Source organism: Pongo pygmaeus, chromosome 9 (genome assembly GCF_028885625.2).
Source record: "Pongo pygmaeus isolate AG05252 chromosome 9, NHGRI_mPonPyg2-v2.0_pri, whole genome shotgun sequence".
Taxonomy (NCBI): Eukaryota; Metazoa; Chordata; class Mammalia; order Primates; family Hominidae; genus Pongo; species Pongo pygmaeus.
The window spans coordinates 123,789,054-123,933,232 of NC_072382.2; the positions used below are offsets into that span (position 1 = coordinate 123,789,054).

The 144,179-nt window shown below is 38.1% G+C and overlaps 1 protein-coding gene and 1 long non-coding RNA gene across 3 annotated transcripts; both read right to left on the reverse strand.

Moving 5' to 3' along the window:
- Positions 1 to 1,007: 1,007 nt before the first annotated feature.
- LOC129008049 (uncharacterized) lies at positions 1,008 to 75,029 on the reverse strand. Of its 2 annotated transcripts, XR_010127652.1 has the most exons (6): positions 74,442 to 75,029; positions 37,382 to 37,473; positions 32,352 to 32,444; positions 10,702 to 10,918; positions 5,986 to 6,135; positions 1,008 to 1,534 (listed from the first exon to the last, which is right to left on the reverse strand). It is a non-coding gene; the product is annotated as an uncharacterized LOC129008049 (long non-coding RNA). The 2 variants fall into 2 exon arrangements; XR_010127651.1 differs by lacking the exon at positions 10,702 to 10,918 and having other exon boundaries at positions 74,442 to 75,015.
- A 14,626-nt stretch (positions 75,030 to 89,655) lies between these two features.
- BLID (BH3-like motif containing, cell death inducer) lies at positions 89,656 to 90,523 on the reverse strand. The gene is given in 3 exon segments (XM_063671664.1): positions 89,656 to 89,837; positions 89,840 to 89,990; positions 90,476 to 90,523. Coding segments are annotated over 3 exon segments (381 nt in total).
- Positions 90,524 to 144,179: the final 53,656 nt, after the last annotated feature.

Genomic DNA, 144,179 nt, shown 5'->3' on the forward strand with positions numbered 1-144,179 from the left:
CACATGAGTTCCAGTGGGAAGTGGCCAGTGGCAAGGAGACAAGTGAAAAGTTTTAACAATTTAAATATAAATTAATAAAGACTTAAAGTAAGGTGATGCTATTAGGCATGGAACGGAGAAAGAGGAGGCTGCAAGAGGCATTTTGAAGGAAGCTGTGTGGGAGTGAATTAGGTTTGGGGTGTGAAGATAACTCCACAATTTAGAGTCTTGGTAACTAGGAGACTAATGATACCTTTTTCACAACTTCGGTAGCACTTTGTGCTGCTCACCTGTGTCTTTTCACCTACCATCTGGTGTAGGTTATTTCTTTTTAATGAATCATTGTCTTTCTCTACAAATTGGTTATGAACTCCGTAAAGCAAGGTCTATGTGTGTCCTAGTCTATTGCTTATAACAGAATACTTAAAACTGGGCAATTTATAAAGAAAAGAAATTTATTTCTTACAGCTATGGAGGCTAAGTCCAAGATCAGGGGACCACATCTAGTGAGGACCTTCTTGCTGGGGGGGACCCTGCAGAGTCCTGAGGTGGTGCTGGACATTACATGGCAAGGGGGCTGAGTGCTAGCTAAGGTCTCTCTTCTTCTTTTATAAAGCCACCAGTCGCACTCTCATGATAACTTATTCATCCACTAATCCACTAACCCATTAATTCATGAATGGATTAATTCATTCATAAGGGTAGGATGCTTATGACCCAATTACCTCTTAAAGGCCCCACCCCTCAATGGTACTACATTGGAGTCTAAATTTCAACATGAATTTTGGAGGAGACAAATATTTAAACCATAAGAATGTCCCATCATGCTTTCCTTTTTATTTCAAAATTTGCTTACACTGAGTCTAGGCAGTGCTAGTAAGTGTTGCTAATTGGTTCATTCTTGTTGTGAGTACTTTGATGATGTTGCGGGAATGGAAGGTGGGGGAGCAAATTTTTTCCCCAGAGAATTAGAGTTACGTCAGTATTATTAGGTTATTGCTAAACTAAGTCTATTCTATAAAGAAACATAAACATTCAGATTATGCACAAATTTATTTTCATTAGTGAAATACAACCTCCATGAAAGCTCCCACACAATCTCAGTAGGCTGGTGGTACAGTGCCTTGGAAAGAGAAATCAGGAGTGACATTCAAGAGCCAGCGATCCCAGAAAACCCTCTATCTTGATGGAAAGGGCTACTTGTTTTCTGTCTCCTCATCCTCACATGTACATTCCATCTGCCTAATGCTTTCCTCTCTTACTTGAAAAACAAACAGATGTGACACACACAAAAAAGCATTTCTTGCCCCATTTCTTAGCAAGCAAGGTCAACTTATGCTGCACTCAGGCTGTGTAGTAGGTGCAGGAAAATGTTTTTGTGATTTCTTGAAGCACAGCTTTTAAACAGTGTGGCATAGATATGAAGTCCTGCAGACAGCAGCTGCAGGCAGAGTGGGCTGATATGCAGCGGGGGGAATGCATGGGAGGGCTTTCTGAGCAGTCTTTGAGCAGATGGCGGGTCTAGGCATCCGGGTGCAAATCACTCCAGTCACATCTGAAAACCAAACAAGAATTCTTTAGAACTGTGATGTCTGGACAGTGTTATTCATTCTACGGTGATATCAGAGAAAGGGCTTCCCATCTTTCCTTCTGAGTAGACCCCCCCCTCCAAAAAAAATCCTAGAGCAATAGCAAGAGTCAAGAAGTCCAAGGTTAAGCAAAAGGAGTAACATTGGCTGGAGGCTGGGGTCCTAGAAAAGGAAAGGCAAGAGACTACAAAAATGAAGAAGTGCTCATTAAGCTGAGGAATATGTCCAGGGATAGAACTGGGAAAAATCATAGAACAGATAACAGAGTGGTTAGGGAAATGATTTTAGACTTGTTAGCATCTCTCTTGTTATCTTGGATTGGTCATCTGTTCAATACACAGAAAATAAAGGACTTCCTAGAATGATATAATAGAAAGATCAGTAGCTCTCTTAACAGACAGGCTTAGGTTTAAACCTCACACTCTGCGGGTGATCTTGGCAAGTCACTTCACTTTATCGGGCCTGGGATGCTTCATCTATGAAAGAGGCAGGATGATATCTACTCCTAGGGTGCTATGAGGATTAAATGAGATAATGTAGGAGAAGCTCAGCTCAGCTCAGCATGGCTTGGCAAACAGGGGGCGTTCAATAAGTATGTGCTCTTTTTCTCTCTTCCCTCTTCTCCTTTTCTCATAGGAGATAGGGCTCACATAGACCTATAAAGGCAGAATTCTTTCACAGGCTGCCTTTAGGCAGACAGAACAGGGCTTGGTCAAGAACTGTGAAGGGCTGAAACTTTATACTACTTGTAAGCTCACAAGATAACCTGACAGATTCATGGATGCTGGCAGAAGACACAAGATTCCTGGGTCAGAGACAATGGACTTTACACACAGCACAGCAAGCAATATGAGTATTAGCATATTTGCTTTGACCCTCCAAGCCCCAATTGCCACAGAACAATGTGAAGAGAGCCAGGCAATACCTGCACACACTGTGGGGTGACTTATGAGAGAGAAGCCCTGAGTATAGAAAACCCAAATCTTGCATAATGGACCGTAAGTGCACCTGCCCTATGCTCCAGCCCAGCTCCATTTTTCCATATATGTTTCCACTATGGAAACATCCTTAAAAAGAGAGCCCAGCACGAGGACTGTCAGCACCTGCCAGATGTAAAAATGTAAGACACATGGAAAATTGTCTCCCAAAAGGCATAACAGAAATAATCCCTTTCCTTCCTGTCCTCTTACCAGGTTCATTAGCAGTGGCAGGCTTTCTGCACAACATTACTTTTCCCTGTGAACATGCAGTCTCACACATCCCACACCCCCCGTGTTTCCCTCTTTATCTCTTCTCCCATTAACATAAGTGCTCAAGCACCTCATCAAGAACTTTCTATTCCCATTTTGACCTTTTTAGAGAAGTGCCAGAGCCCACAGTTGGGGAGGCTGCTGGCCTGACCAAAGGACAGGGCTTTTCTCTGGGAATCTCGTTTAAAGTTTTATGAAAAACATAATAAGAGAGGAAGAAGGGAGGAGGTCAAGGGAGAGAATGAGACATCTCTCCTTAACTCTCTGCACTTGGGGAACATTTGATCCCAGCTTGGAGGTGAAAACGGAGCCAAGTTGGTGTCACTGAAATGAAGCAGGAAGTGTTCTGAGTCTCAGATATCTCCCTTCAGGTGCACGGGCCCAGAGCCAGCAGGATGTTTAGAGAGAGCAAGAGGCCACCTACATGGAGCTATTTGAGTGACACCAAAACATCTTCCTGCACCTGATATTTCCATTATGGTCTCTTCTCCAGCAAAGGCATGATCTAAAAAGGACACTGTTCCAATATAAATATGCCATCTGGGAGAAACAATTTCCACTATTTATAAATGCTTCCAGAGGTGGCCTATTCATTTAATGCCCTTATTTTAGTACAGCTACGTGCTAGACATTGTGTTAGCCACTGGGCTTCAAGGGGGATCAACCATATGTCTTGCCCTCAGGAGTCTGTAGTAAGAATCAGGAAGTATACTGGCAGTTAGGATGCAAGTGACAAGATTTATGACAAGTGAATTGAGAGAATGACATAGGAACACAGACAAGGGGCATTTAATCTTATTTTGGAAGATTAAGAGATGTTTTTCAGTGGAAGCTAAATGTAAACTGAGACTCTGTATGTTGAGTCTTTCTTAGCTGTATTTTAGAGGTGAAGAAATGGAAGTTTAAAAAGTCTAAATGTCTTACCCAATGTTATATGGCCTGGGAGTGACAAAGCCAAGACTCAGACATACTATATTTTAATATTTGCTTTATCGTGGGTTTTCCCATGTGTATTAACATATTGGTTTATCTAGGCAGCTAGGGCCTTAGGAGACAAGACCTCTGAGAGACAAGTCCTAGTGGTGATGGGAGGTGCAGGAGTGTGGAGAGGGTTGGGGTGAAGATGATTATGTGGAGTGGGGGTAGAGAGAGGGTGATGCTGCTTGGGAAAGTCTTCCCAGGGGTGGGGTGCTGGTGTAATGAGGGATTTTGGAGGAGTGATCGATGAGGCCTGAAGACAGTGGAGAGTGTGAAGTTTCTTAGGGAGAAAAAAAGAGGAAGAAAGAGGGTGGGGGGAGGAGGAGGAGGAGGGAGGAAAGGAAAAGAAGATTAGGAGGACTAGGAGGTAAAGGAAAAGGAGAAGGGGGAAAAGGAGAAGGGGAAAAAGGAGAAGGAAAAGGATAATTAAGAATGAGATCATATCTTTTGCAGGAACATGGATGGAGCTGGAGGCTATTATTCCTTAGCAAACTAACACAGCAACAGAAAACCAAATACTGCATGTTCTCACTTATAACTGGGAGCTAAATTCATGATGAGAACTCATGAACGCAAAGAAGGGAACAACAGATATTGGGGCCTGCTTGAGTGGGGAGGGTGGGTGCAGGGAGAGGAGTAGAACAAAATAACTATTGGGTACAATGCAGATTATGAAAGTCTGCACAAAAGACTCCCATGACACGAGTTTACCTATATAACAAACATGCATATGTACCCCAAACCTAACACAAAAGTTAAACAAAAAGGATAATTAAGGAGAAGTTGTGATAGAAAATTTGATGTGAGCAGCAAAATCTAACTTTCTCTGTTTTATAATTGTATCCAGTGCTACATGAGTTAGTCATAGCCACTATTCCAGGAAGCAGGAGGCTAACACCTTCTCTGTAAAGAGGGAGAATTCAATCAGAGCCTCAACACAAAGCCCACTGCTGATTGGGTTCTTCACAGGAGCCTGAATTAGTAGTTCTTCCAGTCCTTTCAAACACTACTACCCCACCCCATCTTGTCAAGGTTTGCTCTGTTCTAGAGGGAAGTAAAGGAACAGGTGTTAAGAACCAGCTTCCCCACTCTACTTTGACTCTACAGGCGCCTGCAGTTTCCTAGGACTGACCTTAGCATTTGGAATGAGCATAGTGTCCTGTAGAGTGCAGGGTCAGTGCATTTCTGAAATAACAACCAAAAAAAGTAAAAAGGGTTTTGAGTTGGACCAGGGCTTATATCATATGCTATGGTTCAAAGCTTTCCTCCTAGTCTTAAAGCCAAGCCAAACTCATTTGGGTTTCAAATATCACCATTTAGCAGTCCATTGGCCTGAGCCTCCTTCTCTTGACCGAACTCTCATCCAACCTAGGCAACATTTGGATTCAATTTGATAGAAAATGTGGGTGAGCTGCTTGCCAAATTCTTATGAATCTGTGTCAAACTCAGTGATTTAGGCTAAGATTTGGGGTGTGGCTGAGTCCCCGGAGGAATTCTGTGATTGCATAATTCACAGAAAGTGAAGCAAAGGGTATTTTCAAAACTATTTCCAAGGAAGTGGACTCTGTAGAATCTCAGTCTATGGAGATTAAGATTTTGGAGACTTCACCACAGAATTTAAGTCTTTTCACAGTACATAATGGTCTTTTGGGGATGTTTACCCATCTGTTCATTTTTCTCCCCCATCACTCTACCATATAGGTTATTATCCATTTGAACCAAAGGAAACCAGTACATAGGAATGATCCATTACTTAACTCAAGGTCAAGAGGTAAGAAAATGGCTGGACTAGGCTATAGGCCTGGCTCAATGAATCCTGTTGTACAGAGGCTACCAAAACCTTGATCTCTGACGCTTTCAAAGATGGTAATTTTTTTTCTGTCATTACAAGACAGGTTACTACAGCAACAACATACAAGCCACAATAAATACAGGGTATTGAGACTGTTTCCTGGGAAATTGACTCTGAGGTGGAGATTTGCATGTAGGGAGTTATCAGGAGTGCTCTCGGGGATGATACTCATGAGAGAGTGAAGGAAGCAGGACTGGGCAAAGGGAAAAGCTGGACAGTGGGGCATGTACAAGAGAGGGCTACCCAGATCCCTTGGGGCATTCTGGAGCTCTGATAGCCATTCGCAGTTGTTTAACACTGTGGCAAATGATCTGGACAGACATTAGTTAAGAGTTACCTCTGGAGAGTAGACATGACCTTGGACTAGGAAGTTCTCTTTGGCAGAGAGCAATTTTCATGGAAGGCTCAGCTGTGTGAGGTTAGCAGCCAATATTCCTGGCAGCTGGAGTGCCTTGGTCCTCAAGGAGGTGGTGCCCCACAGCATCCACTACAGGAAGGGAAATAGAATTGTACATTGAAAACCCAGAGTACCACAGCCAGTTACATAGAGGTCATGTCCATAGTGATGTGAAATTGCTCATAGGAGCTAGAATGGGGCCTAGAGATATCTAAGGCTCCAGAGACTAAAGAGACAAACACCCAGCAAATGCTAAGGGTGTGTAGGAGTAAACAACTATGGCTTTTGCATTTTTATACAGGGGGTAAAATCAAGTTTGACAGAGTAAAAGATAATGAGGGAAGAGAAGATGTCAAAGAAGAAATCAAAGACAGACAAAAAAGTCTGCAAGGGAAAAGGAATGTGATTTAGCTAAGATGAGTGTGGAAACTTCCAGAACAAATTGAAGACACATAATCCTTGAGTTATATTTTGTAAACATCCTGGAATCCCTACTTTCTTCCCAGAAGCTACTCTAAGGCTTCCCAGAAGCTTGGCCTTGGTGCTAACGTCATGCTCTAAAGCTGGCCTAGCTAGCAGCTGATCACTGGAGTAGGAGTTAGGACCCCTGAGTTTTTAGGGATCCACTTGAGCAATAGGGTGGCCTTGGACTAATAAATTTGTTTTTGTTACCTATTCTTTTCCTCTCCTTCCAGTACTAAAATTACTGAAAAATGTGCCCATTGTTTTATACCAAATTACTAGGTGAGTATTTCAATTTTCTAAAACATGAAAACATGAGGGGTTTTAAAAATGGCTTCCTTCTCTCTTCCCTTCGCTCTCTCATTTCTGTCCCTAACTCTGATTTTTTATGACAAGATTATGATGCTATTTTGTTTTTTTGTTGTTACTATTTTCATTTTCGCTTACATTTTTTTTCTCCTTGAGCAGATTCTCTTTTCAGATCAACTCGAGGTTCTCTGAACACATCTGGTACGCTCTTAACTTTACCTGCTAGAAGTATTCCCAACACTTGGAATTCCATCCCATCTACATCAGAGCTGTCAACAAAATGGTATCCAGTTGTTAAGGCCCATCTCAATAGCAGTGTGCACTTGGTTCCTTACTCACGTCATACGCAGCATGTTGAAATTGAAATTGCCCACTGACTTCCATTTGGTCATTCATTAGCCTTTTCTGAAATCTCTTGTTTTTTGTTCCCATCCTGATGTGATTTGACCCTGCTCTGCCATTTCTTATATCTTCTTGTCTCATTCTGCCTTACTGTATAGTCACGTGGTTTCTCATTCTAGTCTATTCATCTGGTTTCTATTTTAAACTGAAAACTCCGGAGGGCAGAGATTATATCTAAATATTATTAGATTTTTTTCTTGCAACACAATACCATGATATATATATATACACACACACACACACACACATACACAGGCACACATACATATTATACATACATACATATGAGCAACCTAGTAGTCAGACCTCATAAATATTTAATTGAATTTACTTTCTAAGAACAATGAGGGGAAACCAGGAAAACATTCAAATAATGAAAAGCTTGATACCCATTAACTTCTGACTCTTAACTTAGTTATCCAAACTGAGTGAGACAGTCCTGAGCTCAAAGTTAGCTGCTCACAGTGACTAGCTTTGTGACCTTAAATTAATAATAAGCCTGTATGAGCCTTAGTTTTCTCATCTGTAAAATAGGAATGATAATTGTAACTACCATGGTAGATAGGACAGTAGTACATAGCCTGGCATTTTATAAATCTACACATGTTCAATTGAAGAAGGTTGAAGCATGGAGCTGGAGTACATTAGCTGAGAACTGAGTCCCCTTGGCCCCAGCAACAGATCCTGACTCCTTCACATAGTGCCAGTGCCACTGGGCTGTGAGAAGTAAAGAACGTTGAGGTCATTTATTTTTGACACCAAAGTTCTCTTTGATACCAGTTTTAACTCTTCTGAAGAGGATAACTAGATTTTTTTTAATGTGGACCAAAAAATTGTCCACATGAATTTATAAAACGGAATTATATTCTGGTCAGCCCTTAATTATTCATAGGAGCATTTCCACTTCTAGATTATCAGTGGAATTCTTTTCCCTTATTTTTCGGGCTGCCTTCTCCCTGCCACCCAGCATGTGGCTGGGCCACATCCCCCAGTGCAGGCTTAGGGAATGCAAACTCATTTTAACCTTTTCCTGAGCAGAACATCACTGGGAAGAAAAATTGGAACCCCCCAAAAGCAATACAAAGCATTCCAAAGTAAAATATAAGAAACATTTTGATTGTTTTTCTGTTTTGGATTATCTGTGCCACTATTCATTTCCCTTTTTTGTGGATAATCAAGAACTAGATGTATTATGGTTAACAAGACTTGAAAATTGCTGAGAAAACTCTGCAGGGCATTGAAGCATTTTAAAGGTAAAATTCATAATCCTCAACATTTACACTTGATAGCCCATGCTACCCTGGAGGAGGGGAGTAGAGTAGGTAGATAGCAGCAATAGTTGCAACTGAAGATTTCTCTTTTTTTCCCCCCCAGGGAAAAAAAGCAGCTTCAGCTGTTTCAAATCATATGATTTGAATAATGATTAAAATCAGATAAGGCCCCCAAGACAGAGAGAAAAGGAAAAAGAAACTCTATCTTGCACTGCAAATATTTTTTTTTACATCAACTTAAATTTTTAAGAAAGGAAAGATTGTTTTCTTTTTTAGCCAAGGAATTTCTTCATTGCATTCAGCCAAATATAGGTCCCACACCCTTTTCTAACTCCAGCCATGTGAATGTCCTGATAAGCACACGGCAAAAAATAAGCTAAGTGAAACATTCTCATTGCCTCATGATCTCTAGAGTCTATGTCATCAAGGCACTCATCCAAATATTGCAAGTGAGTTATCTTGAACTTCAGTTTTGAGGAACCCAGAGCCACCTCCTCAGTCATGGAGGGCCTCTGGGATCCAGAGGGAGCTTATAATGAAGGTAAGGATTTGAGCTGGGAGTCAGAGCACTTGAGCCCCTTCCTTGGTTGTATACTCCTAGGTCAGCTCCAACCAGACCTTAAAAGAGTTAGAAGATCACACCCACTGCTTTTTTCTTCATAGGATTCAATTCCATGCAAACAATGCAATTTTATTTGTCTAGTTTTAAAATGTAGGAGGCACAAGTGACTAAGATATAGGATCCAAAGCTGAGGGCAGTGCAGTTCCTCCCCTCAAAGAGCTCACGGTCTAATACAAGAGACAGATTATTATCACTATTGCACAGAGAGATTTGCCCACTCTCTCTAACACAATTGCGTTTTACTGGTTGCTAAGAGTGCAGTGGGAACACAGAGTAGGTGTTCTGAATGGCATTTTAGGGCAGCCCACAAAGGCTGCATGAAAAGTTGATATTTAAACCGGGCTACGAAGAATAAATAGAATTTTGACAGATAGAGGAAAAAGAGTGAGACTTTCAAGCCGTCAGCTGATGTTTCTAAGAGAAACCTCTGGCCAAGGGACACTAAGAGGTAATACTGGACAAACTCAGTAAGGAACTGATAAAAAGGTCTTCAGAAGGTGATAGGAAGAGGCTGGCGATCAACAAGTGAGAGGGCTTACAAATATCAGCCTTAACCACCACCCTATTGTGCTTCTACCAGGTACAGTCCCATCTCTCCTTCCATGAATTCCTTTCTCTAGAGGAAATTGACAGTTCTCAGGAGAAGTCCTGATTCCCCCAACCCCACCAACCTTTGCTACCTCTGGGATTACTATTGTTATTTTACATAACAAAACTGACAACAGTATAAGTTACTCTGCCTTACCTAACAATGATAAGAATAACAATAGCTATCATTATTTAGCATTTATTATATGTTACGCATTTGTGCTTAGCATTTTACATATAAAATGTCATTCAATCTTTGCAACAGCCCTTTGAGTTACGTACTTTTATTAACACACTATATTTCACTGCTGAGGAAATTTAGACTTGGAAACTTTAAGTAATGTGCCCATGGCCACTCAGCTAGTACAGTTGAAACTCAAGTTTCTCTAGTAATCTCAAAGCCCGTTTTTAATCTCTACATCATCTGGTCTCTCTAGGAATTTCATTCTCCCATAACAATAATATCATAGTTTTATATAGTGCTCTACAAATGCATACAAAGTTTATTCCTTTTTATTTGTTCATTTAACTGCAATAGCCTTCTGTTGTTATTTTAATGTTTCATTTTTAAAAATTAACTTATTTTTAATTGACAAAATTTGTATTTGTTTATTGCTCTCTCCTTGAGAATGGAGATGTTTAGTAAATATAAATTAAAGGGAAGAAAGGAAAAGGGAGAAAGTTTGGAAAAGAGGAGGAAGGAAGAGGAAGGGAGGAAGGGAGAGAAAGAAAAGGGAAGAAAGGAAAAAAGAAAGAAAGTATAGAGGAGAAAAAATAACATTTTGCTTTATCCATCACAAGGTTGATGGCTGATACCTTTATAACCAAAGACAGATTAACAACAGAGAAGCATAACAAACATCTTTAATGTATGTTTTATGTGACACAAGTCTTCAAAAAGGAAGACCCAAAGACCCAGGAGAAACTGTATTTTTATGCTTAGGTTTGATGATGAATGTGGAGGCATGATTGGACAAAAAGGGGGTATGACTTAAAGATAACCTGGAGGGCACTTAGTAAGGCCTGATTCTTCAGATTCTTCTTAGTCTCTCTGTGGAACATTCCTTCTCTCTGGATGTAGGGCAGGACACCTGTCACATGAGGGTCTTCAAGAGAGGTCAGAAAGAACTTTCTGCTTCTGTGGTTTTCTCTGTTTCCTTCAGCTTAAAATACTCAGCATGCCAACATGCCATATTTGGGGGGTGGAATTTCCTGCACTCTGTCAAAAAAAGAAGGGAAAAAAGGAAGGAAGAGAGGAAGGAAAGAAAGAGGAAAGAAGAAGGGAAAGATGGGAAGAAGGAGGGAAGGAGGCAAAAGAGAGAGAGGAAGGACAATTTTCTGATAAATAAATCGAAGATCAGAGAGCTGAAGCAACTGGACTGGAGTGGTGACAAGTCAATTACAATACCAGGATCAGAATCCAGCTTATGGATTCCTGATGTGACCATCTTTTCACTGGATTGTTGACTTTGGTGATAAAGGTCCAGTTTTTTTTAATATATATAAACACAGGTGAAGAGAGATTTTTAAAGTTCAGTTTTTATCTTTGGTTATCAGAAACAGTAGCATAGTGAGGTAAAAGAGTTAGCTTTAGGACAAAAATGAACTCTCTGCAGGAAAAATGGTGTCTGACCTTACAAATTAAAGTCACATGACTTAGGGCCTATTATTCCACAGCAACAGTCACATACTAAGCATTACACAAACAGATGGAGGGGGTGAAAGACGACTTAATGAGAAATGCATGAGAGGAATGTGAGACATGCATAAAGAAGGAGCATTAAATACCTAGGATAACAGCTATGGCTAAGCTACTCTGAGTTAGGATAAAATAGGATAGGCTAATAAAGGAGTCAAGAATGAAGAATTCATTCTGCATGCCAAGGGGAAGAAACTTTGTGATTGAACCATACTCTGGGACCTTCTCAAAGAATATTCCTCATCCCATCTCAATACTTATCCCTTCCCTTGAATTCTTTGACTGTGAAATTCTTTTATAAACAAGTTTATAATGATCAAAAGGATATTATGACATCAATTTTAAGGAAAAAAATCACCTATGCATGATGGGAAGGTGAAGTAGAAGTTGTATTGATATTAAGTTGGAAAAATGGTAAGGAAGGTGGGCAGAAAAGGAATCACTCCATGGGGAAAAATTAAGCAATTGGCTGAGGAGATGTGAATCTGCCTGGATCATCCGTTCTCACCAAGCCTCAATCCAATAGCAGTTCTAATCCTGTCACCTCCACACAGTGTCCACAGCCTAACAAAATTTTTCTTGGATGTGAAACCACTATATTCTTTACTGAGGTCTTCACCCTGAAAATTGACTTAACTCTGAAATATTAGTAAGATAAATGTTATCAGTGGAAAAATTCCCTGAGCTCATTCTATTCTCTATACATTCTTTCTTTTCTTTTCTTTTTTTCTTTTCTTTTCTTTTCTTTTTTTGAGATGGAGTCTCGCTCTGTCACCCAGGCTGGAGTGCAGTGGCATGATCTCAGCTCACTGCAATCTCTGCCTCCCGGGTTCAAGCGATTCTCCTGCCTCAGCCTCCCAAGTAGCTGGGGCTACAGGTGCATGCCACAATGCCCTGCTAAGTTTTTGTATTTTTAGTAGATACAAAAATATCTACTATATTTTCACCATGTTGGCCAGGATTGTCTCGATCTCATGACCTTGTGATCTGCCTCCCTCCGCCTCCCATAGGGCTGGGATTACAAGCGTGAGCAACCGCGCCCGGCCACTATTCTCTATACATTCTTCTTATTTAGATCCACTTCACTATTGTCTGTTTCAGATTATAAAATTGCTGAGTAGAACAATAATGTAATATACTCTCTATGAACTATTCCCAGCTAGGAAGCATCAATCTTTAGACAGTTCATAAAGAGGATGAAGAGGAAGATGACAATGACAATAACCAGGAGAGTGGACATGGGATTCCATAAGGGATGGGAAGAATGGCTGGAATTTTGCTACCTTGTGTATTAATAATTTAAGGCAGCATGGTATAGAGAAAAAAGCCTGGTCTTTTGAGTGTGAGATAGATATGGCTTCTCATCTTATTTCTCTTCATCCTGTGGCCACAACATAGGGTTTATTCCATGGATTTACAAGGTCAAGATTCACTTCTAACAGATAGGAACTATATCCATGCCTCAATACTTAAACTATGGATAGATTTATAAACTTCACCTTGGAAAGTCTCAGAAGTATTCTCCAACCAAGCTAAAAAAAAAAAAAAAAAAGCAAATGGCTGCCGACTTAATGGAAAAATATAACAAAACAATAACCTGGAGACAATATCTAGGAGGGAACAATTCTGGGAGGCATTTCTTTTTTCCCCACCTGACTTCAGAGCGATGGCAAGTATTCACTGGGAGGCATCACTTTAAGCCAGGTACAAAAACAGGCTCCAACTACGAAAAGTGCATTTTCCTAACAAAAGTATTCCAAGCAACCTCCCTGTACACGGCACATTTTCTGAAAATCAATCAAGCCCTCTCATTCAGCTGAAGTCTAATCGCATTGTCTGTCCCTTCCTCCAGAAGCCGATTTCTGCCAGGTAGAAAATTAAGTTTCCTTTACTCTTCTTTCAGACACAATGCTTCAGCATCGCAGAACTGTTGTTCTTTGTGGGAAACCGACTTCCTGTCTCAATAAACAAGCACACACAGGCTTTTCTGGACACATAATGGAGCCTTTTTTATTTTATACAAAAATCATTCCACACTTAACACATCAATGAAGCCACTTAAGCTCTACTGCATCTGAATTAAAGAGGAATTGTGTGATCAAAGGGTGTGAAAAGAACCACACAGGGCGTTCTTCAGATCCTCTACTTTTGTTACATTTGATACATAACAAACCCAATAAATATGCTTATCCCAGGACCTAGTTTCATTATCTCATACCCTTAAGCCTGGCGAAAGTATGTCTGTACTGCCCTTCGTTCCACAGTGTCCATTTTATACTGACAGTTTTGGTGAAAAAGTGAAAATTATTTGACATGTGGGTGAGATTGGAGGAATGAAGTGGTTTTCCCTTTAGGTTTTGTTTGTTTCTGTTTCACTAACTATAAATGCATATTTATATGTTTATGTGTGTGTATAAATACATATCTACATGTATCTATCTATATACACACCCAAAAGAACTATACATAAAAATATGTAATATATATATTACAGATATAAAAGCATGTACATTTCTCAAGTTAATATTACACATAAAATGATAACACAGGAAATTTCTTTTTCTTACCAAATATTTGAATATAAAGCAAAAAAGACATGATGAAAATTCTCCAGTGCCTAGAATTGAATAGGTGAATAGGACATACTGTAATCCTTTTATACCTTTCCGTGCTATGAACATAGCTTCTGTGAAGGTTACTAGGTATTTAACATTAGCTGTATTTTTTTAGCATCATGCATTGTATGAGATTTGGAAAATTCCTAGAGAGTTCAGGCATCCTCATAAGCCATATATCACAACTACAAATATATTAAAGTGCATTTTGTGAATAATAATTCAAATACCGTAAAAATGTGTCTTCCATGCAGTTGAAAAAAGTCATGAAATGCAAAATATGCAGTCAATGAATTAAAGTTGATTGAACACGTTATTTCAATTTACGCAATCCAATCAATACTGAATTGAGATTTATTCCTTTAGCTATCATTTGTATAGCTCTAGTGAATTGTTGAACAAGAACCCAAAATTGTTTAGATAGAAATCCCATCAATGAAGAAGTTCAAATTGCAATTAGTTCAAATATAATCTGTGGAATGCCAATTATGAGTTAGCCGGTATTCCAGGTACAGAGGAGTCAAAGATTAAAAAGGCATGTCTCCTACTGTACTCATAGTCCAGTAAGAAGGAGACAACTGCAGACAAAAGATCCCCATGCAAAGTGTGATGGTAATTTTCATGAGGTGCCCTATTGGAGTGTAGTGGAAGAAACAACTAATTTAGTATAGAGAAGTCAGCAATGACTTCCCCAAAGGAGTTTATATTTGAGCATGGTTTTAAAAATGGATGCAAAGATTAGAAGTTTATCAGACAGAAAAATTGGAAGAAAAATATCAGGTAGAATGCAAAGAAGCCAAGACATCCTTGAAAACATGAAAAAGCATCAAGGGCTCTTAAATTGGTGCATAGTCTATATGATTGGATTGTCGAGTTTATAAAGTGAAGAGAAGCTGCAGATGAGGCTGGGCCATTAAAGCATCCAAACTGTACCCTTGTAAGTAACCAGGAACCAAGTAAGATCTTAACAGATCAGAGTGACTTGAATTAGATGTTCTATTTTGTGTCTAGATACAGTGAGGTGTCCATACTAATCAACCCTTTGAATAATTATTCAGATCTGGTTGTATTGGTCTAAATAATTTAGCCAGTTGCATTTTTCTTTCTCAGTGCTCAGTTGTTTGGCATTGCATATGCCGGCCATGCAGATAATGGGCTGAAAGGTTTGGTTTACATGCAGATGTTTTCAATGTTGTGTAGACAATCACAAACACTGAAAGGAAAAATATTCCAAGGGGGTGAAAGTCCCTTTACCATGCTTTCCAAATACGTCATCATTGATGGTATCAGTAATAGCAATTCAACTTTGTTTAAACACGGTTAATATCAGTTAATATCAGATGACCATCTGTTTTCTGCTACAGTATATATCATACAAACCTTTCCATGGAGCCTATGGACTGTTCTCTATTGCACAGACAAATAAAGCTCAATAAATAACCATAAAAATGAAAACATATTGATGCAGTTGTACATTCTCTTCTTGATTAATTCTGTGTGTGTATATACCCAAGGTCCAGACATACCCAATCTGGCTTTCTCTGTGGAAAATATAAATCAATAAGTGCTTTTCCCCCTTCACTAACCCTATCCTGAATTTCCTGTCAACTTCCACTCACACTCACATAAAAAAATGATTCATTTTGCTTTCGAATGATATACAGAGTCTCCTTTTTCCTTGTTTTTATCTGGGGTTTATTTGTCCTTGAATTGTATGGCTGCACTTGATGTCATGGTTTAAATGTGGTCTAAGGCAAGATCTTTCACTCAACAGCCCATAAGAATTTGAAAATAATGAGAATGGAATTTTCTAGTAAACAAATGCTGACAAACATGCCACTTAGCTGTGATAAGCACAGAAAAACCACGTTCATTGGCTACGAGGGAGAGAGCTCGGGAAATAGAAGAAAATTTGTCCACGTTCATTTAAAAAATAATGTGACTCCACCATGAATTTTTCAAGACCTGAGCATGAAGGGGCCTGTACATTCATTTAATTAACATATTTAAAGGATGAAGTGACAAACAGAAGGATTTTCAGAGGAAAACAATCAAGAAAGTGGAGGTATTAGAAGCTATATTTTATGAGGAGAAGTAGAAAGAGCCAGGAAGCTTTCACCTACAGAGAATTATCAATCATGGAAATCTCCACAGATGGGTCCCCAAACTCACCGAGTTATGTGGGATAAAAGGATTTCACTTACTCTGCATATCTTTAAAAGGAAGCATGGCTGGAAGAAACACAGAGATAAATATTGCTCCAATACAAGGAGAAACTTTCTAACAGTCAGAGCCATCCGTATAATGGGTAAGCTGAAGAAGCAAAGGGTTTTGTATATACAGAAGTGTTCAAGCAGATGTTGGAGCACCGTGAAGCAGGAATACAGTAATTCAAGAATTGGAAGGGTTCTTAGGTTTCTAGAGATCCCAAGTTGTAATTCGAACTCATCTCAATCTACTGATTTTCCTTAGGTTCAGCCTATTATGAACTACAGCGCTTTCTCTCCTGCTATGGTTGAATGTGTCCCCTCCAAAATTCCTATGTTGGAACTTAAGCCCTAAGGTGATATTGTTAAGAAGTGGGACCTTCAGGAGGTGAGAGCTCTGTCTTCATGAATGGGATTAACAACTTTATAAAAAGGCTAGAGGAAATTAGCCAGCCTCTTTTTTCCTTTCTATCTCTTCTGCCTTGTGAAGAAAAGGTGTTTGTCCTCTACAAAGGATGCAGCATTCAAGGCAGCAGGACCTCACCAGACAGCAAACCTGTGGTGCCTGATCTTGGACTTCCTAGTCTGCAGAACTGTGAGAAATAAATTTCTGTTATTTACAAATTACCTTCTCTCAGGCATTTTGTGACAGCAGCTCAAGCAAACTAAGATGTATCTTCAGCATCAGTCTGACCGCTGCCGCTCCTGACTTAGTCAAGCCTGAGTCAGACCTCAGTTCTGGACATCACAATTATTTTTAAGTAACAGACTTTTCCTAGATGATGATATTTGGTTGGTTTTGTTTTGATTTGTTTTTTTCAGTCATAGCTAGTAATCTGACATCAACTTCTGACTGATGCTCTCATTTGAAGATTTGACTTTAGCCTTCTTAATCTTGAACTCTATCATAGAGAGAAACAAAAAGAAAGACCTCAACCCTTCCTTGTACAGGGTCATTTCAGAACATTAAAAGATTTGAAACCCCGTCTCTACTAAAAATACAAAAATTAGCTGGGTGTGGTGGCGCTTGCCTATAATCCCAGCTACTCGGGAGGCTGAGGCAGGAGAATGGCTTGAACCTGGGAGGCAGAGATTGCAGTGAGCCAAGGTTGCGCCCCTGCACTTCAGCCTGGGTGACAGAGTGAGACTCAGTTTCAAAAAAAAAAAAAAAATCACACACACACACACAAAAAATCAGAAAAAAATCTCTTTTTTTAAAAAAAAGATTGGCATCAAAAAGAGTCATAGAGATGAATGGTGGTGATGTTTGCACATTATGAATGTATTTAGTACAACTGAACTGTACATTTAAAAATGGTTAAGGTGATAAATTTTATGTTATGTGTATTTTACCACAATTCAAAAATTAGAAGAGGAAATAAAAGGTTTAGTATGGGATTTTTGCATAGGCAATAATGCAATTTATGATTTGAATTGATCCATTCTTACTACTTTTCAAAGTGACCACTATTTTACTTGAGTGTTTTTCTTTCTAAAATCCTTGGGCCATTTTTACCCATTTTAGTCTCATGCCATAAATCTGAAGCCAACCAAGACTGTATGGAGAATTGGGGAAACCTTCAAATTTCTGGTGTCGCTCATTGATCTCTTGGGTAATTCAGTCCATTAACTAGTGGCTCACGTCATCTATAGACTATTACTCACCTCAAGGCTCCTAGATTATTAACCAATACTGGAAAAATGTTTTGGGGCCAGCTTACATGCCTCTCTGACTTGTCTGCTTTGAAATTTCCCTGTAAGTCCCTAGATTTTAGTACATGAGTTATCTCCCAAAAACAAACTTCCTTGTCAAGAAAAGGAAGCTTAAACAGGTGTCAAACGCATTCATGACACTCAGAAGTTTGATGAATGGAGAGTAAATGAATCATAGGCTTATGAATTACATGACTTTCTATGTACTCACATGTCTCAACAGGAAGGGGTGACAAGTTGGAAGCTTCGTTCTTGATTCTTGAAAACCAAACTTATTTGAACATGCCATTTGAGCCCGTTTAAGGTTAATATGTCCTTATTTCTAATGCTGACTGCTACCTTTTGTGGCCTTTAATTACTAAAATCTTTTCAAATTTCTAGGAAATTCACATTGGGGCTGATGGGGGTGAAAAATAAATGACTTCTGAACGTCCTTTCAAGTCAAACAATCTATTATTCTTTTTTTTTTTTACTTAGGTAAGCCATACTGATTCCATAGAACAAGTCTGCTAGATCATAGCCTTACTACATACAAGGGGAAAGCTCATTACCTGTTAGTAAAAGAAAAAGAAATCAAGCAAAGAGTTTCCTTTTTCTTTTTTTTTTCTTTTTTTTTTTTTGAGATGGAGTTTCACTCTTGTTGCCCTGGCTGGAGTGCAATGACATGATCTCGGCTCACTGCAACCTTTACCTCCTGGGTTCAAGCGATTCTCCTGCCTCAACCTCCTGAGTAGCTAGGATTACAGGTGGCCACCACCACGCTCCACTAATTTTTTGTATTTTTAGTAGAGACAGGGTTTCACTATGTTGGCCAGGTTGGTCTCGAACTCCTGACCTCAGACAATCCACCCACCTCGGCCTCCCAAAGTGCTGGGATTACAGGTGTGAACCACCACACCTGGCCAAAGAGTTATTTTTCTTTGGAGACCTGGACAATACTGATTCTCTTAGCATGCATTTATTGAAGAACTAATGTGTGCCAAGCACTCAAGCTACAGTCTTTCCTCTAAAGGAGCTCCCAGTGTGGTCGGAAAGGGCCACAAGGGAGCAGGTAATGTTAATACACGATGAGATACTAATGACAGGAATATGCATAGTATACTCTGGGAACACAGGGGAGGGGACTCTAACCCCAAGGAGGGGTGGAAGAAGGCTGGGAAGTACTCCTAGTGGCATTGATGCTCAGGTCAAAGATGGAAGGATAAGTAAGGCAGAAAGAGAAGAAGAGTGGAGATGCTGGGAGTTTGGAGAGAGTTTAGTATGAATGTTACTTAGGGTTTCAGTTTCCAGTTGGGAATTCGGTGGGCAAGCCAAGGTTGGCAAACCAGGCCGGGGCTGTTCATGAAAGGCCTTGGATGCCAGGTTAAGAAGAGCAGATTAGGTACTGGCTTTAGTTCACATTTGGTTTCTGCTGTTATTGCTGTATCTGAGCTTGAATGCTGTTAGCATCTGGTTTAGCCACATGTCCTCAAAGAGCGTGTTTTCCTTTCACCTGTGTGTTTCTCTTAAAAATAATTTATCCTACAGGAAATAGGAGGAGGAGAGGGAGTAGGTGGGGATTTACTACTTAGTCTTAAGCCCTGGTAGAAACATTTTGACGTTTTAGTCCACAGTTCTCGTTCAACGTTGGTTCAGCCCTCTGCATTCCTGGGCCTCAGTTTCTCATCTGGCAATTGAGATCACTGTGCTGTGTCTCAGATGTGCTGTGTGTCATTTGGAGAAAAGTTGTTATTTGACTACAAATGCTCTTAAGTTCCTAATCAGATTGTATGAATAATTCACAAACAACATCATCCAGGGATAAATTATATTTGGAATTTTATGTTGAACAATTCTCAAGCCAGACTGCTGTGATTCATAACAACCTTTGGTGACGTTTTCTAAGAGGTGAAGAGAAGTAAACACAAAGAGTTCTTTTTAAAGATGAGGAAAGAATTAAGGAATAAAACAGTATCAGGGAACTGGAGAGATAGACCAAAAATACAGTGGGGAATATTATATGCTTAAGAGTCATTAATACAAACAAAAAAAAAGTCCAAATTATAGCTACAGAGCAAGACTTTTTTAACACCTCCCACCCCAGTCCCTGGTTACCTATTCTCTGCATCTATTCTCTGTTTCTATTCTCTGCATCTATGATTTCAACTCTTCTAGGTTCCATACATAAATGAGCACATGTGGTATTTGTCTTTCTGTGGCTGGATTATTTCACTTAGCTTTATGCTCTCCAGGTTCATTCACATTGTTACAAATGACCAAATTTCCTTATTTTTAAAGGTTGAATAGTATTCCGTTGTGTATATGTACCACATTTTCTTTATCAATTCATCCATTAATGGATACTTAAGTTGATGCCATAGCCTGGCTACTGTGAATAATGCTGCAATAAACATGTGAGTGTAGCTATCTCTTTGACTTCCTGATTTCACTTCCTTTGGATATATATACAAAAGCAAAGATGCTGGATCATAGGGTAGTTTTAGGTTTAATTTTCGGAGGAATCTCCATATTGTTTTCCACAATGGCTGTACTAATTTGCATTTCCAGCAAGAGGAAGGTTTTTATTTGGGATCTGGTACCATTAAGTTTTATTTTATTTTATTTTATTTATTTTATTTTTGAGACGGATTCTCGCTCTGTCGCCCAGGCTGGAGTGCAGTGGTGCAATCTCGGCTCACTGCAAGCTCCGCCTCCCGGGTTCACGCCATTCTCCTGCCTCAGCCTCCCGAGCAGCTGGGACTACAGGTGCCCGCCACCACGCCCGGCTAATTTTTTGTATTTTTAGTAGAGACGGGGTTTCACCGTGTTAGCCAGGATGGTCTGGATCTCCAGACGTCGTGATCTGCCCGCCTCGGCCTCCCAAAGTGCTGGGATTACAAGCGTGAGCCACCGCGCCCGGCCCCATTAAGTTTTAAACATTAAGCTGTAACAGATTTAGTAATATGGACAAGGACCCGTGGCTGGTGCATGACAGAGCAGGGATTCATAACTAAGTCTTTCTGGCTTCAGAGTTCTTCAACACTCTGCCTTGGTGCCTCTACTCATTGCCTCAGTGATTGATTCTGAAATAAGGACACGGTTTGCGATATGGGTACAAAGACTTTACCATACATGGGATTTTGTAAAAGGTATCTGAGAAGTGAAGTCAGTAATTCTGGGGAAATCACAACTTTCCCAGGCCTTTCCACAGGGCATGAAAGCCACTAGTTTAGTATGATGTCCTGAGCATTGGTGACACGTATGTCATGCGTCTTAGCGTAGTTTCCTGGTAAATCCATCTCAGCCCTGCAGTCATTTTCTCTTTTTTTTTTTTTAATTGTTTCTTTTTTTTATTATTATTATACTTTAAGTTTTAGGGTACATGTGCACAATGTGCAGGTTAGTTACATACGTATACATGTGCCATGTTGGTGTGCTGCACCCATTCACTCGTCATTTAGCATTAGGTGTATCTCCTAATGCTATCCCTCCCCACTCCCCCCACCCCACAACAGGCCCCAGAGTGTGATGTTCCCCTTCCTGTGTCCATGTGTTCTCATTGTTCAATTCCCATCTATGAGTGAGAACATGCGGTGTTTGGTTTTTTGTCCTTGCGATAGTTTGCTGAGAATGATGATTTCCAATTTCATCCATGTCCCTACAAAGGACATGAACTCATCATTTTTTATGGCTGCATAATATTCCATGGTGTATATGTGCCACATTTTCTTAATCCAGTCTATCATTGTTGGACGTTTGGGTTGGTTCCAAGTCTTTGCTATTGTGAATACTGCCGCAATAAACATACGTGTGCAGGTGTCTTTATAGCAGCATGATTTATAGTCCTTTGGGTATATACCCAGTAATGGGATGGCTGGGTCAAATGGTATTTCTAGTTCTAGATCCCTGAGAAATTGCCACACTGACTTCTGGTCCCTAAGTACTGCATGAAAAATCTGACTCATAGCAGCACTTCTTGTATCACATTCTGACTTTGTGATTAAATTTTCCTTCTTTATTTCTTGAGTGTGGAAGCAGATAAAGAAGAGAAGAGATGAGTCTTATTCAGCTGATGTTTAAGAGAAGGTCCAATTATACCTCAAAAGAAGCACTTGCATAATAAGAAAGATTATTCCCATTTTACAGAAGAAAAACCTGAAGAAGTCATATCAAGGACTTGTTTAACTATTTAGTAAGAGCTGTTATCAGAGCAAAAACAAAAATAGAAGGGCTGTTTAGATGGTGAGGAAAATTGTGCACATAGAAAAGCCTAAGGGTTCTTTTCTTCTCTTATTTATTTATTTATTTTGTTTATTTTTTTTCGAGATGGGGTCTCGCTCTGTCACCCAGGCTGGAGTGCAGTGGCACAATCTCGATTCACTGCAACTTCTGCCTCGGGGTTCAAGCAATTCTCCTGTCTCAGCCTCCTGAGTAGCTGGGATTACAGGTGCCTGCCAGCATGCCTGGCTAATTTTTGTATTTTTAGTAGAGATGGGGTTTCACGATGTTGGCCAGGCTTGTCTCATACCCTTGACCTCAAGTAATCTGTCCGTCCACCTCGGCCTCCCAAAGTGCTGGGATTACAGACATGAGCCACCCACCATGCCTGGCCTCTTCTCTTTTTTTTAAAAAAAATTTTGGGCCATGCATGGTGCCTCATGCCTGTAATCCCAGCACTTTGGGAGGCCAAGGCGGGTGGATTATGAGGTCAGGAGTTCAAGACCAGCCTGGCCAACATGGTGAAACCCCATTTGTATTAAAAATACAAAAATTAGCCAGGCGTGGTGCAGACGCCTGTAAATCCCAGCTACTCGGGAGGCTGAGGCAGGAGAATCACTTGAACCCAGGAGGTGAAATTTGCAGTGAGCCAAGATCGCTCCATTGCACTCCAGCGTGGGGGACAAGAGCAAGACTTCGTCTCAAAAAAAACAAACCAAAAAAACGAAAACAAAATTGTGGTAAAATACGCATAGCATAAAATGTATCATCTTAACCATTTTTGAGTGTATGGTTCAGTAGCATTAAGTACATTCCCATTGTTGTGCAACCATCACCACCATTCATCTCCAGAACTCTTTTCATTTTGCAAAACTGAAACTCAATCCCCATTAAACACTAACTCCTCATTCCTTCCATCCCCGGTCCCTGGAACCCACCTTTGTACCTTCTGTCTTTGTGAATTTGACCACTGTGAAGTACCTCCCATAAGTGGACTCATATAGCATTTGTCTTTTTTGTAACTGGCTTATTTCACTTAGCATAATGTCTTCAAGATTTATGCATGTTGTAGCATGTGTCAGAATTTCCTTCCTTTTAAAGGCTGAATGGTATTCCATTGTATGTATCTACCACATTTCATTTGTCCATTCATTCATTTCTTCTTTGTTGTAGTTCATCTGAAAAATGCTGGCAATCTGCATTTGAGTATTTGGACGTCAGATTGGCTTGAAGGAATGGAGGTGACAGACAATACATCCCTGTGTTTTTCCAAGTTTGTTTCTTTGTCTTTGTACTTATCTGACAGCCATGGCAGAGAACCCCACCTACAAAAGTGTGAGTCAAGCTTCCTATCAGGCCTGATTTGGAAAAACCCTGTTCCTTGTATGGATCTCAAAACTTTCTTTGTCAATCCTGCCACCCAATTCAGTATTTAACTGAGTTAACATGTAGCCACATGATACTAGCCATAATACTTTTTAGACATTATGCTCAAGCATCAGATTCTGCTAAGGCTTACGGACAGGTGGGAGAGAAGAGGAACCGCAGACCACCACATTCAGACTGTTGGGTCTTGCAAGACAGTGAAGGAGCATTTGCTGCTTTCATTACCCTTACTCCAGCCCATGCAGCTGTTTCAGTGACTTCTTGCCATTCTTCTCTCCAGACTCACTCCTCTCTCACAGAGCACACCAAATCCCCCCTTTTCCTTCATGCCTCAACTACATTAAGTCCTCTCTCATAGCCCTAAAAAAAGTGAAGCACAGTGAACCCAGTAAAATGTATGCTTTAGGTTTTGTCTCTCTCTTACATTCAAAGTAAATATTAGAAATAAATTTGACTTTTCTACACTAAGGTGAATTGCCCTCAAGTTCCTAAAAACAACTGGTTTTTTTCACCTCTGTTTGACTTAATACTACAAGAACAGAGTCGGTTTCACCAAAGTTATGGTACATTGTTCCAATGGATGATCCTCCTGTATGCTAAAACAAGTCTCTTTTATTAATTTTAATTTGTATGGGTACATAATAGGTGTAAATATATTTATGGGTTACATGAGATATTTTGAAACAGGCATGCAATGCATAATAATCACATCAGGGTAAATGGGGTATCCATCACCTCAAGCATTTATCCTTTGTGTTACAAACAATCCAATTTTATTCTTTCAGTTATTTTAAAATGTACTATTAAATTATATTTGACTATAGTTACCCTGTTGTGCTAGCAAATACTAGCTTTTACTCATTCTAACTATTTTTTTTGTACCTATTAATCCTCCCCACTTCCTCCCGCTCCCCAAACACATACACACACACACTCTTCCCACTGCCTTTCCCAGCCTCTGGTAATCTTCCTTCTACTCTCTATCTCCATGGATTCAATTGTTTTAATTTTTAACACCCACAAATAAGTGAGAATATGCAAAGTTTGCCTTTCTGTGCATGGCTTATTTTGCTTAACATTAATGATCTTCAGTTCCAACCATGTTGTTGCAAGTAACAGGATCTCATTCTTTCACATGGCTGAATAGTACTCTTTCATATATATATACCACATTTTCTTTATCCATTCATTGGTTGATGGACACTTAGGTTGCTTCCAAATCTTGGCTATTATGAATAGTGCTGCAATAAACATAGAAGTGCAGATATCAGAACAATATATTAATTTTCTTTCTTTGTGGTATATACCCAGCTGTGGGATTGCTGGATTATAATGGAGCTCTATTTTTAGTTTTTTGAGGAACCTCCAAACTGTGATTGTACTAATTTACATTCCCACCAGTAGTGGGTGAGGGTTCCCTTTTCTCCACATCCTCACCAGCATTTGTTATTGCCTGTCTTTTGGATATAAGCAATTTTAATTGAGGTGAGATGATATCTAATTGTAGTTTTGATTTTCATTTCTCTGATGATTATGATGTTGAACAAATTTTTATATGCCTGTTTGCCATTTTTATGTCTTTGGAGACATGTCTATTCAAATCTTTTGTCCATTTTTTAATCATGTCATCAGATTTTTTTTTTTGATAGGGCTGTTTGAGCTCTTTATATATTCTGGTTATTAATCCTTGGTCAGATGGGTAGTTTGCAAGTATTTTCTCCCATTCTGTGGATTGTCTCTTCACTTTGTTGATATTTTCCTGTGCTGTGCAGGAGCTTTTTAATGTGATGTGGTCTCATTTGTCCATTTTTGCTTTGGTTGCTTGTGTTTGTGGGCATACTATTCAAGAAATCTTTGCACAGTCCATTGTCCTAGAGAGTTTTCCCAGTGTTTTATTTTAGTAGTTTCATAGTTTGAAGTCTTATATTTAAGTCTTTAATCCATTTTGATTTGATGTTTGCATATGGCAAGAGAAAGAGTTCTAGTTTCATTCTTTTGCATATAGATATCCAGTTTTTCCAGCACCATTTGTTGAAGAGACTGTCCCCTCCCCAATGTATGTTCTTGGCACCTTTGTCAAAAAGAAGTTCACTGTAGATGTATGCATTTATCTTTGCATCCTCTATTTTGTTCCACTGATCTATGTGTTAGTTTTAAGCCAGTACCATGCTGTTTCAGTTACTATAGCTCTGTAGTATAATTTAAAGTCAGGTAATGTGATTCCTCCAGTTTTATTCTTTCTGCTTAGGATAGCTTTGACTATTCTGGGTCTTTTGTGGTTCCATATAAATTTTAGGATTTTTTTTTCTATTTCTGTGAAGAATGTTATTTATATTTTCATAGGGATTACATTAAATTTGTAGATTGCTTTGTGTAGTATGGATATTTTAATAATATTGATTATTTCAATCTATGAAAATACAATATCTTTCCATTTTTTGTGTGTCTTCTTAAATTTTGGGGGTATTTCTTAAATTTTTTTCTTCTTAAATTTTTTTGTGTGATTTCTTAAATCAGTGTTTGATAGTTTTCATTGCAGATATCTGAAAAGTTCCCTTTAAAATCTAATCACTTATTAAGCCTACTATAAAACAATATTGTTTAAGTCATACTAAGACATAAGAAGAAATACTGGTTTAGAAGAACATATATTCTGGTATATTCAATGTGCATGTGTTAATCAAACCTATGTTTTACAATTGACTGAGACTCAGTTTCCTCATCTACAGAATGAGATGAAATTTAGCACCTACCTCAAAGAACTGTCATGATGATTAAATAAAAGAACATTCCATGCTCATGTTTAGGAAGAATCAATATCATGAAAATGGCCATACTACCCAAGGTAATGTATGGATTCAATGCCATCCCCATCAAGCTACCAATGACTTTCTTCACAGAATTGGAAAAAACTACTTTAAAGTTCATATGGAACCAAAAAAGAGCCCGCATCGCCAAGTCAATCCTAAGCCAAAAGAACAAAGCTGGACGCACCACGCTACCTGACGTTAAACTATACTACAAGGCTACAGTAACCAAAACAGCATGGTACTGGTACCAAAACAGAGATATAGACCAATGGAATAGAACAGAGCCCTCAGAAATAATGCCACATATCTACAACTATCTGATCTTTGACAAACTTGACAAAAACAAGAAATACGGAAAGGATTCCCTATTTAATAAATGGTGCTGGGAAAACTGGCTAGCCATATGCAGAAAGCTGAAACTGGATCCCTTCCTTACACCTTATACAAAAATTAATTCAAAATGGATTAAAGACTTACATTTTAGACCTAAAACCATAAAAACCCTAGAAGAAAACCTAGGCAATACCATTCAGGACATAGGCATGGGCAAGGACTTCATGTCTAAAACACCAAAAGCAATGGCAACAAAAGCTAAAATTGACAAATGGGTTCTACTTAAACTAAAGAGCTTCTGCACAGCACAAGAAACTACCATCAGAGTGAACAGGCAACCTACAGAATGGGAGAAAATTTTTTGCCATCTACTCATTTGACAAAGGGCTAATATCCAGAATCTACAATGAACTCAAACAAATTTACAAGAAAAAAACAAACAACCCCATCAAAAAGTGGGCGAAGGATGTGAACAGCACTTCTCAAAAGAAGACATTTATGCAGCCAAAAGACACATGAAAAAATACTCATCATCACTGGCCATCAGAGAAATGCAAATCAAAACCACATGAGATACCATCTCACACTAGTTAGAATGGCAATCATTAAAAAGTCAGGAAACAACAGGTGCTGGAGAGGATGTGGAGAAATAGGAACACTTTTACACTATTGGTGGGACTGTAAACTAGTTCAACCACTGCGGAAGATAGTGTGGCGATTCCTCAGGGATCTAGAACTGGAAATACCATTTGACCCAGCCATCCCATTACTGGTTATATACCCAAAGGATTATAAATCATGCTGTTATAAAGACATATGCACATGTATGTTTATTGCGGCACTATTCACAATAGCAAAGACTTGGAACCAATCTAAATGTCCAACAATGATAGACTGGATTAAGAAAATGTGACACATATACACCATGGACTACTATGCAGGCATAAAAAATGATGAGTTCATGTCCTTTGTAGGGATATAGATGAAGCTGGAAACCATCATTCTCAGCAAACTATCGCAAGGACAAAAAACCAAACACTGCATGTTCTCACTCATAGGTGGGAATTGAACAATGAGAACACATGGACACAGGAAGGGGAACATCACACTCTGGGGCCTGTTGTGGGGTGGGGGGAGTGGGGAGGGATAGCATTAGGAGATATACCTGATGTTAAATGACGAGTGAATGGGTGCAGCACACCAACATGGCACATGTATACATATGTAACAAACCTGCACGTTGTGCACATGTACCCTAGAACTTAAAGTATAATAAAAAAATAAAAATTAAAAAAAAAGAGCCAATGTGCTTAGCCCCATGCCTGACATTTAAGACTTCAATAAATGTTAACTGTACTTGTATTAGCCACTTAAGTCAGTGTCTGTCATTTAGGGCGATTACCTGTCCTGATTTGCCTGGGACTCTTCCCATTTTAGCACTGCAAGCCTCACATTCCAGGAAACCTTTCAGACTCAGGCAAATCAGGATAACTAGTTACCCTCCACCATACATGAATATCCACAAATACCAATGAGAGTCATTACTTCTTTAACACTACTGGAAAGCTCCTAAAAATAAAAAAAGTAAAAATTTTTTAGAAACTATTGCTTAAAGATACTATTTGTGTGATAGTGGTTAAATAAAAAATTATGAGTATACTTGGACAACATTCATCACAAGTTGAGGATTGAAGTGAAGGGGCCCTAAAACAACCACGTATTCTTGTTCATAGTTTCCAAGTAGACTGAAGATACTAAATAGGTTAGTATACAATTTAACATACGTAATATTATTTTAAAGTTAAAACATATTATCAAAATACATTGATATTTTAAAAACACTAAAATATTAAACAAATGAAATATGAACAAAACACAGAAAGTGTACCTTTTTTGTGTGTTTATGAATAACTTTAGTGTGAATCTCTCACAATGCTAAGCTCAGGTAGTTTTTAAACAAAATCTGATTAATAATCCTATGTTAGTATGTTTTTTAACCTGCTCTTTCCTTTGATTTCATAGAAAGTAGCTTTATTTTTCTCAGTTATTCTGAAGAAAATATCCCTTTTGTTATTTTTATTTTTAAATTCCTAAGTAGACCTTACCCATTGAGGGTCTCTATGGAACTCCGTCTCTGAGAAACTCTCCTCCTTGCACTAAAATGAAATAATTCTGTTGTTAGCTGTCCTTTCAAGACTAAAGAATTGTGTGGCATCATTCTGCTGTAGCTGATTTCAAATAAAGTTCTTATGCTGGAGCTGGATAAATAACAACTTTTAAGAATCCAGAATTTTTTAAAATATAAAATTAACATATGTTACATACAAAGTTAATCATTTAGCAATTACAAGCAAACACATTTCTTCCAAATGTCTATATCATGTCAAAACAATTGGTCATATTGTAAAAAAATCAGCCAAATAAAATTTCATGAATAAAATTGATTACTAAAACCTTTTACTTTTTGATAAGTTGCATTACTTTCATTTTGATATGACATAGCTTGGACATTTGTAGCTTCATGGGTAAAAAACACTTTAACAGAATTTAAAAATCCTTAGATTTATATTTGTGTGTGTGTGTCTGTGTGTGTGTGTGTATGTGTGTGTGTCTGCAGCCATTTTTAATTACATACACACATCCTCAGATATCAGAGATTTATTTCAGGAGAAAGAAAAGAATATGCAATACATAGTATATCTATAGTTGTTATATTTAATACACTTACAGTTTTTATATTTAAAATGTCTGGATGCAATTTCTCATTAAAAATGTTAAATACCAAGGACACATCTATATTTTTTGGTAAGACGCTATCTATTGAAAGTACCATGCAGGACAGATATAAAAGCAGCTTGACCAAGTCTGAATCCTCACTAATCTCAGGTGAAGGAAGACATTTGCTATTGATAAAGCTAGTTAATCTCCAGAGTACAACTCGGGCTTTATGTATTTTTAGATGAGAATCACAAAAATTGATCTGCACTTGCTTCACATACAAGCTTCAAGTGCCGGCTGCAATGAAATCTATGACTATGATTCAAAGTATACTTCCAGTCTGCATGAAGAAAGAGACTCCAATGCTGCTAAAAATGAATTATCTTCTTTCTTCAATTTTGAAAATGCCTTAGAAAAATTAACTAATTAACAGATGCATCTGATGAGAAATCCTGTAGACTATCACTCAGAGATCTTCTATTGTATATGATGTAATACATTACCACTACAATAGAAAATTATCTTAGCTCTTAACAATAATTCTTAGAAGCTATGTAGAAACTGAGACTGATTCTATGTAGCATTACGAAAAAAGATTCCCAAGTAGCAAACTCCTTCATCCTTTACTTAGGCCAAGGAAATTATGACCTAAAAACAAAATCAAACAAAACAAACAAAAAAGAACCACAAGTTAAAAAAAGAAGAAACCTAACCCACAGGCGTTCACTTGCAGCTGAGATTGATCTTAAGGTTAGCAGGTATAAAACGTAGTAATGACTACTACCAATGCTGCTTTAATTTTTTGAAAGAGGAAATTCTCGCTGGCTAGATGATTTTTTTATGTGTGGGGGATGAGTGATGGCTTTGTGTTCCTGAAATAGGAGGTTAGGAAGATGCGTTTTCAAATTCTTGTTTTTTGCAGTGTGTAAATAGTGAAAATAGTTATTTATATTTACATCGTGATAAGACACAGGCTTTCTCTAAAACACATTCTACAATGTACCTAAAATCATGTTTTTTTCCAGCACCTAACACAGTACCTGGTACTCAAAATGCATCTGTTGAGGGAGTAGAAACATAAATGACACCCGATAAATATTTCTATTTATATTATCACAGAAGTCTATACATTTGCAAACTTGGTTTTGATCATGTCTACCAGGGTGTTACTAGGGACTCCACATGTACAAAGCCTAATTACAACGTACACTAGAGGAACTCTTAAGGCAAACTGCTATGTGTATCTGTACTATAGAAATCAAGTTCAAAATAGTACCAGATAAAATTTGGCTTAAATTTATGAATACATTTTTGTTTACAAGTTAATGCACACAAATTTTTCCTATTTGAAAAAAACTACATGTGAATCATAGACCCATTTTTGTTCCATTGACTTGAACAGTACATTTGACATCTCACATATACTGTGAACAATGTTCTTTCTGAATCAACCATATGAATACGGAGAACAAACCTACTTTTACATTGCAGTTCATGTAAAGTCTGCCAAGTCTAATACGATATAATTGACTCTAGTTAGCTCTCTCACCAACAGAATTATTCTTTACCTTGGGTGAATAACACTCTAAAAAGTAATGTAGTTTAGAATTAAAAGAAAATAGAAAAAGTGTGCTTTCATTTTGGTTCCTCTAGCTACAGTTCTCACAGGGCTAAGTAAGATCCAAACTAGGAAAACTGACATAAAACATGAAATTGACAAAGAAGTTGCATGCATAAAAGTAAATGACTGCTACCTCATGTGATTACTGAAACCTCATTATGTTCTACACACACACATTTATATACATACATTAAAACTAACTTACATATGTACAACAAACTTACTGGAGTGCAATTACTAAGGTGGTATCTCTGATTACGAAGAAAAGCATCCAGACCTATTCTTCAAAGAACTTGACAACTAAAACGGTTTGCATTAAAATACCTGCTTACCAATGATGACAGAGTAACTGATACACAACTAATTTTCCTGTCATAAATAACTATAAAATTGGACAAAGTATATGAAATAACCATTTTAAGATGTTGTACAACAGGCAATGCAAAATAGTGATTACTGCATAAAGAAAACTTAAAAAAGTTAGCTCAACAATCTCCCTGGCTTTCTGTTTGGAGGCATTTTCTGAACTGCAGTGGAAGGAGAGGAAACCCAGAGCACAGTGGTCATTTTTTGGGGCTAAGGGGAAAGAGAACAGAATTTGGAGCTCCAGTATTTGCTAGAATGTATGAGTCAGGGTCCAAATAAAAGGGAGCTGTACAGAGCAGGAGCTTCAGAAATCTGTATTGAGGACCCTTGAGTGTTTGACTGGAAACACAGCTTCACATCAGCAGGCCAAGAAAACATGAGGTCCAGCATATAACAACTACTAAGCAAAGACAGCTACTACAGGAAGAAAAACTACTGAGGAGCTGTGAATAGAACAAGTACTATAGCCTGCACAGGCTGAGAGACATTTAAGTTCCAACCAATTAGAGAGCAGAGACCTCTCTAAACACCCACAGTGCTTAGTAGAGAGTCCAGAAAGGCCATGCCTTAGAAGGACAAATTTATCCTTAGAGTAAAGGCTACTCTAGGCCTGCTCTAACAAAATTTTACTAAGGCTCAAAAGAATCAAGATGCTTTAATTTAACTGCTTTCTGGAACAAAACTTAACACTTTATTAAGAAGGAGACTAAAATCAGACACCATAGGAACTATAACGTTCAGCACAAAATCAGGAATTACTTGATGTATAAAGACCACAGCAGAAGAATAGAAACAAACTCAGAAAAGAAAGAGATAATGGAATTAATAGAAAATAGCTTTAAAACAACTACTATTACTATGTTAAATATTTAAAGGGAAATATGAATAAAGTGAGGAAACAAGTAGAGAAACAGAATAGAGAATGGAAATTTTATAAAAGAACATAAAAGAAAAAAGAAATCCTCAGCTGGGTGTGGTGGCTCATACCTATAATTCCAGCACTTTGGGAGGCCAAACTGGGAGGATCACTTGAGGCCAGGAGTTTTAGACCAACCTGGTCAACATAGCAAGATGTCATTTCTAAAAATAAAATAAAATAAAATGAAGTAATAAAATAAAAGAATAAAAAATAAATCATAGAACTTTGTTCCCCCCCTCTAAAAAATACATGAAATGAAAATTTCCCTGGATGAGTTTAACAGCAAAAGAAAAGATCAGTGAATGTGAACAGAAAAATAGAAATGAGTCAAACTGAAGCAGAGAGTTAAGTGGACGAAAAAATTAACTGAGGCTCAATGACCTGTGACAATATCTAATTGCATGCATGAAATTGGCATATTAGAGGGAGAGACAAGAGGAGGAGAGCAGAAAAATGTTTGAAATGATGGTGGTTGAAGATTTTCTAAATCTGATAAAAACTATACACTCAGAGATCCAAAAAAGCTTAATAAATTCCAAGAAGAATGAATCTGTAGAAAATAACTCCAAAGCATATCATCACTCATTAGCTGAAAGTCAGTAATAGTAAGAAAACTATTAAAAGAAGACAGAGAAAATAGACACATTACACACACACAGCAAAAACAATCATAAGAAAAACTACTGACTTCTCATTAAAAACAATGCAGGTGAAAAGATAATAGAAGGATGATTTTTAAGTGCTAGAAGGAAACTGTCAACAATCAATATCCAGTGAAAACTACTCCTCCAAAATGAAGGAAAATAAAACTACTTTTTTTCTGCTTTCTTCGTTTATTTTTCTCAGTAAAATTACACATGATTGGATGTTAGACAGCTTTCTTTGAATATTAGCTAGAAAATTTTGACATATTTTAGTGCCTGAGTTTTCATGATACATTATTTTTTTGACCAAAACAATTAATAAAAAACTAAAAATTTGTCACCAGCTGGCCTGCGTTACAAGAAATGTCAAAGGAAACTTTTAAGGTTGAAGGAAAATAATTTCAGATGGAAATTCAGTTCATAAAGGAATAAAAAGCACTTGGAATAGCCACTATATAGGTAAATATATAATATGTTTTTGTTTTTTAATTTTTTGAAAGATAATTCATTGTTTAAAGAAAAAATAATACCAATGAATTGTGAGGTTTCTTTAAACATGTAGAAGTTAAATGTGTGACAAAAATAGAAAAAAGTACAGGAGGGGAAACTTTTAATTTCCTTGTGTTTTACAAACAGTGGGCTAGTATTAATGCAAGGCAGACTATGATAACTAAAAGATCCATATGATAAGTCCTATAACAACCATTAAAAATAACATTAAAAAATAAATACAGTGATATATATATATATATTAAACCAATAGGAGATGTAAAATGGAATAGTAAAAAATAATCTAAAATTAGTCAGAAAAGAGGGAAAAAATAAAATACATATGGGAAAAATATAAAACAAATAGCAATATGGAAGTCTTTAGTCCAACTATTTTACTAAATATATTAAATGTAAATGAACCAAATATTTTACTAAAAGGTGAAACTGTGAGACCTTATTAAAAAGCATCACCAAATATGTGCTATTTACATGAAACTCACATATAATGTAAAGACACATTTAGCTTAGAAATGAAAATGATTGGAGAAAGGTATACTATGAAAACACTAATTCTAAGAATGATGGAGTAGCTCTAATTGTATTAGACAAAGCAGACTTCAGGAAAATTAGTTTTACCAGAGATAAAGAGGGATATTTCATAATGATAAAAGTGTCAAATCATAAAGAAGCCGCAGTAATCAGAACAGTGCATGCATCTAATAACAGAGCATCAAAATTCATGAAGCATAAATAAATAGAACAAAAAAGAGAAATAGACAAATTCAAAATTACAGTTGGAGAGGTTTTAACACTTATCTCAGTTGACAGAATAACTAGACATAAAATCAATAATCATAGAGAAGGTTTGAATTATCCTATCAACAAACACCATTCTAAGTATGTTTATAAAACACTCTTCCCAACAATCAGAAAATCCACATTCTTTTCAAGTGTTCATAAAACATTCACCAAGATAAACCTTGTGCTAGGCCATAAGACAAATCTCAATATGTTTAAAATAATTTAAATCATTTAGAGAATGTTCTCTGACCACAACAGGATTAAATTAAGAATCAATTGCAAAATGTATTTGAAAAATCTTTCAATATCTGGAAATTAATTAAAATGCTTACTAAGACATAGGTCAGATACAAAATTAAAAGGAAATTAGAAAATATTTTGAACTAAATGAAATAAAAATACGACATATCAAAATTTGTAAGATGAAGTTAAAGCAGAAAGAAACAAGGTTTTAAATATTTACATTAGAAAAAAAGAATGATTTAAAAACAGTGATCTAAGAGTCTGCCATAAGGAACTAGAAAAATCAGGATAAATCAACCCAAAGTAAAAATGAGGAGGGAAATAATAAGGATAAGAGCAGATATTTCTTAAATAGAAAATTGACAGATAATAGAAAAACTAAAAAAAGTTAATTCTTTAAAAAGATTAATAAAATTGATACCTCCTAGCTATACTCATTAAGAAAAAAGAGAAAATATAAATTATCAATATTACAAATGAAAAAGGAAATATTATTATAGATTATTCAAACCAGAAACACAGTAAGTGAATACTATTAACAACTTTGTGAGTAAAAATTTGGCAATTTACATTAAAAGAACAAGTCTCTTGAAGAATACAAATTATTAAACTTAACACAAGAAGAAATAAAAAATCAGAATAGCCCTACATCTATTAACAAATTTATTCATAATTTTAAAACCTTTCCACAAGAAAACTCCAAACTTAGATGGCTTCACTGATAAAGCCTATCAAACAATTAAGAAAGAAATAATACAAATTGTATTTAAACTCATTCAAAAATATAAAAGAAAGGAACACTTCTCAATTTATTTTATGAGGCCAGTGTTAACTTGATACCAAGCCATTCACATACTTTACAAAAAAAGAAAATTAAAGATTAATACATTTCAATAACACAGATACAGAAGTCCCCAAGAAAATATGATCAGCCCAAATCCAGCAATACATAAAAAGGCTAATACATCATGACCTAGTGGGATTATACCAGAAATCCAAAGCTGTTTTAACACTGACAATAAAATGAATATTATTAAACATATTGGCAGGATAAAATAATTAAAAATCACTTGATTATCTCATTAGTTGAAGAAAAAGCGTTTGATGAAATTCAACAGCCAACTATAATGATAGCAGTAACAATAATAGTAACCACCAGAAAATTAGATATAAAAGAAAATTTTCTCAATCTGATAAAGTCCACTTATTTTTTACAAATATAAATAATATTATATTTAATTATAAAATACTGAATGCTTCTCCCTTAGGAAACAAAGCAAGGATGGCCGTTCTTAGCACTCTTATTCATCCTTGTACTAGAGGTCCTCAGCCAGTAAAATAGGACAATATAAATAAACAAAATGCATAAGGACCGAAAAGAAAAGAGCAAAACTTTTTTGAATTACTGGTGACATAATATATAGAAAATTCTAAGGAGTCTTTAAAAAAATCCTAATAAGCTGAAATTTAGTATTATCACAGAATACAATGTCTACATACAAAAGTCAATTTTTTTACTACATACTAGCAATCAAAACTTGAAAAATGAAACTATAAACATACCATTTACAATATCATAAAAACAAAAAAAAAGTATAGAAATTGGAAAAGTGTGGTATTGGTGTAAAGATGAACAAATAGATTAATGAACCACACAAACACACCTCAAACATCTACCAGCTGCTCAGTTCACCCACATCCACCCGTGTATTATGAGTCAAACACAACCGCATCTGGTGTTACTCTGTCTCATTTCAGATAACCCACCTTCTTCCACCAGACAAGAACTGAGAGTTGAAAATAAATTTACACTTATATGATCTATTAATTCTGAACAAGGTGTGGCCTCTAGAAGCTGAAAAGGGCAAGAAAATGAATTTCTCACTAGCGTTTCCAGAAGGAATGCAGCCATGCCAACAGCTTGATTTTAGCCCAGTGAGATCCATGTCAGAATTCTGACCTCCAGAACTGTAAGATAAGTTTCTGTTGTTTTAATCCACTAAACTTGTGTTCATTTTTGTTAATTAGAAATAGGAAACCAATAAACTAGTTCAAGAAATAGTATCTTAATTAATTTATTTAGATAATTTTCAGATAATATTACTCTGTGCGTCTGTTTCATACCAGCACTGACCTAGGCATGGAGATTTGGGATTAAAATGCATAGCTCTCAACTTGAAAGTTGGGATCTAAAAGCAATGACAAATAATTCCTTCCAAATGTAGCAAAAACTGAAAAATCTGAGCACAAAATGCTGTGAGAGCACGTATAAGAGGCATTTAACCAAACTGAGCAGGAAATAATAGCCACGAAGACTTCCTAAAAGAAGTGATATTTTAACCAAAGTCTAAATGATTAGTAGAAATTAATCTGGAAAAATGGAAAGTGAGAATTTAATAAACAAAAGTAATGTTGAGTTCTAAGAGCCATAAGAGAACTTGGCACATCCAGGGAACTGTGAGTAGTTTGCTACTCACCGAGAAGTAAAATGAAATGCATAAGCAATCATGGGCCAATATACAGTTAAGATGTAAACCTTAAGCGGAAAGAAATTATTAATATTGATTTAATTATTATTGAGTTATCATTTACATGTTGCAAAATGCAGATTTTAGGGGTTACAGTATGATTATATTTGGCTATTGAATTTGCTTATATAACCCATATCCCAACAAGATACAGTCAATTCTACCATAATATGAAATATGCATTCCTAAAAATCACCATTGCCATGTAAAATCATGCAATAAAAGTCACATCATAAGGTTTAGCACAAAAATGAGACTGGGCAAAACATTCAAACACTTCATCAGTGACACATAAAAATAGGTAAGAGCCTAATAAAAACACTAGTGCAGTTTTACACATGTTAGGCGATTAGGAAGTTCATAAATGCTACAATAAATATGGCACTTTACCTTGAAACAGGCCTGAAGCTCGTTTGTGTGGGAGTGGACATCAGAAGGGTTGCAGCTTGTGAGTTTTTGTGAGGTGGAGGAAGGAGGGTTATCTGAAAGCAAAGTTGATCTTATAAAAATTTTAAAACATAGGCATTCAGCATCAGGCTTTTATAAGCATAAAAATGAGCAGAACTATAGTCACTAGATATATTAGCAATTGTTCTTACAAGGAGCAAAGCTTGGCCCAAAGAATGAAAAACCTTTCTCTTGATTTTCTCATTGTCAAACTGAGGCAAATAGGCTCTTTCCAACTGTTTTTATTTATATAATAAGGATAGCCAAAGGAAAAGAAACACAGGATAGAGGGATGTAAACAAGATGGCTTAATAATTAGAGGGGTCTGAACCCATCATGGTTTATTTGTGTGAATGCTGTCTCAAAATACTTACTGTTTATAGGCTCAAAAATGGCAAGATTTTGCAGGCACTTGACTGGGTCCTTCACGTTTTAACTCCCAACACAACTCTTTGGTCTTTCTTTTTTGACACCTTTATCCCTGTGTTAATATCTAATCTAAAGCCTAATGTCAGTGTCTGTTCTAAGAAAGCTGCTTTTTCTTTAGTTGAATAACACCTTTCAGATGAGACCTTATTTTATATCCACAGGGATGGGGGCAGATCATATAAAACAACAAAGAAACACTAATCTGGTAGTTAAGTAACCTAAATTCTTGCCCTGGTTTTCTCACCAACTTAAATTCTGAAATCTCTTCTGCAAAAAAAAGGTGATTAACCTTGTCTGTCTTTAAGGTCCATTTAAGTTCTATACTTCTATGACCATTATTAACAAACATTATTGAGATCCTTCTAGGTGTAGAGTGTTTATCAAACAATCTATCCTCGTTTTTTACAAGATAAGAAAGCTCAGAAAGGCCAAGTGACTTGCTAATGTCACACTTCCAGTAAATGGCAGCGCTCAGATTCACTTGCACATCTTGTCCACAAAACAAATGTTTTTGCAAATGCCACACTGTTGTCCTTAAAAAAAATGGCAATCATATCACACACAGAAAAGATCCCATGTGATGGACACCTGGGTGCCCAGCACCTGCACCCATTCAAGTGGTTTCCTTAGGAGCTGTCATATTTTATAAGATCCTGGCACCTTAGCCTCTGTTGGTTAGTTCAGGGTGAGACAAGACCCAAATTAGGAAAGTAAGATTCTTTCAGATAATTTGGAAATATGAAAGGAAGTTAGTATGTCTGAGATGATTGAAGCCATACAATAAAAAACTCAAAAGATGTTAGCAGCAATGTTTGCTGCCAAGTGAAGAATGCCAGTTTTCGATGACAGACAGTGAAGCAGAGAGGAGAGAGACTGATATGGTTTGGCTGTGTCCCCACCCAAATCTCATTTTGAATTGTAATTCCCATAATCTCCACATGTCTTGGTAGGTACCTGGTGCAAGGTAATTGAATCGTGGGGGCAGTTACCCCCATGCTGCTGTGCTCATGATAGTGAGTGAGTTCTCATGAAATCTGATGGTTTTATAAGGGGCTTTTCCCCCTTTGGCTCGGCACTTCTCCTTGCTGCCATGTGAAGAAGGACGTGTTTGCTTCCACTTTTGTCATGATTGTAAGTTTCCTGAGTCAACCCCCCCCCCCCGCCCCGCAGCCCTGCAGAACTGTGAGTCAATTGAACCTCTTTCCTTTACAAATTAGCCAGTCTCAGGTATGTCTTTATTAGCAGTGTGAGAATAGACTAACACAGAGGGAGAGTTCTGGCAGAATTTGGACCTGGGTTCTGGTTGCCCATGACATCCCGCTGCACTTTCAAACAGCTCAGACATTCCTTCCTCCCTTGCACTCCATGTGCTAATAGGTCCCCTTTTTTGCTTTGATTGTTGAAGGACCCTACGTTAGCTTCCCATGGCTATTGTAACCAATTACTACAAACTGAATGGCTTAAAACAACAGAAATACATTCTCTCACAGTTCTGGAGTCCAGAAGTCCGAAATCAAGATATTGACAGGGTTAGTTCCTTCTGGAGGCTCTGGCAGAGGACTCGCTCTCTGTGTCTCTCAGCTTCTCGTGGCTGCTGGCAGCCCTTGACATTCCTTGGCTTGCAGGCTCATCACTCCTGTCTCTGCCTCCATCTTCATGTGGCCTCCCTGACTGTATCTCTGTGTGTTTTCCCCCTTTCTTTTCTCTTTCAGGTAATCTTGTTTTTGGGTGTAGGCTCCACCCTTACCCAGGACAATATCCTCTCGAGATCATTAGCTTAACTGTATCTGCAAAGACATTTTTCCAAACAAGGTCACATTCACAGGTTCTGGGAGCCTCTTTTGGGGGGCCACAATGGATCTCTAGCAAAAGAGAACTGCAAATTGTAGTGGTGACTAGTTTCAAAGTTTAGTGCTACCCATCCTAGTGAAGTTTTTCATGTTTAATTACACTTTCCCTGCTGCTACCGCTACCTATTTTTTTTCCCCGTAAGGTCATTTAGACATTTAACAAATATAGCACTATAATCTGAAGAATGAACTGCGTTGGCAAATATGTAAATACATCTATGAATATTTTAGATTTATCTTTTTGTGTTGCAAAGGCAAGCAAGATGACCAAATGATCTCAATTTTCTTAGTTCAGTGATGCCAGTGGTAGATAACTGCAGATAAGGTAGATAAACTATCCTATTCCACTTACATCTTCCATGCACTGCTGAAAATTCATTTGTGCCTTTTCATTGCTTCAGGGCTGGTATTATAACACCTTCAAGAATGGTTTACTAGAAAGTTCTGATGTCTAGACACCACATAGGTATGTTCTGATTTGTTTTGTTTTTGAATAAATAACAAAAAAGAGGAAGTGTGTTGGTGTTTAGTGCTTTAACCAATATAAGTTGCCTTCTCTTTCAGAGAAATGTTCCCTATTATATAAAGTCAATTTCCATGTAACCAGCTATTTGCTGGGGTAACAAATTTACCCCATCCTGGAATCTCAAATAAAAAATCCATTGTAATGCTATTATATGACCAGTTTTATGTTTACTAGCAGCTGTCTTCCCATCTTCACTATTGTAGAGTAAAACTATTATACTGGTATTAAAAAAAATCCTGTAACAACAACAACAAAAATACAAAGACCCTGGTTTACAAGAGGTGTTTTATTAGGAAAATACTATGGGATGGATTCAATAAAAAACAAAAACCATGCCTTCCGCTCAGTATAATCTTACGGATGCTGTCCATCTTCCTGAATTACTGCTGAGGTACTGCTTTACCTTACAGAAGGCATCCAAAACGTTTAAACTTTGTGTTTTCTGTATTCTGACAGTTTCACAAGGCAATTTCCAAATGTATACTGTCTTTAGAAATAAAGTTTGAATTCAGACAGAGCTCATCTTGAATCAATCATACAAGCATTGTGTCTGATAATAATATAGATTCTCCCAGAATGGATGCAATGATGCCTCTTCCTTAAGCCCCTTTACCTTGCTATGTTGTAAGCAGTCTCCTTTGTGTATCATAGCACCCTGTTTTAACACAGTCAATCCAAAAATAGGAATGCCAAGCTCTTGCAATGTAAAATCTCTTAGTGTGGGACTAAAAAAGAAGATATAGCTTTCATAGAGAGACAAAAATGCTATAAACATGTGATGGCTGATTTGTTTGGGGTAGAGTTAATTACTTCTTTATTAATTCCTGATAGAATTTAGAAGGCTGTTTAACAACTCACTTTTGGCTGTTTATGTATCTTTTTCTTTAAAGAGCCACAGATGATTAAGTTTAAAAAAAAAAGTCCATACTTTTTTTGGTAGGTAACAGTTTTAGCTGACATTGTAATTTTCTGTCCTCAAACTGACTTTATCCTTTTTAATGATGTTCATGCTCTTAATCAGGACTATATAAACAATTAATATTACAAATTTCATACAGACATATGTGAACACTTAACAGGCTTTGGGAGACATTTGCAGTGTAGAATATCTAGCTGGATTTTCTTCCTTGGAGATTATCCTGTACTAGTAACAAGCAGAGAAAATATTTCCCACGCCTGTGAGTATTTAGGAGTTCCTTTGTGTGTGCCTAGATCTTTTTTTCCCCATACAGGGGAAGTGGTGTGCACTGGGGGTAGGCAGAAGAAAAATGACAAGAAGCAAAATCTTTGCTGCTGTGGGATCAAATTCCAAGCAGAATTCCTTCATACGCTTCCATTTCTGTGAAAGTGCGGTGTGGTGTTCGTTTTCACTGTATCTGCTCGCTTAATTGTTTCTGCCTGTTCATTTCGTTCCTCAGTGAAAACATTAGCCTAAGGGACATTTGAAAATCAAAAGGTAGGCTTGGAGTTTAACAGGAAATGAACAGTGGTGTTGCTGCAATATTAAAGTAAAAGTTTAGAACCAATAAGAAATAGCCACAATTCTAAACTCAACACATCTTTTCTCCTTTTTGTTGTTTCCTTTGCTCTCCCAAATGTCAAGATTAAAGAAAAACATTCCATGGTTTCTACATGTTTACACTGCAAGGGCGTATAAAAGATGCTGTGAGGTATGCATTAAAAGAACTTATCTCAGATATGGTAAAAATCCAGAGATTTTGAATTATTATGCAGGAATATATAAAATCCAGGACAGATTTCCTGACAGCTATAATTATTTAATTCTTTTAGAATTATCTTTTCCCACCCCCAAACCTCCTCTTGCCAGAATTGTTGAGATAATTAAGGAAGTAGTGGGAAGGTTAGAATCTGAACCATTTCAAAACCAAAACTGACCAGATAATTGTCCAACTCTGTTTCACTTACAATGCAGGACTATGACTTCTGTGTCGGCATGTGTGTGCTAAAGTTTGACCTCTGGCAGGGAAATTGTCTTCAGACAGAATAGAACTTGAACTTCAGAAGTCCAGTGGTCCTCATTGTAGTTGCCCATTTACACTCAACGTAGCATGGCTTAATTGCAACGAATATCAGTTATGCTAAATGCTGGTATTCTAACAGCTCAAGGTGAAGTGTTGTTACCATCCACCTTTTCTCTGACCACTGAGACAAAAGATCAAACAGAAATATTTTAAAAAACACTCTCAGAGGATCTCAACTTAAAATACTGCCTCTTTTACGACCACCTTCTCCGTCTTAACAAGGAAATCAAACAATTCAAGGGGAGCAAAGCAAAGAAATCCACAGAGAAAAGTTGTTTAAAATTGCCCACTGGATACAGCCATTGTAAGAGTTGAATAATGAGGTGGGAAAATATCAGACTTAAAAAAAAAAGTCTAGATATTTAAACATACAAAAGTTATCACACCATTTATTTTTGGAAATAATTTGGGTTAATCCAAATAGCCGTGATGAGGAGTAGTCGAATAACAAGTAATTACCTTTTCCTGCCTTTGAAGAACAATGGATTTGGGATGAATCCAAATTTGTAAAAAGCAATCATGATTTTATATTCAATTATCTCACGGAAAGATCTCTGCAGTTTTGCATTAGTTTGTTGATGCTATACTTCATGGGCATTGCACACTTGGAGAAATAATTTAATCAAAACTTATTAATGTATTCAATTATTCATTGATTACGTATGGCACTCATTAGTTTTAAGAATAGCAGGTCAACAGAACTATTGATTAGAAAAAAACATTTTTGGAAGAAAAACTGGCTCTCTTAGCTACCTTTGCAGTGGTCATTCTCCGTGGAGAATGTAATCATTTGGCTGTTTCTATTGCTGGAGTGGAAGCGGTGTTTGTGGTGGTGGGTGGGAGCATGACACTAGGTATATGTCTGAAAAGGGGAAGCAAGGCAAATGGACAAATTGCAAGTTAAATACTTTAGGAGGGAGGGGACGTATTTTTACAGGTATCAGTTATTGTCCTTACAAGTAATAAATAATGCTAAATAAAACATGTAACTAAACGGGCATTAAAGACCTTTTACATACATAGAAGACAAGAAACGCTTTTTTTCCTCCTATGCTGCAGACTGCAGGCATTTTCCTCTGCCTCTGTCAAGTGTAATTCTTTCTTGATGAATGACAAGGCAGGATAATAGGCTGTGGTCACCATGGCAACCAGACAGCAGCACTGTGTGCCTAGCATTTTTTCATCTGAAAATGAAACCAGCAGCAAAGAAAAGCTGAAAATGTAACCAACAGATTAACTGATACAAAAAAAGAAAAGAAAGAAAGGAAGAAAAAAGGAACAAAAAGGCAAGTTAGATTACAAGCAATTAAAATTACAGTACCTAGTCTTTCCCTCTCTCTCTCTCTCTCACACACACACACACTGACTAGCTATTTTTAAATACTATTTGAGAAACATGAAACAATCATGTTTTATCTTTATTTTTCCAAATGCTTCATTTGTTTTTGAAATCTAGGAAGAATTGATTTTTAAAGGGGCATTTAAATTCATTAATCACTGAAATTTATGAAGCTTTATGTATTGTGTTTGTATTGGAATTTCTAAATTCCTTTTCTCTCTAGCGCCCATCCCGGAACCATCCAGACACCAAATGCTTAATGCACAACAGTTTTATCTGGATGCAGGGTTGGTGGCGTGGGGTGAGGAAGGCAAGGTGACTTGAAGCTGAGAAATAAGAGGCCAATATTATATTAGCACTCATGGATTCTATAGACTTCACTCAAAGTATTTACTAAGCAATCAGAGGTGCTTTTCTGTTCAGCAAAAAGAAGGCTGCAATTTTCTGCTATATCCCCATTCCTAAGCATAAGAAGGTTCCTGGATCCTCATTCAACATATTGCATATTCTGTCCATATAATTTCCTTTCATTTACTGATCTCAAAACTTGTATTGAAGCTTTCCTGTGAGATCTTCTCAGTCTCTACTGAACACAAATAAAAGAAAACAGACATAAAGGAGTATTTTCTGAGAGCCACCGTCCCTTTACACCGCAGGTTTGGTAGAGGCAAAGAACACTGAGCTAGAAGTTAGAGGACAAAAGTCCCATGAGGGGTGCAGCTTTGCAACTGCAAGCCAAAGAGCAAATCAAACAGGCCTCGGAATCAACATACTTGAGTTTGAATTTTAGCTCCATCCTTTTGGTAATCATAGTTGTCATAATAGGTAATATGATAATAGGTATCTGTTACAAATGAACTAGAGAGTTCTTAAACTCTCTGAGCATCAGTAGTTTTCATCCTTAAAATGGGCAAATCTTATCTACTTCCTGGGAATGAGAGGATTCATGAGATCATCTGTTGAAAGTGTCTGGTATATAATAGTAGTCACTTAAAGATGCTCCTTCCTGCAATCAAAACACCCAGTTTTCTAATATGTGTAAAGAAATGTCTGTATTGTGTGTGTGTGTGTGTGTGTGTGTGTGCGAGAGAGAGAGAGAGAATGTATACATAACCACCTGTGTGTGTGTGTGTGTGCGAGAGAGAGAGAGAATGTATACATAACCACCTGTGTGTGTGTGTGTGTGTGTGTGTGTGCGCGAGAGAGAGAGAGAGAATGTATACATAACCACCTGTTTGTGTGTGTGTGTGTGTGTGCGCGCAAGAGAGAGAGGGAGAGAATGTATACACAACCACCTGTGTGTGTGTATGTGCGCACGCGAGAGAGAGAGAGAATGTATACATAACCACCTATTTGTGTGTGTGTGTGTGTGTGTGTGTGTGCGAGAGAGAGAGAATGTATACATAACCACCTGTGTGTGTGTATGTGTGCGAGAGAGAGAGAGAATGTATACATAACCACCTGTTTGTGTGTGTGTGTGCGTGTGTGTGTGCGCGCGCGCGAGAGAGAATGTATACACAACCACCTGTTTGTGTGTGTGTGTGTGTGCGTGCACGCGCGCGCGCGCGAGAGAGAATGTATACATAACCACCTATTTGTGTGTGTGTGTGTGTGCGAGAGAGAGAGAGAATGTATACATAACCACCTATTTGTGTGTGTGTGTGTGTGCGAGAGAGAGAATGTATACATAACCACCTGTGTGTGTGTGCGAGAGAGAGAGAGAATGTACACATAACCACCTATTTGTGTGTGTGTGTGTGTGCGAGAGAGAGAATGTATACATAACCACCTGTGTGTGTGTGTGTGCGCGAGAGAGAGAGAGAGAGAATGTATACATAACCACCTATTTGTGTGTGTGTGTGTGTGCGAGAGAGAGAGAGAATGTATACATAACCACCTATTTGTGTGTGTGTGTGTGTGCGAGAGAGAGAATGTATACATAACCACCTGTGTGTGTGTGTGTGCGCGAGAGAGAGAGAGAGAGAGAATGTATACATAACCACCTATGTGTGTGTGCGCGAGAGAGAGAGAGAGAGAATGTATACATAACCACCTGTTTGTGTGTGTGTGTGTGTGTGTGCGCGCGCGCGCGAGAGAGAGAATGTATACATAACCACCTGTTTGTGTGTGTGTGTGTCTGTGTGCGCGAGAGAGAGAGAGAGAGAATGTATACATAACCACCTGTTTTGGAATGATGTAAATCAAATAAGTCACTCTATGTGAAATGATTCAAGGGTACAATGTGCTCAGGAAAATGGAAGACGGTGTCACCAAGAGATGTTGACAAACCTCTTTTCCAGAAAAATCCTAAAGAAAGGTGTCCGACTCCAACCAGCCCTGAGGCAGAGAAAAAGGTTGACCAGCTAAGTCAGGGCTCCTATCGCAGGAACTTTCCCTTTATGACCAGGAGACTGAAATGTGAAAGAGGCCCACAGAGCAAGTTCCGGGAACGTGGCGAGCACACGGGGGCCTCTGAGCAGGCTAGGGCCATGGGTCCAGCAAGCCTCGCCACAGAGCAAGCACTCCCGTCCTCCCTCTAACGTACCCAGTGTCTGCGCTGGCCACCCACAGCAAGGCTTCATAAATCCTTCCTTTGTCCCCATTTCCCCAACACACACAAATGCAAAGTGAACAGTTGGATCAAAGCTTTTAATGTGCTTTGTACTGTTTTATTTGAAGAGATCAGGTCTGATATTTGAGAGGAAGAGTCCATCTGGCTGGACTGAGCTCAAGGAGCCTCAGACAAATTGTAAACAAGACCGGGGCACAAGCTCCTCTCACAGCCCACAGCCTGCCACTGCGATTGCCAAAGCACTATCTCATGCTACCCAGGTTTTCCTGACCATTCATGCAAAAGGAGCTTAGTTACCAAAATAGACCCTCTTACAGGTTTTCCTAAACTTTTCTAGCACATCTTGCAAATTACCACTGGCAGTCCTGTCTAAGCTTCTAATGGCCTAACACCACACCTATATTTTTAAATTTTCCGACCGTAGATATGGTGTGTTACATAGTGTTAAGATCCCCAGTTGTTCAAATAAACTCCCCTAGTAGAGTGAGAATGTGAAGATTGAAGATTGGAGAGAAGGGAATAATTACTTTATTAAATGTGATGTATATTTCTAAAAAATAAAATTAAAGCTTACATTGTTTACTACCTTTGGAATACAAAGAAGGGACATATTAGTTGCATTTCTTCTGTCCCAGCATTTATCACACTTGACATCATCATTTATGCAGTTATCTGTTCTTGCTGGATTGTGCGCTCTTTACAGAGGGAGCCATGCCTATCTTGCTTCTTGACACATCCCCAGGACCTAACAGGTACTTGGCTTATGGTAGGCACTTAATGAATATTTGTCAATCAAATGACCAAACTTTGAAGTCAGACACACCTATATTTGTACTGTTGTTGCACAACTCCTTAGTCCTGACCATGAGCACCTTTATTTCTTTGAGCCTGATTTCTTCTCCATAAAATAAAGTGATAATTCTTCACATAATTGTTGTGATTTCTAAATAAGAAACATATTTGAAAATGCTTAATGCCTAGCATAACATAGTAGATATAAAACAGCTATTAGATTTTCTTTAAAAAATTTAAACTGCTTTGATGAATTTTTAGTGAGTTGCTTGCCATTCCGAAAGATCTTTCCTGATAGTCTTTGGAAACCCATACAATGCTGGTAGAGGAGTAATAGGTTAATAAAAGATTCATTCCCCAAAAATTGTGTATGTGACCCTAAAAGTGTGTATGTGACATGTCACCATGTCTTTTGCAAGCACAGAAGAGCAAATGTCATCTGTAATTAACTAGAACAGAGAAGGTTTGAATTTGACTGGAAAGACCAGGATGGAAAGTGAATGTAGACCCCTGGGGTTGCAGAGGGTGAAGGACCAGAAATAAACGCACAGCAGTAGAGCCATTAATCTAGGGATGACCACCTGTGTTGGAGCATCTGGAGAACAAATCACAGATAGCAAAATTGTTCTGAGGCACAAGACAAGTGGGATGCACACAACATCAGTTGAAATCAAAGATAAACTAACATTCAGACAACATTTATTAAGCACCCACTGCATATGGGAAGATGAATAGGTGCATTCACATATATATATCCCTAAGCTTAGGAGGCAGTTGTGCAGCAGTAAAGCACAGATTCAAAAATCAGATGCCAGGGTTTCTGTCCAGGCTCTTCTACTTAATAGTATGACTGGTACATTATTTAAATTCTCATATGACAATTTCCTCACCTGTAAAAGGGGGATAACAATAGTACCTACCTCACAAAATGTTTGTGGTCATTAAGTGATTTGATACACATAAAAACACTTAGAGTAGGGTCTGCACATAGAAAGGATTTGATAAATTTTAATTATTGTGGGTTGATTTGTATTCATTCATTTTTTAACCTTTCTTAGAGCTAACAGAGATTGTCAACTTATGATAGAAAAGAGCTGTACACCTGGGATCAGAAGACTTGGGTTTGAAAATCAATTCTGCCATTTACAAGCCTCAGTTTCCTCATCTGAAAATAGAAGGAAGAAGACCTGGCTTGAAAGATGTGCTGTGAGTTGTCTATTTATTTAAAGAGACCAAGATCAAGTGTGTCAGTTGAGAACATGCAAATGATAAGCAGAGTTTTAAACTGCAGGCAGTGAGTATCAGGGACACTTAGTAGATGATTTCAGGCCAGAGCAGCAGAGGTTAAAGTCCCAGCCCTTGGACACTAAGGAATAGGGAATCAAACATCAGAGACAGGAGTCTCCGACATCAGCACAGCAGCCAACTTAACCCTGAGACACAGTGGTGCTAAATTACTTTTCCAAACTCAAAATTCAGATGAGGTCACCATTCTCAAAGGCCTCCAATGACTCCACCCTGGCCTAACAATAAAAATCTAAGCTCCTATGACCAACATTCAATTTCTTCCAGGACCTGCTTTCAGTCTTCAGTTTCTGCACCATCTCCCTTTTGAGATCACTAAGATATTGACTATTTATTATACATGCACATGACTTTCTACAGATAGAGGTACAAGCTTTTGATCTCACTCTTGCTTCCATCTAGAACACTGTTTCTTCCCATCTCCATCTGTCCAAGTTTCCCATAACCACCAAGTCTCAGCTAAAGGCTGCTTCCTCTGTAAATCTTTCTCCAGTCCTCCAAGCTCAAAGTGCTCTCTTGAGCACTGAACAGTTTCTATTTTGTATTAGAATCATGTATGTTTCTGTATCTGCCTGTTATCCCCTAAACAATTACAAGTTTCTTCAATCGGTAGAGTTTTTAGCTGTTTCACCCTTGTTTGCTTGAAAAGGGGTTCAAACAGCAATCATGAAATATATATATTTTTGTTATTTGTTTGATAATAATATATATGAATATATATGAATGAATATATGAATGAATTAGTGAGTAAAGGAAAAAGCAAATCTGTAACTCCCTGACCTATCACCAGGTTTGGTTTTATAATAAAAACAAGGCTGATCATAGATGTATTAGTAATAATAATGAGTGAATTATTATTTTTTCCTATTATGAGCCACGCTTGAACTAAGATAGGGATGCAGTGGTGAGTAAACCATACACATCTCCCTTCTCTGGAGGAAAGTCCTATGGGAGGAGCTTACATTTACCAAATCATTGTCGAAATACATAATTACAAACCATGAATGGTATAAAGAAAAACATTACAGCAAGTTATGAGAACACAAACAAAGGGACAGGATCTAATTGGGGGGAGGTCAAAGAAGGCTTTCTTGAGGAGTCGATATTTCTATTCAGATTTGAAATGATGATAGCAGTTGCTCATGGGCAGAGCAGTGACTTGACTGCACGGGACTGAATAGAATGGCCATTAAAGGCATTTTACCCTGTAATCAGATGTTTCTGGGATTGTGAAGGTGGAAAGTGGTCTAGCATCTGTGCTAATAATTTTCAGTGTGTGTGGAAAATAAAGTAGGCAGACAATAAGAAGGATGGCCCGGAGAAGAACATGATAAAGCAGGACAGAGATAAGGCCAGGCGGAGGGGAGGAAATAGCTCAAAGAATAAATAACAAATCTGAAGAAGTAAAGAAATTAAACACAAGGCAAAACGGAGGAAATGGTGAGTATACCACTATCAGTCCTGAGTAGCTCAAATAAAACCCGTAAACCTTTAACCGAGAAGTATATCTTTGTTTGCAGTTAAACTTTCTGCATTTAGAATTTAAGGAAAGAATTTTGGCTAAAAGGAAATTCTAAGCTGGTTAAGGAAATTCTAAGTTGGTCTTTCATTAGATGGAATTAAGTGCCAGGGGTTGGGGCTAGCATCTCTGCATCTTTTGCTGGGGCTGGAATATCTATTTGTAAACATAGGTGTAGTTGAACTTAGGAAAACAAATGGGACGGCTGAAGGTTGCACTGGAGAAGAAGAAGGCAAGTGGGGTTGTGTAGATGACCTCTAAGTTCCATTCCAGTGATTAAAATCTTAAATATTTAAAAAGCAAAGGGAGAAGGTGAATCTGGAACTCTGAGACACTGTATTAATGATTCTATTGTCACGTGAACCTTTTAGGATACCGATTGGTATCCTTTTGTTCATGTACATTCCTCAAAAGTAGCATGTTTTCTGGTCCTCCTGTGTGGATGGAATGAATGTCTCTAGCTCTGCTGGCACAACAATGATGGAGACATAGGAGCAAGAACCTGTTTCTGGGCACACCTGTAATTGAACTTCAGTGGGTTTGGATTTGAAGGCAAGTGACAGAAACAGAAGGGCATAGAGTGTCCAGGTTATTGGAGCAAAGTAGGAAGTAGAGCTGTGGGAACAAAAGATAAGCTTTGTCTGCTTAACAGTCTTCCCAGAAAAATTGTGTTGAAAAATATAATAAGAGTGATTTAGCCTGGGTTCCTCCCTTCACTCCTGCAAGTCTGCCATGGTGTCGTCAAAGAAAAAAAAAATCAATCATTGGAGAATCCTTCCTTGAGCAGTGAAGTCTTGTCAATCTTCTAGGTTCGTTTATTAAAGCCCTAATACCCATGGGAGGGTATTACCCATGGGTATTACCCCAGCTTATTAAATAATATGTTACAGAAACGTTACTCTATCAGGTACTCTCTAACAGGTACAGAGAGCTGAGCTCAAGACCCTAAAGGGAGGAGACACAGGACAGAGCTAAAGATTAGGCAGAGCACTACCACGTGGGAGAATGCTGGAGGAAATTCTGTCCAACTTCACAAGGGAGGCTCAACCAGGGCCTCAGTTGTATAAAGAGCCTCTGTTGATTCCCAGTAAATAGCTCCTGGCCCAACACAAAGTCATTGTATGTGCAAACATTTTATTCACAGAGCAGTCACTTGCATCAATTATACAATAAAAATGTGCACATATTGGGGCACTTGCTCTTTAGTATTCATGGGACTTCACATGGTCAGACATTTAGCCAGATGCAAGAAAAAATGATTATCAACTACATACAAAATAAAAAGCATGAGAGAGACTTCCTCACTGCAAGCATGATTGCCTCATCCCATGCTTTTGTGAATGGGCATTACTGACTGGCATTCAGACCGTAAGTAAATTGGCCAATGAGAACTCAGCAATGCTCTGATTGAAAGCTGGTCGCACACACACGAGAAATGCCAGTATGCAGAACCTGATAGCAAGATTTTAAAAATTCTCTAGAGCAGAACGTATAAACTGAAGAATCGGGTAAAAAGTGAATTCATGGTTATTAGCTAATAATAAGACTATAATTATTGCAAAACATCTTGGACGATGCAGGATGGTGAGTAGGGCTGAAAATGGAAATAAATAGTGTTTTAGAAAGGTAAAACTGAATGACTCAGGAAGAAGGTAACTTGTTTTTTATATGACTTTCTTTTAGGGTTCAAAAGCTACTTATAACATTTTCCTCAGCATTGATTTTAAAGTTATTTCATTTCTGGAGTCAACCTGGTTGTACATTCAATGAACTTGATACTTCACTGTAGAACCTCTTCTCTCTAAAAAGTCTAAAAAAGGCCCCAGTGACCCACCATGGTGGGGGGTTCTCAAACTCAGCACTTAATCTCAATTAAGAGATTCAGTGGGGAATGTGCCTTTTCAAAGAAGATACTGAAAACCTAAAATGAAAAAGATAAGCTTCTTACCTAGTATGATTCTATAATCAGCTGGTTTGGACTTGGCGTTCAAGATGTAAATTCAATCCTTGTATAGATCAGTTAGTTTCTACTGCACAAACACTTGTCTGTCCTCACTATGTACCATGATCTCAGATAGTCCAGCCTAAGTCCAGCTGGCCACCTACCAAATGCCATTGTTTAAAGAGAACAGGGCCATTATTTAAGGAAAGTGTGGGTGGCTCCCTGTGTGTCTTTAACATATGTTTTCACCTAAATGTGGGTGAGTTAAAGCTTGATATATAAAGGAAAGAGCATATTATTACTTAAGTAAATGGACTATCTAGGGGATAGAAGCATAAGTCAAAGAATGTGAATGTTTCCCCCGTTGCTAGTGATTCCCCTGCAAATATGTTTTTAGTGTATTTGGTATAATTATCTGTGAGAACAGATGGAATGGGATCACAGGTAATTCAACCTTCTTGATAATCAGAAAGTCATTTCTATTTGACTTTGGAATACAATGTTTACCACTCCTACACAGGCCCACCTTCTTCATTATGTTCAACTTAACTTAAACCTGTATTTCCATGTCCACTGGAAAGCATTGAACATAATCCTTTATGCAGTCTCTCTCTCTCAAGTTTTCATCTTTTACTTTCTTCTAGATATTTTCTCTAGTGTCTTCATCTTCTTGCTGTCCCCCCATGTTTGAATCAGGCAGAAATTCACACCATTAATTTTCCAGAGACTAAATGTTACTAAGGGTCAGCATTTCTTTACATGTCTGTTTCCCCTAATGAGGTGAGTTCTTTGACGACACGGATTATGTATTATTCATCTTTGTATTCCCAGGACATAGTAGGTCCTAAATTAATGTTTATTGAATGAATTAACTATAAAAATATGTAACAACTCATTAAAATATTTTGCCAGTCAATTCTATAATTTCTTAAACTGTTAGTTTAGCATAAAGCATTACATTGCTCTGGGCAAGCAGGTAAGTGGCTATTTACAAGGCAGATTCATATTTAATTGGATATAATGTATTCTAATGATTTGAATTGATTTCGTTAGTCTAATTTGGATGAAAGACACTCAGTCCATTGGTGTTATTTATTTCCTTGGTGGTAATAAATGAGATTCCTTCTAATACCTTGCTGTTGGCAATTTGTGTGTCAGTGGAACAGTTGGAGCCTTTCACTTTTGCAATAATGGTTTAGGGGCAAACAATAGGACCCTTAAAAACCTATCTAATCCAGCTTTATGGCCTTATAAGCTGTCAGGCTCTTCATTTTTTTTTTTCATGATGGGAAGACAAGACAGGATATAAAAAAAAGCAGAGAGGGGACCGTGCAGCTTAAGGAGCTAAAGGACTTTGAGATCAAGTAAATAATAAAATTGGTAGGTGGAGAAACTGCTTTCCCTCTAATCTCTATTTCTCATTTTTGCAAGTGGAAATATGCACATAAAATCAAGCAAATGATAAATGCAGAAATTCCTAATTATCTTGTGAATAGCAAGATTGGAAACAATGAAAAAATGTCCTAATCAACTTGTAAAGACAGAAGGCTATTTTACTACAAGAGGTAAAATTTTGGGACACACTGCACCCACGTTAATATGCGTAGTAAACTAAAAGCCACACAGTATAAAGACATTACCTGTGGTCATAAAAATAAAGGTCTAGGGGTGGGGCGCAGTGGCTCACGCCTGTAATCCCAGCACTTTGGGAGGCCAAGGCAGGTGGATCAGTTGAGGTTAGGAATTCAAGACCAGCCTGGCCAACATGGTGAAACCTCATCTCTACTAAAAATACAAAAATTAGCAAGGTGTGGTGGCTCGTGCCTGTAATCCCAGCTATTCAGGAGGCTGAGACAGGAGAATGGCTTGAACCCGGGCGGCAGAGGTTGCAGTTAGCCAAGATCATGCCATTGCATTCCAGCCTGGGTGACAGAATGAGACTCCATCTCAAAAATGAAATAAAATAAAATAAAATAAAATAAATAAATAAAAGTCTAGATAAAAGACTTTGAGTTTTTCATATTGTTTGAAGAGAATTCTTTAAATCAAGCACAGCCAATAACAATTTGGACTCAAAATCAAGCAAATTTCTCCCTTCTAAACAGTGTATTAGTAGGCTGAAGCAGTTCACCTTGATTCAATGAACTGAACTGGACTTTGGATTTTAAAATTTACAAAAATCCTCCAAAAATTCAACTCTTCACAAAGAAGACTTGTGAATGAGGAGTCAGGAAAACTGGGCTCAAGTGTTGTCCTGCATGTCTTCATGGTACTTGCTCAATATTCTACCCCAAATATTTCCTTTACCAAAATGAGATAATATCATATGAATACTAGGCAGACAAACTAAATAATAGATAAAAATGTGTTGCTCTAACCCTTTGGGAGAAATCATTAGAATATAAGGAGTTTGTATTTTTATTACATCAGAATTACCTACAGCCCTGTATCTAGTTCTAGCCATCCAGCTAAGGATAGATTCAGAAACAGTTCAAAGAAAAGCTATGCTGATGTTAAGAGTTCTAGAAATAGATGGTATTTTTTAAAAACGTTAAAAGAACTGGGGTTATTTATCCTGTGGAAGAAATGTTTGAGAAAGGATGAAATCATGGTTTGGAATTAGAGCAATGATTCTCAAAGTGTGGTCCTAGGACCTACAACAGCAGCAACCCCTGGAAACTTACAAAAAATGTAAATCCCAGGCCTCTATCCCATACCTGCTGGATCAGTAAGTCTGGAGGGGATCTAACAACCTGTGGTTTACCAGCTCTCCAGGGTGATTTTGATGCACAGCCTAGTTGAAGAACCACTTGGTGAACAGGAGTAGTGGTCTTGCAGAGAATAGTGAAAGTGAATAGTGATACTCATTGAAACAGAAAAGAAGGGTTGGGACAGCTTTTAAGTATTTAATCTTTTCCCCTGTGAAAGAAACCAGATAGCAAAAGAGGACAGTATACAAGTAACTCAGGGAAAAAGCATAGAAACCATCTAGAAAGGGCTCTTTTCTTTCTTTCTTTCTTCCTTTTCTTCAAGGAGAGTACAGAATCCATGTGACTTCCTACATGAAGTTTTAGAAGTAATTTTAACATTGGTTTACTCAAATGAAGTTTTAAGGGAACAATAGTAGCATCAGAAGCAAAGCCAAATATGTACACCAAATTCAAGCAGTAATGGCTCTTAAATAATCCATAATTGGCTGGGCATGGTGGCTTATGCCTGTAATCCCAGCACTTTGGGAGGCCGAGGCAGGCATATCATGAGGTCAGGGGGTCAAGACCAGCCTAGGCAACATGGTGAAACCCCATCTCTACTAAAGATACAAAAAATTAGCTGGGCATGGTGGTGCATGCCTGTAATTGCAGCTACTCAGGAGGCTGAGGCAGGAGAATCGCTTGAACCCGGGAGGCAGAGGTCACATTGCGCTGAGATTGCACCATTGCACTCCAGCCTGGGTGAAGGGTGAGACTCCATCTCAAAAAAAAAAAAAATAATCATCATCATAATTAGTGGAAAGAACCATGACTTTTCAGAAAATCAGTGAAAAAAGAAACATGAAATATCAATGAGAAAAGGAAAGATAGAGAAAAAGGAAAGAAGGAAGGGCAAAAGCAAATGGAATAGAGAGAAAGAATCGCCAACTCTCAGCACAGGAGTGAGGGCAGGAATGAAAAGGGTGTTTCAATGACCCAATACACATCACCATGCAACAGCATAGTACATTGGAGCCTTGCTAAGAATTCTGTCTTCGGGAGCCGGATTGTGAAACTGCTTTTTCATGAATTTCAATTCATTTTAAGAATTCTAATTGAGTTGAAATTACTTACTATTAATTTCTTTAGGCACTTTGGTAGATAAGCCCCTTGAATAGATGCCAGATCATACCCACCTTATATAGAGGATTGTTACTACAGTGAGAAGCCAAAAACATATATTTTTGAATCACATTTACTTTTACTTTATTTTGTGGGATAGGTAAGTTTTGAGAATATATAGACATGTTAATATCCATAAATAGTATAGACAAAAGATTTCCTACTCTACTTACCCTAAATCTCCTCTTTCAAGTAAGGATAATTATCAACCCAATAAGATAGCAAGGAAGAGAAAAATCCAGTTATTTAAAACATCAGTGTATGCACTATAGTAATCTCAATTATTCACATACAGAATGTTGCCTTTTTTGATTACCTGAAGCAAAATGTTGATCCCAGATCAACTTTCTCTGGCTATCCATCATTTATCTAGATAGCTTCTTCCTAGCATCAGTAGTTGTTAAGACAAAACAAAACAAAACATGTAAATATGAGGCCAATGAAAACAAACAAAACTAACCATGCTAGACTAACTTCACTTCTTTCTTTGTTAGTTATTAGACTGATAGTTTTGGGGAATGACATTTGGAATCCTAACTTCACTATGTGACTTGACTAAGCTTCTTATGATCTCTTTTGGGTAAGTTTGAGTCAAACATTTGAATAAGATGACTCTGAAAAAAAATCTTAATTTAGCAGATGTCTTAGGATAAAAAAAATATTGGGAGATGGAATGATGAGTTGAATTTTAGGATGAGGGAAATAGAGTTTGACAGCAGCATGTATAGAAAAGACTTAAGTGTTTTAATAGATGGTAAGATAAGATGAATCAATACTGATAGATGGTCGCTAAAAAGATTAATAGGAATTTTATTCCCAGAAATCCAGTACTTAGGGAAAAATTTTGGAAAGGTGATCATCATGCATTTCTTCCCATTTGTCAGTCCACATCTAGAAAAAAGCATTCAATCCAGAGTAGCACATTTAACAAGGCAACCAAACCGACTGGAATGTGGAGACTCACAAGAACGACGAAGGCCTGTGAAATAATGCCATGGGAGGAATGACTGAAAGTGCTAAGGGTGTGCAGCCCAGAGAAAAATGACTCTGGACGGAAGATGATTTCTTCTTTTAAATATCTGTAGGACTGACAAATAGAAGAGAGACTAGACTTAATAGACTTAACACTATATCTCCTAAGGCTAAAATAAGAAACAATAAAAGACGATGCCCTTGTGATTCAATATTAAGAAAAAGTATTCGGCAGGCACAGTGGCTCACGCCTGTAATCCCAGCACATTGGGAGGCCGAGGCAGGTGGATTACCTGAGGTCAGGAGTTTGAGATCAGCCTGGGTGACATGGTGAAACCCCATCTCTACTGAAAAACAAACAAACAAACAAAAATTAGCTGGGCATGGTGGTGTGTGCCTGTAATCCCAGCTACTCGGGAGGCTGAGGCAAAAGAATCACTTGAACCAGGGAGTCAGAGGTTACAGTGAGCCGAGTTTGTGCCACTGCACTCCAGCCTGGTGACAAAGCGAGACTCTGTCTCAATTTAAAAAAAAAAAAAAAAGAAAGAAAGAAAGAAAGAAAAAGTATTCAAATGATCTGAGTTGTCCAAAGACAGAATTGCTGCAGGAATGTGGTCCATTGTAAGCTAACAGGAAATTCAAGCAAAAGATGGCCTTTGTGGCTTCTTCATCAGTGAAAGTCTATGAACCCAGAATTAAAAAGGGAATTTGACTGAAGTGAGCATCTAAGGCATATTCTGAAGACCATAGTCATTTTTTATAACATCTGCACCCTGCTCCTCTCTGTTAACCTGGGTATTTAAAAGCCAGTGGTGTGTAACCTAAAGACCTTCTCAAAACACTATACCATATTTACATTCAAAATCTTTGTAAAGTAAGAACAAGTCAACTACCTAATTTCTCTTCTTACTGAAGAGCTAACTCTACTATAGATATTGTAAAGGAAATAATTATCAATAGAGTTAGATCTATAACATAGCACCTTTGATTCACGAAAATGAAACTTTGAACATGTGTCTCTTGACCTTCACTGTCTAACATTTCTCCCCAAACTCTCCTTAATGTTGATTGCTTAGTTTATTAATTCAAGTTCATTGAATAAGCCATAGTCTACAATCACGATAGTAGTTTATGAGAGCAAGTGTTGCTGTTACTCTAAGTGCGTGGGGAAGTTGCAGAGGTCCTTTTCTAGAGGCCTTCAAAATAAGTTGCAGAGGTCCTTCTCTAGATATTGTGATTATTCTACCATTGGCTCGTTCCTACTTTTCCACTGAACCTACCAGTTATCACACTATGAGCAGAGTAAGAAAAAACTCTGTAATACTTGTGTATTACAATGCTACTGCACTTTTAATTTTCTCCTTCCCACTATTGGTAAGCAATGATATAGCCTCCTCAACACAATACCTAATGCTGGGTACTGTAATAATCATGGTGCACTGCTCACTATCCCTGTGACAAGCATTTACACTGCTCTAAGCACCAGCAAGAAAAGAAACAAAAAATGTTTTTTGTGGCTCCTTTTAGTCCTTGAGTATATCACAAGTTTAACCCTAATCGGATTTACCTGATGTCAGTAAATAACCTGGGACTTTCGGCAGTCATTAACCCAAAGGGTAATAATCAGAAGGTTGAGAGGAAAAACCTAAAATGGGACTTATCTAATGTGGGAACTTAAGTGACTTAGATAATTACGTACGAAGGGTATAACCAGAGCCAAGTGTAATGTCCCATGTGATTTTTACTAGGAGAGACTAGTTTTAATAATTTCATCTTTGGACAACCCTCCTTTCTAAGCATGTACCTGCCACTTAGGGATCCCCAGCCCAACACGCTGAGGCTCATTTCATCATCATTACAGCTCTAATCCCATTGTAAAAAATCACTAGGCTCTTTTAAGCCAGGATAACCAACTTCTCAAAGTATTGAAAAACCTGGTGGCTGATATATGCATGGACTAAATTAATTATGTATATAGGTTAATACACACACACACACACACACACACACATCTTTTAGGACTGGTTTGCCTGAAGTCTTGACATCATGGAATGTCAAATGTCAAATGTCTTTAAAATATGATTATCGGCTGGGCACGGTGGCTCATGTCTGTAATCCTGGCACTTTGGGAACCTGAGGTGGGTGGATCATGAGGTCAGGAGTTCGAGACCAGCCTGGTCAATATGGTGAAACCCTGTCTCTACTAAAAATACAAAAATTGAGGCCGGGTGCAGTGGCTCACACCTGTAGTCCCAGCTACTTGGGAGGCTGAGGCAGAAGAATCGCTTGAACCCAGGAGGCGAAGGTCGCAGTCAGCCGAGATCATGCCACTGCACTCCAGCCTGGGTGACAGAGCGAGACTCTGTCTAAAAAAAAAAATATATATATATATATATATATATATATACACACACACACACATAATACATGATGTATTATGTATATGTATATATATATATATATATATATTTATCTGAGTCTCCTAAGAGAGAGTAAACTGGCAGAGAAATAGGCATAAAATAATAATTTGACATTCCACATTGTTGTTCTCTATATATAGTGTTGTCCTTGAGGTTAGCAGATGCCAGAATTCCTAGATCAATTAAATAGAGCACGCTTTGCCCACAACTTCCTTTGTAAAAGCTGAATATACAATATACTAACAGATTTTTCAAAATATCTATTTTTCATTTTTAAAAGTATCCCTATTTAAAATGTAGGAGCCTAAAAATATACACAAACCAAATGTTGATTCATTGTAGGAGTTGTATGTTATGATTCCCTCATTGCATCTGGTAACTGCATGTGGTTAGCTACACTTGGTACGACTGGATACAGCTTGACATATTCTGGGATTTATTAAAATGTAAATGACAAAGCAGAAAAGAATGTTCAGACAATTGGATTACTCCATTGACTGAATGTTCCAATACTGTATCTATTTTTGTCAAAGCAATAGTGGTTCCTGCTGTGGAATGCTGAATGGAATATTCCATTGCAGGGCATGGGGAGAACTTGCATAAAGGAAATTGAAACCTAATCATTTAATTTTTAATTCACCTCTCTAAAAGCAATACATTGCCAATACTTGTAAAAGAAATTATGATAATTTTGGCACACAATTATTGGAAGATCATCATTTTCAACTATTTATTCAGTGTCTATTATTGGTTCTGCAACTTCATTCATGAAAACAATGATACATTTGCTTGTTTTTGCTCTTGGCCTTGGCTTGTTTTAGCTATGAGCATTATGTGATGAGCATGAATATCTGTGATATGGCAGTGAATATGCACAATCCAAGAGAGACGTTTTCCTGATGGGAACTGTTGTTATTTATTCCAGAGAAGAGAAGGCTGGGAGGTAGTTGTCTTTAAGGACATGAAGTGATTGAGTTTAAAAGAATGGAGGCCGGCTGTTCTTTCTCTCCACAGGGAACAAGAGAAAATGGGATTAAACTACAGCGTGAGGGATTTGGAATAGAAATAAGAATTTCCCAACTGTGTAGAATCTCAAATACTGAAATGCATTTTGAAGGAAGTATGTGGACATTAGTTTTGATGCCTTTAAAATATGGAACGGCACATTTTCACTATGTGGTTTTATATGGATGAAGAAGAGCAGATTTGACGACAGAGTTCCAGGATTCTCTTGATCTATGAGTAGAATCTAAAAGCGATGCACGGTGGTAACTGTGAGCAGTAACTATTTTTTACAGTGGTTATTTTTTAATGTGAACTTTTCTCATGGGGACAGAGTGTCAATTTTACCTGTACTGTGAAATATGAAATGAAATGGAATGGAATGTAACATAATAAGTTGGGTGGGACAGATAATGTGGGAGCACAATGCAATTTTTAATTTTGTCTTCCCACTACCATTTCTGCTATTGAGTAATTCAAGTTTAAAGGCAAAATATCCTTCTAGTGGCGTTTAATATATGTATATTGATTTTTGAATTTGTAAAAATGTGCTCAGGATTCCTGGAGAAATGAGCATCCTCTGTACCCTCTTTATGGGCATATACATATATATATATACGTATATATATGGATATTTTTTAAGGAGTTGCATTTTCACGTTTGATTAGCAGATTAGCAGAATTATTTGAGTATATGGGATTCAAATTGGTCCAAATTCAATTTTGCTGTTAAAAATTATGACTACAGTGGATATTGGTTGTCTCTTGACTTGAAGATAATTATATTTTCCACTTCCCTGAGATAGTTTAGTGTAGCAGGAAGAGTGTTGTGTTAAAATCAGAAACCTGGGGGTCAGGTCTTATCTCAATCATGACCTGGCTGTTTGACCTGGACAACTCAGTAACTGTTAAGTATCAGTTTATATTCTGAGGAATACACAAAACTGTGTTAAACAGATGGTTTTCCTTCTAATATGCTATCAACTATTGATACCAAAAACTCTCGATTTTCTGAGCTGAGTCTAAGATTATGTTCCCATAAGTCAACAGTTCTCAACTTTGGCTGCACATTCCAGTCTCCAGGGGAGCTTTAGAAAATTCAAATTCCCAGGCCACACTCACACCAATTAAATCAGAATCTGTCCCAGGTATCAGTATTTTCAAAACTCCCCAGGAGGTTACAATATACAGCCAGGGTTTAAAACTCATGCTTTGGATACAGTGCAGTAAGGAACTGAAATAATCATATTAATGTTATCTATTATGAGTGTGAGAATTGTGTCCATCTTGCTCCCTCCTGTATCCTCAAAACTGAACAAAGTGCCCAGCACGTAGTAGGTGCTCAGCAAATAGTTAATATTTTTAGTAAACTTTGGCCAATTACTAAAAGATATAGAGCATATCAAATTGGCTGTCTACTTTAATCATTTTTATGTTCATCTCATTCACTTAATAAGAGCTCAATTCTCTTCTTTTTTTAGTCTGTGTAAACGTCAAAGGAAAGTGAAATGATAGGTAATATTTTGCTGCAATACAATTCACCTATCCTTAGGATGAAATTTAAAAAAATTGTCTATCACATTCTCTAGAGAAGGGGCCCTTTGGAAGCTAAAGACATGTCTCCTACATTACTCTACACATCTAGGTAAAAATTAATAAAACTAACTGTCTCTATGTGTAGAGATGTGATATTCATTCAGCGGACACTTATGAAGTACTTTTGATGCCAAGAATTGTGGTAGGCTATTGTAGACTTTCCTGACCAGTGTTTTATGCTAGAATTGAACCCTAATGCTCTGAGCATCTTTACACGTAATGAATTATTTTCCTTCCTTTGCATGTAAAATTGTATTTTTAATATATCATTCTTGGGAGAATTGAGAAAATAGCATTCAAATCATATCTTTGTTCTCTGTGGTTCACATAGCAAACCCCAGTTAAGAAAGGGCTGCAAGTCTAGAGGATAAAATAACAAGTAAAACATAGCACTTATCTTCTGGAGTGGCACTGTCCAATAGACGTTTCTCAGTGATAGACGTGTTCTATATCTGTGCTGTTCAACAGAGTGGCCACCAGTTGCATGTGGCTGTTGAGAACTTGAGATGTGAGCAATGCAACTGAGGAACTAAATTTTTAATTTTACTTAATATTAATTAATTTAAATTGAAATAGCCACATCTGATGAGTGGCTACCTTGTTGAATGGTGCAGCTCTAGAATCTCATATTCAAATATGAGCACAACACTGGAAGATAAGTGTCAATAAGAGGTAAGCTCAGAATGACATGAAAGAGCCTAGGTGGGGAAGCTAGTCTTAGCGGTGGTAGAGGTTGGGGGGAAATCTTTCCAGAGAAAATGACTTCTAGGATGGGATTTGAAGGATGAGAGATGGAGTTTGGAAGGTGTAGTGGAGAAAGTACTAGGTAGAAGCTGAAGTGTGTGAGAAAGCCCAGAAGATAGAGGGAACATTAAGAAAAGGCAGGTGGATGGCATGAGCCTACAATCACAGAGGGGCTGAAGAGTTGATGAGTCCAGAGAGGACTGTTGGAGTCAGGATCAGGGCATGAAGGGCTTTAGGTGTCACGATGTCTCAAGGGCAATGGGAAGCCAGTGAAGAGTTTGAAGCCATGGAATAATACAATCATATGTGTGGTTTAGAAAGATTTCCCCGGCTGCCCCTTGGCAGTGTGGAGAGGAAAACTGGAGGCATGGTACTGTAGTCCGACGGGTGAGAAATGAGTGTTGCTCTTTAATGCAGTAGCATAGATGGAGAGAAGTAGACATATTTGAATAACAGAAAGAGAAAAAAAAATCAAAAGATTACCTGAGTGATTGACCATGGCTGGCGGAAATGGAAGAGACAAGGACCAGACCTTGGTTTCTGACTTGGTAGATGACAATACCTTTTATTTAAAGGTAACATGGGATCCTTTAGAAGTTGTCTCTACATTTAAGTTTTCCTATCACGTTAGCTGACTTGTTCCTCATGGATCTTGAAACTAACTTTGATATACACTAGTGAAAACAATAAATTATAAGAGCATGCTTTTTCAAGAAATCAACACAAATTCACAGTTGATGCAACATTGCTTTTATTGGGGGTTAGGAACATATGACGAAGTCACATAAAATGTCAACAAAGTCACACTTTGTGCTTGGCTGCTCTTTAAAAAAAAAACCCTGTTTATTTATGAACTCACTTAATGAGAACTATGTGAGATGTGGCCAACAATTATCATGCTGAAAACAGGACGGCCAGAGCCATGAGGAGATCTAAGTCTGACAGTGCTAGCTAGCTAAGTGGAAATTTACCATAGTCAAATATCAGATACTTCCACACATTTAGATGTTTGTCCATAAGTAGACCCAGCTTAGCTGACTCCTTTGAGAAAGAATTGTGTCTCGAACCTCTGTTATTCAGCTGGCCACATTATTAATCATTACTAAATGCCAGCCACATGCAAAGGGGATGGAAAAGAAGAATGAGATTTGCTCAGATTTAGCTTTTTATGGCTGAAGTATTTTTGAGTCAGTTACATGGATACATGAGGATTATAATAGGAAATGACTGAATATTTTTAAAAACACAAGTACTATGGAAACAGTCATGTATAAACATTCGTGCAGAAGCACTTACAAACATACACTGTGCATAAAGTTGGTTAAGAAGATGCTCATTAGAAATGATTTATGTAAGTGAACTAAGAATTTGAAATAACTTAAAAATACCATTGAAGACATTATACACATACAACTTTGGACATTATGCATTCTTTTGGGGATGAACCATTGACAACTTCTGGACTTCATTGCTAGCTATTTTTTACATTGAGGTGGGAAACCAAAGAAGTGCAGAACAGAAGCAATCTACTAGGCACAAAGCTCCCTGGTTACTACCTAGATAGACTGTTTCCACTCATCAAATTGAAGTGCATAATTAATTTAGGAAGGGCAGACTAGTGCAAGAGCTACTGATAGTGAACTGGAAGGCCTGGTTTCCATCCCTTACTATGCCAAACCCCAAAGTTCGACCTTCTGTAAGTCACTCTAAATCTATGGCCTTTAGATTTATTGCCTCTGTTAAAAAGGGCATTGCAACAAGTGACTTAAACCTCCCCCTTTTTTATTCTCAAGGATTTGGGATTTTACGTAGACAAAAGTGAACAATCTCATCAAAGTCTTGCAAAAAAAAAAAAGGTCTGAAATGCTGATAAACTTCATTCCCCATTTTTTTCCCCAATTTCTATCATGAAAATACATTCTATCACGAAAATACATTCTATCACTCCAGTGTAATTTTAACCAGAAGACTGAAAAGTTTTAGGTGATTATTAAATGAAATAGCTATTTGTTTGCCATGGAAAAATATCAAGGAATATAAAAAGGGGTAATAATTGTGACATTGACTCCAATATTGCAACTTGGCACTATAGATCATGAGCTTTGCAATTGCAATACTGAATGTGAGCCCTGTATATGGCACTTTGGCAAGTTACTTAAACCTCAGTTTTCTTGCCTGTAAAATGGGAATAATAATACCTATTTTGCAAGGCTGTTGAAAGGCTTAAGTGAGTTAATATGTAAAATGCTTAACAGAACTCAATAAATACCAATTATTATTAGGTTAATGGAAAAATCATAGTTCTCCATATTGTCACCAATCACCCTTACTTACTTTAAAGGAAGGGAAATATGATAATAATTCTAAGTAATACCCGGGGTGAGAGACAGGAGGTGACTGTGCAAAGTCTTTTCCAGATATGTATAGAAAGCTGCTGAATGTCTGGGTTTAAGTCAACAAGATGTGTGTATTCATTTCCTCCTCCAATTACAACCACCTAAAGAACTCCATTTTCTCCTTCCTTTCCATTTATCTCTAAATCTTTGACATCACTCAAGGTTCATCTTATATTTTCCTCTTTTAGAACTTTCTTCCCTAAATACGTCAGTTTTGCCAACTTGATGGCAAACTCCCCTGAACTCATCTTTTGCTTGGTTTTGTTTTTGATCTTATCCTCTACTGACCCTATCTGTTACTTATCTTTGCAAACATTTCTATAACTTTTTCTAACTAGATTTAAACTCTTTAGAAGCAGTTATTTTATCTGATAGAATCTAGCTTTCTTGATTAAAAAAATAATGATCGATTGGTTAGTGTCAAGTGGACCAATGTGGTACTATGATTATTTTACCCTTTGAATAGCCTCTGACTACTTTATTTTAAAAGTACTTTTTATTCTGTAGGTCACTCTTAAGATCCAACCCTATGTGTGGCTAAAAATCATTCTCCTTGTAGGATTAATTTTGTTTCTTAAAATATTAACACATTTGTGCAATTTTTGATTTTGAAACAAGTGCATTAATAAGCATATCCATACTAGGAAAAAAATGAATGTCACATGAATTTAAGTACAAACAGAGGAATACACATGAGGAAGGGAAAGTTCTTGGCTCATGAAAATCTAGATGTCATTATTGAGTTTTTCTGTTTCTTCAAAAGATTGTCTCTTGTTCTGAGAGTTCTAGTGTCAGAAGCTGCACAATTTGGGGGTGTTTCTTAGCAGAGGAGGTGTCTTCAGGTGATCACTTTCTTTGTTTCAACTTCATAGTTGGCTTGAGGGTCCATCAATATAGCAGTCTCTTCAGTCTTTGTCCTTGCACTGGGGAGACATTCCTGAGGAGGGGGACTATAGGACCAGCTGAAAGGAACATCAACACAACTAAAAAAATAACAGAACATGTCACAGAAAGTTATCACATTGACTCTTTAATAATAATAAATAAATGTAATGATACTTTGGGGACCATGCTAAGTCTCACTACAGATGAAATGCTGCATCACTAGAAAAATGCTGTTGTTTTACATTGTTCCCCTTGCTAAAGAATCAGTCAGCAATGGCATTGCCTGAGTGTGTGTGAGACACCACTCTAATGGCTCTGGGAGAAAATGCTGTGTAAGAAAAGCCTCAGGTTTATCCAACAGGGAACTCACTAAAATAGGACACATAGGGAAAGAACAAAAGAACACATGACATTGAGGACACATTCAAGTAAATCCAAGGAGTGAAAACAAAGTAAGATAGCTGTGGGTACATAACTGTTTAGCAATGCAGGGCTGAATGAAGTCACTAGAATTGTTAGGTGTTGTCAATTCCTTGTATTTGTCTTTGTATTCCCAGTGCCTGGCACAGAACATGGTATGGAAAGAAAAAAAGAAAGAGGGAAAGATGGAAAGATGGAAGGAAGAAAAGAAGGAAGGAATGAAGGAAGGAAGGAAAGAAGGAAGGGAGGGAGGGAAGGAAGGAAGAAGGAAAAAGAAGAACGAAAAAGAAAGAAAGAAGGAAGGAAGGAAAGAAAAAGAGAAAGAAAGAAAAAGAAAGAGGAAGGGGGAAAGGAGAACAAAAAGCAGAAGGATGGAGGGAAGGAGAGAAATAAAGAAGAAGGGTTTCAAAGTGTAGAAGAGGTGGGGGGACAGATTATGCAGAAAGGAAAAGCATATCCTGGAGCATATTCAATGACTTAGAAGCCAGAGAAAGCAGGCTCCCTTAATTCAAGAAGAGATTACACATTCTGAGTGGTTTTAGAAAATGGGGTAGGGCAATTTCCAGGTGGCTTTGAACACGTTAAGATTTAATTTGGGAAGTATGATGTGTTAATGTAACTATTGTAGGCTTCCGAGAGGAATATTAAGATGATTCAAATGAATCAAGTGGAAGGAAAAATGTGAAACTCAAAGGAGTTAATCCAATGGAAAAAAACGAACCATATCGCAAGAAATTAAATGAAGGCAGGCCTAAAGAATATAGCCTTAAAATAGAAAGGCAGGTGCTTGTCGGGGTTTCTTCTATGTTAATGTTAATTGAGAGAAATGGGCTTAGAACTCAGATCAAGAATTTGCTTCTCCCACTGTGCAGCTTTTTTCATTCTTCAGCTGTTCTTTTCTGCTACTGCCCCTTCCTGAAAGTGAACTCCAGTCCTTACTGTTTTAGCATCAGTGCAAAATATGTTAGTAAATACAGAACGTGGAGGTGGAATCAAATATAACTTTGAAGGACGACTGTTGGAACAAATGAGCTCCAGATCCACCGGTCCTGGAGTTGTTCCTATGCCTCCATACTTTAGAAGAGCTTCAAAAATTCTTAAAGCTGTAAAAGAATTTAGAGCCCAACTAATCCAACCCATGCATTTTAAAGATAAGGGTATTTGAGAAGAGTTGTTATTAATGTTTCTCTTTCTTTTTATAAAAGTTGTTATGAATAAAATATACTTCTCAGGTAGATGTTTCTTTAACTGAAGACCTTATCATCAGCCTCTTCATCATGCTTACACAATGAAGATATCTTAATAAGTCAGGCACACCAAAAAGGGTACACTATGACACATCACTGCTTTCTGCCCTAAACACTTTGGATACACTGAGGATGTTGGCTCCCTAGATGGCAGGCATAATATGTTTTTTAATCTGTAAAATAACTAAATGTTAAATGTTAATAGGCATTTTTCTGATTAAGCATGCAATAACTGATCTTGGATGAGTAATTAAATATACATCTTAAAGATTTTAGAATTTATTATTTTGTGAACATTGACAGGGATGATGGGGTGCTAAGCTTTTGATACATGTTTGTAAAACTCATTTTTTAATAGATTAAAATGTTATGTATTAAGGAATAACATTTCGCACAATTTTTTGTGGCTCATTTGGATATCTAATGATGGCAAATCCTTGAATACATGAGCAGGTGAAAAGTGAACCTTGTATTGCTTTGGTTTTAGGTAGCTACACATCATGCAAAATGTCTCTTTCTAATAGGGACTCCATCATTAAAACAAATTTTGAGAAACGGATAGTATAAATACGTGAATGACCATATTCTAGGTGTCTACTATGAGTCAACTGTTCTACAAATCAGCTTTCTTTGGGCTCTATGCCTACTCAATTGCAATGAGTCATATCTTGTATCATCTCAATATAAGCCTCTCTTAGAATCCTTTTTGTCTCCCTAACATATAAGCATAAATCGAGACCCTTGTATTGCCTTGCTCAGGGTCCTTCTGTGACCTGATGGTAATGATTCTCCAAATTTGTATCAAGAGCCTCTTCACCTACTGAGCCAACTACCAGGCTGACCAACCAACTCACTGTTGCTCTGCCTGGGCTATTCCTCAACAGGTAGATCTTCAGGGATCAGTTCCCTGGAAGGAGGCTCTCCAGTGGGGCCTTCAGTAGACCTTGGACATCATGTCAAGATGTCAAAAGGGAAGTTGATGTTAGTGCATAAATAACCTAAGGCAGAGTTTCAGTATTCAACATGTGCCATGCAAAACAGTGAAAAACAATAAAAGAAATTGTTGATTATTGTTATTGTTTTGATTACTTTGGTTAAATTAAAATTATTATCTCTGCCTCAGGTCATTTCCCTGGCATTCTATTTTGTCATTCCAACAAAGGAAATGAATTTCTTCTTAAAACAAATGAATAACATTTACTGTCCGAATATTCTCAATTACTTCAAGTTGTCTAAAGTCAGAAAGAGACTAAATCAATCAAGAGTAGCAAATATTTTACAAATTAAGCAAGTGTCCACAATGATAACCCTTTCAGAGATAATTAATTTCCAACATCTAGGTCACACATATTTATTCTTGCATAAGAACACAGATCGTAGAGTCCTCGTATCCCTATATTAATTAACAAAGAATTTTTTTTAAATAAGCTTATTTTAAAAAGATTCTACTCAGGAACCATTTCAATGATGAGAAATGCACAAGAAAAGAAAAAAACTCAAGTAGGCAACATGTAAAGCAACAGACAACTATATGCACATTAGTATAATTACACATTGCAAATTATATCGGATGTATCTAATATCTAATTTTTTGAAAGCTGATTCCACTTGAGACTTCAATAACAGCATCAACATTTTGCAGGTGGCTCCTTCTGTATAGTATCCAAAGGGAATTATTCCTCTAATGTGCTTACAACCCTCAAGTAAAAGCTAAAGCTCTCTCTTAAAGGACCAATGAACAATGAACACTAGGAATATTACCTTGATAAAGGAAGGGGGGAGGGTTTCACCATATATAATATTCAGCACGGTTATTTATTCTGTTCCTTCTGTGCCCATGATATTTATTTGCTTCAAGCAATAAGAAACAAACTTAAACAGGAGACTCATTAGAAAATGTGAATGAGGCTACATCTATATTTTGAGGCAGCGATATAAGAAGCTAAGGGTTGATAATTTCTTAGATCAATTGATAATAGAGAAATGTTCAACAGAATGGCAGGTTATATCTTTGACTGAAAACAGAAAGCCCTACATTAAATTCAGCACTTCTAAAACATAGGATTAATTTGTCCTAAAGAGGACACCAGATCAAAGCTCTGCTTTGAGAAACAGGCTTTTGTCCTCATCTTTCTATATGAGTTAATCAATCATCAAATAACCAAAATAAATTTGTGATCTTGGAGAACGAAGCATATTATTCAAGGTGATTGGATCCATTTTCTTGATTCCTCCTTCAAGATCTTTCTGCTAATTAGTCAGGGTTACTATTGAATTATTTAATTATCTGCACTTTTGTGCAATAAAATATGTTGTCATATCACATACTTTATCATGCTGTTGCAGTTCACACTTAATGATGCCTCTATAGTTAGCAGTTTCCTTTGTTCTGCTCAATAAGTGGTTTTAGAAAGAGGGTGGGCCGGGAAGGTGGAGGCCTGGGGTTTGTAAAATAAAATCATATATTCCTGGTCTACATGCCAAACTTTATGCATTTACATGAATTTCTTCTTAGAAATTAAGTGGCAATTCCATCTGTAATAAGCTAAGAGGCACAGGTCGGTGACTTGGAATGCAACCGCAACAGTGTTACTATACCTTGAACATCTCTCTAGTGCATTTCCACTGCAGTGCAATGGTAAAACGACGATTAAATTTTTTTTTTTTTCTAATCAGCAAGGAATGTCTTTAACAAGGAAGAAGTAAATTATGATAATTACTCTGAATGGTCGGATCCTTGAGCATTACTAATTAGCATTTATTGCCTGGATTATAGAACAATACATGTGAAACCGAACTGCGATTGCTCTTTTACGTTGAAGACTTGAAAAGGCAATGGAGCAAAAAGCCAGCATCATCGGTAGTGTAGTCAGTAGTTTACATCTCTTTGATAGGACGCAGAACCCCTCACTTTGGAAACACGCAAATATGGTCCTCAGTATTTATGGCCCATTCATTTTTTTTTTGTTAGTCACATATTCACATAAGATATCATAGTCATGGTAGACTAATGAGAGGAGAAGCATTTTGGTTATGTCATTTCGGGATAATTTTATCAGTTGTGAGAGTTTAACAATAAAGAACATAAAACTTGCTGTTTCATAAAAATATGAAATTTTCCTGAAGAAATTTTGACTTAAAAAAGGAACAAAGAACTCAGTTTGTGGTGAATAAAATTTTACATTCACTTCCCCACTTTCTCATAGAAGATCTACAGTTGGGGATAACCGATAAGAGGCAATTGGTTTCTGGCTTAAGAGCCTTTTTCATTAGGAATTTTCGGTAAATTAAAGTCTGAAATTAGAAAAACATTAGACATTAATCAACAGACCAACACCAGTCACGTAAATAAATGGCATTCGTATAATTTGGCAGCTGAAATTCTTAAATAATCTGGCAGGTACAAGGAGAGAAAGAGGAAAAATGAACCGTTTTATCATTCTCACTGCGGTCTCACCGTTTCCCTCCACACCCCATTACAGCGAATGAAGAGAAAGAACATCATAAAATATAAAGCCAGTACTAAATACAGTCACTAGTCTTCCAATACCTTCCATGGATTCCCCACCCTGATCCTTTCTAGTTTGAAAGAATAACTTTGACTAAATCTGTGAGGAGATTAAACAGGGTGGTGATAAAAATTAATTCTGCTGAATGAGCAAATGCATTTGGATTGCAGAGATGCAAATAAGATAATACTTTTCTTTTCCTTTGACATACCAAGAGGATTAGTTTAGAATGTTAAATTTGATTTTATTAGAATATATTAGCAGTGTTTTAATTAATACCAATCAAACATTTTCTTTCCCTGAGGCTTGATGTGTTCCTCGCTTTCTAAATCATCTGTCTTTTTTTCATCAAAAAGCCCCTCTACCAAATTACCAAAGCCTTTGTTACATTCTTTATAATTTTACTGTATTCAATGGAAAATTATGAGCTCTTTACCTAAAGGTATCTTGCCTATAATAATATATTCCCAGGTGCTAGATTTAAAATGAATACTGTTCATTAGTACACATTTTTTTAAGGTAGAATTAGAGACTTGAAAAGAAATATCTTCTGTATTTTTCTTTTGGGGAAAAATGTTGCAAAAGGAGTTTTGGCTGGTTCATATTATTTGGCTTTATTCTCACTAGAGCTTCCTAGAGCTGTTAAATTTCCAACTGCCTTGGTTTTGAGTTGGCATTTCTTTGGAAACACAGGCAAAAAAGGAATTTTTAAAAAGGAGGTGGAGAGAGAATCTAGTTAAAAATACGGTGAGCCAGTGTGCCCTGTGAACTGAATTGTAACTGTGTGTTCCAAGGAGGTGCTGCATTGCATTTCACTCATTATCCTCTCCTTTTCTCTCAAGCTTCCTGTCCTTCTGTGTCCGAAAGCTCCAGTTCACTTCTTTCTCTTTTCTTCCCGCAACGCACCCCCACCCCAGTTCCCCGCCTTATTTTTTTTTTTTTTTATCTGCCAAGCTGGATTTGCACTTTTAAAGATCAGTATCAATAATGCCCTGCTTGTTTCGGTTGCACTCTCCCTTTAAAAGACAGCCCCCTCTAATTGATGCGTCTGGGCTAGTCTAGACTGGTAGTGATTGAACCAACCACCAATTATGTTATTCATTTCACTGAACTTCACTGATGGGCTCGGTGAGGAAGAAGGGGTGTTGAGAAACCTGCCCTTGACTGAAGCAGTTGCCTGCTGAAATATAAAATCTTGTGTCGTTATGCACTTTTAAATGCCTGGGTGATCAGTTGTGTGATAGCAACCTCGGAACATGAGCAATCCACTTGAAAACATGTAAAAACCTGAGAGTGCCTTGAAATACAAACTAAAACACTTGTATTAAATGACCTGTTATCATTGAAAATCACGGAAGAATTTTATCTGGCGTGTTTTTATTGATTCATGTACACATTTTCATAGAGTAAACTGCAGATATATTTTAACTTCAAAAATCACCAACTCTTTTACAAATGTTTGATATGAATACTGTGGTAATATAGATCCGTAAGTTAAATAGATGCCTTGCTGTAATTTCCAAATACCTATGCATACACATCAGCTAAGATAGGGGAAGTCATTAAACCATTGAATATAAGCTAACGATGACTCAACAATCAAATAACTACTTTTTTTGAAGCACATTCGGACAATGAAAGACTGGAAAGTAATATTCTAATATTACTACACAAGAGGTTTCAACAAAAGACGTGGTGCAATCGTTGCATAGTTCATATTCTCAATTCAATTTTCTGATACAAAATGGTTTCTTGATTGCAATTAGGCATTAATGACTAAAATTGCAATAAACACTTAAAAAAAAAAACAACAGGCAAAGAACAGTTTCCCTAACCTTCAATTACATGTATAAAACAAGGCTACAACCAATATAAAGTCTTTAGAAGAAGAAAGCATTTGGATTGGGGTTGATTTAGGTGTTTTTCAAACATAGAAGAGAAATGTTGGCCCAATAATACGAAAATTGTTTAAATGAAATTTTCTACAGAATTTTTCACAACAAAGGAAAGGTAAGTTACTGTTTCGCCTCCCCAACTACGAGACAGACCTAAATCACTGAAATCATTCAGTTATAAAAAGTTACAGCTCAAGAAAACTACAAACTAGGTAATGCTAGCCATTACCTTAAGAAAGGATAATTTTAAATGTACGGTTTGGGTGTTATAAAACCTTTTTTGGATTGAACTTAAGTACTGATAAAATTTTTCTTAGTTTTAAAATGAAAAACAGTATTTGTTACTCCCAAAGAATACGATAATTGTGTTTGCTGTTGCTGTTGCTTTCATTTTACATATTTAGAAGATTTATTTCCAATCTTTACCACCTTTATATCCATAAAGTATAACATTTTGTAAAAGATACCAAGCAAGGAGGTGGTATCCCTTCTTTTATTTTTAAAAAATCTGGCAAAGTCATACAGACTTAATTTTTATTAAAACCATAACTTCCATCCTTTGTGTGGAATTGCAAGAATAGAATTTTAACCTGTTAATATTTTACTCCAAACTATTAGTTTGCCTTTATCTGCGTCTGTGTGTTCACTGTCTAGCCATCCATGATACACATGTGTGGACACTGAATATATAATCTATTCACATGCCCATTTTAATTGGGCACAATTTTAAGATTAACTGTGGAGTTTGAAAGTTGGAGACATGGGGCATGCTGGGACTTCAGCTGAGATGTTCTGAGGTCAAGCACCAGGTACTGAGCTGTTCTTGTTACGCTCGTATACTACTGCGTGTTGCTCTCAAGGAATAGACCAGGCAGATGAGTTCCACAAGCCTCAGGCATCAATAACATACATACATATACATAGCAGCCAACACGCTATTAAAGCAGAATATATACCTGCTTTAACAGAGATCCAGGAGCTGCCACTCTCTGGTCACCTGATCCCATCTAACAATGAAAACCTCAGAGGTATACTCAATCACTTCAGACAAACTTTCTTTTCTTTTGTTTTTGCTTTAAAGAATAAAATTCCACCAAATTTCCAGGATGCAAAAGCACGACTCGCAGCTCCCAAGAGCCTAACCCGTGGATTTAAACGGTAAACATCACAAGTTAGGGTCTCAGGGACTGAGAGGAGCGCAACAATGTTTTCTTTCTTGAGACAAAGCAAAGCAAAACAAGAATGACAGGCAATTTCTGTTCGGGGTTCATAACTAAGATGCAACAAACAGGTGGTATGGTATTTCTTCTCTAAGCTCCTTTCCTTCACAAAATTGAGATTCCATTTAAGCCTAATACATATATACACACATACGCAGTATCTGGGGGCGCATATACAATCACGCACATACACATACGATCACGAGTATATCAGAGAAAACTCTTTCAAGATTTGGGCAAAATAGTTGACTAAAATGGAAAATAATATGAATAGACTCAGAAATGCCCAAGTTTTTAAAACCATAGTCTACAATAAGGATTTAGTCCCTTTTCAAAGCTTTAATTTACGACTAGCACAAATGACTGAAGAGAAAATAGGAGGCATCTCTTTCCCCCAGGGCGAGTATGCCGCATGCAAAAATCATAGAAATCGAGTTTTCAAAGGAGAAGACCAAGAAGTAGGATTCGGAGGCTATAGAAGTGTAAATACGAATAGCGTTCTGAACTCACCCATTCGAAGCGGAGCGGGGCCCGCACAGCCTCCTGTGGCACCATCCCGAGCAAGGGGGGGAAATGAGAGCTCTCAGTGCGCTAGGCTGGGCGAGGTGTTTCAATAGAGGACGGAGAACGGGGGCGGGGAGGGGAGGCGGGGGCAGGAAGCGATACACCAAATCTCGAGACTGTAACTCTGTAGCTTATGCTTTGACGAGAGAAAAAAGGGCAGTTGGGTGGGAGTGGAGGGAGGGGCTGGAACTGATCAAATTTGGAAAATATTCACTTAAAAATTAAAAAAAAAGGGGGGGGGGGGAGTATGAAACCTCCCCAGAGCTGCTTTTTGAAAAATTTCTTCCTTCTTTCTTTAGCGTGCACTTTGCCAGTCCTGCAAACGGAGCCTTCGTCTGCATCAGCTGCTTGGCTGAAGTCAAGGCCAAATCACCAAGAGCGAGCACCAGGCTGTCATTTGGTAGACGCGAAGTGGGAAGGGCTGGGTGCGGGCTGGGGAGAGACATTCCCCCCGCACCTCCCGCTGCGGATTCTTTGAAGCCTTTGGCCAATATTTCAGAGGAATCCGAAGCATAATTCCCCTCCATCTTTGCAGACAGCCCCTGGTTCTGTACCTGATAGATTGTCGCTTTCCTCATCAGACTGGAAGTGGGGCTTTCCTGTGCCGCCTCCAAAAATGAAAGGAAAAGGACGGGAGGCAGATGGGAAGATGACCCTTTTTCAAATGTTTCTTCCCCTTTTTCTTTCTGTTTTTCATTTCATTTCTTTCTTCTTCTTGTTCTTCTTTTATTCCAGGCCTCAGCAAGGTAGATGGCTGGCTAGTCAAAGAGAATGACAAAGCAGCCACAGCCAGGAGGACACTGGAGAGGCCTCAACGCACTTAGTAAAAATGCTAAATATTTTTTAGATATTTCCATATGCAACTAAAAACAGTTAGAGCTCTAGACTCTCCCCCTCCCCTCCTTTAAAAATGGAATCATGCTAGTAACACAGCTAAATTATGTCTCTTTTCCCTCTGTACAGTGTCTGTTTAGCACCCCCCCCCCCACCCCCACCTTCAAGACAACTTTTTTCTCACCTCTGTAGGTTCTTCTCAGGCACAATCCTCCGTTGAGCTCAGAGGCTCTCCTTTTTCTCTCCCTTCCCTTTTCCTTTTCCTCTCAGAAAAGCTAGTCTGTCATCATCACACCTAGCTTCTCTCTCGCTCGCTCAACCTCTCTCCTTTTCTCTTTTACTATTAAAATATAATAATAATAATAATGGCCCTTTCGACATAGCAGCATGAAGTGGCTGCCTTTGAGAAGCACATTTAATCTTTACTGGCTCCCCTAGGCTTCAGTGAAGAAGGAGAAGGCAAGGGAAAAAAAAGGAGAGAGAGAAAAAAAGATTGTAAGGGAGGCTGCTGACGGACAGCAGGCATCAGGCACAAATCAGCGACAAGTTGAATTTTCCTAGACCACACTGCCCCCTTTCTTCTCGGCTTGCTCCCTGGGCTCCTGGAAAGCCTGAGTGTCTGGTTACAGGAGGCAACGGGTCTCCTTTTGCCAACCATGGTGCAGATTCCTCGCATGCCTGCTTAAATCTCTGGCAGAATAAGAAATCAATATCCCCCTCTAATCACCTTTAGCTCTTCGATGGCTTCCCCCCTTTTCTGAGAATCCACTTGGCTCTCCTCACCGCTCCCCCGCCCTGCCAGGCTCCTACATACAAAGCTTGCAGCCCTGTCATTTCTCACTTCCTTCCATATCTTGGAGACAAGCCTCTCTTCTAATATCCTCTCGCGCTTGCTCCCTCTCTCTGTTGTAGTGAGTCTCATCCCTGACTTGCAGTGCTGGATGCACTAAGGCATCTCCCTGACTACTAATGAGGCCAAAAATACATCAGCAGGTCAGGGGGAAGGCCAGACACTGCATTATACAAATACAAAAAATTTCTCAGCCCGCTAGACCTAGAGATCAGGTATCATATTTTCGAAAAGGAAAAACAAGGAGGGAAAGAAGTGAGGAAGGGAGACCACAGTGCAGTTCTCTGCCTAATTGTTTCACATCCTAGGGGAATTTCAAGCACACATGCATGTGTGAGTGCAGGTGATGGATTTTGTGAATCTTGGTGGCTTTTCTTTATGGACAGAAAGTCAACAATGCCCAAACATGTCTTTGTAATCAGCATTTAGCGGGATAAAAGAGCAATGATTCGGATCTACATTTAAGATATGTAGACTCTCTCTGTTCAGGCATGCGATGACTACAGAGCTAAAATTCCCTTTCCTTCCAGTGGCTGGGGTTTGCTCATTGACTGTATTTGCCATATGTACTAATTTACCACCTATGTGCCCTTGGATTTTGAAATGAACTCATCAGTCACTGAAGCTCATCCTGACCCTTTGCTTTCACTGCAGGCATTTTCCTTATTCCTGACGCATGTTTTTCCTCTTCGAATGTCCGACAGACACATATACACTTCATCGATCAGCCTCAAGTTCCCCAATAATGACAAGTAATATTTCAGATGACAAAAAAAAAAAGAGGCACAAGAAAAAAGGAAGACATCCTAAGTTGATTGGGGGAGCATCTCCTGTCATTTCTGTTGGCACTCATTTTTAAAGCTCTGCTATGCAATGATTCTTTAAGGCGTGGATCTGCCGAAAATTAGGGTCTCTACCTATCTATACACACAGTGGGTATGTTACCATTCTAACCCAATTTTCTTGCCTAGAATCATGCAGACAACAGGCAGTGTGGTGTTAAATATAATGTCAGATTCTGTAAATAGCAAGGAAAGGGAGAAAGGTATCTGAGGATGCAGGCTTCCTCCAAGTCAATGTTTTTAAAAGATAGTTTCTTTGTGCTCAACTCAGACATAATTGTGCTTTGTCTCTGACTGTGAGACCTGCAGAAGCATGCCTAGATGCCAAAGAAAAGGAGAAGAAAATGCACAAATAAGAAGATACTGAGAGAGGAAGAAGGGAGAGGAGAGAAGTAGAGAGGAAAGGCGAGGAGCGCATAACAGCTAAAGGCAAAAAGAGAGTGTTGGATTTTTTTAATACTTTTTTTTCTTTTTGTCATTATTGGGAAGGAGAAAGAGGTGGTTGCCAGGAGTTGGTGACTAGGTTAGAATCTTTTTCAGATTTGGCTAACGGGGTGTTTTCACTAGACTGAGGGAGAAAAAAGAAACACGCTAGAATAATCATGAAGGGTGGAGCTGTTAAAAAAAAAAAGTCTTTGACTCACTGGGTGCCTCCCTGTACACCAAAATGAATCATTCCTAACCAGATTCATCAATTGTCTTAGTGTGCTTCTATATGAAGGCCAGATTATGGGAATCATGTCATTGCACCCATCTTCAAAAGGAAGGGTAAATAGAGGACGAGATTTCCCGAGACTCTTTTAAACCTCTCTATATTTGCAACAATAGTTCAGCATGATTTTCACATAATAAGCTAATTTGCCCTTGCCTGTATTCACTCTGCTTACAAAGATATACAAATATATAGCTTATGAAAGTTTTGCTATGAACACATCATTTTCTCTATACAACTCAGCGATGTCTTTGGAGGATACTTATTTCAAGCAGTTAACACCTGACCCCAATTTCTGTGGGTAATTAGTGAGCTAGATAACCACACAAAGTGGGTAATTATTTAGTACCCAAGGGTACGCTAGAAGTGGGTAGTGGCTTTGTTAACAAAAGCACATCTCTAATTATTGTATCTATGATGGGTGTTTTAAAAATACCAGTTACTATATCAAGTGAACCATGATAAATAAGTGAACTAGTTTGCGCTCCTTAGCATATACATATGTATCTTCTATCATGGGTAATAATATTTTCCTCTCTTGTATGGAGTGTTGTGAAGATTAATTAGTTAACATCTGTAAGACTCTCAGAAGATGAAATATTGCTAGAGGCCTTCTAAATACAGTATTATTATTGTTATTATTACCTTAGCTAAAAATCCCAGAATGGGAGAAATGGAGAAGGTAAATGTTATTATCTGGTCTACGTCTAAGTTTGCAAATACGCTGAGATCACAAACATAATGAGTTTGATTATGGAGAGTAGTTTCCTACCTGACAGAGTCTAACCCACGCTGTAATAGAAAAGAAAGGCAGAAGATATTTCATTGACAGCTGGCTCCGGTTAGATCTGAGGAACTGAACTGGGACAGAAGTGGAGAGGAAAGGGAGGAGCAGGAAGAAGGAGTCACTGATGGGCTGAGAGGAAGCCGAATCTGCTGGACCACACCCTCCTTCCAAAGTCTTTCTATCCTTCTCTCTCACGAGCAGCAAATAAGCACAAAAACCCCCAAAGAAGATATCTATGCAAGTCCTGGGACAAATTCAGCATAATGACAATCTATCTGCCAGTTACATAGCATTGATTCTGGAGGAGAACCATCAGCACAAATTATTATAACAAATGCACACACATTTTAAAATATTACAATGTTGAGAATAGGCACACACAGATCAACCTCGGATAACTTTAACCCAGGTTATGAGCAGCGATGAAGAAGCAACTTTTTAATTGCTTTTATGACTCACTCTCAGGGGGAGAAGGGGGTATTATTAATTTTTGCTGAGAAAGAAAAAAAAATAAAAAAGGAAAGAAAAAAAAGGAAAAGAAAATCCCATGCTTTCAGGGACCTAATTCTGGAGAACAACCAAGCCTTGAAAACAAACAACAACAACAACAACAAAAACTTACTGCTGCTTTCTCTGTAAATGCCCATCTCCTTGAGCTGGCTGTCTGGCTCTGGCTGAGGCAGGACAGACAGAGGCCTCTTGGAATCCAAATCTTCAAGTAGGCTCACCACATTTTTTCTTTCAAAGCAAGGTTGTCCTGGGGATTAACCCTAGGAGTCTGGGAGATGCAAGCATGTGGGGAGGGTGAAGAAAAAGATGCAAAGATGTTGTATTCAGTCCCGTTGACGGCTTCCAGGGAATGGAAAAAGGAAAGGACCCCATGAGCCAGCCAACAGGTATCACTGCCGAAATCTCTGCTGGAGGACGGCCTTTGGGACACGTGCTTATGCTGTGATTGGAGGCCAGTGGTGTGATGAGCACCTTTTAAGAGTTTGGGAGCAGAGGGAAAATTTCTCCAAAAGCCACCCAAGCCAGGCTTCTGACCTGAAGCCCAGTACGTGTCAACCCCTCTCTGAGCTCAGAACTACAAAGGCTGACTGGCATTCTCCAACCCGCCCAGCTCCTTTCAAACCCACAGACTGTGCCAGACTGGCCCCACCTCCCACTGCAGCAAATTCTGTAGCCCCGCTCCATGCTGTGTTGTAAGGAGCCAGATTTCCGTTTTAATTGTCCTACCTGGCTGTCCCCTCTGCCACTACCCCTGGCTCTTGGTTCCTGGCATGGTTTCAAAGGCCCAATCAATGGCTTTCCCTCCCCCATCGGAATCTTAAACACTGCTAGTTCTCCCTTCTCCAAATTTTATCTCTTTCAAACTTAAATGTTTTTATGTCTTGTACTTTCTTTCATGTCTGGCCACCACCACCTCGTTTCTTTGGCCCCTCTCATTCTCTTGTTTGACACTTTTTTTGCCATGTCTTGCCTCATATTAGGACTGAAAACCCAAACCAAAAGTCAGTTGCTAGCATCTTTCCCTTCTCATCCCCTGCATTAATATTTAATGTATCTGACAATCCAGTGCATCTCAAGGCATGTCCTAAAATCTCACCTAAAAAGAGCTGAAGCCAGCAGAGAGCAGATGTGTATGTGTGTGTTAAATAACCTAACTATGTGAATGTAGCAGGAAAGGGCCTGATGCACATGAGTGGAAGGAAGAACAGAAGAAAGGAATCTGGTACACTTGAAAGTATTTAGGGTAAAAGCAATGAAAGCTAATTGTGGCAAGAACTTACAGAGAAACTACCATACACAAACACACATACACACACACGCACGCGCGCACACACACACACACATATAGTCTGTATCAAGCATCCATGCTAAGCAGTTAAGTCACAATACCCTAAGATTATCTGATTATCTGAAAAAGTATTTACCATACCGTGAATGGGACAGGCAGGGCCACATGGTTCTGCAGCTGAAAGCTAAATACAAAAGCCTTCTGGAATGGATTGGAAGAGGATGGCAAACTCCTATAAATCATCTGCCTCCCTCCACCCTTGTCTGGGCTTAGGGGTTAAGAACTGCTATAGCACCTCTCTTTTATTTCCATCATGAGTTTAAGCTTATTATTGTTATTCATTCTTTAAAATATTTGTGCCCTTAACCTTACTGCTTAGATATTCATTGCTTTCATGTTGCAAGTCCGTTCTCTGTGACACCTCTAATACATATCATTGAAGGTCTTCTCTGTGTCAGACACAGGTAACTAATATCTCATTTGGTCCCCAAAACAGCCTTTAAAAGGTATCATCAGTATTCTACAGATGCAGAAAAAATAAGGTTTGAAATAGTTAGAATTGCCCAGCTCATGGGTGGCACTGCTAGGATTTGAAGTCAGGTCTAATTCATGGTCTTTCCTTTGCATCAATATACCCTTTGGCTCCTGTCCCAGTGTAAATGTCACTTTCTGCAGCTAGTCTCCTCAAACTAGTTTAGCTTCTTCCCCTATGTATTTTCCATAGCACCCTATACTTATACTATCTTAGCATTCATTCATTCTTTTCATTTTGCTGATTTTGTCTAGTCTGCCTAACAATGGGAAAACAGAGAGAGAAAGAGAGACAGAGGGAAAGAGAGACCATTCCCCTCCCTAAGGTGAGATGCCTATTACCTGTGCACTAAGCGGATCTAGTACATAATTACTGACTACTTAACTCTATGTCAGACACTGTGCTGGACAGTGAAATTTCTTTAGCCGGAGGACAGGAAGTGATGCTGTAGTACTGGCATCATCTGTGTACCTTGCTACTCCATCTCCCAACTCTAAGGTCACAAAAACAGAGGCTGTGACAAGGTCTCTCTGTATCCACAGTACATGGCATAGCATCTGTTACACAGCAGGAGCTCACCAAATCGTTTCAGAATACAGTTTTATGCTAAGATGGCTTTGATTGTAACATTCTGAGAAAGCAATATTCATGCCTAAATAACCCTTAAAAAGGCTTAATAAAATGCCACATAAACGTGGCATTTAATAAATGGTGGATTGCAACCTTATTTTCTAAGACCGTACTTTGGCTGAGGTCCCACTTATAGTCATGTTTGTGTTTCTGAAAACTAGAAAATTGGTCTGTTTCATTCATCCTATACGTTCTGAAGTCGTGCTGTTTCTGTTTCAAGCCAGTTAAGGTCTGTCTGAAATCTCTCCAATCGGTAGAGTAGGAGGTCATGTCAAGTGATAAACACTCCAGGGTGGCGTGGCTGTGAAGGACTAGTTTGGGCTACATGTGAGGAGGGAGAGCTCTTACACTTTAGAGTGTGTGGCTAAATCCAGATCTGAGATAAGCAACACAGCTCAGGGTGCCCTCATTTCAGAAAAAGAGGTTGAGAAGATAGAAATGGTTCATGATCATATGACATAAATGACTCTAGGGTTTCATAATGTATATTCTGAAGAAAGATTAGGCAATTTTTTATTTTGCCTAAGGAAAGAATATTTAAGGATGTATAATGGCTACCCTTGGCAGGCTAGCTTCTATCCTATTCTTTATCTGAGCAGTTCCTGTCTCTGAACAGAGTTAAGCAGGGGAATATCATGGACTCCATTCTGTTTTCCACTAGCGTTGACTGACTTTGGTTACAAATATGTTACTATCTGTACTAGGCTGGGATAATATTCATTATGTTAACCTAGAACACAGTTTCTAAAACTGTACCCTTTGGGGCATTGCTGGCATTTCTCAAGGCAAAGCTGGATGGGTACACATCGTTCTAGTCTAAATGTACTTAAGATAAAGATGATCTAAATTCCCTCAGCAAGAGTCTTTCACTAACTGGCAAAAATATTTCTTACTACTCATCATAGGAAGAGGAAGTGGAAGTTAGTCCTGTTGGTCAGTAAAGCCCTTTTCCTAAAGCAATGAGGCTCTAGACCAGTAGGGGGCAGTGTTTGGTACAGGCACTCTATAGCTCAAGTGGTCTCAAAGGGAATCATCTGGCAGATTTTATACCCGAAATCCACATCGTTTCCAAGTGTCAGGCTAAGTAGTGTCAGGCAAAATACTTGGATTTTTGCCTAGTTAAAAAAATGCTTTCATTAGTATCTTAGGATATTAGGGGAAAAATCAATGCTGAGCTAATCCTTCAGTATATATTTAGTGATATTTATTGATATGAATATATAAAATAATTCTGTTGCCTCCTTGTACCTCATTGGTTGAGTTTCAGAGGACTTTTCCTGGCTTCCATCCTAACTCCATAGAAGAGCTGGTGCTTATCTGATGGGCCCAGGTGGTTTGTGAAGCTCTCTGGAAGGTAATCTATGGCCTATTGATTGCACTGGGGCCCAACTCTACCAATTTGTAAGAAGTACACTTTAGCAACCTTTGGGTTTTAGGAAGGTGAAGGAGAAAAGCTTCTGTCTAACAATGGGAAAACAGAGACAGAGAGACAGAGGGAAAGAGAGACCATTCCCCTCCCTAAGGTGAGATGCCTATTACCTGTGCACTAAGCGGATTGAGTCTGACATTATAAAAGTCATTATTCTTGGCTAGAGGATGCCATCTAAGAGCCAAATGCTATTTCAGTCTAGGTTCCCTGCCATTCAGTCATTAGGTTTAGGCTGGCAAGCAAAGAGGGATATTTTTCGCCCCTGGAACTTTTGAAGATTGCGATTGTAAGGCCAAGAACCTAGAGATGATATTCAAGCAAGGATACAGACCAGGGATTTGTTCTGGAGTTGTTTGTATTGTTTTGAAACTGCTACGGATAGCCTGGCGGTTGGGAGGGAAAGAAAAGAGGTGGAGGAAGAGTAAAGAGACGTCTTATTGATGCCTAGGAACCATGGCATTAATAGGACTGGATTTGAGACTGTTCTCATCTCAAATCAGGTCTTATTGATGTCATGGTTCCTAGGGATATCTTTGCTGACCAAATTAATGCTCTTTTGAAGATAGGGCTCCTTTTGTAGTACTCACCACCTCTGGATCTCTAAGTATTTTCCAATACATAGGCAAGAAGTAGATAGGGCAATGACTCACCACTAAGTAGAATTAGATTGTCTTAGGTTGGTGCAAAATTAATTATGGTTTTTACCATAAAAATTTATGGTAAACTTTTATAACTTTTGCACCAAACCTAATAATTCAGATTTCGGGGTTTCTAGTCATACTCCCAATATTGCTGTTCAAATTTTTATTAATGTTCAAAAAGTCAAGACACACTTCTTTACTTTCAGACTTCAGATTTTTACATTTTTTAAGCTACTAACATTCTAAAGGTTTAGGATAAGGAGAGGGAGAAGCAAATATGTTTATATCATGATTCCTGTTTCATAGTGGGGAGCTGAGGCAATGAATGACTAAATACTTTTCCTAAGAAGGTTGTTATAGCACCAAGAATAGAATCTAGGTCTTTCATTCAATCTAGCTGTTGTGAGGAAAAATGAGCTAATATGTATGAACTGCCTCAAAATCATTCAAAGAGTGGGTTTGTGTAAATCTGAGGTGAAGTTAATAATAATCATACTCTGTGCATCTTGGTTCCCCCATAATTAACCGATGACAGCACAGTAAGGAAGAGCTTCAACAAGATGCGATTAGTTTACTTGAGCATTTGTAAAATAGATAAGCGTGTCGAAAGTGCTGAGTGTGCAGAAATAAAATTAAAGGAATACAGAAACATATTTTGAGACATATTTTTGGGTCCAAGGTGCAGCAGTAGTATCAGAATTCCCACTGAGATTTAAACAGAGAGCAATGAGTAGGGGGCAATCTGGAGAAGCCAAGAAATATTTTAAAGGTGGAAACTGCTACCTCAGAGACTTTAAATTCAGCACATTCTACACTTCTCAAGGAGTCTCCCTGCCACAAATAGCAGTGACATGAATACCACAGGAACTATGTCGAAGGGAGCCAGGCTCACCTTCTGGGGTCTGCTGCTTGCCCCTTTGTGAAAATCCATTGCACGTTCCAATCCAGGCCAGCACTGAGCAAACCAACTACAGTTTGCAACCAACCTGCACTCCAAAATCTGGGGGAGGTAGGTAAATATTTTTCACATTCTTAAGCCTTTATTTTTTGTCTTAATTTTTATTTTGAGTCAGAATCTTGTTCTGTTACCCAGGTTGGAGTGCAGTGGCATGATCATGGCTCACTGCAGCCTCAAACTCCCTGGCTCACGCAATCCTCCTGCCTCAGCCTGCCAAGTAGCTGGGACTATAGGCACGCGCCACCATGCTTAGCGAATGTTTTTACTTTTTGTAGAGATAGGGTCTCACTACTTTGCCCAGGCTGGTCTTAAACCCATGGCCTCAAACTATCTTAAGGTCTTGGCCTCCTAAAGTGCTGGGATTACCAGTGCGAGCCACCGCACCCAGCCAAGCTTTTAAACATTCACTGTGATATTATGACTACGTAGCCCAGTTCTGGACTGTTTGATTTATGGGCTTATGGATCTATATGCTTAACTGTGCATGATACTTACACGTACTGAATGAGGACATGTGTTCATTTTTATTCTACTAGTGCTTACCACTATGTCTGCTGCATAATAGGTGCTTTACAAATGATTGTTTATTCTGCACTCTTCTGGAAATTTAATATAATCTAGGTTGTAGCATTATGGAGCACAGACCAATCAACAGATTGAACTCACAAAAGGAATCTTTAATTGATGATTTTCCTTTCCTGTCATGAGTTGAATTACCCAAAATACACATATTATAATTTATGGAAAAGTAAGAAAATTCCAAGGTAAGAAAGGAAAAAACATACTTTGAAAATAAAAAGAAAATCTGGTTGTTGTTTAGATTCTGTTTAGAATGTGAACAGTGATTTGGGTGCTTCTAATAAATAGTTAGGAGTCTACCTGTCAATGTCTTTTAATGTTGTTTTTATTCCTTTTAGAGATGAGGTCTCACTGCCCAGGTTTGAGTGCAGTGGTGTGATCCCAGCTCACTGCAGCCTCGAACTCCTGGGCTCAAGTGATCCTCCTGCCTCAGTCTCCTAAGTAGCTGGGACTACAGGTGAGCACCATCATGTCTGTCTCTTAATGCGTTTTTAAAAACAAAGTAAACAGATAAAACAGATGGGAGAACCAAACTAGAGGAGGAAATAACTGATGACCAGCATGTTCACCTCAATTACTCTACATATGCATATATCTCTGAGCTCCAATGCCTTGCTTTCCACAGAGCAGTAAGAATTATTTGAAGTATCGGTAAATTAGCCTTGTTAAGTAAATTCAGGAAGAACTGGTGAAGTAGCTAAAGTCTGGTGGTGGACATGGAAGAGAGGGAAGAATTCGACATGTTATTTCTCTTCTGCTAAAAACAGGGAGTGTTTGGGAGGCTGAGGCGGGTGGATCACCTGAGGTCAGGAGTTCGAGACCAGCCTGGCCATCATGGCAAAACCCTGTCTCTACTAAAAAATACAAAAATTAGTTGGGTGCGATGGCAGGTGCCTGTAATCCCAGCTACTCGGGAGGCTGAGGCAGGAGAATCGCTTGAACCTGCGAGGCGGAGGTTGCAGTGAGCCAAGATTGTGCCACTGCACTCCAGCCTGGCAGACAGAGCAAGATTCTGTCTCAAAAAAACAAAACAAAACAAAAACAACAACAACCAAAAAAAAGAAACAAAAAAAAAAACAGGGAGCGCTTAACCTAGAAAATACCAATGCATAAAATGAACTTCGGTGCCCTGATAGTAAAGGAGGCACGGGAACAAAAGCAGAAGAATTATCACATGATCTACTCAGTCTTCTTTGTCTGCTTTCAGTGATCTCAGTCTCCCCTTCCTCAGCACCCCGTCAGCACTGTAAGCACACCAGGCACAGGACATGTTGCACTATGATTGTAATTAAGACACAGAGAGATATATCTCCCTGTATCTGTAGCCCATTATAGAACGACGGGCACACAGTAAGCTCTCAGTAAATATGGAATATAAAATGAGAGGGTCGATGTGAAGATAAAATTTAAGAGCTATAAGATGAAGTGCAAGCACAACCATGTCCAAAATAAGGAAAAGTGAGAGCTCAATTAGATCTAGATTCTGGGCTGGGTCTAATGGGACAGGAAGGGGTAAAAAAGAGTGTTCAGTATGAATCTTCCATCCTTCATGAAGATGCTAAAGTCCTGCCACTGAGTTATGCACACAGTGTTGGAATCTGGCCCTGGGGAAAACCAAAGGCTGACATATCCTTGTCTGGTCTGCTTACTTCAACTTCATTTTCTATTTCTGGTTATAGGGGTCCCAAGACACACGACCCAATGGAAGGAATATAGAACTGCAAGTTAAGAGACATAGGTTCTTCACTTAGCTTTGTCACAGTGACTTTGGACAAGACATTTCACCTCTCAGATCCTTAGCTCCCTCAACTATAAAATGAGAGGATTACACTAGATGAACTCTCAAGTTCCCTCCAGGGAAATTCTAGAATTGCATAGTTCCTCTCTCGTCTAGATTCCATTCTCTTACAAGAATATTTTCTTAACAGCTATGATTTAGATGGAATTTGGATTTAGAAAATAAATAGAGCATCTTAGCTGATGTTGAAAAAAAAAGAGTCTGAATATACACAATGGGAGAAGAGAGATGTGAAGAGTCTCAGCATGGTGAAATTCATCATAGCAGATTGGGTCATGAAAAGGGGATTCCCATTTAGCTATCTACACATCTCCTGATGCTTGAATGGAACCAAGAAAATTTGACAAGGTTTTGGGGCAACAAGAAAGCATGTTGTTGTGAAGGGACAAGAATTATTCATCCCATTTCATAGAAAGGAAAACTGAAGCCCAGAAAAGATAGATAACTCATTCAAGACCACACTGTGATGGCGAAGCCAACTTCCCACCCAATTATGTTGTCTGAATTTGTCAACAAAGAAATCACCACTGCTTCCAATGAGCATGGTGCCACAGCCCAATAAAACTGGGCAGCCCTAGAGCCAGCTTCAGTCTCATAACCTCTGCTGCAATCAGACCTGCTCAAAATTTCTGTAATGTTTATTGCTAGAAAAAGTAACTGCATGAATGACCCAGAGAGGCTCCTTAGAAGATTTCCTGCGGTCAAGATGCTTTTGCTGGCCTTGGGTCAAGAAATCTGGTTTCCATTCCATTGTCTGTCACTTGAGGCTCTTGCATATTAATTTCCTTGTCTAGTAATCAAAAAACTTTTGAGAGAAACTTATAAAATGTAAAACGATCCCAGATCAATATATAGGAAATATTATTCGAAGAGTTTTGTCTGGCATTACCAATTATCTGAAGAAATTATTCTTATCTACTTTTTAAATCACACAAAGACACACACGCACACATATATATAATACATATAATTTATATTTAAATGTTTATAATAGTGTATATACACACACATAGACACCGTTCTTGTAAAAATTATATATATATATGTGTATGTATATATGTGTATGTGTATGTATGTATAATGTGTATGTGTGTATATATATGTCTATATGTATATGATAGATAAGTATGTATTTATATCTCTTCCAGTCTAGCTGGGAAATCTGTTTCAAAATCAACTGCTGCTCTCTCCTCGGACTTGATATATAGCCAAGCAAGCCATTCTCGATTAACAGTGCTCCCTCCTGGGGAAAGTCACAGAATAACTTTATTGATTTCTCTTTACCCTTCTCCACATTTCTCTGCTGAAATGTTGTCTTAACTCTTCAATGCAAAAGCAAAAGGAAGTGAAAATGAAAATAAAGAGCTTTGCTTCTTTAGGGCAATGTTAATTATATTTTTCTTACTTCCTAAACAAAATTTTCTTCAAAGAACAGGATATCCATGAAGGATCTCTATATGGTAAAGAAAAGAGAGGATGACATACTTCCCATGGTTTCTAGACAGCAGATTTCTTTACGCTGAAACCTGTGCTTTACCCACAATGCTGGACTCAGAACTACATGAACCTAAGCGTATTCTCTTATGATTTGGCCAGCCATCTTTGAGAACCGCTAAGACATTTTGTTAAACAGTCCTTCCACTGTTTCCCAACACACCAGAATATAAGGAAAGTTTGTTTCTTGTCAGTTTTTTCTACCTCAAAAGATTCCAGGCATGATTAAGTTTTTGCCTTTTCTTTCTCTTTTCTTTCTTTTACAGAAAATTCTTTAACAGCTTCAGGATCACTGATGCAATTTAGGAGTTTCTCCAATGCAATTGAGAAATGCAAAAGGGAGGTTCTACAGGCAGGGTCTTTTCTGCCTGGAGCTTTTAAGATCACTGAGGAAAAATAACTCAGATCCTCACTCTTTCTCTCCTCCCAGCTTCTGAGCTGCCCTGCGGGCTCAGTTCTCACTGTGGGTAGGTATGGGTCGGGATAGTGGAAAGAAAGCAGAGAAGGGGGCACTGGAGTGGCTTAAAGTAAAAGCTCTAAAACACCTTTTCCATTTCCTTTTCCTTTTTTCCCCACAGATTTAGTTCTACTCACTCTAATAACAGAGTTCATAAAAGATTACTGGAATTTCTATTTCTTTCAGTTCCCTTTTTTAGCATCCACAGGTTTTTTTTTTTTTTTTTTGGAAAGGCAAAGAAAGGTTAGACTTATTTACAACACAATGACAATCTCTGATTCTTCACTTTAAGCAAATAAAGATGCCTAGTGAAATAAATGGATTGTGTTATTTAAAATTGAAAGCTTATGTGAACCACCACTCAGAAACATGCTAAAAAAAATACAGAAATAATCTGTGACTACACAAGATTATTCTGATGCCAAATATTGAGTGTACAACTAAGTAGAGTGTTAATAATATGACAAGTACCTACTTCCAATGTACAAATGAAATACACTCAAAACTGCAAAGGACAGTGGCACTGTACGCTGCCCTAAGGTTTACCATCACATAGCTTTTTGTTTCTTCATGAATTTGCAAGCTTTGTTTTAATTAAATGCCGTTTACTTTTAACTAGCCAGTTTATCCTTTTTGAAAATTTTATTGGTTCTCTGCACAATTTGAACCAAATTTGGAAAAGTTATGGGTAAAAGTGTGTAGAAAAGCCTCTTAAGAATTGGGTCTTATTGAAATCAAGTTTCCTTCTGTGTTGTACAGCCTGAATAATGGGGAAAATCTGTCCTAATATCTTGCTGTATCTGTCCTAACTCACTCCTTTTACAGGGCCTCAGCAGAGGAATTGCATAACAATGTAACTTGTATCCTGGTTAAATAGGAAGGTCTCTGAAGCACATGTCCAGGAACATTCCGCTTCATGGCAGAGGAGCCAAGATTGTACCTTGTAAGAGAAAGCACTGTTTCCTTAGGCAACATAGGTTCTTTGTTGGAACCCAAGAGCGCTCCAGTGGCAGGCATGCTTTTGCCTCTGGATAAATGGAACTGTCAGAGGCTCGTTCTATCCATCCTGTGTAAAGCACACACTCAGATTCTAGGATCTCAAAGAAATGTATTTCCCGGCCCTCCATAGGCAACAAAGTCACCACAATTTGAAGCTATTATGGAAGAAAGTCCAAAATTTAACTTCCATTTGCTTTATTCAGCAAGTTTTTATAAGGCAGATCTCATATGGACTATGCTTTGCCTAAGCACGGTGTTAGATGGGAAGAAAAAAGTGGTGGGATCCTTCCTCCTCTTCCTTTCTTCCCAGCTCCTACTATTCATGGAATTTCCCTTGATTTCAAGTGGCTACTCACCAAAATCCTCAACTGAAAACAGCTTCCAAGGGGTCATGTACTTATTCAATTTTCTCTCCAAACAGAACATCATCTGACCAAGGTTTGCATGCATAAGCATTGCTAATTAACAATAAGTCTCCACAATGTCCTCCTCTCGGTAAGTTTGACACACAGACCACAGTGAAGCTGTATGTACTGCCTGAAAGTAGGAAAGATCCTCACGTTGATTTCTGAATTGTAAAAGGCAGGAATATGTTTTGGACTTCTTGTCCCTTACTGTGAACAGACCTAAGAGTACTTACTTTATTTTTTAGAAAGAACTCAGAGCTGCTGATGCCTGAGGGAGTCATTTCAACAGAGACTAGAATATCGAGAGAGAAAATTGATCCAGTTCTCTTGTCTGGTGCTTATAAAACATGAAAGTATCACCCTCGCCATGGCAGACCACAGGGAATGATCAATGTGAATTGTTAAGTCCTCTTCTCAGTGATGCTTGCAAGCAATTTCCCTGGGGAAGCAACAAGTTCCTGACCACAGTGTTGTACACAAATAAATAAACAAAATGCTATTACTTTTTGTTCTTCACATTGGGAAAAGTTCAGAAACATCTTGTTTCAATTGATGGGCTGGAATTATAGAAAAACTTTAATTTTGTCTTTCCTTGCTAGTTCTGTGCCTGAGATGTATTGGTAAAATGGAACATGTGTCACATTTCTAATTGGGAAAAGCCTGGTAATCATGGGCAACCCAGATCTGGGTGACTTACAGAGTATTTTTGTGTTGAGAGAGAAAAGACACTAAAAGTAGAAGTTTCTTACTCAGCAGCAGCAGAGAGGCTATAAGATTGAATCTGGTGTTTCACATGGCCTGTATCATGGTGTAATGAGAAGGAATGTGTCTTGCACAAATTAGCCTATAGACCTTTCTAATCAGGACCAATATGTGACATACACAAAGGCAAGATCAGCTGCAAGGAAGGATTCACTCCTTTACCACCAAGCCATGGAGATTGCTTGAGTCATCATGGCCTTGGTCTCTTGATTTCCCTTATGTTATTTGAGTAGAAACTCAGGCACCAATGATGCCTCCAATTAACCATAACCATAATGGTAGCATCCAATACCATTTTTTAGAAAGTCAGCGTTGTAGACAAAAGACTGATGTAGACCAGTGGGGAAGACAGGAGGGAGTTATGCAGCCTACTCTGAGAGCAAAGTCTGGTTTGGATCTTCTCTGCTACTTCTGTACATTTCATGCTAGAGGAAGAACAAGTATCCAGGGAACACTTTGGAAATTTCCTAAATTTACAGAGGGGCCTGTAACATTCAATTAGAGGGAACACAGAATGTTCTACTCTAGCAAAATTTATAGGTAGTATAGGAAATTCCATCAAGAGTCTTGTGGAAAACTGAATGCATTAAAGTAAAACTGAGACCAAGGATGTGGATAGTGGGATCTTTCAATATAGATTTCAAACCAAAGTCCGCTGCTTAATAACTCTGAACTTGGGCAGAGTACTTAACCTTACTGAACATCAGATTCTTTATTTGTAAAATGGGGACCATAATATCTTCTTTGTCCAATTATTTGGGGGATTAATGAGGGAAGGAATATAAATTATCACAAGTTCTGGTATATAGTAAGCACTTTGCAATGTTTTTTTCCTCTCTTTATTGATGACTGCTTTCCAGATTTCTATTTGGCCTCTTCTCTTTGAGTTTATAGAATACTAATTTTCTGTACTTTGTGGCAAATCTATTCAATTTAACAGTTTTTAAAATTTATTATAATGTGAGACATAGAAGGAATATGAGGAATAAATAATGCATACCATTTTTATGAAAGATACTCATAATCTACTGAGAAAGCTAGAAACATGCTAGGTCACTATACATTAGACAATGTTAAGTAGAATAATTTGGTTATTTAAACATTTGGGAGAAGGGGTAATCTAATTATATGTCAGGCACCATACAAGGTGGCAAAAACCCAAAGATGTATAAGATGCAATTATTGAACTCCAAGGCCCTTAATTTTTTTTTTCTTTTGTTTTTCTTCTTCTGTTTTTTTTTTTTTTTTTTTTTTTTTTTGAGACTAGAGTCTTGCACTGTTACCCAGGCTGGAGTGCAGTGGTGCAATCTCAGCTCACTGCAACCTCTGCTTCCTGGGTTCAGGTGATTCTCCTGCCTTAGCCTCCTGAGTAGCTGGGATTACAGGCACCCGCCACCATGCCCAGCTAATTTGTGTATTTTTAGTAGAGACGAGGTTTTACCATGTTGGCCAGGCTGGGCTTGAACTCCTGATCTCAGGTGATCCACCTGCCACGGCCTCCCAAAGTGCAAGGATTACAGGTGTGAGCCACCACGCCCAGCCTAGGCCCTTAATTTAGTACAGGAAGAGACATGTTAACAAACTTCAATAGAAGATGGAGAGAACAAATGATACTGAGTAAAGAAGTAACTCGAAGGACAAGAAATCACTTTTGTTGGTAGTGTCAGGGAAGGTTTCACAGAGGAGAAAATATCTAGGCTAGATATACAAAAATAACTAGGTTAGTAACTTAGATAAAATGGACAAATTCATTGAAAAATACAACCTACTAAAACTGACACAGATATAACAGAAAACCTAAATAGCACTATATTTATTAGGGTAATTCAATTCATTATCTAGACCTTTCCACACAGAAAATTTTAGCTTCAAATGGTATCACTGGTGATTTGAATCAAATTATTCGAGTTAAAAATGACACTAGTCTTATAAAATTCTTCAAAAAATAGAGGAACAGGGGATTCTTGACAACTTTTTTTTTTTTATCAAATCAGGCAAAAAAATTACATAACAATTATAAACCAATATTCCGCATGAGCATAGAGGCGAAAATCCTTAACAAGATTTTAATCAAATCTAACAACACACAAAAAATACATCCTGGCCGGGCGCAGTGGCTCACACCTGTAATCCCAGCACTTTGGGAGGCCAGGGTGGGCAGATCATGAGCTCAGGAGTTCGAGACCAGCCTGGCCAGCATGGTGAAACCCTGTCTCTACTAAAAATACAAAAATTAGCCAGGCGTGGTGGCACATGCCTGTAGTCCCAGGTACTCGGGAGGCTGAGGCAGTAGAATTGCTTGAACCTGGGAAGCAGAGGTTGCAGTGAGCCAAGATCACACCACTGCATTCCAGCCTGGGCGACAGATCAAGACTCTGTCTCAAAAAAAAAAAAAAGAAAAAAGAAAAAAGAAATACAACCTGACCAACTAGGGTTTATTCCAGGAATGTAATTTTGGTTTGATATTCAAAAATCAATCAACATACTTGATAATATCAATAAAATAAATGAGAAAAAGTATATCATTATTTCAATACATGAAGAAAAACTATTTGATAAAATTCAACACCTATTGATGATTTTTAAAATAAAAAACCCACCTCTCAGCATATCAGGAACAGAGAGGAATTTTCTCAATCTGATAAAGAACATTCTACAAAAAAATATTATCTTCATACTTAATGGTGAACTATAATATAATTTTCCCCTAAGATCGAGAATCAAGCAAAGACACCTGCTCTTACCACTTCTATTCAGCATTGCTCTGGCTATCTTAGTCATTGTAATGAAGCAAAAAAAAAAAAAAAATGAAAAAAGCATAAATAGAAAAAGAAGTAAAACTGCCTCTATTTGTAAGCAGCATAATTGTTCATGTAACCAGAACATCTTAAGGGAATCTACATAACAATGACTAGAGCTAATAACTGCGTTTAGTAAAATACCAAAATACAGGATTAATACACACAAGTCAATTATATTTTTAAATACTAGCAGCAAATAAAGAGAAATAAAATACTAAAAAAAATCCACTTATCATTATAAAACATAAAACACTCAGAAATAAATTTTCAAAAATATTAATGTAGTGAGTTGCATTGGGTCCCCCAAAAGATATGTCTACCTGGAACCTTAGAATGTGACCTTTTTTTGGGGAATAAAAGGTGTTTGCGCATGTAATTAAGGTAAAGGTCTTATCTTGAATAAGGATGGGCCATAAATCTAATGACACTGTTCTTATAAGAGACAGAAAAGGAGACACTGAAACGCAGGAGAAGGTCACGTGAACATATGAAGCGAGAGGCAAAGATTGTAGTGATGTGTCTACAAGCTGAGGAATGTCAGGGATTGCTGACGATACCAGAAGTTAGGAGAGAGGCACGGAATAGATTCTCCCTCAGAGCTTCCAGAAAGAATCAACCCAGCCCACACTTTGATTTTGGACTTTTGGCTTCTTAAACTAAGGAATAAATTTCTGTTGTTTTTAAACAACCCATATTGTAGTAATTTGTTACAACAGACCTAAGAAACTAATAAAATGTATAAGACCTTTGCAGTGAAAATGTCAAACTATTGCTGTGGGAAGTTTTAAAAGGTCTGAAGAAATGCAGAGATATACCAGACTCATAGACTGAAAGACTCCAGTATTATTAAAATATTAATTCTTCTCAAATTTGGCCATAAATTCAAAGCAATCCCAATCAAAATTTCAGCATGTATTTTTGCTGTTGTTGAAGAAATGGACAAGTTAATTCTAAAATTTGCATGGAAATTCAGTTTCTAGAATTTTCAAAGTAATTCAAAAAGAATGGAGGATTTATACTACTTTATTGCAAGATTCACTATACAGGCACAATAACAAAGACAGTGTGGTGTTGAAGAGAGAATAGACGAGCAGATCAATGGAACAGAAAAGAGTCAAAAATAGACCCACACTTATATAGTCAATTGATTTTTTTTTTTTTTGACAAAAATGCCAAGGAAACTCAATGAGGGTGGAGGGAAGTCATTTCAACAAATGGTGTTAGAACAATTAAATGACTATATAGAAAAGAATTAATCCTGATCCTTATCTGATACCATACACAAAAATTAACTCAAGTAAATAATGAACATTGATGTAAAAGCTAAAGTTCTAAATCCTTTAGAGAAAAACATAGAAGAAAATCTTCACAACTTTGAGGATAGGCAAAGATAACAAAGATAAGATATAAAAACAAAGAACTATAAAAAAATGATAAATTGGACTTGCTGAAAATTTAAAACTTTTGCCCTTTGAAAGTCACTACTAAGAAAAAATACACAACAGGAATTGAGAGAAAATATTTGTAATACATACAATATGACAGACATATTTTGTATATATAAAGCTCTCTTAAAACTCAATAATAAGTAGCATACTAAAAAAGAAAAAGATTCAGACAAACACTTCACAGAAGATCTACAAATGGTCAATACATATATAAAAAGATCCTCAAAATCGTTAGTCATCAGGGAAATGAAAATTAAATTCACAATGAGAAATGACTACACACCTATTACAATGACTAAGATAAAATAGACTGACAACTGAAAGTTGAAGATACTGGAACTCACGTATGATCTTATGGTAAACAATTTTGGACAACTGGCAGTTTCTTACAAAATTAAATATACATGTAACACATGACCCAATAATCCTAACTCCTAGAGTTTACTAAAGAGAAATGAAAATATATGTACACAGAAAAACTTGTACACAAATGTTGATAGCATATCAAAAAACTGGAAACAACCCAATGTCCATCAACTGGTAGATGGATAAACAAACCACGATATATCCACACTACAATGAAATACTACTCAGTGATAAAAAGGAACAAACTACTTACACATGCAACAACATGGATGAGTCTCAAAATTGGTATTCTGAATGAAAGAAACCAGACACAAAAGAGTACATACTGTTTCACTCCATTTACACAGAACTATAGAAAATGCATACAAATGTATGGAGACAAAAATCAGATCAGTGCTTACCTAGGGCCAGAGCCGGAGGGAGAGATGGACTGCAAAGGATCTCAAGGACACTTTTGGAGATGATGAAGATGGTCTGTATTTTGATTGGTGGTGCTCTTATGGATGTAAGCCCTGTTAAAACTCATCAACTGTATACTTTAAATAAATGCAGTTTTTGCATATGAATTATATATCAGACCTCAGGTGAGCTTTATAATTTCTCCATCTTCCACCGTACACTAGCAAATAACTCTTCGTGACAATCCAGAGAGGGATCTGGATTGCTTTTTAATTTACGTTGGTAAACAAATTTGTATTCTAGATTAGGGATGAGCAATCTACATCCTTGAGTCAAATCCAGCCTGCTCTGTGTTTTATTGGAATACAGTCATGCTCATTCGTTTACTCTTCTCTATCGTTGCTTTGTTCACTGTGATAGCCAAGTTGGGTAGTCACAACAGAGAACATACGGCCCACAAAGCCTGAAATATTTACTCTTTGGCCCATCACAGATAAAGTTTGGTGGCCCTTATTATAGATAATATAAAGTTAGATGTGGACGTGGGAATATTTGCATCAATGTTATGTCAGAAAAAGGAGAATCTGCTTACAAGAATGAGTAAGAATGGCACATTGGACCTAAAAAAATCCATGTCCATCAATATGAATCAAAAACAAAAAGATGAAAAGAGAAAGAATCAAATATATTTAGCCTTTGGGTCCTCAAATCACCTTGTATTAATCAACACTGTTATAGCCAAAAGCTTTAGAGAGACTAAGGTGAAACTTTTTAAAAAGAGCAAGGAAATACCTTACGAATTCAGCCAAAAATGTCTTGCTGAATTTCCCTTTCTCAGTCATGAAATAAATGGAATCAACTGTCATTTCTATTCACGAGGCAAAATCTGTATCTCAGTTTGGTGAATAGTTACTTATCAAACTATGCTCAATGCCCAATTTCCTTCAAATATAATAAAACCCTCTCAGTTAAGGGTGGGGAGGGGACAATGTGTGATAGTGGAAAGAGCTATGTCTTTGGGGAGAAAAAGCTCAGCGCTGGATCCTGGTGCTACCATTATGAATAATTGTGTGATGTTGGGCAAGCTGCTCAAAACCATGGCTTCCTCATCTGTAAAATGGAAATAACATTTCCTCAATTATAGGGTTGTTGGGAAGCTTAAATGTGGAATGAAACAAAACCCCAAACACAAAGTAGCCAATCCATAAATAGCATCTCCCCTTCCCCATCACCATTGCAATGGCAATCTTATTATTTAAGATGAATTTCATTTCAACATCCCAAGGTGATATTGACTGTTACTGCTCTAGAAAGTATTTTTAAGGTGTTTATTTGGGGGAAGAGACTGATTAATTTCTAAATTTGGCTTTAATTCAATTTTTACATAAATATATCATCTTTGTCTCTTCCTAGAGAAGCATGTTGTGCTTCTGTGTGTTGTGAAATGCCTGCTATGTTTTCCTAATAACTCTATATTCCCTATACTGATTATGCAAGCATTTGCAAAAGTAATTTAAAAACCATTTGCTTGGGAGGAAAAAAAAAAGCTTTCTCAAAAGTTTTTTCTTTTTGTGGTGTTATCAGAATCCTTTTTAGAATTGAATGCTCTCATCTTTTTTGAAACAATTTTTCTAAGATAAGAGAAAGACTTCAAATACTGCAAGTCACTTCATAATTTTATGGAAGAAATTGTGCAATGAACTTAGAAATATTAGGTTCAGTTTCAGCATGCCCCTTAAGTAGGATCAATGATGAGCAAATCTTTGTATCTGTGTTCTTGTCTCATTGAGCAGCAGAATTTGTCTTTGGACCTCTCTGTGGCTATGACAATTCGAAAGCCCTAGAGCCACTTGTGCCAGCAAACAGCATAAAGTGTCCCATCCCTAAGAGTGATTTTCAGCTTTGCTTGTTAATATATCCACATTTATCACCTGCCTTTAGAATTTGGAAACCTATCTACTTGCTTAGACTTGTTCCTCTCTTGTAAATTACTCCTCTGTAATGCACTTTAATTTGCTGCCACCAAACCCCTCTTGCTTAATTAAACTACAAGTCTTGTTCCTTCTAAACAGCCCTGGCCTGTTGTTATCCATATCCCAGCATGACATTGAGCCCTGGTCCTCCCTGGGTTCTAGTTTAACCATGTATAAAATGGGAATGTTGTGTTCTTGGGCACTCTGCACAAATGTACTAAAGACAGATAAAAGAAGATACAAACACTATTCTAATTTTCCAGAAGAACAGATTTTCTTATTGCTGACATTACTAAAGGTAATCTGAATGGTGGTTTTAATCAACCATTTCTTTTTTAAATCAATTTTAAGTTCAGGGATACATGTGCAGGACATGCAGGTTTGTTACAGAGGTAAACATGGGTTGCTGTACCTATCAACCCATCACCTAGATATTAAGCCCCGCACGTATTAGCTATTTACCCTGATGCTCACCCTCCCCCTGCCCCCCACCGCCCTGACAGGCCCCAGTGTGTGTTGTTCCCCTCCCTGTGTCCATGTGTTCTCAATGTTCGGCTCCCACTTATAAATAACATGCGGTAGTTTTCTGTTCCTGTGTTAGTTTGCTGAGAAAAATGGCTTCAAGCTCCAGCCATGTCCTTGCAGAGGACATAATCTTGTTCCTTTTTATGGCTACATAGTATTTCATGTGTATATATACTACATTTTCTTTATCCAGTCTATCATTGATGGGCATTTGGGTTGATTCCATGTCTTTGCTATTGTGAATAGTGCTGCAGTGAACATATGCGTGCATGTGTCTATAATAGAATGATTTATATTTCTTTAGGTGTATGCCCAGTAATGAGATTGCTGGGTCAAATGATATTTCTGGTTCTAGGTCTTTGAGAAATCACTACACTGTCTTCCACAATGGTTGAACTAATTTACATTCCCACCAACAGTGTAAAAGCATTCCTATTTCTCCACAGCCTTATTAGCAAATGTTGTTTCTTGACTTTTTAATAATTGCCATTCTGACTGGCATGAGATGGTATCTCATTGTGGTTTTGATTTCCATTTCTCTAATGATCAGTGATGTTGAGATTTTTTTCACATGTTTCTTGGCCACATAAATGTCTTCTTTTGAGAAGCATCTGTGCTCATCCTTTGCCCACTTTTTAATGGGGTTGTAATCAAACCATTTCTATAACATTTCAAAATAGCCAATCTAGAAGTTATCATAATTTTTAAATCTTACTATATTTTCTTTAAAATAGCACGTGACATGGAGAAAGGAGAGTATCTATATGAACATACCTAGAAGAATCTAAAAATAGAAAAGAAAGGAAAAAAAGCTACATATTTCCAGACACATGAAAAGCCCACCTGACTACTGATAAGGACTCACAAGTAACCATCAAGAAGCTTAACACAAAACCGGAAGCAGTGAGCCAATCATGGCATGTCTTAATCTTTCAGTAATAAAAGTTGTGATTTTCAAAGTGACTCTTTCTCTTTTCTGTCTCTATCCAGAGTGGTGTGCCTAGGCTCCTCTGCAGTGCTTGGCTCTCCTGAGCACCATGCTGGGACTTACTGGGGATAGCACTTTTCAGAAGCACTGAATACGACAGTATTCCCAGTTAGTGAAATGAAAACCATTTGGCTCTGGTTTAAGAAAGTGGCCTGCAGTGAAATTAACAAAATATTGTATGTGTTTGTGTATATTTTGAAGAAGGCACTCAAGATCGGTGTAGAATGTCTTATTTTCATAACGTCATGTTAAGCTAATTTTGTTTTTGAGACAGGGTCTTACTCTGTCGCCCAGGCTGAAGTACAGTGGCATGAACACAGCTCACTGTAACCTTGACCTCTTAGGCTTAAGTGATCCTCTTGTCTCAGCCTCCCAAGTAGCTGAGACTTTAGGCATATGCCACCATTCCTGGCTAATTCTTTATATTTTTTTGTAGAAATGGAAGTCTCACTATGTTTTCCAGAATGGTCTCAAACTCCTGGGCCCAAGCGATCCTCCCGCCTCAGACTCCCAAAGCACTGGGATTATAAGCATAAGCCACCATGCCCAGCCCTAAATTATTATCTTATCAGATTGATTATAGAAAAGTCTCTACTTTTCAGATATGAGACTTTGCTTTCTATCCCTAAATTAATCTGTGACCTAATCTACAATAGTGTAAATAGAGCAACATGGCAACATACCCTCCCTTACCCAGAGGTCAGTGTTTCTTCAACCTCAACTTCCCAGAGTCCAGCCTAGAATGCAGAAGTGAGCAAATTAAACACTTTAAACACTCGAAGTAGCATCTGAGACTCTCCACCATACAGTGACGACTTTCTCTTTATAGCCCCACTCAGAACTAGAAACTGACTTATTTCATTTACAATTTATGACAATCTTGGTTAACTTTTTCCCCTGGCCCAAAGATGTTTTGGAGTAACAAACTACAAGTGAATTGGGAGAGCAGCTGGGAGCAGGCACAAGAAGAGCAGAAAAAGCAACTGCCAACAGCTCAATACAAAATACAGACTGAAAGGCAAAAAGCAGACAAAGACTTTTGAGAGCACAGAATTCAACAATGTCAGTTCATAACAGTGACCCGTAGCCACCCAGTGCATTAGGCCCAGAAAATTTGTATAGAGACTGAAAAGGCAGAAGTTGTTGTGATGCCTGGGTAGGTAAGCTCTTGTTTTTATAAAAATTTACTTATATGGGGATTTCATTTCTTAATAAAATAGGATAGCTGAGTCACTGCTAATGTAATCGAAGAGGGGCTCATTTCAGCACTTTTATTTGGTCATTGTACATTATTTTCTGTCGAGTTCTTGCATGAAGGGTCTATGTGCCCAGAGAGGGCAGGCCCATGTGGGTTTTGCCCATGTGTCTATACTTTGCATAAACACAATGAGGTGCTTAATGAATGTCTGGTGATGATGACGATCAAGAGCTTAATAACAGGGTCTTCTCTAAAGGCTGATTAATGGGGCTTCAAGTTAATATCTTTTCATTCTCTCCTTGCACTCATATTTTTGGTGTGTGTATGGGAGTGTGGGGTAGAAGGACTATAAATTGAGTATCCACTGGAAAAAATGTAGAAAGGCTATTCTATTTAAATAGTAGATAGCTTTTACAAAATACTTGCTGGTGGTGAAATAACATGTCCAAAATTGTATTCCTATGACACATTCCATTATTTGGACATATTTAGCCAAACCCCATTTCCAAGATTGTATAATCATACTTGCTATTTACAACATCTGAAATGGATGTGCAAAGTTAAGTGATCTTTGGTTCAATCAATGAATTATCTTGCAATAGACCTATGTGCTAGAAAACCAAGTGGTGCTGACAGCTACTGTGGTCCTACAGTTCTGCCATGCCACACACAGGCCATTTAATTTTCTACTTGAATACAGCAGGTGGTAACTCTTCAATCACCCGCTCTCATCTACCAGTTAGTTTAACTCTTTTTTTTTTTTTTTTTTGAAATGGAGTCTCGCTCTGTTGCCTAGGCTGGAGTGCAGTGGCGCGATCTCAGCTCACTGCCAGCTCTGCCTCCTGGGTTCACGCCATTCTCCTGCCTCAGCCTCCTGAGTAGCTGGGACTACAGGCGCCCGCCACCATGCTTGGCTAATTTTTTGTAATTTTTTTTTTAGTAGAGACGGGGTTTCACCGTGTTAGCCAGGATGGTCTCAATATCCTGACCTTGTGATCTGCCCGCCTCGGCCTCCCAAAGTGCTGGGATTACAGGCGTGAGCCACTGCGCCTGGCCCAGTTAGTTTAACTCTTATTACCATTAAGTCAAGCATAAAAACAATAAAACTAACCCTGCCCTAAATAGGATCCACTCACCAGTTTCCTTGTTGCCATCCACTGTGCCATCATTCTTCCAGATTCAACGTGCGGGAAGTTATCTTAGATCTGCCCCTCCTGCAGCCTCCTCAAATCCATTTTTAGTGACAACGTTCTATAGCTCTTCTGAGTCACATGTGTCTTTTATCTCTCCACTTTTCACTATCGTCTTTGTCTAAGCTCTTAGCCTTCTTACCTCTTGGATAACTTCAGCAGCTTCCTGACTAGCTTCTCCCTCTCTGGTTACTTCCTTCTCCAGTCCACCTAGAATTTCATTAACAGGATAATTTGCTTTAAATTCTGCTTTTAAGTTGTCATGCCCTAAGCCCAAAATCTTCACTGGAAACTTATATCATTTCATATTTATGAGTCCATAAATAGGAGAAAAACTCCGTAAGCAGGAAAACATTATAGACTTGCCATCGTCCCAGTAACGACTCTTCCTGGATGTGACATAATGTGACCCATCTTCCCCGAAGTATAACCTGATTTGAAGCTGCTGGCCAATATGCCACATTGGGCCCTGGTTAGGTCAGGCTTATCTGTCAGTGAGCATATCCTATTCTTCCTGCACCACTCTTCCCTCCAGGGGCTGAATAAAAGTACAGGCAGGAGTTTTTTATATTGTGAAATGACCAGACCTACATGGTTTGCCCAAGAGCTCTGTTCTTGAACCCCCGTCTTGTTTATTTTATTAAAGCCTTGGATGAAAACAGATTACATTCTTATCAAATTTGCAGATATTGAAAATGGGGGGGAAACAAAAGCTATAACAGATGACAAGATCAAAGTTCAAAGAGAACTCCAACAAGAGGTCAAAATGAAGAGCACCAAATGTGACATAAATAAATACATTTTGAATGTTAGATTCAAAGTTCCAACTGAACTGGGTGGGGGAAGACTCCATACAATTATTATTCTAAAAAAATTCTCAGGAGAGAAGGTCAGGATGAGAGTGAGAAGGCATGGATTATTTACAAGGAAAAGATAAACAAAGTCAAGTGTTTTGCTTCCAAAATGGCCAATGCACTCTTAGGCTTAGTTAATAGACTTACATTGGCTAAAAGAAGGGAGGGGCTAGCTACATGGTGTTCTTCACTGATGGGACACCTCAAGAATATTTTCAATTCTGGCTTCTGTATCAGTTGACAAATACATGAAGAATTATGAAGGATCTAGAAATCATACATATAGTATAGATATAGATCTATAAAGAAATACATATAATACATAGATTTACTCATGTTTAACCTGAAAGAAGTGACATCAAGAAAGGATGCAATGTCAGTGTTTTGAAGGACTATCTGAGTAGATTTCCTCCCTGCAGCTAAGGAGGTAGGAACTAAACCCATGGGTGAAAGTTTGGAGGAGGTAAACTTTGGCTCAATAAAAAATATTATTTTCTATCCATGAGAGACATAAAGCAGTGGAATAAGATGTCTTGAGAAATTAACTTCTTATGACTAGAAGCTTTCAAGTATAGATTGAGTGACATCATCACAGAATTTTTTTTGGCATTCTTGGAGTGCAGAAAGTTAGACTAGATAACCTGAAGACTATCTTCCTTTCATCTCTAAGGTGTAATATTGGCCCCCACACCTGTAAAGCCCTCTCCTCTCCCATCTCTACACAACACTTATCATATTTGCTTTCCACTGACAGACATCTCTGGCTTTCTCACCAGACTGGGAACTCTTTGAAGGTAGAGATTCTATTTTTTAACTATATATCCCTGGCTTCTGGCATGATTCCCTAAGGAGCTGAGGTACTCAATATATTTCACTGAATTAACTGAATTATGAAGTTTTACTAAAAAAATCCTATCTTCCCTTCAATGTCCAGCACAAATTTCCACTTTCCACAGAAAGCCTTCCCTGATCACTCCTATAGGATATATTCTGTGTCAGACAATTTGCCACATGTAATTTTCTGTTTCTTTCTGGTATAATGTTGTTTACTGTGTGTCATTTCTATTATCCCAACTAGACCATCAGTTCCCAATGAACAAAAGAATACCCATTCATGATCTCATGGAGGTAGAGAGTACAATGACGGTTAACAGAGGCTGAGAAGGACAGTGGGGAGAAGGAATAAAAAGGGGTTCATTAATTAGTACAAAATACAATTAGATAGAAGAAATAAGACCTAGTACTCAATAGCATAATAGGGTGACTATAGTTAACAATAATTTATTATAGACTTCAAGGTAACTAGAAGAGTAGACTTGGAATGTTCTCAACACAAAGAAATGATACACATTTGAGGCGATGGATATCCTATTACCCAGATCTGATCAGTGATACACATTGCATGCTTGCACCAAAACATTATATGCACCCCACAAATATGTGCAACCATTATGTATCCATAAGCATAAAAAATAAAATCAAATAAATACCATTTTAAAATTATGCCTTATTGCTGTGCTCAGCACAGAACTGGCTACTGATAATGTGCTTACTGATTGATTGAAAAGTAATATTGTAGAATGTTTTGGTGTTAAATAATCATATTCCACTTATTAATTACAAAGAGAAAAATGGTAACTTTATAGTGGAGAAATGTGAGAGATAGAACCTTAACCAAGTAATCAAAATTTACATCACCCAGGAGACAACATCTTGCCATAATCGACTCTGAGAAGATGCACTGAAAAGGGCACATCGTTGCTTGGGTGGTGTTTCTGCCAAAAATGAATAATCTCCATCTAATCACAAGGAAACATCAGACAAACCCAAACTGAGGGACAGTCTGCAAGATATCTGACCAGTAGTAAGCCAGAGAAAAGCTGAGACACTGTCATGGATTGAGACTGGGCAAATGTGACACTACATGCAAAGTGGGATCTTGGATTGGATCCCGGACCTGAAAAAGGACATCTATGGGAAAGGTTGAGAAATTCTAATGAGGTCTGTAGATTAGTCAGTAGTAATATGACCAAGTTAACTTCCTGGCTTGGATACTATGGTTATGAAGATGTTAACTTTAGGGGAAGCTAGATGAAGGCTCTTTGAGAACACTGCACTATTTTTGCACCTTGTCTGTAAGTGTAAAATTACTTCAAAATAAAACGTTAAATAAGATTTATGAGTTTGGTTTTCAACTTGAGTGAGGATCCAAACAACGAAGGCAGCTACCGTGAACCAAAATGAATAAGGTGCACTCCATTCTTGTTATTCACAATAGCTGTGTTCTACATGGTTGCTGCGAATAGCGAATTAGCGAATACTAAAGCATTGCCCCTAGGGGAAATACAGGGTTCGTTTCCTAAAAGCCTCTGGCCACATTTTTTGTCAACTGATCAATACACAACATTGTTTTATGTGTGTTTCTGTTTAAAGACATCCTATTTAATATGTATTGTTGATTCATTAACAATGAACTCATAGCTAAAAGCCCTGTAACTCATGCCGGAATGAAGTTTATTAGCCACATATTTTCCTCATCAGGCACATCACAACCTTCTTATGCTTAGGAACTCTAGCCAGCGCTTCAACATTACACTTGGGAGTCATTTTAAACAGTAAAATCATCAACAGAAAGCATACAAATGCAAAGAACAGTGGCATCAGGTGACACAAATTTTTCACCACTCTGCACATGTCCATAAATGATTACAGAAGCTCTGCAAGTATTAATTTGGGGATTTCAAATACATTTTAGTGAGTGGGCTAACTCACAATATGGAATCTATGGATAATGAGGATTGACTGTACCTATAAACACACGCAATGATTGTGAACTTCTTGGCTGTCACCTTGAGTCAATAAGAAAATAAGTATAATGATATTTGCATTTGAAATGATAAAAGGAATTCTTGAAAGATTAGCAACTTGGTAAGTAACTTAGTTCTATTTCACTTCATGGTCTTTTTCCCTATCCTGACTACACTGAGGATTTCTCTAGTACCCTGGCTTCATCAATGCTAATGATATTTGTCTCCTTTCCATTTTAGTCATCAGTATACACAGCCACAACCTGAACTTCAGTGTCAGTATCCCCAACTGCTTCACCTTCAGGAAATCCCTTCCTAATTACCACATATCCCACTATGCACTTCTATTGAATCTATTCAACTCCTACTTATGGCCTAAAAACAAAAACTCCTACTTATTCTCCCAGCCAATCACTCTCTTCTAGCTGTGCTTTATTTAGTCAGCAATACTTGGGAAGTTACTTTGATGATGCTTTCACTAGCACCCCACAATCTACTATCTTTTGATCTTTTACAAGTTTTTATCTTCCAAACTATGATCGCGGTAGTCAGTTTGGTTTTTTTGTGTCCATTGCTGGTCTGCCAACTATTTCCGCAAAAATTCACAAACACATATTGTTTAAATGCAAAATAAATTAATTTACCTAATCAACTTTCAACAAGTCTTCATTGTTCTTATTCTTATTGATCTACTTGAAATCCAATTGCACAGACAGGATCTGCCAAATATTCCCTCCTTTCTACACACACTGCCAACACTCTATTTCAGACTGATACATAGATCACCTGAGCCTATAAGTTTCTAACTAGTCTCTCCACATCCTGTCCTGTCCACTTTATAAGCTAATTAATCATCTAAAGTAGACAGTTAATCAACCTACATGCTCCCCATAGCTACCTGGCAAAAGTTCAAACACCTTTACATGGCATTCAAATTCTTCTATGAACTGACTTCAGATTACTTGTAAAGCCTTTTCTTCTACTAAACCTATTTGCAAACTATGTCTCAGCCCAAATAGACTATTTGCATTCTCAAAGACGTCTTATTTCTCTCTAATCAAGTCACTTGTCTGCACTTTTCTCTTTATGTGGAATATTTTGCCCCCCTCATCTCTGTCCATCAAAATTTTACCTGTTCTTCAAGCCCCAGTTCAAAGTACAATTCTCCATGAAGCCTACTCTGATTTTACAACCGGAAATAGTCTCTTCCTTGGATTCGCCACAGCACTTTGGAACTGCAGTTAACGCATTTGTATTTGTAATTATTTTATTCTTCACACTACATTTCAAGATCATTGAGAGCAGGAAATACCATTTCAATCTTGCATTTACCATAGCACCTAGCATAAATGCTCAGTAAAGTACTATTTAATATGTGTATGAATGAATAAATGTGCCTCTCATATGCTTAATATGTATGTAATATATAATGTATAGATAGATGCATATATACATGTAACCTCTGTATAACAGTTAAAATTGAACAAGGTACAACACATTGTCAATGGACCATATTATTGGTAGATTAAAACTGGAAGTAGACATAGGAAAAAAGAGAAAACAAGAGTGGTAAATTAAGAATTATTTGACAGGCCAAAATAAAATCGATTGGGAAAACTTATGTGTGATTAACTATTATAACATTAACTTTTTAGCAGGGTTGTATTGAAATCTTCCCAGATATAGAAATTTATATACTTTATTCCTAGGAATCCAAAATAAAACATAAGAATAAACATATTCAATGAATCAAATTGAATAGACATTGCTAGACACAGTTAATACTATAATTGCACATCACTTAACTTGAAGGACTTTTCAATTATGATTAAATGAAAAAAAGTAACTCATTCTTTATTCTCTATTTCATTTGCACAGTGAATACTAACAAAATAAATTGCCATCATTACCATCACTATCAACATCATCATAAAATGTATTTCTTGGTTAAAAAAAAACTTCAAAAACTATACTAAGAGATGTAGCTCTGTAGGAAGCTACAACTGTAGAAGTTTAGTAACATCAAAGCAAAGCAATTTATCAATTTCATGATTATGATGGTTTTATTTACATCTAATGAACAATATAGAAAAGGGTACATCAAGGCCCAGCCATTTAACAAGGGACATTTCTCCCCAGTAAGTTTTGTTTTGTTGCAGGAAAATTGAATGTGATTACTCTAAAATTTTTTTAAAAATTAAGTAATGAAAATAAGTCAGTTCTGTACTGATAAGCATTAAAATATTTCTTCCTGAGGTATTTTCTACATATTTATGGTTTAATGAACCCTTTAATTTCTGGTGATTCCCAACATGCTAAGGTAACTTTTCAAAAGCTAAGCCTCAACTGCAGCCTAGTGTCATTGACTGTTGAACGTGTTTCAGATTGGATCATGTGCACTGAAGCAACAGCAGAATGAAAAGTAAAAATTCTGTAGATGCTAAAAGAAACCTCTACGGAACTTACACGAAGGGTATAAAGGAGACCTGAGATTAACATTTCCTAAATCATAGACTCGTGAAAAATCGCTTGCCAGAAGAAAATTTTTTTCAAGTGAACACACACTTATTGAGCACCTATTCGAGTCAACCTGGGAATAAAAAGATGGTTAACATGGTGTCTATCCAATCAAACAATTCAAAAAGCTATCACAAAATAGACATATGTAACACTGAGTATCATATACTATGATATGTTAGTTGTTTAAACAAAGTATTCTGTGAAAACAAAAGAAAGAGCTGTCTAAGGGAGGGGAGAAGGAAACAGAGAAAAAGGCTAATCTTTGACCTAGGCTTCAGAGGACACAAACAGCCCAAACAACATATCCTCAACCTTGAGTGTAGCCTTCAATAGATATCCAAGTTTTAGGATAATTCCAAAGCATGATATATGAAAGTGATTGAGATTAAAGATATATCATAAATATCTGAAGTGATGAGTATGCTAATTAGCCTGATTTGACCATTCCACATGTACAGGTGTCAAAACATTCCATTGTATTCCAAAAGTATATACAACTATTTGTCAATTTAAAATAAAATAAAACTTAGAAAAGATAAATCACAGGTAGAATGTGTGATGAGACACTGAATGAAGTTAACAAAATGAATTATGTTTATTGGGATGGTATTCTCGCTTAATAAACCTTAAGACTCTGCAAGATAAGGAATATATTATTGAGTGTGGTGGCTCATGTCTGTAATCGCAGCACTTTGGGAGGCAAAGGTGAGAGGATTGCTTGAGCCTAAGAATTCAAGATCAGCCTGGGCAACAAAATGAGACTCCATCTCTCCAAAAAAAAAAAAAAGAAGAAAATTAGCAGGGTGTGGTGGTGCACACCTGTAGTCCCAGCTACCTGGGAGGCTGAGGTGGGAGGATTCACTGAGCCTGAGAGTTGGAGGCTGCAGTGAGCCCTGACCACACCACTGCACTCCAGCCTGGGAAATAGAACGAAATGTGGTCTCAAAAAATAAAAATAAAAAAGGAATATATACTACAGTCCATATTGAATTTATTGTCAGAAGCGCCCCTGAGAGACGTCATCATCTGATACAGTAGAGGTTGGGAGTGACTTACTGGGGCGTTTAGCATTTACAGGTGACTCTTCAATATGAGTTTGAACTTCACGAGTCCACTTACAAGCAGATTCCTTCTGCCTCTGCCACCCCTGAGACAGCAAGACCAACCCCTCCTCTTCCTCTCCCTCCTCAGCCTACTCAATGTGAAGACGACAAGAACGAAGACCTTTATGATGACCCACTTCCACTTAATGGAGAGTAAATATATTGTCTCTTCTTCATGATTTTTTAAAAACATTTTCTCATCTGTAGCTTACCTTATTGTGAGAATCTAGTATATAATACAGATAACATACAAAATATATGTTAATCAACTGTTTATGTTATCAGTAAAGCCTCCAGTCAACAGTGGGCTATTAGTAGTTATGTTATACTTGGATTTTCCACTGTGTGTGGGTTGGTGCCCCTAACTCCTGAGTTGTTCAAGGGTTGGCTGTACTATACACAGACAGTAGAAAAATGACCACCTTTTAAGAAATGCTTTAGCTTAAGGATAAGCAACATAATCAATCGTGCCATAAGCTATCGGCTGCCAGAAAGTAATGCATTATATTTAGAAGGCTTTCTCCTCAGTACTCAAATAGAAGAGATTTCCAAATTATAAATCAGGATTCTGGAAGCAGAGAGCATGATGGCTGGGCCAAGCCTCAGATAGAATTCCTTGCTACCATCATTTTCATCAGAACAGACCAGCATCCATACACCTCCTCTGAAAATAAAGAGTGGCCTGAAGTTTATCCTATATTACCTTAGAAACACAATCTACAGACAATATGGATTATCTATACCTTCCTAATAGGTATAATTTAGCTACATTCTTTTAACCACTGTATGCAAGAGTTGGGCAAGTAATCAGCTGAGAAGCCCTAAGCCCTCTGGAAGCAAGACCTTTTGACTGTCCCTATATTTACTTGTAAGAGGCCCAAGGCCAGGTATGAAGGACATTCAATTAAAAAAAAATTTAAATCAACAGCAACAATAAAAACAGCTTTGATTTTTGGTCCCAGATAGGCCATTTGAAGTATTACCTGATGGGGAAAACCTAAAATGCTTGTACAACATAGAGGGTAAAAAAGAGTTCTTAAAAAAGTTGTCTTTGAGGGTGGGATTGGGGGTGAAAGATAATAGACCACACATTGGGTACAGTGTACACTGCTCAGGTGACAGGTGCACCAGGATCTCAGAAATCACCACTAAAGAACTTATCCTTGTAACCAAAAACCACCTGTTCCCCCAAAACTATTGAAATTTTTTAAAAGAGTTGTCTTTGCTAACAGTCCTGGGGAAGCAATTTTTTATTAAAATATTGACATTCCTCCCAATGCTTCATTTGTCTAGATAAATGTAGCCCATGGCACAAAAATACGTTCTTAGGCCGGGCACAGTGGCTCATGCCTGTAATCCCAGCACTTTGGGAGGCCAAGGCAGACGGATCACTTGAGGTCAAGAGTTTGAGACCAGCTTGGCCAACATGGTGGAACTCCATTTCTACTAAAAATATAAAAAATTAACCAGGCGTGGTGGTGGGCGCCTGTAGTCCTAGCTACTCAGGAGGCTGGGGCAAGAGAATTGCTTGAACCTGGGAGGCGGAGGTCGCAGTGAGCCAAGATCGTGCCACTGCACTGGGCAAAAGAACAAGAGTCTGTCTCAAAACAAACAACACAAAAAGTACATTCTTAATAAAGTAGAAATGCACAGTGATTATGCTTTACTTATCAGGCTTGCATTTTTCTAGCAATTTTTATTTTTCTATCATTCCCAACATTTTTAATTTTCCATCTGCCTGGGATAGAATGTGGAATTAAAATAAAAATTAAACCAAATCTCTATCTAAGAGCTTTCTTGAAATATGACAAAGGTTTAGGGACAAGCCATTTGTAATTTGCTGATGGCAGGAAAACTAATTCACTACTGGGGAATTCTGACATCTAAAATCTACATATTGACATGCTGGAGGGGAATGAGAGAGAATGTCTATGATTTTAATTTACTTAACCTATTTAGAAAAAAATAAAGTCACTTGAGTCATCCTGGCTCACTTTCCTCAGCATTAGTCAGACTGCATTTCCTTAAGCCTGCGAGTGTGTTTCTATGTAAATAAACTATGTAGTTCACTTGGGGATAAAAGTCACAGTATTTAGAGATTATAAAGACCTATTAGATCATCCGGTCTGGCCCACAAGAGATAGTCCCTAGATAGGGAACATAACTGTTGATCTTTGCCAAGAAGCCAAGAAGAAATAGTTGGTAAAAATATTTTCCATACTTTTTTTTTTCATTTTAACTTATCTAATAGTGCTTCAGTCACTTCCCAAGTGGACTAGTAAAATGATCATGAAACAGTTCAACTTATCAGGGAGATGCAAAGTTTAACTTATCTGAATTGACAATGTTCCACCCTCCTCCATTTGTTAAAGAAATGCTCTTGTTTGCAAAATGTGAACAGTGAAGAATCTGCTCTTCGAACTAGCCAGGCTGTTTCCTTTCAGTTAAGAAAGTCAAAAGGCAAGTTGTTTCTCACTGGTTTTCTTAACCTACTTTCACTAATTTTGGAGAAATTAGATATTAAAACAGGAATATGTACAGAGTAGAAAATGAATATGATACATTTACAACTTACTGCTTTACAAACCAAAGTATTTTCCATTTTTATTTTCTGTATTACATAAAATATGAAATATTATTGAAACTTGAAGTATACAGAAGTTTGGCATTAGGGTAAAAGTCAAAGTGACTCAGCAATACAAACCTTAAGAAATAAGAATTTGCTTAAGAATTTCCAGAGTCAGTATGATAGTTGTATCATGAGAGATTATATTCCATTAGAAATGCTGTTAAAAAAACTTAATGTGGCCCTTGACTTCTTAAAGTCTACATCCTAAAGGCCGGGTACGGTGGCTCACGCCTGTAATCCCAGCACTGTGGGAGGCCAAGGCAAGCAGATCACCTGAGGTCAGGAGTTCGAGACCAGCTGGGCCAACACGGCAAAAACCCATCTCTACTAAAAATACAAAAATTAGATGGGCATGGTGGCAGGTGCCTGTAATCCCAGCTACTTGGGAGGCTGAGGTGGGAGAATTGCTTGAACCTGGGAGGTGGAGGTTGCAGTGAGCCAAGATCACGCCATTGCACTCCAGCCTGGGCCGCAAGAGCGACTCTCCATCGCAAAATAAATAAATAAATAGTAAAGATACCTATTCTGGTCACTATGTCATTTATTCCCTAGTTCTTAAATCCTGCTTTGATCACCCTACGTGTTTTCCCTACTGAGATTATATTCAGAAAATTGTCAATATTCCTGAAGAGGTGAAAGTCACACACATACAGAAATAGGAAAAACTAATGAATAGTAGGGGATGAGCTGGTAACGTTAAATTAAAAGTTAGAAAAACTGGATCCAAACATTTAAAGCAGAATTATTTCTTATCAGCTAAACACAAATCAACCTAACCCAGGAAGGAAATTTCCTATTTTTATTTAGTTAGAATTTCCAGAGGCAGTATGATAGTTGTATCATGAGAGATTATATTCCATTAGAAATGCTGTTAAAAAAAAAATAATGTGGCCCTTGACTTCTTAAAGTCTACATCCTAAGTCAAGAGCTTATATTTTATTTAAGCCTATAACAAATTTGAGGATTTCAGTGAGACTCACCATATGCACCGAGCATGCACTGTGAGCTAAGCCCTTCGCCAGGTTTTGCAAGAAATCATAAAGGCAGTATTAGATATGGTCTCTGCCCTTCCAGAGCTTACAGTATGAGAGGGAAGATAAATATCTACTCCTCCAACCCTCATCTCCCACACATGATGAAAAGTGAGTGACTAACTTCTGTTATCTCGTTTACATTGACCTCAGATGGTGAATCAGAGTCTAGACAAGAAAATCACACATGTAGATGGGGAAACTGAGGAAAATTTAATGAAAGGATAATCTGTAAAGATTGGACACAGTTAAGAGGAACCAAGAAGAGATGGTGAAGTGTCCCAGACTAACAGCAGCAGGAAGTCCTTACACCCAAAGGCCTGAAAGAGCAAGAAGAGGGAATAGTTATCAGAAGCCAGAGAGAGAGAGCTGAAACTGCAAGAGATGGCCCCTCTCAGGAAGGAATAAAGCCAGGTCCTCAATGTAGCCTACAGGAAGCGAGTCAGGGGCATTTAGTACCCTAACTTCTCTGTTCACTTTCTCTCTGATCTCTCCCTGTTGACTCCCTTGGGCCAAACACACTCAGAAGCTGGTGGGCAAAAGAGACTGTTGAGGCAATGCATGAAGGTGCGCCTCTGAGAGTGTAGAGCCAGATAGAAAAAGGTAGAGAAAAGATCTGGCAAGGCAGGGGGTGGCCAACAGAGCTGGATGAATTTAGAGCCACCCAAGCTTACAGGATAAATATATGCTATATCCAGAAGTAAACATTTGGATAGATCAGTTAAGAGTAATGCTTTATTTGCAACAGAACATTTTGGCACTTTCCCATTAGATAAGATCAGTCAATGTTAACATAAGCTTCCAACTGAAGCCACAGAACATAAATGGTGAACTCTAGTTTAACCAATAGTCTGCCAAGTGAGGTCTATAATTTGTACTTTTATGTGTCAACTAATTATACAAGATAAATTTGGTTTTAGAACACTGACCTTGAAGCATACAGGATTCAGAATAACTTATAAATCTTAGGAGATGTTAAATTGTATTTAAAACAGTTTTTTGTTGTTGTTGTTGTTGTTTTGTTTTTGTTTTTGTTTTTTTGAGACGGAGTTTTGCTCTTGTCACCCAGGCTGGAGTGCAATGGCATGATCTCGGCTCACTGCAACCTCCGCCTCCCAGGTTCAAGTGATTCTCCTGCCTCAGCCTCCCAAGTTTGAGTAGCTGGGATTACAGGTGCCCACCACCACGCCCAGCTAATTTTTGTATTTTTAGTAGAGACGGGGTTTCGGTATGTTGGCCAGGCTGGTCTCGAACTCCTGACCTCAGGTGATCCACCCACCTCAGCCTCCCAAAGTGCTGGGGTTACAGGCGTGAGCCACCGTGCCCGGCCAAAAGTTTTAGTTTTAAGCAGAATATATTCTTTATTTTAAAAACTGGTCATTTGTATATCTCATACATGGCAATTCTATTAAAAACTATATTGATTAACCAGAAAACTCTGCTTCTTGGTCATGGCAAATAATAAAAAGTTTACCTTCCATAAATTCATTTTGCACCTTTCTCTTCAGTCTTTGGGGGATATATTATCCTTTAATTATGCTTCATTCAATATGTGTTTTGCAGATTGGTTCCAGTATATCAATAGCACTTCGTTACTCAATAATAAAAAGCTACAAATAGATCAAAAGACTCTTAAGCCCCTCGAGGATTTACAACACACAACACGAATGTTCCATTTATGTTTTGAAGTTGCTTATTGGCAGCTGAGCAGGAGCAGTATGTTGCTCTAACACTGCAGGCTCACCATGGAGCATCATGCGTCCCAATTTGGAATTCAAGTTATGATTTGAATCCTATACATTTTATTCAAATACAAAAATGGCAACCACAGAACACTTGAGGCCTTATTCATCAAACAATGAGTCATTCTGGAATTGCTGTCTTTCTTTCCTGGACTTGATGAACTTTGATACATGAAATTTGGCTGCCCTTGGTACAACTCAATCAACAATTAGAGCACTAGAATTGCAGTGATCAGCCTGGTTTGGAAACATGTCTAAAAGTTTTTGATTCAATGTAAAAGGTGAATGTGTGTCCCACTCCTCTTTCCCCACTCCCCTCATCAAAGCTCTCACAGTCATGTGACAGCAGGACTTAGCAGTAATAAATAATGTATATCCCTCAAATGTTTCAAAGACTATATATAACATAAAAAGTGATAATTATTTGTGGGATCTGAACTGTGCAGATAACCCTGAAAATGGATTCCTGACCCAGAATTTTTTTTTTTAACCACAGAGAGAAAAGTCTTTAGCACTTGAAGAAATGGGACATCTTAATTTTAGCTTCTGATCACAGTTTATAAACTATAAAACAAATTTCTTTTTAAAGTCGTATAGGAACAAGAAGTGATCTTGACTAAGACTCCCCTGAGATAGCCTCGCAAGTGAACAGATAATAAGATCACAAAAATGTGTTTGCCTATGATCTTTAGATGGCCACACAGAGCACACAGTCTACTTTCAGGTAATTTTCAAGTAAAAATCTCAGTGTAATCATAATGTATTGATTTGTTTTGCCTTGGTTCCTTTTCACAAATATATTGATCCACATTCCTTCTACCTGAAGCACTCAGAAGAGAAAGGCAAGATGCACAAAGTAGGATAAGTCAGAAAGAGGTGGCTATGTTATCAAACATTTATTTGGGTCACATTTTAGGAAATACCCCATAAAGTCTCTACTGTGCTTATTCAAAGAGTCCTCTTTCCCTGAATTTGTATCTTGAGAGGTTAAGTCTCATTTTCCCATGCCAGAACTGAAACTATTTATTAAAGCAACAGAAAGAAAATGAAAAAGACAGAATCCATCTTCTAGACAAGGCTCAAACCATATTAAACATGATGTTACGTGAACTTCTCCCCTCCTCCACCCTCCTTAATGCACCATATAGAGAGGCTCTCATGCTGTAAAGATGTCATATATACTTTCTCTTCACTCAAAGCTTCCTGGATAAAGAGAGATCTATTTGTCTCCACGGTGTTTTCGCCATTAACAGTATCAGAGCTGCAGGAACACAATGGGAGATGTGTTTTCCGTTAACCTCTTGACTCAGAGATGTCCTGATGCTAAACGTTATTGCATTTTGCATTAGCACAGAACAGTGGGAGTTCTGTGACTGATGTAAAAGGGTTGAGAAGGGCCACACAAGCTCTCATGTGCTCCATACTGCAGTCGGCGGTGGAGCACGAAGCACATAATTTTTGTTCAGAAAGAGCACAAATGGGAACCAGGGAAGGAGGTGGTGAATCTGACACATTCCCTCCTGTTCGCCACTGAGATAATCTACACTGTAAAATGATATTCAGTGTCTGATCATAGACATTAACTTGGCAGAAACTAATTTACTTTTCTTTATTACCTTAGTCATCAGCAAACCACGGAACGAACGAGGGGATTAATATTTACTTTCTTCTCAGGCTACTTTTTCCACTGCCTTAATATGGCCTTCAGCGTTAGTAGTTTGATGTGGCAACCATTACTGAAAATGTTCCTTACTATTCTGCTCATGTCCCTTTCACAGTGCAGAGATAGAATTGGGGAAATACCCTTCCACGCTACAAGACAGGGAGGATATGTAGTCTAAGAAGTAAGAGTTGTCCGGGCGCGGTGGCTCACGCCTGTAATCCCAGCACTTTGGGAGGCCGAGGCGGGCGGATTACGAAGTCAGGAGATTGAGACCATCCTGGCTAACACGGTGAAACCCCGTCTCTACTGAAAATACAAAAAATTAGCCGGGCATGGTGGCGGGTGCCTGTAGTCCCAGCTACTCGGGAGGCTGAGGCAGGAGAATGGAGTGAACCCGGGAGGCGGAGCTGGCAGTGAGCCGAGATGGCGCCACGGCACTCCAGCCTGGGTGACAGAGGGAGACTCCGTCTCAGAAAAAAAAAAGAAAAAGAAAAAAAGAAGTAAGAGTCTACTCATGAAATCAAAGATTACTGAGTGACAATCCCAGAATTGCAGAATATTCATGATGGGTACCACAGAAACTATTCCGTTTAATTCCACGAGTTTACATATTTGAAGAGTGGAGGTCGTAACGTTTCAATGATTTGACTATGGCAGAACCAGGTTGGGTACCAGCACTCATGTACTCATGTCCCCAGGTGAATTCTCTTTACATGCACGATTCAAGCATGCTTCTGTTGAATGAATGACCATTGTACTAGGAAGATCTGTAGGACCCTGCTCGATGTCACAATATCCCTATTTCTAAAATGTAACTTTTTTTTTGTGCTGCATCAAAGGGTTCTGTATTAGTGAAGGGAACTAAAATATATTAAAAAGATAGGCTGTGTGACCCACAATTAAAGGGGGGAACTTGATGTATTTATGTAAATATGGGAAGCCATCCTCAGATTTCTTACCCTCAGCTTAAGTACTTAGACTTCTGGAGTAAAGAAGCATTTGATTATGTAAAACTTTGCTACCCTAGAGTGTGTTCCATGCGTTAACAGCAGCACCTGCCCTGATGGATTGGTTAGAAAGAATAGTAGTGGCGTAGTTGTTATTCTATTTGTAGTTGGAACTTATATTAAATATTTAGGAAATATACATTGCTTGAATTAAGAAAAACTTGGTTTACTCCTTTTTCCTTAGATCTTCATAAAGCTCAGAGAAGACAATACGCCAAAGTCAACTTAGAGAGAAGGCTAGTGTTTGTCCTCACAAGACTGTCTTTAGAAGTAAATACATTTCTGGTATAAGAAGGGGGCTGGTTGCACTGTTACATGCTAGCTTTAGTATCTCTATTAATAACCCAATTAGGAAAGAATCTTATGCCTGCTAATTAAGGAGCACAGATATAATTAAGGAGCACTTTATTATATCTTCAATAAAGTTTATAAATTCACTATTCTAAATGACCAGTCCCCTTAAATTGGGTCAGCAAAACATTCTTTGCTGGATGAAGAAGGTCAAGATGCCAGCAAGGTTTCGATGTTGTGAAGCTCGTCAGTGAACTAGGAAAATAGCTGAACAGATTCTGAAAAATTAAAATAACGTATGTACCACCCATAGAGATATAATTTCTTGATAAATATGTAAAAGTGTATCCCACTACAAGTTTCTTTTCCTTCCTTTTTTTTTTTTTTTTTTTTTGAGAGAGTCTCGCTTTGTCACCCAGACTGGAGTGCAGTGGCATGATCTCAGCTCACTGCAACCTCTGCCTCCTGAGCTCAAGCGATTCTCCTGCCTCAGCCTCCCGAGTAGCTGGGACTACAGGTGCATGCCACCACGTCCAGCTAACTTTTGTATTTTTTAGTAGAGATGGGATTTCACCATGATGGACAGGCTGGTCTTGAACTCCTGACATCAAGTGGTCCACCCCACCTTGGCTCCTCTTTTCCTTTTTAAACCCTGAGATTAATTCCTAGAAGATACTATGGCCATTTGTCTAAATGAAGTATTTGGGATTTATGGGGTTAAAAATGACTGTCCATTATATAAAATTCAGTGAAGAGTTTCCCTGAGGAAATAGACACATACTCACCAAAGATGAAGACAAGGGATACATTATTTTGGAAAAATTTTACCCATCCACTACTGCCGAAATTCACACTAAGATGGTATCTAAAGTGGCTTCCAACATTATTTATTTTCCTTGCAGTTCTCAAACTCTGTCCCACCGTGAGCTATTGGCTAAAAATCACAACAATGTGAGCTCCTAGACACTATAGCCATTCTAAAAGCATATAAGGCATTATTTAAACTTTAGTAGATAAAACCTCATTACTAAAGTCAGTAGAAATTCAATCCTAGTAAGGTTACTTTGTCTTCAGAAACAGGGTATCCCAAACACTAGCTTGCTCTTGAGAATCATGGATGTGTAAACACACTCAGGTTTATCCCATTGAAAAGGAGAGGATCTTATGGTTTTGTAGAAAAAGATAACATGATTTTTTTTTTAAAAAAAAAGAAGGTTTATAAATGTATAAACAGTACTAAGTAGGTCCTCATCTGTGTCAAGTGGCTACAGATGTTTAATATACAAACTCATCCAACACAGATACAGGTAACAAGTACGCTTAATGTTAAACTCATAATAAATGTCACAAAGTAATGACAGCATCGTCTAAAGCAAGGCATAGTCCCTTCTAAAGAATGAAAGAATGAGCTAAGAAATAAAGACAGCACGGCAGCCTTTGAGTCTTGCTCCTAGTTCTGCTGCAGAGTTTCAGGGTGTTTTGAAAGTAACATCGAACCTTCAGCTGTGCTTCTTTATAACATGGGGCTAGTTATTCTTGACCTCTTAGTAACATGACAATCACTGGTGGTAATTCACCATAAAAATATTTGAGCATAGAATCAAAATCCTGACACAGGGAATTTCATCTTTTCTTTGAGGTAGCTGAGAGAGAGAGAGAAAGAGAGAGAGAGAAACTATACCTACAGACTGCATAACCATTTCCTTTGACATATTTTGTACATTAAACCAACAGAAAATAATAAAATGGACTAAATACCTCATTATGTACCTTCTGACTACCCGTCTGCATTTTCTACTGAAAAGTATCCAGACATGGAACAACTAACTCCTTCCTAATTGAAAGATCTGGATTTGAGTGCTGGTTTGGCTGCTCATATGCTCTTTGTAGATTGTGGGATTTCCATCTAAGACAGGTAAAATGTCTGTTGTTCATGACATTGGTGATCACTATGAAATGACCAAGTTTATGCTTTGAGATAATCAATCTCTACATTATTACTATTCCAGTCTTTTGTTATTTTTCCATAGAAGTTTTCATAGAGGTTGGCTAGAGCATATCTCAATAACAGGGATATAAAATTGCATTCAAAGACCAGCTTAGAATAAAACCCAAAATATGAATTCCAAAACATGGCTCTTTATCTTGGAAACTTCCTTGAGTGGAGAGTACAAAATTCTTTTAATTTGACGATATCTAAGAAAGTGCAATACAGTTGCAGAAAACAGTCCCAATTTGTAATGCCTTCCTGAGTTCATGTCCTTTGCCATGAAACTTTGTAGTAGTGGCCACTCTGGCTTCAGGACTGGCCATGTGGCTTCCTTTGACCAATGAGATATTAGCAAATACAAAGCAGGCAGAAGCTTGTAAGATCCTTAAGTCATTTGGCTTGTCCTTGTTCTTATTCCTCTGCCTTTACCATAAGAATGTGCTAGAACTAATCTGTTGTCAGATGTGACACATAGCACAGAAATGAGCTGCCCCCATCAATTAGTGACCCCATCTTAGAGCTGACAGCCAGAAGAAACGAGCCCAGGCAAGACCAGAAAACCTGTGTAAATCACAGATACACAGACTCATGAGCTAAATATGCATTTATTGTATGCCACTGAGGCTTTGTGTTGTTTATTATACAGCATTTTTGTGACAATGGACAACTGACATACTGAATCCCTCAAAGTCTCACACTTTTCTTAAAACAAAATCTAACCCGAGGAAACAGAATATGAAAATGCAGCATGGGTACAAGGATTAAACAAAACTTGAATTCTAAAATACCATGAAATAATTGAACCCAATCTTACCTTTCATAGGGAGAAAAGGCCTGGAGGAATCATGATCGTTCTCACCATGTTGTTTAGTGCAAGACCCAAGGAAAGCTAGGAGGCTGTACAGTTATCTCCCTTGATGTAATTCTAAACTATACAACCTACTACCTCAACCTGGGAGCATGCAGTCACAATGGCTGGAAAACTACCATTTCTTAAGCAGGGAAATTACAAGTTAGTCTTATAATGATTCTTCGTGCTGTCACCTATTTGGGCCATTCATAAGAGACAACACATCAAAGAGTCTGATGATAGAAGAGATAACACAAAAACCTTGGCTTGAGATTACTATGCAAACATGAAGGGAGCAAATACTTGGGATTGGCCTTCTTGAACTATTTGTGCATGGAAATTATAGTAATGTTACATAATGGTGATTCTGAACAATTTAATGCCTTCTGATATCTGTTGAAGAAATAGGATAGTAGAACAATATTTAAACTTGGGCAATTTAAAAAAGGATTAGAAAAATAAATGTTTCTCTGGTAAAACTGAAAAACTGAAATCACTAAAAGATGGATATACAAGAAGAAATGGCTTAAACCAAAACAGAGTGAAAAGACATAGAAAACATGATTCTGAGCAAAATACAGATTAAGAAATACCACAAAAGCTATATTGAACATCCACCCAACAATATTTATCATGTATTTTACATAATTCTCATATTTAGAAAATGCTCCTTTTTCCAGAGTTGACTGTTTCCGCATTTTTCATAAGTCTGTCCCCAACAGTCTATTCAACAACCTACAAAATGTGCCTATTTCCCTGTTTGCACTTGTAATTTTTTTTTCCAAGACAGAGTCTTGCTCTGTCACCCAGGCTAGAGTGCAGTGCCACGATCTTGGCTCACTGCAACTTCTGCCTCCCTGGTTCAAGTGATTCTTCTGCCTCAGCTTCCTGAGTAGCTAGAATTACAGGAGTGTGTCACCATGCCCGGCTAATTTTTGTATTTTTAGTAGAGACAGGGTTTCACCATGTTGGCCAGGCTGGTCTCAAACTCCTGACCTTGTGATCCACCCGCCTCATAATTTTAAACTGAATCTTTCCTGTATCTTCAGTCCCAGGCAGGTGCTGGAGCAGGAGATAGGCTCCTACAAGCTTAGCAACTTCTCATCTCTATGTAAACTCAAGTTTGGTCAGGTCTATATTTTCCCACAAGGACTGCTCTGTGGTCTATCAGAAGCCACCTCTCCTCATTGCTTAGCTGGACTCTGGTTTTGCCCAGTAAAGGCTGTGCTACAAAGGAGCTGGGTCAGCCTAGGCAAATAGAGATGGAGGCATGTCTGAGCACACTAAGAATCTTCCTGATACTTCTACTGCATTGATTGTGTTCAAAAGACAGATTCAAATGCCGTAGCATTGATGTTTCTTCATGCTATTCCACTAGCCTGGAGAAAAATGATTTTTTCCCAAGTTTCCAACCCTATTTCCTTATGCAGCTTTGATGGGGTGAAACTGCTTTTTTTTTGGGGGGGGTGGAGCAGGGGGGCTGCCTCTGTTTGATCAAGGTTACCTAGTTTGGGAGAAAGACTGGGAGGTTAGTTTTATCAAAAAAAAAAAAAAACTCTCATTCATCCTTCAAGCCTCATTTGAAAGAGTTCTTTCTCTGATTATCCCACAATTTCATATATGCATTTATGCTTTAATTCTCACATCTTTGCATTATAAATTATCTGTTTGTCTCATTCGCTGGACCCCAAGCTATGTGAAAATGGGACCCCATAATTCACCTTTGCCAATCTGGTATTATCTGCAATGGCTAGTAGATGGCACATGTAGAAATTTAAAAAAAAAAAACTTTGTCAAATGAGAAGAAGAATATATGCATAAATGGATAAATGGGAGTATAAATGAACTTGCAGTTAAGGGATGATCATTTTTATTTTTATTTTTATGTCCAATCCTTTGTTCTTACATTTATATCAGAATTTCACTCATAGTAAGATGGATTTGCTATTAAGATTCCAGAGAGGGCAAAAACTCATAGAGTGGCTGAATTCAACTTGGCCGGTTTAACCTTAAATCCCAGATCTCCTATGGAAACTCAAGATGTATTTCTGAGTCTTCTGCTACCAGATGCTCACTTATGTAGAAGAGTTAACATTTACTGGGACCAAAAAAAGAAAATATAATTCATTTTCTTTCCTCTTAATCTGAATTTTTTCATTCACCTTGCAGTGACACTGTGCCTGACTCTGTAAACACAATCACGATATATAACTCTTATGAATGGGACACAAGGCAGGGGAAGGGCAGTAAGTGTTGACAAAGGAAGACACAACAAAGAGAGGATAAGATCCATGTGCTAGAGTGCTAGTCAATCAGCCACAACATACAGTTCAGAGGGCTTTTAAATACCCAGAAATGGAAAAATTGATCTTTTTCCATGTACATTCTTATTCTGGGGGTCAAAGATATAAAGATGCTGCTCTTAGAATACTAATGGTTTTCAATACCCTGCTCTTTTGGTTGTGAATTTCCTTGTTTATTTACACTGATTTTAGCCCATTATCATGTATTAGTGCAATTATGGCTCATTACATAATTAGTGTAAATATTTGTAGGCATGTAATAACAACATGCAATTATGATATGGAATGATGTCATAAAAATTCTTATCGAAAAGTGCAAGTGAAAAATAAAACAAGAATTAGTATTTATAGGCAAACAACAGTAGTATATCTTCAGATAGAGACAATCTATTGTAGTTATTAACTTAAAAAAAATCTTCCATACATTCTCTGAACACGTGTAAACAGACTCTCATGCTATCAAACACCGAGGTTTTAAGTGCTGCCAGCAGCAATCCTCCAAATGAAGTAAGGATAAACCTCAAACAATGCTATGAGTGTCTGAGATTAGGAAACAGCAGAGACACCCCATTAGTAAACATATTCTATATTTGATTAGGTATTTGGAAGTTGGACAAATGTTATGATTAAAACATGGGATTCATTAAAACATGTGTCTGTATGGCTGACACGCAATTCTTCAAAGGGGCCCCTGATCAGATAATTAGTTTTTTGAAGCCAGAGTCATATCTTTGTCCTTTAGCAAAGTGCTGAACACAAAGTAAATATTCATAAAGGTTTGTTGAATGAATGAGAGAATGAAGAAATCATAATTTTTCTAGCCTTATGGCTATGCCAAATGTAAAAAGTGGCTTTTTTCCAACTCATACTTTATTAACTACCATGTTAGGTTCTAATAAATCTTTGAATATCTTTGAAGAGTCATTCACATCAACTTCTCTGTACAAATTCAGTGCTATTTCAGGCAGTAGAGGCTTTAAAAATCTTAATTGGAGAGGCTAGGTGACATTTGATGGGATTAAATACCATAGTCAACAGATAAGGATCCATAGGACCTAACAAATATTGAGGAATGATTCGTAAGCACATTGGAAAACTAAGAAATCATATTAGTTTAAAATTCAAAATTAATTCTATCATACACATACCATTTTTCCCATGTAAAGAAATACATCTATTAATTTTGAAATATAAATAAGAAAACTTCTCAAGCTAAATCTCAGCTTCTCCCTCCTCAAACTCTGATGATGCAGGGTGAGTTGCTTTATCAAATGCATTTCTTGAAATAAGTTTCTTTTCCTGTTTTAAGAAAACAAATCTAAACCATGTCCTGGTATTACATCTTAAATATATTTTGATAGTGATGATTTGAGAAATTTAATAAAACTAGTTTGCTTTATACCCATTCCATTTCCTCCATGCAATAATAGCTGTTGAAATATTTCTTCCAAGCCTTTCTGGGGAAATTCTGAAATTATTTTACTTTCTGCATGATTCCTGTAGGATATTTGGTACGCTCTGAGGGAGCCTCAAAGGAATAATTAATATCTACAGAACCATTCATTCATGAACATGGAAGGAGGGAAAAATACTGAATTTCATCATCATGTAAAATATTTAATATCCTGTTTCTTGTGGCCAATGTCCAGGGGCTTTGGGCTTTCCACTAGAATATTTTCTAACCAGATGAATCAAAGTTTGAAGCCTTTTAGAAACTTTGAAAGGGCCAACTGCTCTACATAATCTTTTTTTCTTGGGATAATGTGTTTTTAAAAACCTCCTTAAAAGAAGTAATCTGGCAGTCACCTATTGGCCATTTTGCAGTCCCAGTATCGTTCCTGTACGGGGAATACTGGGAGCTTATGGTCCCCATGGATCCCTGAACTCCATCGTTAATCCCATGGTAGTACACTTAACAGCAGGTTAAAGGATGATGAGTAGAGATGTGATTTTGCCCTTATCAAACAAGTATTTATCTAGTGGAGGTACTGGTTTAACTTGCTAGCAGTTTATTCATTCCAAGTTAACCACTTCAAAGAGGCATATAAAACTAACCAAGCAAATTGTTTGCTTTTTGCGTAGATAAAGGCCTTAGGCAAACAATTTATATAACACACACCAATGAGGACAGTCTTTCACTTTGGGTTGTAATATGCCATCATTCTATAATAAAGCAATGCTTTCTTGGCAAGCAGGGGGTTGAGCACCACAGACAACCCTTCTCAGTGCTATGCAAAGGAAATGCATGGAAACAATGTCGTCTTGGTCTAGCAATTACAGAATTCCAAATTCTACCCTTTATACATATGTCATCTGTATCTAGGCTGTCCTAACTCAGAAATGCAAAATCTCATTTCTATATACTGGATGAAAGAAAGAGTTTTAGTTATTCCTGAGTAGGTCTTAAGAGGAGACAAAGTTTATCCACTTGAATTTCAAACTTTTCTCTAATGTTAACCCACCAACTACTTCATGTTGACTTTTTCTGTTAGAAGAGGACACACACACACACACACGCACACACACACACACACACACATATCTTAAGGGAACTTCTGACACTATGTTTTACCAAAAGGGCATGCAAAAGTTTTAGAGTTATCCAAATCTGATCAACTTTTCACCCTGGGTTCTAGTTCTGTTTACAGACTCCTCAGCTCACATTGTTGGAATGAAACAAATATAGCCAGTTTTGCTTTGATCTGTGGTCAGTTTAGCTTTTCAATCTTGGCACAATGGTGACATTTAAGAGGCAAGGGGATAAAATTATTTTCATTCCAGCCTTTTAAACAGGATAAAGACTTATAAAACAGCTCTGGCCAAATATGAATTTGGACCTAAACAGGCGATCTCTTTTTTATAAGAAGTCCTTCTTACACTGCTGGATATAAATAGAAGTACAAATAGTTAGGCAGTTAAACACATTCATTCTGATTTATCAGTCCTTATCTTCAGAAGCAAAATTATTGGGGAAAATGGGGGAGGAAGAATTGCGACAAAGGAAAACCCAAAAACCCAAATCACGGTGAAATTGGTCCTGTAAACACATCTGCCACTTTCCAGAAAATATCATAATAACTTTGAAAACAATTAGGCTTACAGAAAACATAACAAACCCTTGTTTATCTATTTACTCATCACTCAACAGTAAGATGTTCCAATCACTCAAATTCTTGCTGCCTCACCTGCAAGCCCAGCCTTCTAATTTGACAGCTGAGACCAGTTACAAGAGATACGGGAATTGAGGGCCAGCCTATTAATTCATCATTGAAGAACCTCATTCATTTCAGGACAAAAGGTTTCCTTCCTCCACCTCAGCCCACTTTTCCATTTTTATCACTCTTAAAGGAAACTAAGGGGAAGAGAAGGAGAATGAAATAACTTGAAGGGATATTGAATGGCATATAAGCAAAGCCCCAGGTCTGTGAGATTGCCTAACAGACACATACCTATAGATACAAGCTTGTGCGGACTAATACCACAAGTTCGGATCTACGGGTTTGTGGCAACAGGCCTCAATATCTTCTCTCGTTTGGGGGTGTGACATGTCTGAAAATAAAATGTTACAACCATTAATCCAATAAAAGAGTCTACCATTCAATTGTTTTATGCCATAAATGGAAAGGACTTCGTCCCACTCTCAGAAAAGCAAAAGTTAAGCAACATCTTCTATGTCCTTCCCAACGTGCTTCCCTTGGTTTCCACTTTTTCCACAAATCCAGCGGACTTTAGGTAAGCCTCATCATGTTACTGTTTATATGTGGAAGACTCATTTATTCACTGCTGAACACATAATCTGGGCAAAGTGATATCAACATGGCAAACCAGCAGAATAAAGAAAATTCTTTAAATTGTAGGCAGAGAGAAAGAACACATGAGAGCCCAAATGCAAATTCATTCCTTTAAATACCTGTCATTACATTAAAAATGATGGTGAAACTTTCATTTTCCTATTTGCATTCTGGAAAACAACTAGAATAAACGTAGCAAGTACTACCAACAGATTTGCAGGAATATTTTTCTTTTGAAAACCACTCTAGAGTAGATTTTCAGGTATATTAAGATCTATCTTCAGGAAAAGTTTGCATTTTTGTTCCCACCCCCATCCCATCCCCACACTTATTATTGATTCAAACACCAACAACGAGCAAGTTTGGGTGTACTCTATAAAATTTGAACCATAGAAGAAATTACATAGTTGTTCCTCCTTCCCCCTGCACCGCCCCCCGCCCCACCCCGCAATACTGTTTGAAAGAACAGGGATGAATCTGTTTCAGAGACCTTCTTATAAAATGATTGCGTTTGTCAACATAACATTTTTTTTCTGCAAAGCCAATGTTCTACATATAAGAAGTGAACATCCAAGACAATGAACTTTCAGTTAATGGCCCCTTTTGTGAATTGTATTGAAGACAGGCATAATCATAAGCACTTCAGCGACATATATTAGAAAGCTAAATAACTCCGTGTCCTAGATGCTGGGAAACACACATGACTCCATCCCTTTACAGGACCTAAAAAAAGACCTTTTTAACTTTTGTTAGCTATAATTATGGATCCTGGCTCTCAAAATAATTATCTCATTTGCCTCAACAAATGGACATTCACTCCTTTCTCAAGAGTCTGGGGCCAGGCACTCGTGGCTCATGTGTGTAATCCCAGCACTTTGGGAGCCCAAGGCTGGCAGATCACTTGAGGTCAGGAGTTCAAGACCAGCCTGGCCAACAGGGTGAAACCCTGTCTCTACTAAAAATACAAAAAAATTAGCTGGGCATGGTGGCGTGCGCCTATAATCCCAGCTACTCTGGAGGCTGAGGCACAAGAGTTGCTTGAGCCTGGGAGGCAGAGGTTGCAATGAGCTGAGATTGTGCCACTGCGCTCCAGCCTAGTCAACAGAGTGAGATTTTTGTCTCAAAAAAAAAAAAAAAGAAAGAATCTGGGAGATGAACTGAAGCCCTACTAAGGGGAACAAAAAAAGACAGAGCTGAATTGAGGAATTATTCAGAGAAAAGAGCAGGCCCTCATGTATGCAACCTAAAAAGTTAAATAAAGAGAACAGGAAACCAACAGTACGATGAACAGAAACTGAGACATAACCATTCATAGATACTTTGTTGTCTCCCCATCTCATCACAAGTGAGCTGTGGTACAATTGCTCAGAGCCTGCTGGTGCTGTGAAGGTTGGCAAAACTGAGAATCTAGTTGTAGCTCTGTGGCTTAATTTTCAGATCCAAAGAAACAACAATAGCAAGTGGAAGTAAGTAGTATCCAAATCAGTCACCCCCAGATGGTCTTTACTTATTTTATTTTAAAATGTTCATTTCCTTTCTAAAATAAAAGATTTTTAAATAAGCTCTGAGCTGCTTCTTTTCTTTCGGTCTCTCTGACAAAGTCATGGGGCTAGAGGTATTTGAGGATGGCCACTTTGAACCCTGTTAAATATTGCTGGAATGTGGGGGATGTAGGTGCTCCTATTATAATGGAACAGAATAAGCCCAACATCCCAGAGTAATGAGAATGAATTGTTATCATCAGGCTTATTAAAACGATACAATATTTGTTAGCAATAGACTAAGATCTATCAAAGTGGTACACTGAGACATTCAAATAGCACCACTTTCATAAATTTGCATGGCACTCTTGACCTCCACAGAAAGGAGCTCAATGCTGTGTTTCAGCTGGGGGCAGCTCTCCCTTTCCTTGGCAAATATAGAACAGAGAGAAGTTTTTCATTTCAAATGGTTTGTAGTGTTAACCTCCAAACAATCCCAAGTTGCCATTTTAGAAAATAAAAGAGCAATCAGAAGATATCCAGGCTGCAGGAAAAAAACGAGAAGAAAATCAAATACTGACCTAGTAAAGGAATGGTTTGTTTGGGAGTAGATATTTTTCTTAAAGTATAATTGAATATGTCCTTTAAGAATCTTCTTTCTGTTGAGGAGGAAAATGAGGGGTTTTTTTCAGAAGAAATTTTGGCTTGCTTCATTAAGCAAGAATCCGTGGGCTCTCTTAGTAATATTAACAAGTTGGAAAATATGGGTTAATGCTGATAAGCAATGACAAAGGCCAAGTACTGTAACTTATAAAGCAAATATATAATTTATGTTATTAAACATTTTTAGGTGGCATAAAGCCCTTCAATGACACTAAAAGGAAACTGCCTATATCGTGAAAGCTAAGATCAAATCCTACTCACTGAATATATGCATGGGAATAGTTTCATAAAGTGCCATATAGTATTGCCAATCTATGACTAAAGTAAAAAAAAAATCAATATTGTTATTATGCAATTTATATAAGCTCTATCTTCCAGGAATTCAGAACACATGGTAGGCTTTTTACAGCCAATCCTGTAATACTTATATTTTTTCACTCAAATGCCCAAGATAGCGACAGAGTTAAGGGGCAGTGCCTGCTAGTTTCAAATGCTTATGATTGCTCAGAGCCTGCTGGTGCTGTGAAGTTTGGCAAAACTGAGAATTTAGTTGTAGCTCTATGGCTTAATTTTCAAATCCAAAAAACCAAGTGCTGTTCAGTAATAAATTTTTAAAAATTTTCCAAACTCCATAGAGTTGAATGCCATGCCTGCTCTACTCCTTGGCTATGAAAATTATAAAACTGGTTTCTGTTTTAAAAAATTAAGTTTAAAATGTAGTTATTCTTCATAATTAAATCATTCAAGCATGCCCTAAAAATTTGCAATGCTTGAGGAAACGAAAGGTTTGGGAAAATTACAGAAAAACACCATTACCTGAAAAAGGTAACTTCTTACATAAAATTTTAAACCTGCTTCCATCTTGTTAGGCTAATATGTTCAAATCATCCATGCGTGTCTGGAAAATAAGACATTTACAATATTTTAAAATGGGTTAAGAATTTTTACTTGTTTTTCGGTTGGTTTCTTTTGCCACCCAACTCTTTTGTAAAGTTGAAAGTAACACTAGAACAAGAGTAAAAAGAAAAACAAACTGAAATAAAAGTATTTCTAGAAAAACATCGGGAACCATTATGTTTACTTCATTTCCAGAACTACGCATAATAAATAGGTTCTGCAAATAAGTAACTTCACATTTTTCCTGGAATTCCCCTGGCTACCCTTGGACCTTGAGAACAATTTTACCAGAAAAATGATCAAATAGGAATGTGAAGTCTCGGAATACTCCCAAACTTTTGTACAAATGTTTTATACCAAACCACTCACTTGCTAAGCATGATGAAGAGATAGGCTACCTATGGTTAAGAATAGTTTAAGGAATAATCAATGAATTGGGCAGTGATTACCTGGCATGATGCAGCGCCATTGAGACATCATTTTAACTTTTTTACTGTGAAATGATTCAGGAGTCATTATTTCTCTCGGCTGATAGGGCTGTTAAAAAGAAGCAAGTATCTGATTGTGGTGGATTCATGAGTCTATGTCTCTCCACCACAGCAGGATTCCTGGCTTCCATTCCAGTGTCCTTTCATTGGCCATGTTTTGGACGCGGGGTTTGCCTTTCCTTCATTGTCCCTTTACTAATGGAAGGCGAACTCACAGTGCAGCTGCTTGCAAAAAGGAAAATTTATTTGAGTTTTGCCTGGCTGTGGACTTGAACACTGAATTCATGGTGACATCAGCAGAACGACACCAACGGAAAGATTTCCTGCCCTCTACCGCCCTTCCTTTTTAAAGATGTACGTCCTGTACAAAATCTCAGTGGATCTCTTTTGTCCCAAACAGATGGGACAATTTGACCAGACAATTTTTTTATCTGGGAAGGACAGGAGGAAGGAAGGAAGGAAGGAAGGAAGGAAGGAAGGAAGGAAGGAAGGAAGGAAGGAAGGAAGGAAGGAAAGAAGGAAGGAAGGAAGGAGAAAAAAAGAGAAAAGAGAGCGGCACAGAGAGAGAAAAGAAAAAAGAGAGAAAAGAGAAAAAGAAAAAGAGCCAGAGACAGAGAAAGAAAGAGCAAGACAGAGAATGAAGAAAAAATAAAGAGAAGGAAAAAAGGAAAGAATAAGAGAAGGAAGGAAGGAAAGAAAGAGAGAAAGAAAGAAGGAGAAAGAAAGAGAAAGTAGGAAGAAAGGAAAGAAAAGAAAGAAAGAAAGAAAGAAAAAGAAAGAAAGAGAAAGCAAGCAAGCAAGCTTGCTCAAATCTAACCTTTGTCGTTCACTCTGACAGTGGGTGTCCCCTGAAGCAGGGGAGACACTAGTGTTTGGTCTCCTACAGCTTTTCAGTTTTTCTGATCGTTTCTCTCATCCTTTGCAGTCATTGGTTTTTGCCAAAAGATCCAATCACCTCAACAAAAGAGGCACATCCAGCAATTGCTACTCCAAGAATAATTCATTGGTGCCAATTGTCATGCCACGTTTTATCCACCTGTGACATTGCCACAGGGATGTCAGACCACAGAGTGGGAGCAGCGCTCAAGGATATGACGCAGAGGCTTTCGGCACCAAAACCAGTTAGCTTAGGTAGAACTCATTCTTTTTTACAAGGAAAAACTGACCAGAAGGGAGAAGGGACGGAGGAGAATGGCAAAGCAATGCCATGGTTTTCATGTTTCTTTCAAGCAAACGGAACACTGAAGATTGATGGATATTTATAACCTTCATCCCACCACACCCTGCCCACACTAAACAATATTTTATGAAAATGATAAATGCAAGTGTGTGCAGATCAACCAAAGAGAAAAGACATGGAAAATGGCATAATAGAAGATAGATCGGATGAAAACAAAAGACACTCTTAGATTATTTGAATAGTGAGCTTACTTTTCTGTAATTAAAAAAATCTTAAACCCACTTAATATTCACTTAAAACAGGCATATAACAGAAATCAACTATTTGAGAGTGAGAAATTGATGGCAAATTCACTTTTGACACACTAGATGAAACAAAAGAGAGACTTTGCCAGTAACAAGTTGTATCGTGTGCGCTGGCTAAGGGATACTACTTTCACTTTTGAAAGGAATAAGTTTGCTCAGGATGACAATTTTTCTTCCTTTTTAAAATGCAAACAATGATGCCAGCCTACAACTTCCTTTCTAGCTATTTTGCTAATAAAGCAGGGGAGGAGAATTGAAATTTGAAAAAATAACAAGACCTTGATTCTGACATAGAAACATCAGATACGTATTTTTAAAAATCAGATGACTGTCATCTTTTTAATAGAAGTGAACTATATGCTATATAAATGCTTCCTAGACACCAGCCAACTTTAACGCTTTCTATTCAAAGCTATGTTTTGCTCTTGAGAAAGTATCTCACAATTAGATGAGAAAGTGGGTGGATAGGATGGCTTGGGAAGATTTGAAGATTGAATCTTGCAAGAAAAGAGATACATAATATGTAAAGAGTATTTCTTGAGGGTTTTGACTGCATGACAACTGAGTCTTGTTCTGGGAAAGTTATAGAGGAGCCTGGAAGGTCCACAATGATACTTATAAAAAAAAAAAAAGCAACCTTCAAACCCAAGAAAAGATGTTCAGCTGAAACAGAAAGACCTTTTTCTTACTCCAGGGTGCAGATCCACTCAGAGAAAAACCCACACACCCCTGTCTCTCTGCATTTCACCCAGCAGGTCAGCGTTTCTCCACCTGGGGCTCTCCATGTCTATTGATTTCCACACTTCCCTCTTTGTTTGGAACAACAACCAACCAACCAACTAGAAGACGATTTTATATACTCTTCACCAAATTGAAGTTGGGAAAGAAAAAAAGTATTACACTATTTTCCTTACTTCTCGCTCTCAACTTGTCCCAAATATTGATCTGGTTATTTTGCTTTCTAGCCCTCCATCAACCTCCTAACTCTCTCTCTCTCGCTCTCACACACACACACATACACACAAACACACACACACACACACACACACACAACTGCTGCTTGATCCAATCTGGTGCCTGCTTAACAACAAGAGAATGACAAGCAACATCTGTTTGTAAAAGAGCCAAAGTCAAACCTTAACGTTTTTTTGGCTAGGTTTCTTTTTTCCTTTTTCCCCAGACTCTAAAATGGGAGGGGGCAGAAAGAGAAATATGAAGATTTATATTCAGCATAGGTTCCAATGAGGCAGCATCTATACTCCCCTAGAGCTATTTCAAGTTAAAAACAATTTTAGGTAAAACCACTGCAGAATTTATGGTCGTCTCCCCTGCAGCAAGCCCAGCCACATAAAATCCAACATATCAAATCCCTAAAAGTCAGGGTTTTTTCCTAATAGCTTTATATTCATCTTCTAATTAGAATTACAGGGTCTTTGTGTTGGGGGAGGGGTGGTGAGAGATAGAAAGGGAGGAGAGTAAGACAGAAAAAGAAAAATAGCAGAGAGGAAAGGAGCGCCGTTGTTCCTCCCAGATTTTATAACCCAGCCGTGTAACAGGCATATTTACACTTGTGCCACACACAGGAGCGTGCACTTGAAGCAGCAAGGCTGTGGCAGAAATCTGCACAGCTGTAGCCATCAGAAACAGGCTCTCTCATTCCCCCACGGAGAGGTGGATTTCTGGAAAGCTACCAACAGACCACAAAGTCACAATGCAAAGGGATCAGAGCTCCCTCAATGGGAGGGGTGGGGGGGTGGAAGGGAGGAGAAGGAGCTGGTAAAAAAGAGAAAGCCTCACTCACCAAATGAAACAATTTTGCCCCCGAAGAAGGGAAATAGGGGACTGTCAGAAACTCAACTCCCATTTCACTCAGGGTTTGGAAGAAACCCACACACATTAAGGGAAAAATAAATGCAGACAAGTTGCTAAGGAGACTTGTGTAAACTCCAAGCGCAGACATATTTCTTGGCCTTTCCCCCTACGCTCCATCTTGTATTCTGATCACGCTGCTCTGCGGCAACGTTGCACCAACCTTCTGCATTAATCTTGGCCTTAACCGTGCATTCTGGCAAAGCACACGGGTTGTAGATATCATCATATTTCAAACTTAACAAGTTAAAAGGGTGTGTGTGTTTGTGTGTGCGTGCGTGTGTGTGTGTGTGATTAGTTGGGGGGAAAAGTAGAGAAATCTTAATGTGATTTTAAAAACATAGGTGTTGAACAAAGAATATTTACAGTGCATATTTTGGGAGCAATGGGGAAAGGGGTAGGTAAAACATCTAGCACTGGAAATTTCCTTTAGTCTGTAGATTCCTTCATTTCTCCATACCCCTAGAGTTTTTCTCCCTCCCACATCTTTGGTTAAAATCCTGTGCCCCGGCAGATGCAAGCAGAGCCTGCATCACTGCAGATGACAGTGTAGGGGCCTAGGCTTCTGCAGAAAACAGTGCATTCGACAAAGTTGAATCCTGCTTCCCTACTCAGGGTGTCCCAGAGAGACCAGCTTTTTGAAAACAAACTGGGTCAATTCAAAAAACACCTAAACCAAACCTGTTTAGGTTAGAAACCAGCTAGCATTTTGGAGGAGGGATTTCAGCCTGATGTCCACCCGCTGGAGCTGAGAGCTTGTCCCACAGTGATACATCTTCAGTAGCAGCTGATATATGTCAACATTTGATTTAGAAGAAAATTAACATTTTCTTTCAGGACAGGGATGTTTGTACTGTAGAAGCCAATATTTTCCTTTCTCAGCCTCTCCTATTAGAATTTCTAAAATCTTCCCCAGGACAGAGAGAGGGCAGACAACAAATGTCCTAAATAATTGCTCAGAGCACTGGAACAAACTATATCCCCCAAATCGAATCTGTGTGTAGGTTTACATGTGTGACTTTGCATGTGTGCATGTGTGTGTGTTTACATGTGTGCACATGTGTGTTAATATGGTTGTTCCTTTGTATGTGTGTGTCTTCTCTATGTGCATGCATGTATATTTGAGGATGTATGTTTGTGGGTGCGCAAGTGTGTATACTTATGTGTGTTTGTGTTTTTGCAGGTGTTTGTATGTGTGCATGTGTGTTTATATGTGTGTTTGTGTGTGCTTGCTCGCATGTGTGTGTACATGTGTGCACGTGTGTGTGAGTGTGTATGTGTGTATTTCCCTGCCTCGCTATGATAGTGGGATTAGTGAGATGCACACCAAGGCAGTTGGAAGGTGAGCCATCTGCTCAGTCCCCTCCCAAATTAGGGAAGTTCACAACATTTGCCCACCAGCCACAACAGAAAAGCTCCAGTGACAAGCACCCAATCGAGCCTGCTGATTTAGTTGCAATCCTTGGACGGGTGGCCATGGGACAAGATCCTGGTAAAGGGATGGGAAAAGTCTTTGCATTCTGCAAAGGGCTGGGTGTGTCTCTTCATGCTCCAAGAAGGCTATGCATCTTCCATCTCTTCCCTCTGCCAACCTCTATTTGGTTTTCACACTTCAAGGCTAAAGCAAGCTGTGCTGCCTCAGTTGAAATAAGGCCGCCAAGCAACTCTTAAGCTAGCAAGATGGAGATCTGGCTCCTGCCATTTGCAGAGAAAGGCACTGTCCTGTAACTAGCCCTGCTTGCCTACCCTTTACACATAGGAGCCCTCGATTTTAGGGAAGGGGAGATCATTGGAGTTTTTTATGACCTTTTCCCTACAAAGCATATCCTCAGATGTTTTATGGCACTAAGCCATCATGACTCAATCAAAATGAAAAATAAACCTGGAGGGAGAAGCTCAGGGTGGGCATATCTCAGCAGGCAACTGGGCAATTACCCTGTGACCTGGTTGGCCTGGGGGCAGGGCAGTGACACCTGCATTTTTTCATTTGTCCATGAAGCTGCAGTAGCCTGAACCCCAGGAAATCCTGCCTAGGCACCTGTTGGCCTATTTTTCCTGCTTGCTGGGATTGAGAGAATTGTCTCACCCTAATGTGAAGACATATTTGTTAGGATACTGCATGATTCTATATGATCAAAGAGAGGAAGAACTAATTTACAGGATCAATGCAACAAATGGTCCTAAAATAGGGGATTCTTTCCCATGTAGATTGCCAAAGAAAATGCTTTCTATTATAAGTTGGCTCACTGCTTTCTCAAATTCTCTAAAGAACAGAAAACACATGAGACACCTTTCATTATACCACCACCTCCCCTCCCTCCAACCTTACCAGTTCTTCGTGGAAAAATGAAAGCTATTAGGAAAGAAACAAGCAACATGGCTAGGCCAGCCTGGAAGGGAGACTGCACCAGACACATAAGTGCATTTGGATAACTTTCAGATAGAAAAAAACATAGTTTTAAAAAACATACTGGAAAATCCTTAAGAAGCTTGTTTTTTTTGTTTCTTTTTTTTTTTTTGAGATGCAGAAGGAAAAATAACCAAATTAACAGTGGATGGAAAATTAAAATGCTACCCAGGCACATCTCAAAGAATAAAGTAACACAACTTCTATTTCCAACAGGGGTATTGGGACATGTTTGCACATATGTGTAGATTTGTAAACAAACTCAAGTGCTTGTCATCCAAATCTCTCACTTCTAGCCTTGAAGTGAAAGAACACATCTTTTTCACATTGTGTAAAGTAACCTTCCTTTACTCCACCCTAAAATTCAGTTTTATACTTTACATACAGGTTAAGGAACAGAATGTTCTACCTCCATCATTTATGAGCTAATGCTCCAGATTGTGAAATGCTTTACACATCACTCAGCGATTGTCTCCCAAGTCCAGTTGGTATTATCACTCCACATTGCATAGAGAGTTGACATAGAGGAAAAGTTAAGTGTCTTTCCCAAGCTCATATATTATTGTAATGACAGCTTTAGAATTCAGATTTTTCTCCCCTTTTTCTAGGTCTGGCTGAAGGAATTTGGAGGTGTCCCTTCCCTCATTCTGCATTGTCAGTCAGCTGTTTTGTATCACATGTAATCCCAAGGTATAGAAAACCCCAGCCATGTGGCCTTCAGTGCTGCCATCTTGGGTAACCCCAAAGAATAAGCAACCAATGGCTCATCTTGGGGACTGACATCAGAGATCAATTCAGGTTGAGAACGGTCTCCAGACATGTATTCTACTAATGCCAATCCATTGGCACGTTTCTGTCATTCTGATCATAAGCAACAGATGACAGGCCTCACTTACAATTCTGCAAAATGGTTTATACTATCTAGACTAAAACTAAAGCTCAGCTTTCCATTACCTGAGTTAATTGTCAGTGTTCTCCGAATTTGCATTGTTTTTATACATGGACAGGGTTGAGGAGAGGACAAATTCAAGCTTTGAAGAGAGGGTATCAAGTACAAAGTGTCCTATGTAAAATATTTATGTTTTCTATGTATCCACAAGTCAGGTGGTTATTAATGTATACTTAAAAATTGCTAGTGTCTCTCGGGGGGGCATTCAAATGGTTAAGATGCCATTCTTGGGTAAAATTAATCCATAATATAATTACAACTGTATTTTCATCTCACATAAATAATTTATTTCTGACATTTAATGTGAACCAGACATCACCTCACGGATGGCTCACAGAAGCAGGGTCATATTTCCCATTTCTTTCAGTGTGGTATTTTTGGGGTAGTAGACAAGAATGGGTGGGGTAAGTGGAAAGTCAAATCTTGACTCGCATCTAAATGATTTGTAAACAGAAAAGGCTGGGAAAAATCACAGATGCAGTCCAAAACTCCTTCTGGAGACATTTTAATCATACCAGGAGAAGTTGAGATGCCACCATTTTTTACCTTTATTTTTAAAAATTAAGCCACTTACTCCAACTCTAACGGACTGATTGGGGCTTTTTGGAAAGTGAGAAGTATTCTGAAATCATGTCTGAACTTGGTAGGAAAGAGTTTTGTAAGCACCTAGTAAGTTATCACTGCCATGGGGGAAGAAGGTTGATGATAAAATGTAGACCAAATATTTGCCATTCCTGGCTGACCCCAAACTTTTTCTGTATTGGCAGGTCTTTATCTTTCCCATGACAATGGGAGAAAGCTATTCAGCAGCTTCCCTGTGATCAATATTTGGATTCCTGAGAAGAATATTTTTATTATTATATTATTTCTGGACATTCTTGCTAATAAAGAAGGAGTTCAGGTTGATTTTTATCTTGCATTAACCAGGTCTGACATATTTTATTCACACAATCTTTAGGGCACAATCTAAGTTACTAGAGCAAGGTAGAAAAAAAACACAAAACAATTCCCATCCCCTTTTACCCATCACTGGAAGATGCAAACCTGCTGATAGCTAAGCCTCTGTTAAAAGCAAAAAATCAAGAAAAAGAGAAAGTCCGGTGCAGCCAGCACCCTCAAATCCATTAATCCTAAGTCTAATTCTCTTTAGAATCTAAGTAAGACAATATATTTTACAACAAAAATCTCTCTCAGGCCAATGCAACATGACAAGACTGGCATGACTATTTCTTCTGGGAAGACTGAGAAACAAACTCTTGGTGATGAGTGAGGGCAAGCAAGGGCGAGGAGAAGCCATTGTAATGAGCTGTGGATGCTTTCCATCTTACCTTATTGACTTTGCCAGGCTCCCTCCCACTACAAGGTTAGAAAGCTATGGCCGAACAGGACATAAAAGTAGCAGACTTGCCCTTTATTTAGGACACTCAGCCACAAACAGAGGCACCAGAAGACCTTAGGCCCTAAGGAAGCTTTATCACTGTGAACGAGGTCTCACTATAAATTCAAAGGATCACTAATGGACTGCTGTTCCTACATGGAGGTGAAGCCTCAGTCTAAGGTCCAAGTAATTCAAATAAAAGTCCCTTTTCAGATCCAGATGCCTAAAGGCACCACATTACAGACTCTCTCACTCATATTGATCTAGATTTCTCTGCTGAACTCATATGGTGGGCCATGAAATCCACCTTCCCCAGAGACAAGGCAGTTGGGTATTGATTCCAACCTGCAGGGAAACCCATTCTATTTTCACATTTCCAAGACGAGGCAGAGGATGCTTTCTTCCCCTTAGCCCTCAGGAGCTACCATAATGGCCCACAGAGATGGAGACTTTCCAGCCATTGAACAGAGGTCATCGGTCCTTTTTATGAGCAAAATAGATAGGGCTCACAGGTCCTAATGAAGTTGGACCATCACCTAGTTCATCCCTCTGTCACCAGGGAGGAAGAAAAATGTGTTCTCCAGTCCCTCCCCACTTTCAGTACATTTGGTAAATGAACAGGAAGGGTCAGGGCCGCCAGATGTTTTTCAGTGACCTGTGTGCATGCAGCCAGGAATTAAGATCAAGTTGCTGATGAGTTTTCCTGGTGGATCTGCAGTCCCCGGCAAAAGCAATGACCACAGGAGACAGGAGCCCCTACCTCTGAGGTAGGAATTTTCAAGGAGACTTAGAGGCTTGACCTCCAAAGGGGAAGCCTGGTTGGAGATTAGAAATAAAGTACAATAAAAACTCTGTCTGGAACAGGTTTACATAGAATCCCCTGGGTAACAAAAAATTATGAGAAATTCCACCCAGGAGTTGAGCTGAGCATCAGAACCTTCGTGTCTGCACATCTGTAAGTCCTATTAGTGCTTACAAGATTGACTTGCCCCTGGATAGATTTGGGAAATGCAGTTACCCTGAAGGGGCCATGACAATATGAGAGCTAACACATGGCTGCCTCAAACCTCTCCTCAGAGCTTCCTTTCGGGGGGATATGAGCAAGTGGATTGTGAGCTCCAGGGTACCCCCATCCATGTGCAGAAGTATAGCTATGTGTCTCCCCAGCAACTGCTTAGTCGATGCCAGTTTGCAGGTAGAGATGTTGGCATTTTACTGCTGAAACCCAGAGCTAGATTTTCTTCTTAGCAGTTCACAGCCCCTCTAGACCCATGGCAGACAAAGGCATCACCAAATCCTCACTAAGCTAACATAAAAGCCCTGAAAACAGAAACCCCTCTCTCTCTAACTGCCTTTCTTATAACATATGGCCAACTGGCCTCACTAACGCTAATACGACGAAATTCCTATTTAAACATCTTAGCGGAGGGCTCTAATATGGCACTGTCTCTACTGTGCATTTTCTTTTTTTCTTCTGTTAGATCTCTGCCTTTACTAGATTCCCACTTCCCTGCACACACATACCTCACAAATGGGCTGTGCCAGATGGACTCTTAATCATAGTAATCAGCTGGGAAATTAAATGTTAGAAAATCCAGCTAGTCTCCTGAATTTTCCCACTTGAGATTAGGGCCTGAGCTGTCACCATGTCCTATATGAGACCCAGGCTGCCTTTTAAAGAAGGACCAATGTGACAGATCCAGTATGGGCTTCATGCTTTATGGGTGTTTGTGTTTCTTTTCCGGAAAATGACTGCAGCTCAATTCAGTTTTGTTTCAGTTCTGACGGCTGCTATTAATACCTCCTATTTACAGAACACACACCTCAGAGGAGCTCAAAACATTTACAGAAATTAACCAAGCCTTGCAACATCCTGTCAAGTATGCAGGGGCTAGATCTTACTTTCTTCATTTCAGAGGAAGAAACTGAATTAAGAGGGCAATTTTTTTTTTTTTTTACCGTGCCACAAAGACAGGACCTCATCACCCCCTCATTTCTGGTGCTCTGCCAAATGAAGTAGGTGTTGTTGTTTTTTTCCATATTGTACTCACCAGCTTGTTATGCTAGTATTTTTCAGACACACACAGGCACACATCATGATGTAAAATCCTGATATGCAAATACATCCTCTTTCTATAAATCTCCCCACAAGTGTTATCACAGGTTTCCTCTAGTAGGTGATCAGTGAGTATGACTGATTGGTTTGCAATAAACCTAACATCTTTCTAGAGTAGTTTTCTCCACCTTTTCCCAGAAGGCTCCTAGATTCTGCTCAAATGTTGCTTCCTCAAGTGACTCTGAGGTTCCATCAACAGCCAGGTTTTTGATGATTCTATTGTACCCACCTCATCCAGCTCTCACCTCACTGGAACTATTAAAAGGCATCATAGTAAAAAGAAAGGAACTTTGTAGTCTTTGAGATAGACAGGACTCCATTTGAATCCAAGGTCTGCCATTGGGGCACAAGGTAATTAACCTTTCTTTATTTCCTTATCTATAAAATGATATAATAATATCTACTTCGGAATCCATCAGGATGCTATTTGTAATAGGTGAAAATGTAAATGATTTACTATTCATCAATATGGGAATCATCAGATACACCCCCAGTATTGACGAATATCAATGCTGAAGGATACTCTGTAGCCCTTATAAAGAAATACTAGACATATATAAAGCAAGAACTGACAAAGAAATACTTTTAAGACATATTAAATGTGAAGAACAAGTTGAAGAGAATATATGTGATTATACATATATATATGTGTGTGTGTGTGTGTGTATATATATATATATATATGAAATGTTCCTAAACTATGTGGTTATAATATAATAGTATACAGTCTTATTGAAAGGCAGGGAATAAGATAGGTGAATGAGATAAACTGTATGACGTATGTATAAATAAAGTGCTCAAGAAATGGTAGTTACTTCTGTTACTATTATATGAGTTCCTTGGGGGTGTGACTGTGTTTTAATCTTTTATTTGTAGCTCCTGGCAAACCACAGAGGCTGACTGAGTAAAAGAAAATTACTCAATGAATGACTCAATCAGGAATTAATTGTTGAGTCAGTAAATAAGAGCACTAATGTGAATTACAAAGACTCTTATGTATTGTTTGGAATGTTTTTGAATGTAGGGAGGCAACATAGTCCTTTGGGACAAAACAGGACTAAGAGTCATAAGGCCTTGATCCTCGATTAGTGTTTCTTAAAGTGTGGTCTCAGGACCACCTGCAGCCAAATCACCCAGGAGGCTTATTAATCATTAAAGATTCGTGGGACCCACCCCTGATCTGAATCAGATTCTTTGAAATTGAGATCCTGGGATCTGTGTTGTAAACAATTTTTCTTTTTTTTCAGCTTTTTTGAGGTAAAATTGACATATAGAAATTGTACATATTTAAGGTGTACAACTTAATGTTTTGATATATGTATACATTGTGAAATGATCACCACAATGAAGCTAATTAACACATCCATTACTTCACATAGTTCTTTCTCTTTCTCTCTCTTTCTTCCTTTCTTTCTCTTTTTTGTGGTGAAAACACTTAAGATTTACCTGCTTAGCAAATGAAAGAAGACACAGAAAAATGGAAAGACATGCGATATTCATTGATTGGAAGACTTAATCTTATTAAAAAAAATGTCCATACTACCATACTACCCAACGTGATCTACAGATTCAACGCCATTTTAATCAAAATCCTAATGGCACCCTTCACAAAAATAGAAAAAAAAAACAATTCTAGAATTCATGAAGAATCACAAAAGATCCCATATAGCCAAGGCAATTTTGAATAAAAGGAATAAATCTGGAGGCATTTATTCTCATTTCAAAATACATTAAAAAGCTACAGTAAACAAAGCAGCATGGTAGTACCATAAAAACCTATAGACATATAGACAAATGGGACAGTATAGAGAGCTCATAAATAAACTCACATATTTATGGTCAATTCCTCTTTGACAACAGTGCAAAGAACACATAATGAGGAAAAATAGTTTCTTCAATAAATGATGTTAGAAAAACTGCATATCCATATGCAGAAGAATGAAATTAGACCCTTGTCTCATATCATATACAAAAATCAACTCAAAACAAGTTAGAGACTTAAAAGTAAGATCTGAACCTGTAAAACTACTTGAAAAAAATAGGAAAAACATTCTTGACATTGGTCCTTGGCAATGCTACTTTGGATATGACTTCAAAGACATAAGTAATAAAAGCAGAAATAGACAAGTAGGATCACATCAAATAAAAAGCTTCTGCACAGCAAAGGAAACAATCAACAGAGTGAAAAGGTAGCCTACTGAATGGGAGAAAATATTTGTAAGTCATATTTCTGATGAGGGGTTAATCTCAGTCTATTTACAGATAAAAGTTTGAGAATTGCTGGTTTAGATCATGTTCTGACTTCCTGTTTGACTTTGGGCAAATCACTAACCTTTCCAGAATATAGTTTCTTCTCAACAATGTAGTGGTTGGATCTTAAATGCACCTTGAAGTTGTAAAATTCTACACCCATGACTAATCCAATTCCCTGACTTTAGGTAGGTCTGTATATAAGCCATATAAAATGAACTATTCAAACCTGGTTTGAGCTGTCTTTGGTCCTTGGGCTATCATTTGGACACCTTTCAAATTCAGAAGCTGCTTCCTATTCACCCTTGCTCCTTATAGTCTTTAATTATTATAACCAACTACTAAGGACATTATCTGAGCATTGGTTCTAAATGATTAGAACATATCATTTTAATTTCTAATACATTTGTATCATAATTATAATAAATATATCAACATAATAATTATAACAAATAATATAACAAATATATTCTCTCTCTCACACACACAACACAACAACACACATAAGAAAGGCAGAATAATATAAAGGTTTTGGAACAGATATGAAAAACAATGTTAGGGAAAGATTACTGAAAAATGCCAATAAAATATCTCTCTTTGGCCTTGGGTATTTATGAAATAAGAACAATGTGTCCAGCCATTTTTATGAAAATTAAAAGCCAAGAGCACAGATGGCTGAGTTGAAGGGAGCTGTATAGCACATTTTAAGTGTAGAGGACAAAAAATGGCAAGTGATAGTAACACCCAATAAACCCCAAAGGTTTTAGAAGGCAAAATCCAAAACCAAATTAACTTTTCCTTTTGTCTTCAGATACAGAAGCGTTTCTTAGAGTCACCAAGAAAAGGCTCTATGTCTTAATAAGAATGTTCTGAAAGAGATTTCTACCTAAGAAAGGACTTTGGTGTCAATAAATCTGGATTTCAGTCCTCTCTACCTTATTTATTATGTGTATGGTGTTGGATGCCTTCCTTAGCCACTTAAAGCCCCAATTTTCTTATCTATAAAATGGGAATAATGATGAGATATATTTCACAAGGCTATTGGAACAATGCAAAGAAATAATGCATGTGACAGTGCCTAGCCTTGTGCCCAAGATGGATTGAGATTTCAGTCAATATTGAAAAGAAAACACACTTCATTTAGCCATGGTATAGAAGGTAATTGCTCCTTGAGCCCTGTCTTGCCTTTGCCAGTGAGCCTGACAAAATAAAGTGGTGATTTAGGACTATTCAAAAGGGCCATGCTTTTGAAAATCTCAAATTGTTTTCATTCTAGAGTTTCTATGTTATTCAACTGTGCTCCATATTCCTTTAGAAATTAAAAGCAAATCACAAACCTTATTATAAGTCCTTTTATCAAAAGCTGGAGTCTAAAGACTCAGAGACACATTGAAGTGTATCTTATAAGGGAAGGCCAAGATTATCGATGCTAACACAGGGTAGTGATTTTGGGCTAATGAATTACTAGGGTCTAGAACCCTGTCTAACACATAGCAAGTACCAAATATGCACTAAATGAACACAAGATTAGATGCTTCTAGCTATTTTAAAAGTGGGAATAGACTTTTAAAAAAAAGGTTAATAGAGTATGGATAGTAGAGGTGGTGGGGCTAAACTCTAAAATTCACTGGAAATCTTAGGTCACAGTTAAACAAGACATCTGGAAATAAGCTAGTCTACCAATAACCTAGATTGCTGATGCTATTTAAACATTTGTCATAAT